This window comes from Oncorhynchus mykiss, chromosome 6 (genome assembly GCF_013265735.2).
Source record: "Oncorhynchus mykiss isolate Arlee chromosome 6, USDA_OmykA_1.1, whole genome shotgun sequence".
NCBI classification, from domain to species: Eukaryota; Metazoa; Chordata; class Actinopteri; order Salmoniformes; family Salmonidae; genus Oncorhynchus; species Oncorhynchus mykiss.
In genome coordinates, this window is record NC_048570.1 from 77,764,211 (window position 1) to 77,888,804 (window position 124,594).

Sequence of the window (124,594 nt, forward strand, 5' to 3'; positions counted from 1 at the left end):
AAATACAATGAAAACAGGAAAACAATAAAGAGAAATCTGAGTTATTAAATTGGATATTGCGGTAATGCATAATCTAACTTCATCTCAATGGCTCCGCGGGAAAGTCTTTGTCTAGCCAGAGAGAGCAGAGGCACTCCAATAATTGAAAAACCAATTCAAAATTTTATGAGAGCCGAGCCTCTTTGCAAAAAAGTGGGTGGACTGGATGAATGAAATGGAGGAAGTACATTGATCATTATAACCTTATTATTTTTTCCTCATTTCTAGATGAACAATTGTCTCCTGTATTATATGATCAAACTGAGTTTGGCTAATAAAGTCTGGAGAATAAGGCTGCTTACAGTGTGTCACTCAGACTGTTTTCTAATGGCGTCTAATACTAGTACACTCTGAACTCCCAACCCTCTACTCCTCTACTCTCTCTGCTCTGCCTGCTTAGTTAACACTTCAATGGGCACATTGGGTCTCTGACTGACTGACTCCTGCAGCAAACACAGCAGAGCAGAATAAAGCAGAGCATTGTCCTATTAAAGTGTCTTTAATCTATTCACTTTAAATGGCTGGGTAATGTTCAATACGTCCGTTTTATAACTACGTTGAGTCAACAACTGGTACGACTCTTCAACATTCATGTTGCTACATCTCTCAGGGTGTTGAGTTCCACACCACAGAAGTTCTAAGAGAAGTCACTTCTGTAATAGAGACACACACACACACACACACACACACACAGACACACACAGACACACACACACACAGACACACACAGACACACACAGACACACACAGACAGACACACACACACACACACACAGACACATACGAACAGACACACACGAACAGACACACACGAACAGACACACACACGCACACACAGACATAGATACACACGCACAGACACACACACACACAGACACACACGAACAGACACACACACGCACACACACATAGATACACACGGACAGACACACACACACAGACAGACACGAACAGACATACACGCACACACAGACATAGATACACACGCACAGACACACACACACAGACACACACGAACAGACACACACAAGCACACACACATAGATACACACGCACAGACACACACACATGAACAGACACACACACGCACACACACATAGATACACACGCACATACACACACACACAGACACACACACACAGACACACACACGAACAGATACACACACGCACAGACACACACGCACCCATGCACACACACACAGCTCTTCAATTCTGTGATTGACGTCCAATTATTTTAGTCTCATGAAGGTGAGTTATGAGAGTGGGGTAGGGGGAGGTGGCAGGGGAGCTGGGGGGCCGGGGGAGAGGGGGGAGTCAGCGTATCTCTGACAAGGTGTTCATTTACTAATAAATAGGGGGTGAGGTGGGGTCTGTGGGAGGGCCGTGATGTGCTGTAGTCCTGGTGCTGGCCCAAGGGTGATCCGTGGAGAGATGGGAGCACGGGGCCTTGGCTAACGGCCAGCGCTCACTGTACTTATCCCTCTCCTCTTGCCAGGAGAACATCCATCTCCCACTCGGCCCTGACACTCCGTTTATTCCCACATTCATTTGTCATGTCCCCCAATCACTGCGATGAATAGAAACGCTCCGACCATGATGGATGAGCTTTCTAATTAAGACCCAAAGAAAAGATCTGCGCTCAACTTGAGACCACACTTTTTATTTTTCTCTCCCTCCTCTCTCTGTTCATCTAATAAGAGTCCAGCCTTCTTTTTTAAAGAGCTGGTGAGTAATGGTCTTTGTAGCCACTGTCAGTCTACTGTAGGTCATCTGACCAGACAGGAGGGAGAAGGGGGGGGGGCTGAAACTACTCTGCTGTACTCAGGATGCTGCTTGCTTTTGTTTGTTTGTTTGCTGTGTTTTAAACAAAGAGCGCATGGCATTGAGAATTCCATGTGAAGGAAATCCCCTCAGAGATTAGCTATTCAAAGGCATGCAAATGACATCGCCCGCCATGTGCTGGTTTCAGAAGGGGGTTGTATTCATTTTGGATCTGCTTAATTGCCTCATTTCTAAAATAACTTCTCTGTTGTTTACCAGCAACAATACACTACATATAAAAGCTGTTGTAGTGCACAGGAGGAGTTGTAAGCCATTGGATATGTCAGTTTTTGCATTGTGTGTGCATCATTTCACTGGGTGGGAAGGCTGTATATCTGTATATCAGACATTCATATAGGTTACTGTAGACTAGAACAATATGACATATAGGTTACTGTAGACTCTAGAACAATATGACAGATAGGTTACTGTAGACTAGAACAATATGACATATAGGTTATGTCATGTATTGTCATGTTGTGTCTTGTTTCTGTCCTTTCTCTTCACCCTGTCTCCCCCTGCTGGTCGTTTTAGGTTACCTTTTCTCCCCCTCTTTCCCCCAGCTGTTCCTTGTCTCCTCCTAACTACCTCGTCACCCCTTTTCCCACCTGTTCCCTTTTTCCCTCTGATTAGTCCTCTATATCTCTCTCTGTTTTTGTTCCTGTCCTTGTCGGATTCTTGTTTGTGTTGTTCATGCCTGAACCAGACTATCGTCATGTTTGCTGCAACCTTGTCCTGTCCTGTCGGAACCTGCCGGTCCATCTGAGCCTACGTTTGTTTTCTTATTAAAGAAGCTCTGTTTACGTTAATTCGCTTTTGGGTCCTCATTCACGCACCGTAACAGAAGAATCCGACCAAGAATGGACCCAGCGACTTCGGATCCTCTCCACTCAGCCGTCGAGATCCAGGGAGCGATGCTAGGCAGACACGAGCAGGAATTGTCTGCTGCTCGACATGCCGTTGAGACCCTGGCCACCCAAGTCTCCAACCTCACAGAACAGGTTCACCATCTCCGCCTCGATCCACCGGCCACTTCCAGGGCTTTCGAATCTCCGGAGCCCAGAATCAATAACCCGCCGTGTTACTCTGGGGAGCCCACTGAATGCCGCTCGTTCCTCACCCAGTGTGATATTGTGTTTTCTCTCCAGCCCAACACTTACTCCAGGAGCACTGCTCGTGTCGCCTACGTCATATCTCTCCTTATTGGACGGGCTCGTGAGTGGGGCACGGCAATCTGGGAGGCAAGGGCTGAGTGTACTAACCAGTATCAGGACTTTAAGGAGGAGATGATACGGGTTTTTGATCGATCTGTTTTTGGGGAGGAGGCTTCCAGGGTCCTGTCTTCCCTATGTCAAGGTAATCGATCCATAACAGACTACTCTATTGAGTTTCGCATTCTTGCTGCCTCCAGTGGCTGGAACGAGCCGGCTTTGCTCGCTCGTTTTCTGGAGGGTCTCCGCGCAGAGGTAAAGGATGAGATTCTCTCCCGGGAGGTTCCTTCCAGCGTGGATTCCTTGATTGAACTCGCTATTCGCATTGAGCGACGGGTTGATCTTCGTCACCGAGCTCGTGGAAAGGAGCTCGCGTTCTCCGTTGCCCCCCTCTCCGCATCACTACCATCTTCCTCTGCCGGTTCGGGTGCTGAGCCTATGCAGCTGGGAGGTATCCGCATCTCGACTAAGGAGAGGGAACGGAGAATCACCAACCGCCTCTGTCTCTATTGCGGTTCTGCTGGTCATTTTGTCACTTCATGTCCAGTAAAAGCCAGAGCTCATCAGTAAGCGGAGGGCTACTGGTGAGCGCTACTACTCCTGTCTCTCCTTCAAGATCCTGCACTACCTTGTCGGTCCATCTACGCTGGACCGGTTCGTCAGCTTCCTGCAGTGCCTTAATAGACTCTGGGGCGGAGGGCTGTTTTATGGACGAGACCTGGGCTCGGGAACATGACATTCCTCTCAGACAGTTAAGGGAGTCCACGGCCTTGTTCGCCCTGGATGGTAGTCCTCTCCCCAGGATTCAGCGTGAGACGCTACCTTTAACCCTCACTGTTTCTGGTAATCATAGCGAAACCATTTCTTTTTTAATTTTTCGTTCACCTTTTACACCTGTTGTTTTGGGCCATCCCTGGCTAGTTTGTCATAATCCTTCCATTAATTGGTCTAGTAATTCTATCCTCTCCTGGAACGTCTCTTGTCATGTGAAATGTTTAATGTCTGCTATCCCTCCTGTTTCCTCTGTCTCTTCTTCACAGGAGGAGCCTGGTGATTTGACAGGGGTGCCGGAGGAATATCACGATCTGCGCACGGTGTTCAGTCGGTCCAGGGCCACCTCTCTTCCTCCACACCGGTCGTATGATTGTAGTATTGATCTCCTTCCGGGAACCACTCCCCCCCGGGGTAGACTATACTCTCTGTCGGCTCCCGAACGTAAGGCTCTCGAAGATTATTTGTCTGTAGCTCTTGCCGCCGGTACCATAGTCCCCTCCTCCTCTCCCGCCGGAGCGGGGTTTTTTTTTGTTAAGAAGAAGGACGGGTCCCTGCGCCCCTGCATAGATTATCGAGGGCTGAATGACATAACAGTGAAGAATCGTTATCCGCTTCCTCTTATGTCTTCAGCCTTCGAGATCCTGCAGGGAGCCAGGTTTTTCACTAAGTTGGACCTTCGTAACGCTTACCATCTCGTGCGCATCAGGGAGGGGGACGAGTGGAAGACGGCGTTTAACACTCCGTTAGGGCACTTTGAATACCGGGTTCTTCCTTTCGGCCTCGCTAACACTCCAGCTGTCTTTCAGGCATTAGTCAATGATGTCCTGAGAGACATGCTGAACATCTTTGTTTTCGTTTACCTTGACGATATCCTGATTTTTTCACCGTCACTCCAGATTCATGTTCAGCACGTTCGACGTGTCCTCCAGCGCCTTTTAGAGAATTGTCTTTTTGTGAAGGCTGAGAAGTGCTCTTTTCATGCCTCCTCCGTCACATTTCTCGGTTCTGTTATTTCCGCTGAAGGCATTAAGATGGATCCCGCTAAGGTCCAAGCTGTCATTGATTGGCCCGTCCCTAGGTCACGCGTCGAGCTGCAGCGCTTTCTCGGCTTCGCGAACTTCTATCGTCGTTTCATCCGTAATTTCGGTCAGGTGGCAGCCCCTCTCACAGCCCTTACTTCTGTCAAGACGTGCTTTAAGTGGTCCGTTTCCGCCCAGGGAGCTTTTGATCTCCTCAAGAATCGTTTTACATCCGCACCTATCCTTGTTACACCTGACGTCACTAGACAGTTCGTTGTCGAGGTTGACGCGTCAGAGGTGGGCGTGGGAGCCATTCTTTCTCAGCGCTCCCTCTCTGACGACAAGGTCCACCCTTGCGCGTATTTTTCTCATCGCCTGTCGCCGTCGGAACGTAACTATGATGTGGGAAACCGCGAACTGCTCGCCATCCGCTTAGCCCTAGGCGAATGGCGACAGTGGTTGGAGGGGGCGACCGTTCCTTTTGTCGTTTGGACTGACCATAGGAACCTTGAGTACATCCGTTCTGCCAAACGACTTAATGCGCGTCAGGCGCGCTGGGCGCTGTTTTTCGCTCGTTTCGAGTTCGTGATTTCTTATCGTCCGGGCTCTAAGAACACCAAGCCTGATGCTTTATCTCGTCTCTTCAGTTCTTCAGTAGCCTCCACTGACCCCGAGGGGATTCTCCCCGAGGGGCGTGTTGTCGGGTTGACTGTCTGGGGAATTGAGAGGCAGGTAAAGCTCACTCAAACTCCGTCGCCGCGCGCTTGTCCTAGGAACCTTCTTTTCGTTCCCGTTCCTACTCGTCTGGCCGTTCTTCAGTGGGCTCACTCTGCCAAGTTAGCCGGCCACCCTGGCGTTCGGGGTACGCTTGCTTCCATTCGCCAGCGTTTTTGGTGGCCCACCCGGAAGCATGACACGCGTCGCTTCGTGGCTGCTTGTTCGGTCTGCGCGCAGACTAAGTCCGGTAACTCCCCTCCTGCCGGCCGTCTCAGGCCGCTTCCCATTCCCTCTCGACCGTGGTCTCACATCGCCTTAGATTTTGTCACCGGACTGCCTTCGTCAGCGGGGAAGACTGTTATTCTTAAGGTTGTCGACAGGTTCTCTAAGGCGGCTCATTTTATTCCCCTTGCTAAGCTTCCTTCTGCTAAAGAGACGGCACAAATCATCATCGAGAATGTTTTCAGAATTCATGGCCTTCCGTCAGACGTCGTTTCGGACAGAGGTCCGCAATTCACGTCTCAATTTTGGAGGGAGTTTTGCCGTTTGATTGGGGCTTCCGTCAGTCTCTCTTCCGGCTTTCACCCCCAGTCTAACGGTCAAGCAGAACGGGCCAATCAGACTATTGGTCGCATCTTACGCAGTCTTTCTTTTCGCAACCCTGCGTCTTGGTCAGAACAGCTCCCCTGGGCAGAATACGCCCACAACTCGCTTCCTTCGTCTGCGACCGGGCTATCTCCTTTTCAGAGTAGCCTCAGGTACCAGCCTCCGCTGTTCTCATCTCAGTTCGCCGAGTCCAGCGTCCCCTCCGCTCAGGCTTTTGTCCAACGTTGCGAGCGCACCTGGAAGAGGGTCAGGTCTGCACTTTGCCGTTATAGGGCGCAGACTGTGAGGGCTGCTAATAAGCGTAGAACTAAGAGTCCTAGATATTGTCGCGGTCAGAGAGTTTGGCTCTCCACTCAGAACCTTCCCCTTAAGACGGCTTCTCGCAAGTTGACCCCGCGGTTCATTGGTCCGTTCCGTATTTCTCAGGTCATTAATCCTGTCGCAGTTCGACTTCTTCTTCCGCAATACCTTCGTCGCGTCCACCCGGTCTTCCATGTCTCCTGTATCAAGCCCGTTCTTCGCGCCCCCGCTCGTCTTCCCCCCCCCCCCCCCATCCTTGTCGAGGGCGCACCCATCTACAGGGTCCGTAGGATTTTGGACATGCGTCCTCGGGGCCGTGGTCATCAGTACCTAGTAGATTGGGAGGGGTACGGTCCTGAGGAGAGGAGTTGGGTTCCCTCTCGGGACGTGCTGGACCGTGCGCTGATCGAGGATTTCCTCCGTTGCCGCCAGGTTTCCTCCTCGAGTGCGCCAGGAGGCGCTCGGTGAGTGGGGGGGTACTGTCATGTATTGTCATGTTGTGTCTTGTTTCTGTCCTTTCTCTTCACCCTGTCTCCCCCTGCTGGTCGTTTTAGGTTATCTTTTCTCCCCCTCTTTCCCCCAGCTGTTCCTTGTCTCCTCCTAACTACCTCGTCACCCCTTTTCCCACCTGTTCCCTTTTTCCCTCTGATTAGTCCTCTATATCTCTCTCTGTTTTTGTTCCTGTCCTTGTCGGATTCTTGTTTGTGTTGTTCATGCCTGAACCAGACTATCGTCATGTTTGCTGCAACCTTGTCCTGTCCTGTCGGAACCTGCCGGTCCATCTGAGCCTACGTTTGTTTTCTTATTAAAGAAGCTCTGTTTACGTTAATTCGCTTTTGGGTCCTCATTCACGCACCGTAACAGGTTACTGTAGACTCTAGAACAATATGACATATAGGTTACTGTAGACTCAATAACAAAATGAAAAATAGGTTACTATAGACTCTATAACAATATGACATATAGATTACTGTAGACTCTATAACAATATGAAATATAGGTTACTGTAGACTAGAACAATATGACATGTAGGTTATAGGAAGACTCTATAACAATATGAAAAATAGGTTACTATAGACTCTATAACAATATGACATATAAGTTACTGTAGACTAGAACAATATGACATATAGGTTACTGTAGACTCTATAACAATTTGAAATACAGGTTACTGTAGACTCTATAACAATATGACATATAGGTAGGTTACTGTAGACTAGAACAATATGACATATAGGTTACTGTAGACTAGAACAATATGACATATAGGTTACTGTAGACTCTATAACAATATGACATATAGGTTACTGTAGACACTAGAACAATATGAAATATAGGTTACTGTAGACACTAGAACAATATGACTTATAGGTTACTGTAGACTCTATAACAATATGAAATATAGGTTACTGTAGACTAGAACAATTTGAAATATAGGTTACTGTAGATTCTAGAACAATATGACATATAGGTTACTGTAGACTAGAACAATATGACATATAGGTTACTGTAGACTATAACAATATGAAATATAGGTTACTGTAGACTCTATAACAATATGAAATATAGGTTACTGTAGACTCTAGAACAATATGACATATAGGTTACCGTAGACTAGAACAATATGAAATATAGGTTACTGTAGACTCTATAACAATATGAAATATAGGTTACTGTAGACTCTATAACAATATGACATATAGGTTACTGTAGACTCTATAACAATATGAAATATAGGTTACTGTAGACTCTATAACAATATGACATATAGGTTACTGTAGACTCTGTAACAATGTGACATCTAGGTTACTGTAGACTATAGAACAATATGACATATAGGTTACTGTAGACTAGAACAATATGACATATAGGTTACAGTAGACTCTAGAACAATATGACATATAGGTTACTGAAGACTAGAATAATATGACATATAGGTTACTGTAGACTGTAGAACAACATGACATATAGGTTACTGTAGACTCTATAACAATATGAAATATAGGTTACTGTAACAATTTGAAATACAGGTTACTGTAGACTCTATAACAATATGACATATAGGTAGGTTACTGTAGACTAGAACAATATGAAATATAGGTTACTGTAGACACTAGAACAATATGAAATATAGGTTACTGTAGACTAGAACAATTTGACATATAGGTTACTGTAGATTCTAGAACAATATGACATTTAGGTTACTGTAGACTAGAACAATATGACATACTGTAGACTAGAACAATATGACATATAGGTTACTGTAGATTAGAACAATATGACATATAGGTTACTGTAGACTATATAAAAATATGACATATAAGTTACTGTAGACTAGAACAATATGACATATGAGTCTACTGTAGACTCTATAACAATTTGAAATACAGGTTACTGTAGACTCTATAACAATATGACATATAGGTAGGTTACTGTAGATTAGAACAATATGAAATATAGGTTACTGTAGACACTAGAACAATATGAAATATAGGTTACTGTAGACTAGAACAATTTGACATATAGGTTACTGTAGATTCTAGAACAATATGACATTTAGGTTACTGTAGACTAGAACAATATGACATACTGTAGACTCGATAAGAATATGAAATATAGGTTACTGTAGAATCTATAACAATATGACATATAGGTTACTGTAGACTCTATAACAATATGACATATAGGTTACTGTAGACTCTATAACAATATGACATATAGGTTACTGTAGACTCTATAACAATATGACATATAGGTTACTGTAGACACTAGAACAATATGAAATATAGGTTACTGTAGACACTAGAACAATATGACTTATAGGTTACTGTAGACTCTATAACAATATGAAATATAGGTTACTGTAGACTAGAACAATTTGACATATAGGTTACTGTAGATTCTAGAACAATATGACATATAGGTTACTGTAGACTATAACAATATGACATATAGGTTACCGTAGACTAGAACAATATGAAATATAGGTTACTGTAGACTCTATAACAATATGAAATATAGGTTACTGTAGACTCTATAACAATATGACATATAGGTTACTGTAGACTCTATAACAATATGAAATATAGGTTACTGTAGACTCTATAACAATATGACATATAGGTTACTGTAGACTCTGTAACAATGTGACATCTAGGTTACTGTAGACTAGAACAATATGACATATAGGTTACAGTAGACTGTAGGACAATATGACATATAGGTTACAGTAGACTCTAGAACAATATGACATATAGGTTACTGTAGACTCTATAACAATATGAAATATAGGTTACTATAGACTAGAACAAAATGACATTTAGGTTACTGTAGACTAGAACAATATGACATATAAGTTACTGTAGACTCTAGAACAATATGAACTATAGGTTACTGTAGACTCTAGAACAATATGAAATATAGGTTACTGTAGACTAGAACAATATGACATATAGGTTACTGTAGATTCTAGAACAATATGACATATAAGTTACTGTAGACTCTATAACAATATGAACTATAGGTTACTGTAGACGCTATAACAATATGAAATATAGGTTACTGTAGACTAGAACAATATGACATATAGGTTACTGTAGATTAGAACAATATGACATTTAGGTTACTGTAGACTAGAACAATATGACATATAGGTTACTGTAGACTAGAACAATATGACATATAAGTTACTGTAGACTCTATAACAATATGAACTATAGGTTACTGTAGACTCTAGAACAATATGAACTATAGGTTACTGTAGACTCTAGAACAATATGAAATATAGGTTACTGTAGACTAGAACAATATGACATATAGGTTACTGTAGATTCTAGAACAATATGACATATAAGTTACTGTAGACTCTATAACAATATGAACTATAGGTTACTGTAGACGCTATAACAATATGAAATATAGGTTACTGTAGACTCTATAACAATGTGACTTATAGGTTACTGTAGACTCTAGAACAATATGACATATAGGTTACTGTAGACTGTAGGACAATATGACATATAGGTTACTGTAGACTGTAGGACAATATGACATATAGGTTACTGTAGACTCTAGAACAATATGAACTATAGGTTACTGTAGACTCTAGAACAATATGAAATATAGGTTACTGTAGACTAGAACAATATGACATATAGGTTACCGTATACTAGAACAATATGACATATAAGTTACTGTAGACTCTATAACAATATGAAATATAGGTTACTGTAGACGCTATAACAATATGAAATATAGGTTACTGTAGACTCTATAACAATGTGACATATAGGTTACCGTAGACTAGAACAATATGACATATAGGTTACTGTAGAATCAAGAACAATAAAACAGATAGGTTACTGTAGACTCTATAACAATATGAAATATAGGTTACTGTAGACTAGAACAATATGACATATAGGTTACTGTAGATTAGAACAATATGACATATAGGTTACTGTAGACTATATAAAAATATGACATATAAGTTACTGTAGACTAGAACAATATGACATATAGGTTACTGTAGACTCCAACAATATGACATATAGGTTACTGTAGACTCTATAACAATATGAAATATAGGTTACTGTAGACTAGAACAATATGACATATAGGTTACTGTAGATTAGAACAATATGACATATAGGTTACTGTAGACTATATAAAAATATGACATATAAGTTACTGTAGACTAGAACAATATGACATATAGGTTACTGTAGACTCTATAACAATTTGAAATACAGGTTACTGTAGACTCTATAACAATATGACTTATAGGTTACTGTAGACTCTATAACAATATGAAATATAGGTTACTGTAGACTAGAACAATTTGACATATAGGTTACTGTAGATTCTAGAACAATATGACATTTAGGTTACTGTAGACTAGAACAATATGACATACTGTAGACTCGATAAGAATATGAAATATAGGTTACTGTAGAATCTATAACAATATGACATATAGCTTACTGTAGACTCTATAACAATATGAAATATAGGTTACTGTAGACTCTATAACAATATGACACATAGGTTACTGTAGACTGTAGAACAATTTACAGGTTACTGTAGATTACTGTAGATTCTAGAACAATATGACATAGAGGTTACTGGAAACTCTAGAATAATATGACATATAGGTAGGTTACTGTAGACTAGAACAATATGAAATATAGGTTACTGTAGACACTAGAACAATATGACTTATAGGTTACTGTAGACTCTATAACAATATGAAATATAGGTTACTGTAGACAAGAACAATATGACATATAGGTTACTGTAGACTATAACAATATGAAATATAGGTTACTGTAGACTATAACAATATGAAATATAGGTTACTGTAGACTCTATAACAATATGAAATATAGGTTACTGTAGACTCTAGAACAATATGACATATAGGTTACCGTAGACTAGAACAATATGAAATATAGGTTACTGTAGACTCTATAACAATATGAAATATAGGTTACTGTAGACTCTATAACAATATGACATATAGGTTACTGTAGACTCTATAACAATATGAAATATAGGTTACTGTAGACTCTATAAAAATATGACATATAGGTTACTGTAGATTAGAACAATATGACATATAGGTTACTGTAGACTATATAAAAATATGACATATAAGTTACTGTAGACTAGAACAATATGACATATAGGTTACTGTAGACTCCAACAATATGACATATAGGTTACTGTAGACTCTATAACAATATGAAATATAGGTTACTGTAGACTAGAACAATATGACATATAGGTTACTGTAGATTAGAACAATATGAAATATAGGTTACTGTAGACTCTATAACAATATGAAATATAGGTTACTGTAGACTCTATAACAATATGACATATAGGTTACTGTAGACTCTATAACAATATGAAATATAGGTTACTGTAGACTCTATAACAATATGACATATAGGTTACTGTAGACTCTGTAACAATGTGACATCTAGGTTACTGTAGACTAGAACAATATGACATATAGGTTACAGTAGACTGTAGGACAATATGACATATAGGTTACAGTAGACTCTAGAACAATATGACATATAGGTTACTGTAGACTCTATAACAATATGAAATATAGGTTACTGTAGACTAGAACAAAATGACATTTAGGTTACTGTAGACTAGAACAATATGACATTTAGGTTACTGTAGACTAGAACAATATGACATATAGGTTACCGTAGACTAGAACAATATGACATATAAGTTACTGTAGACTCTATAACAATATGAACTATAGGTTACTGTAGACGCTATAACAATATGAAATATAGGTTACTGTAGACTCTATAACAATGTGACTTATAGGTTACTGTAGACTCTAGAACAATATGACATATAGGTTACTGTAGACTGTAGGACAATATGACATATAGGTTACTGTAGACTGTAGGACAATATGACATATAGGTTACTGTAGACTCTAGAACAATATGAACTATAGGTTACTGTAGACTCTAGAACAATATGAAATATAGGTTACTGTAGACTAGAACAATATGACATAACGGTTACCGTATACTAGAACAATATGACATATAAGTTACTGTAGACTCTATAACAATATGAAATATAGGTTACTGTAGACGCTATAACAATATGAAATATAGGTTACTGTAGACTCTATAACAATGTGACATATAGGTTACCGTAGACTAGAACAATATGACATATAGGTTACTGTAGAATCAAGAACAATAAAACAGATAGGTTACTGTAGACTCTATAACAATATGAAATATAGGTTACTGTAGACTAGAACAATATGACATATAGGTTACTGTAGATTAGAACAATATGACATATAGGTTACTGTAGACTATATAAAAATATGACATATAAGTTACTGTAGACTAGAACAATATGACATATAGGTTACTGTAGACTCTATAACAATTTGAAATACAGGTTACTGTAGACTCTATAACAATATGACTTATAGGTTACTGTAGACTCTATAACAATATGAAATATAGGTTACTGTAGACTAGAACAATTTGACATATAGGTTACTGTAGATTCTAGAACAATATGACATTTAGGTTACTGTAGACTAGAACAATATGACATACTGTAGACTCGATAAGAATATGAAATATAGGTTACTGTAGAATCTATAACAATATGACATATAGCTTACTGTAGACTCTATAACAATATGAAATATAGGTTACTGTAGACTCTATAACAATATGACACATAGGTTACTGTAGACTGTAGAACAATTTACAGGTTACTGTAGATTACTGTAGATTCTAGAACAATATGACATAGGGGTTACTGGAAACTCTAGAATAATATGACATATAGGTAGGTTACTGTAGACTAGAACAATATGAAATATAGGTTACTGTAGACACTAGAACAATATGACTTATAGGTTACTGTAGACTCTATAACAATATGAAATATAGGTTACTGTAGACTAGAACAATATGACATATAGGTTACTGTAGACTATAACAATATGAAATATAGGTTACTGTAGACTATAACAATATGAAATATAGGTTACTGTAGACTCTATAACAATATGAAATATAGGTTACTGTAGACTCTAGAACAATATGACATATAGGTTACCGTAGACTAGAACAATATGAAATATAGGTTACTGTAGACTCTATAACAATATGAAATATAGGTTACTGTAGACTCTATAACAATATGACATATAGGTTACTGTAGACTCTATAACAATATGAAATATAGGTTACTGTAGACTCTATAACAATATGACATATAGGTTACTGTAGACTCTGTAACAATGTGACATCTAGGTTACTGTAGACTAGAACAATATGACATATAGGTTACAGTAGACTGTAGGACAATATGACATATAGGTTACAGTAGACTCTAGAACAATATGACATATAGGTTACTGTAGACTAGAACAATATGACATTTAGGTTACTGTAGACTAGAACAATATGACATATAGGTTACCGTAGACTAGAACAATATGACATATAAGTTACTGTAGACTCTATAACAATATGAACTATAGGTTACTGTAGACGCTATAACAATATGAAATATAGGTTACTGTAGACTCTATAACAATGTGACTTATAGGTTACTGTAGACTCTAGAACAATATGACATATAGGTTACTGTAGACTGTAGGACAATATGACATATAGGTTACTGTAGACTGTAGGACAATATGACATATAGGTTACTGTAGACTCTAGAACAATATGAACTATAGGTTACTGTAGACTCTAGAACAATATGAAATATAGGTTACTGTAGACTAGAACAATATGACATATAGGTTACCGTATACTAGAACAATATGACATATAAGTTACTGTAGACTCTATAACAATATGAAATATAGGTTACTGTAGACGCTATAACAATATGAAATATAGGTTACTGTAGACTCTATAACAATGTGACATATAGGTTACCGTAGACTAGAACAATATGACATATAGGTTACTGTAGAATCAAGAACAATAAAACAGATAGGTTACTGTAGACTCTATAACAATATGAAATATAGGTTACTGTAGACTAGAACAATATGACATATAGGTTACTGTAGATTAGAACAATATGACATATAGGTTACTGTAGACTATATAAAAATATGACATATAAGTTACTGTAGACTAGAACAATATGACATATAGGTTACTGTAGACTCCAACAATATGACATATAGGTTACTGTAGACTCTATAACAATATGAAATATAGGTTACTGTAGACTAGAACAATATGACCTATAGGTTACTGTAGATTAGAACAATATGACATATAGGTTACTGTAGACTATATAAAAATATGACATATAAGTTACTGTAGACTAGAACAATATGACATATAGGTTACTGTAGACTCTATAACAATTTGAAATACAGGTTACTGTAGACTCTATAACAATATGACATATAGGTAGGTTACTGTAGACTAGAACAATATGAAATATAGGTTACTGTAGACACTAGAACAATATGACTTATAGGTTACTGTAGACTCTATAACAATATGAAATATAGGTTACTGCAGACTAGAACAATTTGACATATAGTTTACTGTAGATTCTAGAACAATATGACATTTAGGTTACTGTAGACTAGAACAATATGACATACTGTAGACTCGATAAGAATATGAAATATAGGTTACTGTAGAATCTATAACAATATGACATATAGCTTACTGTAGACTCTATAACAATATGAAATATAGGTTACTGTAGACTCTATAACAATATGACACATAGGTTACTGTAGACTGTAGAACAATTTACAGGTTACTGTAGATTACTGTAGATTCTAGAACAATATGACATAGAGGTTACTGGAAACTCTAGAATAATATGACATATAGGTAGGTTACTGTAGACTAGAACAATATGAAATATAGGTTACTGTAGACACTAGAACAATATGACTTATAGGTTACTGTAGACTCTATAACAATATGAAATATAGGTTACTGTAGACTAGAACAATTTGACATATAGGTTACTGTAGATTCTAGAACAATATGACATATAGGTTACTGTAGACGAGAACATTATGACATATAGGTTACTGTAGACTATAACAATATGAAATATAGTATACTGTAGACTATAACAATATGAAATATAGGTTACTGTAGACTCTATAACAATATGAAATATAGGTTACTGTAGACTCTAGAACAATATGACATATAGGTTACCGTAGACTAGAACAATATGAAATATAGGTTACTGTAGACTCTATAACAATATGACATATAGGTTACTGTAGACTCTATAACAATATGAAATATAGGTTACTGTAGACTCTATAACAATATGACATATAGGTTACTGTAGACTCTATAACAATATGAAATATAGGTTACTGTAGACTAGAACAATATGACATATAGGTTACCGTATACTAGAACAATATGACATATAAGTTACTGTAGACTCTATAACAATATGAAATATAGGTTACTGTAGACGCTATAACAATATGAAATATAGGTTACTGTAGACTCTATAACAATGTGACATATAGGTTACCGTAGACTAGAACAATATGACATATAGGTTACTGTAGAATCAAGAACAATAAAACAGATAGGATACTGTAGACTCTATAACAATATGAAATATAGGTTACTGTAGACTAGAACAATATGACATATAGGTTACTGTAGACTATATACAAATATGACATATAAGTTACTGTAGACTAGAACAATATGACATATAGGTTACTGTAGACTCCAACAGTATGACATATAGGTTACTGTAGACTCTATAACAATATGAAATATAGGTTACTGTAGACTCTATAACAAAATGAAATACAGGTTATTGTAGACTCTATAACAATATGAAATATAGGTTACTGTAGACAGTAGAACAATATGACATATAGGTTACTGTAGACTCAATAACAATTTGAAATATAGGTTACTGTAGACTCTATAACAATATGAAATATAGGTTACTCTAGACTCTATAACAATATGAAATATAGGTTACTCTAGACTCTAGAACAATATGACATATAGGTTACTGTAGACTATAACAATATGACATATAGGTTGCTGTAGACTAGAACAATATGACATATAGGTTACTCTAGACCAGAACAATATGACATATAGGTTGCTGTAGACTACAACAATATGACATATAGGTTACTCTAGACCAGAACAATATGACATATAGGTTACTGTAGACTCGATAACAATATGAAATATAGGTTACTGTAGACTCTAGAACATAATGACATATAGGTTACTCTAGACTCTATAACAATATGAAATATAGGTTACTCTAGACTCTAGAACAATATGACATATAGGTTACTGTAGACTAGAACAATATGACATATAGGTTACTGTAGACTAGAACAATATGACATATAGGTTACTGTAGACAGGAACAATATGACATATAGGTTACTGTAGACTCTATAACAATATGAAATATAGGTTACTGTAGACTCAATAACAATATGACATATAAGTTACTGTAGACTCTATAACAATATGAAATATAGGTTACTGTAGACTCTATAACAATATGACACATAGGTTACTGTAGACTCTATAACAATGTGACATAAAACGGTTTCTGTAGACTCTAGAACAATATGACATATAGGTTACTGTAGACTAGAACAATATGACATATAGGTTACTGTAGACTAGAACAATATGACATATAGGTTACTGTAGACTCTAGAACAATATGAAATATAAGTTACTGTAGACTAGAACAATATGACATATAGGTTACTGTAGACTCTATAACAATATGAAATATAGGTTACTGTAGACTAGAACAATATGACATATAGGTTACCGTAGACTCTATAACAATATGAAATATAGGTTACTGTAGACTCTATAACAATATGACATACAAGTTACTGTAGACTCTATAACAATGTGACATATAGGTTACTGTAGACTCTATAACAATATGAAATATAGGTTACTGTAGACTCTATAACAATATGACACATAGGTTACTGTAGACTCTATAACAATATGACATATAGGTTACTGTAGACTCTATAACAATATGACATATAGGTTACTGTAGACTCTATAACAATATGACATATAGGTTACTGTAGACTCTATAACAATATGACATATAGGTTACTGTAGACTCTATAACAATATGACATACAAGTTACTGTAGACTCTATAACAATGTGACATATAGGTTACTGTAGACTAGAACAATATGACATACTGTAGACTCGATAAGAATATGAAATATAGGTTACTGTAGAATCTATAACAATATGACATATAGGTTACTGTAGACTCTATAACAATATGACATATAGGTTACTGTAGACTCTATAACAATATGACATATAGGTTACTGTAGACTCTATAACAATATGAAATATAGGTTACTGTAGACTCTATAACAATATGACACATAGGTTACTGTAGACTGTAGAACAATTTACAGGTTACTGTAGATTACTGTAGATTCTAGAACAATATGACATATAAGTTACTGTAGACTAGAACAATATGACATATAGGTTACTGTAGACTAGAACAATATGACATATAGGTTACTGTAAACTCTATAACAATATGACATATAGGTTACTGTAGACTAGAACAATATGACATACAGGTTACTGTAGACTAGAACAATATGACATATAGGTTACTGTAAACTCTATAACAATATGACATATAGGTTACTGTAGACTCTAGAACAATATGATATATAGGTTACTGTAGACTAGAACAATATGAAATATAGGTTACTGTAGACTAGAACAATATGACATTTAGGTTACTGTAGACTAGAACAATATGAAATATAGGTTACTGTAGACTCTATAACAATATGAAATATAAGTTACTGTAGACTCTAGAACAATATGACTTATAGGTTATTGTAGACTCAATAACAATGTGACATAAAAAGGTTTCTGTAGACTCTAGAACAATATGACATATAGGTTACTGTAGACTAGAACAATAGGACATATAGGTTACTGTAGACTACAACAATATGACATTAGGTTACTGTAGACTCTAGAACAATATGACATATAGGTTACTGTAGACTCTATAACAATATGAAATATAGGTTACTGTATACTAGAACAATATGAAATATAGGTTACTGTAGACTAGAACAATATGACATATAGGTTACTGTAGACTCTATAACAATATGAAATATAGGTTACTGTAGACTAGAACAATATGACATATAGGTTACTGTAGACTAGAACAATATGACATATAGGTTACTGTAGACAGGAACAATATGACATATAGGTTACTGTAGACTCTATAACAATATGACATATAGGTTACTGTAGACAGTAGAACAATATGACATATAGGTTACTGTAGACTCTATAACAATATGAAATATAGGTTACTGTAGACTCTATAACAATATGAAATATAGGTTACTGTAGACTAGAACAATATGAAATATAGGTTACTGTAGAAAGTAGAACAATATGACATATAGGTTACTCTAGACTAGAACAATATGACATATAGGTTACTTTAGACTCTATAACAATATGAAATATAGGTTACTGTAGACTAGAACAATATGACATATAGGTTACTGTAGACTCTATAACAATATGAAATATAGGTTACTGTAGACTCTATAACAATATGACATATAAGTTACTGTAGACTCTATAACAATATTACATATAAGTTACTGTAGACTAGAACAATATGACATATAGGTTACTTTAAACTCTATAACAATATGACATATAGGTTACTGTAGACTAGAACAATATGACATACAGGTTACTGTAGACTAGAACAATATGACATATAGGTTACTGTAAACTCTATAACAATATTACATATAGGTTACTGTAGAATAGAACAATATGACATATAGTTTACTGTAGACTAGAACAATATGACATATAGGTTACTGTAGACTCTAGAACAATATGACATATAGGTTACCGTAGACTCTATAACAATATGAAAAATAGGTTACTGTAGACTCTAGAAATATATGACATATAGGTTACTGTAGACTGTATAACAATATGAAAAATAGGTTACAGTAGACTCTAGAACAATATGACATATAGGTTACTGTAGACTAGAACAATATGACATATAGGTTTCTGTAGACTCTATAACAATATGAAATATAGGTTACTGTAGACTAGAACAATATGACATATAGGTTACTGTAGACTCTATAACAATATGACATGTATGTTACTGTAGACTCTATAACAATGTGACATACAAGTTACTGTAGACTCGATAAGAATATGAAATATAGGTTACTGTAGACTCTATAACAATGTGACATAAAAAGGTTTCTGTAGACTCTATAACAATATGACATGTATGTTACTGTAGACTCTATAACAATGTGACATACAAGTTACTGTAGACTCTATAACAATATGAAATATAGGTTACTGTAGACTAGAACAATATGAAATATAGGTTACTGTAGACTAGAACAATATGACATATAGGTTACCGTAGACTCTATAACAATATGAAATATAGGTTACTGTAGACTCTATAACAATATGACATACAAGTTACTGTAGACTCTATAACAATGTGACATACTGTAGACTCTATAACAATATGACATATAGGTTACTGTAGACTCTATAACAATATGAAATATAGGTTACTGTAGACTCTATAACAATATGACACATAGGTTACTGTAGACTCTATAACAATCTGACATAAAACGGTTTCTGTAGACTCTAGAACAATATGACATATAGGTTACTGTAGACTAGAACAATATGACATATAGGTTACTGTAGACTGTAGAACAATTTACAGGTTACTGTAGATTACTGTAGACTAGAACAATATGACATATAGGTTACTGTAGACTCTAGAACAATATGAAATCTAGGTTACTGTAGACTCTATAACAATATGAAATATAGGTTACTGTAGACTCTATAACAATATGACATATAGGTTACTGTAGACTCTATAACAATGTGACATACAAGTTACTGTAGACTCGATAAGAATATGAAATATAGGTTACTGTAGACTCTATAACAATATGAAATATAGGTTACTGTAGACTCTATAACAATATGACATATAGGTTACTGTAGACTAGAACAATATGACATATGGGTTACTGTAGACTAGAACAATATGACATATAGGTTACCGTAGACTCTATAACAATATGAACTATAGGTTACTGTAGACTAGAACAATATGACATATAGGTTACTGTAGACTAGAACAATATGACAAATAGGTTACTGTAGACTCTATAACAATATGATATATAGGTTACTGTAGACTAGAACAATATGACAAATAGGTTACTGTAGACTCTATAACAATATGACATATAGGTTACTGTAGACTAGAACAATATGACAAATAGGTTACTGTAGACTATAGAACAATATGACATATAGGTTACTGTAGACACTATAACAATATGACATATAGGTTACTGTAGACTCTATAACAATATGACATATAGGTTACTGTAGACTCTATAACAATGTGACATACAAGTTACTGTAGACTCTATAACAATATGAAATATAGGTTACTGTAGACTAGAACAATATGACATATAGGTTACTGTAGACAGGAACAATATGACATATAGGTTACTGTAGACTCTATAACAATATGACATATAGGTTACTGTAGACTCTATAACAATATGAAATATAGGTTACTGTAGACTCTATAACAATATGAAATATAGGTTACTGTAGACTAGAACAATATGAAATATAGGTTACTGTAGAAAGTAGAACAATATGACATATAGGTTACTCTAGACTAGAACAATATGACATATAGGTTACTTTAGACTCTATAACAATATGAAATATAGGTTACTGTAGACTAGAACAATATGACATATAGGTTACTGTAGACTCTATAACAATATGAAATATAGGTTACTGTAGACTCTATAACAATATGACATATAAGTTACTGTAGACTCTATAACAATATTACATATAAGTTACTGTAGACTAGAACAATATGACATATAGGTTACTGTAAACTCTATAACAATATGACATATAGGTTACTGTAGACTAGAACAATATGACATACAGGTTACTGTAGACTAGAACAATATGACATATAGGTTACTGTAAACTCTATAACAATATTACATATAGGTTACTGTAGAATAGAACAATATGACATATAGTTTACTGTAGACTAGAACAATATGACATATAGGTTACTGTAGACTCTAGAACAATATGACATATAGGTTACCGTAGACTCTATAACAATATGAAAAATAGGTTACTGTAGACTCTAGAAATATATGACATATAGGTTACTGTAGACTCTATAACAATATGAAAAATAGGTTACAGTAGACTCTAGAACAATATGACATATAGGTTACTGTAGACTAGAACAATATGACATATAGGTTTCTGTAGACTCTATAACAATATGAAATATAGGTTACTGTAGACTAGAACAATATGACATATAGGTTACTGTAGACTCTATAACAATATGACATGTATGTTACTGTAGACTCTATAACAATGTGACATACAAGTTACTGTAGACTCGATAAGAATATGAAATATAGGTTACTGTAGACTCTATAACAATGTGACATAAAAAGGTTTCTGTAGACTCTATAACAATATGACATGTATGTTACTGTAGACTCTATAACAATGTGACATACAAGTTACTGTAGACTCTATAACAATATGAAATATAGGTTACTGTAGACTAGAACAATATGAAATATAGGTTACTGTAGACTAGAACAATATGACATATAGGTTACCGTAGACTCTATAACAATATGAAATATAGGTTACTGTAGACTCTATAACAATATGACATACAAGTTACTGTAGACTCTATAACAATGTGACATACTGTAGACTCTATAACAATATGACATATAGGTTACTGTAGACTCTATAACAATATGAAATATAGGTTACTGTAGACTCTATAACAATATGACACATAGGTTACTGTAGACTCTATAACAATCTGACATAAAACGGTTTCTGTAGACTCTAGAACAATATGACATATAGGTTACTGTAGACTAGAACAATATGACATATAGGTTACTGTAGACTGTAGAACAATTTACAGGTTACTGTAGATTACTGTAGACTAGAACAATATGACATATAGGTTACTGTAGACTCTAGAACAATATGAAATCTAGGTTACTGTAGACTCTATAACAATATGAAATATAGGTTACTGTAGACTCTATAACAATATGACATATAGGTTACTGTAGACTCTATAACAATGTGACATACAAGTTACTGTAGACTCGATAAGAATATGAAATATAGGTTACTGTAGACTCTATAACAATATGAAATATAGGTTACTGTAGACTCTATAACAATATGACATATAGGTTACTGTAGACTAGAACAATATGACATATGGGTTACTGTAGACTAGAACAATATGACATATAGGTTACCGTAGACTCTATAACAATATGAACTATAGGTTACTGTAGACTAGAACAATATGACATATAGGTTACTGTAGACTCTAAACAATATGAAATATAGGTTACTGTAGACTAGAACAATATGACATATAGGTTACTGTAGACTAGAACAATATGACAAATAGGTTACTGTAGACTCTATAACAATATGATATATAGGTTACTGTAGACTAGAACAATATGACAAATAGGTTACTGTAGACTCTATAACAATATGACATATAGGTTACTGTAGACTAGAACAATATGACAAATAGGTTACTGTAGACTATAGAACAATATGACATATAGGTTACTGTAGACACTATAACAATATGACATATAGGTTACTGTAGACTATAACAATATGACATATAGGTTACTGTAGACTAGAACAATATGACAAATAGGTTACTGTAGACTATAGAACAATATGACATATAGGTTACTGTAGACTCTATAACAATATGACATATAGGTTACTGTAGACTAGAACAATATGACAAATAGGTTACTGTAGACTATAGAACAATATGACATATAGGTGTGCCATTTCAAACAATAGCTAATCAAAACAATCTTGGAATTTGATTGAACTTATCTTGAACTTCATAGAGTTAAATTTGATCATTTATTTTGATGATATTCATTGCACTCAATGTTATTTGAATGAATGTAAGAGTCACAAAAGACTTCAAGTCATTCATCGACATTCTGATAAGTCAAGGTTCTGAACTGGACTCTCTCATGCTCATAGGAGGAACAGTTAAGATCCAGCAGGCCATCTTATCTCACCTGCCACATGTGACCCCAACACAATGCACATCTAGAGAAAGAACCTCCTTACAGTGTCACTACTCAACCTATGTTAATATGCCACAGAGGAAAATATGAGGACAGTTTCATTGTTGAAGATGGTTGGGTATCTAGGTCTGTGTGTATTAGTGTATATGTGTGGGTGTGTGTATCAGTGTGTGTGTGTGTATGTGTTTGTGTGTGTGCGTGCATGCGTGTGTGTGTGTGTGTGCGTGTGTGTGTGTGTGTGTGAGTGTGTGTGTGTGTGTGTGTAAGGATTAACCAGAGATCAGGAGTGTGTGTGTGAGTGGTGTGGGCATTAGCCACAGTATGGGGCTCTATAGGGGCCAGTCCCAGCCCCCCTGCACCCCTGTTACCCCTGTGTATGTTACCCCTGTGTCTGTTACCCCTGTGTCCTGTCCAGGGGCGAGGTGATTACCTCCGTGTGAAAAGGCCAGACTGAATTACCGGAGAGGTGGCTCAACATGGCGTGCGTATCTGTGGAATTAAGCCATGCGTGACGTGACTGCACTCCCCTTTAAAACATGCAAGAGAGAGCTAGAGCCAGCGGGATCTCAAGGCGGCTTTGGAAATCAGTGAAAAGAATCAATTACTGTAAATACATCAGGAGCAGCCATGCATGAAACACATGACATATCTTAGCATTTCAGCCAGCCTGGGCCTCCTGGACTACCATCACGGGGGCCATTGCTATCTATTGTGTGATTGTGGAGGTGGTAGATATGGAGGGTATCCATATTCTAAACTAATATCCCTAATATATAGGCAAGTGTATGTCATTAAATGAATTGTCGCTCCCCCTTTTGTTGAACAACTAATATCAAAGAGTGTCAGATGAGATGTCTTGTATCTGGCACCAAATAGCACATTAGTTGTATGGTGGATCTTTTCAGGCTGTTTTTCAATCATAGGAGTAAAACGATCCCCCCTCCCCCTTTTCAACACAAACCCATCTTTCTGAGAAACGGAAGTCGTTGAATGAGCCAATCACATTTTTCTTCTTTGTAAAAAAGAAAATCATGGTTTGCTTAACAATTTATGAGGTCATACAATGTTTGTATTAATAACATTGTTTAGTTTATTTTGTTTACAACAATATTTTGATGCCTGTACAATAGATTATAATTTGTCATTGATGCACTATAGTCTCAAAATGTTTTCAAAAGACACAACATAACATTACTGAGCATAGGATTCAGTTGTGTCTTCTGAAAACATTTCAGAACATTAGAGCCTAAAAAACATTAAGGAAAGAGGAAATGTTGTTGTCATCTTTTAGCCTACTCCAAATCTCCCCAATATTGCCTGAATATAGCTGTTCAGAACATCACATAACCTGCCGTGACCCCAATCAGCCCAAAAGCCTTTCTTTAGCTTTATATCAAGAGTAACATCCCTAATCTGATGTCCACCAAAATAACACATCACAATAACATCATCCCATAACATCATCCCACCGCCTCCGCCTAAATCTTTTCCCCATGTTGCTCCTGAGTGGACAAGCAATGTTTATTACTGTCAAACAAGGCAGGGACAAGGTTTAGGATCCCCCTGTAGACACGGTCTGAAGACCAAACCACTGTTTTCACATCCATTCCCAATGTCTACACGCTGTAAACCCACGCTGGTATCAGACGGAAACCTTTGTTAACACTTGTTTACAGGTGGTTTCTCTTGATTAGATAGCTGGTCAAAATATTGATCGTTACACATTTCAGACATTGTCTGCATGTATACAGGACACAGGACAGCAACTGTGAAAGTGGAGACGAGGATAGGATTCTCTCTCTGGATGGAAGAGAGGAACGGGAACAGGCCCTGTCTAATACTGTATGTGCCCACAGAATTATGCCACCAAATACACACGCACACACACACGCACGCACGCACACGGACACAAACACACGCACGCACACACACGCACGCACGCACACACACACACAGGCCTCTGTGTTCTCACTCTGACTCCTCTGTTCAGTTTGAGGGGCATTAGCTGATCGTTCATTATTAGCTCCCGTCTGTCAAACAAAACAATGAATGGACTGCTCAGAATTGATGACTATATAGAAGTGCACATGAGCAAAAAGCCTTCCATTTAGTGCCCTACCTCTCTGTATAAGAGGTGACAGCCATGATGGATATGACACTATACACCAGATTTATCTTGGAAATTGAATAATTACCCAGTGGATGCATGGCTGGTGGTCTGCATTAATACTGATAGCTAACAGGACACCCGCCCACCCATCCACGCTACAGCCAGGATATGCATAAAAGGGAGATGGGGGGGTCAGATGGTATGACGATGGTGATGGTTAAATGCCAAAGGCCTTATAGCAGTGCATTGGAAATCTTCACTAACTATGGGAAAATAGATTTTCCTGGTTCAAGGTTAAGACACTAGTCTAATGTTATGCAAAGTGGCACTCTGACTATGTCACCTCCATTGGGGATAAAAAGCTCATAGCAAGGTGACCCCAGAGCACCCAATGGTGACTAATACGCCTGTAGAGAGAAGCCAGGGGTTACAGGTGCCAGGCCATTTACACCCAGACCAACACAAGTTCACATTATGGATCAATAGGGAAAATTACACATCCCTTCACCTTTCTTCTTTGTCCCATTCCTTCAAAATCTAGCGAGGAAACACATCCTGGTAATGTAGAAATAACGTCGATGTTCTAATCGACTCCCTAGGTTTTACATAGTGAAGTCGATACATCAACGTAGAGCCATGTAAATGCTCCACTGTTTCAATAGAATGATTTTCCATTACAAGTTATCAGTTGAGTTGTTCTGCTCTGCCTGGAAACAGAACAAACAGCTCTACTATGCACTGAGCCTTTATAATTGACTGTGTGTTTCCCAGACATCAAAACAATCAGAATGTGTCGGCTTTGGGCCGCTCTGTCTCTCTCTCTCTTCATCATATCAGCCTAACTTCGGATAGGCTTTGTTTTCTCTCTCTTCTCTTCCTCTCCCTCTCCCTCCTCAGGGATGAAGCAATCCTTCAGTGGTGTCATGGAGGGTGTTTTGTAAAACACAAAGGAGAATCATCTCCTCTCTCAGAGGTATATTTTATTTTACAGGTATCAGTCATCCTGCTGTCAATCCTGCACAACAGATTTCACACGCCACTGCCACCTCTGCTCCACAGTCGCAACTCACACTCACATACATATACACACACACACACTTTGCATCTCACCTCCACTTCCTGATTGCATTTATATATACACCCGCCAGTCTGTTCCACAGTGGACCGACTGCATCCAATTCCACAGCAACTCAAACATTTCATGCAAGTACATGCACAGGCCATCAGAGGAAGGAAACCATCAACTAATAAACAGTAGGAAGCCATTTGAGGACGGTGGGACTGTGGAAGTGTGGTTGTTGTTCCAGCTCGCAAGACTACAGATCCACTCACATATCTGTAAGCAATTATTAGTTACTGTGTTGTGATGTGAAGCAGCACTGTGGATGAACTCACTCCACTACAGTGATGAAACAAGAGAGAGGGAGGGAGTGAGAGGTACAACACTGAGTAATGCAAACAGTATGAGTGTAATCACACCTCGAAGAATGCCACTCCATGGTTAAACTAATTTCATTCATTAGCTTCACTAAGCCTTCATACATTTATGTTACCCTTCGACCGGCAGTTGTTCAAAGATACATGAAAAAGCACAAATCCACCTTGCCTCCGGGAGACATGTTTGACAGATAGTACCCAACCAAATGATAGTCTCAAGACGGATGGAAAGAGGTTTCAACCACACGCCTGAACTGAACCCATCTGCCTGGTTGATGATGATTCCCATTCATTCCTGTTCTAGTGATACAGGTGCTGTGTGTGTCTTTGATCAGCAGGATGGAGACAATAGTAGCTGTCCCCAGCCTGTGGTACTGGGTTTACCTGCTGCTAAGCCAGGTATCACAGCCTGCTGGGGGACGACATAGCACCTTAAAGCAGCTTTAGCCCACCTCCCTCTGGATCGGCATTCAGCTGACATGATTCATGTGGGCCGGGACGTGGATTGGAGAGAGTCCCTACTGTGGAGGAACGTCGTATTTCATGTCTCTGAGGAGTGTTTATGAGGATATGAGTACGTGAGGACGGTTCCATTCCTTTAAGCACTGATACTGAAACGACCTCAGGCTGGGTTAAGGCTTGATCCCTTCTCTGACGAGGAGGAGAAATCTACCTCTGGATGAATCCCCTTGTAGTACAGTTAATTCCCATAAGAACATGGCGCGTGAGGAAGCCTCATCTTGGTAAAAGAAAGGAATATGAGAGCAGATGAATATTACGAACAGTAATATTCCTGGCAGCAGCATCTGCATGCACCAGGGATTACAGGGCTCCCGGGTGATTACCGGCGGGGGAAGAGGGGTTACAAGTCCACACAACGTTTCATCTTCGTCCAGGGCACAGAGCACACACACATAGACATACAGACACACACGCACGCATGCACACGCACACGCACACACACGCACACACACACACACACACATACACACACACACACGCACACACATCATATGCTCAGTATAGCAATGACTTGACATACTTCCGTTACTGGATCACAGTACACAAATAGTCTTGACACAGGGTGGAACACAGTAGATACACTTTGTATCTACTGTCAGCTGATTGCATGTTCTAGCGTTGTTATATGTTCCCATGATGAATAGGCCTACAGTTATTAGAGCACATTTTGTATGGATAGCAGACTGCATTAGCAGTAAATAAATAATGCAGTGTGTGAGCTTGAAAAGCATCTAACAATAATCTACTAACTACATTAACTTAAGATGTTTACATTCAGCACATTAATTTATATATTGTTTCTGTATTTTCCTGTAAGTGTGAGCACAGGAACTTTCAAAGGTACAAGGGTTAGCAAAGCCAAACTCCCATAGGACAGAGTGAGTGGAGCCCCTCAGGGCTGTGTGTCCGGCCCACTGATGATGTGGCGATCAGGTTCCAGTGAGGCTGAGGCCTGTATGGTGTGTGAGGGGCCTGCCAGGGCCAGTCTGAGCCCCAGTTCTCTGTAAGCTCTCTTTATCCCTCCTGCCATCGGGCAGGCAGACGCCGGCCACGCGTGCAAAGCAAGCCCAGGAAATCACAGCCAGGAGATGTCTTACGACCGATAGGACTCAGCAATTTCCTTGGCACCTTTCGCGTGAGGAATAACACACAAGTCTAGTCTGTGACCAATAAGCAGGCCTAATGAAGGCCAGGTGGGGGCAGACTAGGGGGCGACGCAGGGCTCAAACAGGCCTCTCATGTCTGAGAGGATCCTGAGGAAACTACCCTGACATTCTACTCTAGCTGCTGGCTGTAGTGTGAAAGAAAAGAAACAACACTGTTTCCATTTAGAGACTAAAGCCAAGAATCACAGGGTAGACATATTTGCTGGGAGAAAAACAGTGGGACGTTTCCCGTCTTCAGACTCAACTGTTGGCTTTGTAGTATGCCGCGGGGTCCCTGGATTTTGGACCAGAGGAAGGAAGGAGAAGGGGTGCAGGGCGACACTGCTGTGCTCCCCCATGTGGCGTCTAAACGTGTGTCTGCACCTCCTAATCTGGAGGTTCAAAGAAACCTCTGATAGAAGGGGGTACCAACCTACCAGCGGATCTCCCCTCAGCTGCCAGCTGACTGCTTCCGATACTCACCCACCAGTCATCAATTAGGAACCTGACGGCCACCATCCATCCACACACACACACACACACACTACCCGACTGACGGACCTAGCGTGTGGAAAATACATACCTTTACTGAATCTGGAAATCTGATATAGAAGGCTATACACTGGGGCCCACTCACAGAGCTATAGCGGGAATAGACTTTCTACTTTGACATGTACAGTACTACTTTCACATGTTAGACCTACACTCAGCTACTTTTTTGCAGATGTGAAAACATATTGCAACAAAGTGTGACTGTTATAAGAATCAATGATTGATCACAGGATATACTGCAAAGAGAAAAACACATTTGTTAGTTAATACTTGAAAAAACAGAAGAGGAGAGGCTATACAATCATGCAGAAGCAGTTGGAAATGAATACGTTTCTCATTCTGCATACATTTCCAAAGGTAGCAATGAAGTGCAGTAATGTTCCATGAGAGGAACTCGCATGAATAAATATCATTCCGCTCTTTCATTTTTCTTTTCTAATTCAACCAGTCTTAACGCACGACACATTCCCCCACAAAGGCACTAAACGCTCTGTTGAAGAATGTGATTGGAAGGCGGGCGGGCCGGGCCATTGGTGTAATGGTCGCCTAGGTGATTATACCCCACAAATTGCTCTATGTTATTAGAATAAGATTTCATGCAGATGGTGACAACGTGCTCCGTCTCTGAAATTAAAGGGCAGCAGTAATCTTAACGCCCCTCTCCTAAATATAATTTAAAGCGTTGTAGCGAGGAAACATCCCAATTCATAATCCCTGAAATATATCATTATTGGGATAATGCGAGTGGATGAATTACTTTGCATACACTAGCCGTCTGGAAGGCTGACCCTGGCTGGCAACAATTCCATACGACACTTCTCCAGAGCCATTTGAATTCATTTTCATTTTCCTGCAATGGCTGTCCTAATCAGCATGTCTTATTGTGACAGAGAGTTCATTGTGGCTGTTCAGATTGCCTGGGCGCTATAGGAGCCAATGGATGCTGTTCAGATCGCTGGGCCTGGGAGTTAGAGGAGTCTATGGGTGCTGTTCAGATCGCTGGGCCTGGGAGTTAGAGGAGCCTATGGGTGCTGTTCAGATCGCTGGGCCTGGGAGTTAGAGGAGCCTATGGGTGCTGTTCAGATCGCTGGGCCTGGGAGTTAGAGGAGCCTATGGGTGCTGTTCAGATCGCTGGGCCTGGGAGTTAGAGGAGCCTATGGGTGCTGTTCAGATCGCTGGGCCTGGGAGTTAGAGGAGCCAATGGATGCTGTTCAGATCGCTGGGCCTGGGAGTTAGAGGAGCCTATGGGTGCTGTTCAGATCGCTGGGCCTGGGAGTTAGAGGAGCCTATGGGTGCTGTTCAGATCACTGGGCCTGGGAGTTAGAGGAGCCAATGGATGCTGTTCAGATCGCTGGGCCTGGGAGTTAGAGGAGCCTATGGGTGCTGTTCAGATCGCTGGGCCTGGGAGTTAGAGGAGCCTATGGGTGCTGTTCAGATCGCTGGGCGTGGGAGTTAGAGGAGCCTATGGGTGCTGTTCAGATCGCTGGGCCTGGGAGTTAGAGGAGCCTATGGGTGCTGTTCAGATCGCTGGGCCTGGGAGTTAGAGGAGCCTATGGGTGCTGTTCAGATCGCTGGGCCTGGGAGTTAGAACTTTCCTGTAATGCAGGAAATGTCAAACGTGTAGTGTATTTCAGGTTTATAAAGGCTTCTGAAGGTAATAATTTCCACTTTAAAATTTCAGACTTGATATTCCCTTATGAAAAAATTTATCAACCCTTCCAAAAATGTCAATTAAATATAATCCACATAATAATTAATATTTCCTGTTGCTGCAGGATTATTTTCCTGCTATAGCAAACTGGCTCAAATGAAGACCCAACATGGGCACTTTACTGTATGTTGTAACACACCAGACAGAAAGTAGGGTATGAGTAAAGGTTGACAGGATGAGGAACTGGGGGATTATAGTCTGAATAGCATCCCATCTGTAACCCAAACCAAACATAAGGTCAAAATAATCATCTGCCTGAATCTAAATCCTCACTCATAACCTAATTGTGACAGGAACATGCGACCCATGGGGCCAGAGAATCACTGCTTTACGGAGACTGACATCTATGGGTTCCAGGCAGTTTCACAGGACTTTTAAAAACAGATGGGAACTACAGATAGGTGACATAAATGCATAAACAGGCCTGGTGCCGTAAATCAATACAGGCTTCTATTTGCATCACTTTGATCATGTTAAGGCAGAAGCAGGAGATTAAGAAACACAAGCTCTGCCTGACAGGCCGATCGTTTACATTAACATTAACACCAGTAGCAATCTGTCTGTACCTCCATCTACACGTCCTGTCTAACAGAGAGAGATGCCTTAGGGAAGACCAGACAAGTGTAGAACATCAGTGAATTGCAGAGTGCAAATGTACTGTAAGACTGCGGACATACAGTAACAAACATACTGTACCTGCAGTTAGTGTTGTTTGCTGTTAGGTGAGTGTGCACATTGTGCACAACCTGTGTCAAGTAAACCTCAAATCATACATAACCTGACCTGACCAATTTCATCATCTAGTCATCTTGAGTAGTACTATTATCAAACAGGTTACACATTTAACCAGAGAAAAGAGATCAGAATTAATACTTCCATTTCCTGGGAAAATCAGGGTATTGTAGAATTTGGGTCAACAGAGGGGCAATGTAGAATGGTGACCTCTGCACTTTCCTCTCTCAAACCCAATAGGCCTCAATATCCCCCCTCTCCCCCTCTCTCAGACCCCTCCTCACCCCTCCCTTCCCCATTCTCACCCCCTCCCTGTAATTCTTTCAAGGATTGGTCCTCTTAAATGATTAAGCACTCTGATCTGAGGAAACAGACTGCAATTTCATACGTCAGTGATATTCACAATGCTGTAGGAAATGTCAGGGCATATTGTCCACCCCCACCCATTCACCGTTGTTCAAAACACACACTACACACACACACACACACACACACACATCGTAATCACCAAAGCGGGTCTAACAATGTTGTTGGTGAGGGAAATCACTGTCCCTGATATATTACAGAGATATAAAAAATGATGTGTAGGATTACGTCCTGATACCAGCTCTTACTTCCTCCTATTGGTATAATAAAAACACCTGCCTCCAGTCCTGACCCAATAGGATCAGAGGATTCATCTTGGTAAGACTAAATACATACAGATGGTCAGACAGGAGAAATTAGAAAAATATGCAATATGAATACATTTGCCTTGCGTAATATGAAATATGATTCATCTATGGGAGAGATTACAGCCTGATGTATTGGTGTACTTAGCAAAGAGACAAAGTTAATTTCTTTATAGGCCAAATGTTCCTGCCAAGACCTGGGAATAATAATGATTCTTCTGGGAATATCATATAAATTACAGTTAGGCCGTCTATCCGGGTTGCATATTAATGCTGCTGGGGTTAGCACAGAGCACTGATTCATTTCATTCCCTGTCACATTCCCATATTAAAGATAAAATACACTCTGTCTAACATGTCATGTGCCTTTAGTTATTTTACATAGAAATAAAATGTTCATACCCCAACTAAGAAACATGCACTGAAAACTAGAGGATAACAGACCTGCTACACAAACTTAATACACAAACCCACTACACAAACCTACTACACAAACTATCTTTATTATATAGATATAGAGTTCATTCTTGACATCCTTATATTTGGGTATCTCAACACCAGTGGGGGCTGCTGAGGGGAGGACGGCTCATAATAATGGATGGAACGGAGCCAATGGAAAGGCATCAAGCCATGTGTTTGGTACCATTACACCAATCCCGCTCCAGCCATTACCACGAGCCCGTTCTCCCCAATTAAGGTGCTACCAACCTCCTGTGCTCAACACAAGGCTCTGATCCCAGTGCTTTACAAACCCCCAAACACACAAACCTGTCACCCATCAGACACAACTTCTGCTGTTACCTGGAGAGAGAGAGAGAGGTGATACAGTAATCTAGAGCAACACCACCTCCGCTCCCCAATGGCCTGTGGGCCTCCACTTCCTGACACAGGTCTTTTCCAATATCCTGTAAACTAACATCCCTGGCGGGCGGGCGAAGAAAGGAGAGAGAGGTGGCGTGCCATCCGGTGCTTAGTTAGAGAGGGGGCCTACGGGCCACAGACAAGCCTATATACAACAGGACCCAGATCCTAGATCACAGGCTGCAGAAATAGGAGGAGGCATGGGATTCCATGACCAGAACACTGGCTCATACATGGAACCACCTCCGGGCCGCCGCTTGCTAACACGCATCACAACACAATGCTGTTTTCATAACCTACCATGCAGGCCAGGCCAGGGGAGCGTCTCTGTGGTAACAACATCCAGTAGCATGCCTCTGCAGTCTGAAGAGCTGCATAATGAGTATGTGATGTGTCTTCATGATGATGTGTCTTCATATCTGGATCAACAAGTCCACTGGTTTAAGGCTATGTGATTAAAAGTGAATCAGTGATATAAGGCTCCCGAGTGGCGCAATGGTCTAAGGCACTGCATCTCAGTGCAAGAGGTGCATCTCACTGCAGTCCCTGGTTTGAATCCAGGTTGCATCACATCCAGCTGTGATTGGGAGTCCCATAGCGTGGTGCATGATTGGCCCAGTGTCATCTGGGGTAGGCCATCATTGTAAATAAGAATTTGTTCTTAACTGACTTGCCTAGTTAAATAAAGGTAAAATATATACGTACAGTGCCTTGCGAAAGTATTCGGCCCCCTTGAACTTTGCGACCTTTTGCCACATTTCAGGCTTCAAACATAAAGATATAAAACTGTATTTTTTTGTGAAGAATCAACAACAAGTGGGACACAATCATGAAGTGGAACGACATTTATTGGATATTTCAAACTTTTTTAACAAATCAAAAACTGAAAAATTGGGCGTGCAAAATTATTCAGCCCCTTTACTTTCAGTGCAGCAAACTCTCTCCAGAAGTTCAGTGAGGATCTCTGAATGATCCAATGTTGACCTAAATGACTAATGATGATAAATACAATCCACCTGTGTGTAATCAAGTCTCCGTATAAATGCACCTGCACTGTGATAGTTTCAGAGGTCCGTCAAAGGCGCAGAGAGCATCATGAAGAACAAGGAACACACCAGGCAGGTCCAAGATACTGTTGTGAAGAAGTTTAAAGCCGGATTTGGATACAAAAATATTGTATCCATCGCTACTGTATATATACAGCGTGTCATGGAAATTACAACTAGCTACACTCAAAGTCAATCTTAAATGAATCATTCTTTATTACTATCAGCGCGCTGGAGAAGTTCCAACCAACTCAATGCACCATAGTGCACATGTCAATCAGGAGCTTTGCTGTGGCAGTCCCAGCAGTTGTCTTATACTGTATATGGCAATACACAGACAAGTTATATTTGCATGATTTAGCATAATTTATTCATCATTAAAGTTTTGTTTCATTCATGTGACCGACCAATACTGGCTCATAACATGTGACAGACCAATTCCTCACAAGGCTTCTTCTCTCTAAGCCGAGACCTTGAAACTGAGATATCTTTCGTTCTCAAAACAAAGTTCTGGGCGTACGGCCAAATTGCAACTACTGATAGTGAGGATTCGTAGAAAATGGTTATTAGAAAAGCACATGAATAGAACACAGAAATTAGTTAATAGAAAAGCACAAACATTAAAAATGTCCTGCACAGGCGACTTCTTTACCAGCGTGTGATTCTGAGAGGGGCTTGAAAACAGCTGCACAATGACTGGGGTCTGTGGACAGTGTAGGCCAAAGAGGAACTGATGTAGCCAGTCTGATGTGTTTCTGTTTCTTGGGAAGGCTATAAAGGTTACATACATGGTGGAAAAGCAACGGTAATCCAACTCCCCTGGACTAACAAGGGTAACACGGGGTCAAAGTGAAATAAATAAGTGACAGGTTTATTGAATCATGCTTCCTCATTTTCAGAGGTGATACTCTGGGTGTTATTGACAGGGAATAGGAAATCCACTTCTGTCTGGAATTTGTGACAGAGGGTACGAAACCATAACAATGCCATATTGAGCTTTAAAGCTATTATGTTTTTCCAGGAAGCCGGGCCAATAAGGTGACTGAGGGACATTTGTTTGAACCAGTTTGGATGTGAGGGAGATTTAAGTTTAAAAGAAAAGAGAAAAAAAACATACTCATATTGAGGCCAGCTGTTGAAATGTGCTGTATGATGTAAAGCGGGTAGATACACATCAAATCAAATCAAATTCTGTCTGCTCTGTATGCAAGCCCAAAGCAGATTAAACCTGCTTACCTGGGTGTATTACACATTCTCTGAATTAAGAGCCGAGCCTGAGGGACAAGCTGCTGGAGACCTCACAGTAGACTAGAGAGGCAGACAGGCTATATATACTCAATGATGAGGTCATCTCAGCCACTAAGCACACACAGACACACACAGTGTCACACACATCCCAATCACAGCACAATCACACATACACACACACACACACACACACTGTCGCACACAGTGTCACACACCCACACACACAATGTCATACTCCCCCACAAAAAACACACAAAAAACAACACATTATTAAGACGACAGACTAGGGTTGGAATACATTAGTGCCAGCCAGGTGATGATACGAGCCCCCTGGAAAGAAGGAGAGAAGGGAGAATGGATTAGAGAGACGCTCCACCACCTCATGTTCAAAGAGGGATTTGTGTTCTCCTAGCCTGGGCCTTGGCATCTGCTCTCCCTCTCCCCAGAGACAACGTAATGGGGCCTGGGAACATGTCCTTCTAAAGTGCCTATACATACCCTCCATCAGGTAGTTACTATTCTACCATCATTTTTTTTTCTCATGAGATTTACTATAGGTCAAACCTAACAACTGGAGCGCATTTACTAAAATATGGAATCTCACGTGTTCTTCTATCACAAAGCACTTATGACATATGTCAATCTTTTGAAGAAGGAAGGAAGCTAAATTTCTAGCTTGGGATCAGAAATAGGACTCTGGAAAATACATTATAGCTCTTTAAAACAAAACGTGATATGCTCTTTAAATCATACACAAGCCATGGGTAAAGAAATTAAGACCATTGATTGACTACATGTAATTTCTACTCATCATGCTAATTTCCTTAACAAACAGTAATCACTAGAAACACAATTGTCCCTGTCCCCACCTGACATGTACAAACAGCACCAGGAGCTAATCTGCAGCAGAGCTCTTAGAACTGTCAGACTGAATGCGTTCACTCACTTACATCATATTTCATTCACATCCCTTACCATCGGTGCAGGTACATCCAAACCTGAACATGACTTATCAAGGCTATTCATTTTCTTCTGTGATGGCCAAATCAGAACAACCACTGACAAAGTAATCCCCTACTGTCAACCTGCCAGCTTGTGCATAGCAAGCAGGGGAGTGAGGCTTTCATTCCATAAATACCACTTTGAATATTTTACAATTACTAAAAGCAATTCAAGGTAACCATTCATATTTCATTTCCATGTCTGGGTATGTACCTCTCTGGGATATCTTTCGAGAGTAATTTGTCTTAGACGTGAAAAAGGCATCAATATTTGAATTTCTCTAAAACATATACATACAGGCCCAACGGTGCCATCATTGCCTAGTGGTGCTGATTCTTTTACAAACTGATTGTTTAGCTGTCTTCTATTGAGATGACAAGATGATATATGTACTACTTCACATTAAAAACTCTGATGCCTAATCTAAATCCCTGTTGTCTGACAGTCATGGAGGTTAAGGAGGAAAACAAATAAAAGAGAGAGAGAGAGACAGAGAGAGAATAAAGCCCAAAGACTGGGTTCTGATGCCTTGCTCTCTCTTGGTAATTTCTATGATGTGTATTTGCGAGGCCCCACCACAGAGTGGAGCAGCAGGAGCATGAGGATCTCCGCCTTGTAGTGACGCAGGGCCGGGGTCGGCCCCATGTCCTATAAACACAATTCAAATCATTTACATGCTGCACTCATCAAAGCCACCTCTTCCTCCCTCATCTCCATAGAGATTCACTGCTGATCTGAGCTCCAATCTCGGAGCGCCGCCACCGCTGCTAACCTTTGCAACTGATCAAAATGTTATACATTTTATACATTTTTCAAATACAGCTGTTGACCTATTATTGAGATGGAGAGGAGCCACGGGAGACGAGACGCAAGTCTCTTCCTCTCAGCGCTATAATGGAATGCGTTATTGCATCAGTGTTTACACGGCAACACTAAAAGAGAAACAGAATGGAGGGGAAAAGCATTAAATAAAACAGTTCTGTTCATGCTGCTCTCTGGGCCAGGCTCTCAGATTTCACATACAACACGTCAGTCAGTCAAAAGCTGTGATTCATTGCATTTCAACAAACTGGTAGTTTGCAAGCATCCAAGAGGAGCAGACCTGGGTTCAAATACTATTTTAAATATTTCAAATAGGTGAAATATTAATAAAAGCGTATTGTATAAAAGTGCCAGATGGGAAGGGTTTACACTTTTGGGACTATTCTATTGGTTAATTGCGACAGGCAAGCTCAACCAAGTACATATAAAGGATTGTAAATGTTTTTAAATAGTATTTGAACCCAGGTGTGGAGAGGAGCAGTGACACAATATGCAACAATAATGACCCAGCAGTGCTGAACTGTCTTAGTGCGCTTATAAATTAAATATGTCCAAGACAATGGATGTATGTTCTATAATTCATCATCACAATGTTTCAAACTGCGTGATATAATATGTGTCATACTATTCGCTAACACAGTGCTTAGCCATATTATCTTACCTAAAATAAATTAATTGGTCAGGGGGAAGATGTTGGGATTTGTTTACTCAGCAACCATTGCTTAATCATTTCAAACAACCAATCCTACCAGACTGATTATCAACCTCTCTGCATCAGTCTTAACTCTCAACATAACAACTACGATTCCATTCCACCACATCGACTCGAACACTAAGGAATGCAAGGAGGGACATGGTTTTTCCAGTTCCAGTCTGTTTCACTCAAAGCTGTGTGTGCCACTCCATCCTCCTAAGTTCTACTACTACCAGAACCTCTCTACAACTTTGAGTGAGAGGAGAGGGTGGAAGTGTATGTAGAGGAACTGTGACTTTTACCAGGTTGGACATTTAGAGAATCATGAAGAGGTTTGGTGATTCATCAGAGGATCTGCATGGCTTGTGTGTGTGTGTGTGTGTGTGTGTGTGTGTGTGTGTGTGTGTGTGTGTGTGTGTGTGTGTGTGTGTGTGTGTGTGTGTGTGTGTGTGTGTGTGTGTATGTGTCTTCTGTTAGACTGGGGTCAATCAGTAGTACTGGAGCAGACCAAGGACCACTGGAGAGGCTTGATACAGTAGAAGAAACTCTTCATGTCTAGTCTGTCCAGTCTGTCCCATTCCCATCCCTTGTCACATCAAATGATTTATACATACACTAGATGACTGACAGGGGGCGCTGTTTTGAAGCTACCGTGCCTCCATCTTGGCACTCCCCCACCATTGTATATATTTTTTTTATTATATTATAGACACCTTCATTCACACTTACAAAATAGAATTAAAACATTTTACTTAAATTAAAACATGTTGAACATTCTCATGTTAATGTCACAACTACAACAACAAAAATACTTAAATACATGTCATTTTGTACTTGTTGTACATGTACAAATTACATAGACTAAGCTGTAACCCAATGTATAGCCTCGTTATTGTTATTTTAATTGAGTTACTTTTCATTTTATTTTGTACTTTAGGTTATTTAGTAAATATTTTCTTAACTCTATTTCTTGAACTGCATTGTTGGTTTAAAACTTCTTTGGGGTAGGGGGCAGCATTTTCACTTTTGGATGAATAGTGTGCCCAGAGTAAACTGCCTCCTACTCAGTCCCAGTGTTACGGTTTTCTTGTGGTGAAGGAGAGGCGGACCAAAACGCAGCGTGGTTTCTATTCATGGTTCTTTTAATGAAGAAAACTATACATGAACAGACTAACAAAACAAGGAAAGTGCAAACCTAAAACAGCCCTATCTGGTGCAAACACAGAGACAGGAACAATCACCCACGAAACACTCAAAGAATATGGCTGCCTAAATATGGTTCCCAATCAGAGACAACGATAAACACCTGCCTCTGATTGAGAATCACTTCAGGCAACCATAGACTTACCTAGAAAACCTCACTAAGCCACAATCCCAATACGTACGAAAAAAACCCAAGACAAAACACACCACATAAAAAAACCCATGTCACACCCTGGCCTGACCAAATTAATAAAGAAAACACAAAATACTAAGACCAGGGCGTGACAGAACCCACCCCCCCCCCCCCCCCCCCCCCCCCCCCCCCCAAGGTGCGGACTCCCGGCCACACACCTAAACCCATAGGGGAGGGTCCGGGTGGGCGTCTGTCCACGGGGGCGACTCCGGCGCAGGGACGTGGACCCCACTCCAACAAAGTCTTAGTCCATTTTCCTCGCGTCCTTAGATAGGCGACCCTTGCCGCCGACCTTGGCCTAGTAGCCCTCACCAAGGACCCCACTGGACTGAGGGGCAGCTCGGGACTGAGGGGCAGCTCGGGACTGAGGTAGCTCGGGACTGAGTGGTAGATCGGGACTGAGGAGTAGATCGGGACTGAGGAGTAGATCGGGACTGAGGAGTAGATCGGGACTGAGGGGTAGCTCAGCACTGAGGGGAAGCCCAGCACTGAGAGGAAGCCCAGTATTGAGAGGAAGCCCAGTACTGAGAGGAAGCCCAGTACTGAGAGGAAGCCCAGTACTGAGAGAAAGCCCAGTACTGAGAGAAAGCCCAGTACTGAGAGGAAGCTCAGTACTGAGAGGAAGCTCAGGCAGGTAGTTTGCTCTGGCAGATCCTGGCTGGCTGGTGGTTCTGGCAGATCCTGGCTGACTAGCGGATCCTGGCCGACTGGCGGCCCTGGCGGATCCTGGCTGACTGGCGGCCCTGGAAGATCCTGGCTGACTGGCGGATCCTGGCAGACTGGCGGCTCTGGCTGCTCCATGCTGACTGGCGGCTCTGGCTGCTCCATGCTGACTGGCGGCTCTGGCTGCTCCATGCTGACTGACGGCTCTGGCTGCTCCATGCTGACTGGCGGCTCTGGCTGCTCCATGCTGACTGGCGGCTCTGGCTGCTCCATGCTGACTGGCGGCTCTGGCTGCTCTATGCTGACTGGCGGCTCTGGCTGCTCCATGCTGACTGGCGGCTCTGGCTGCTCCATGCTGACTGGCGGCTCTGGCTGCTCCATGCTGACTGGCGGCTCTGGCTGCTCCATGCTGACTGGCGGCTCTGGCTGCTCCATGCTGACTGGCGGCTCTGGCTGATCCATGCTGACTGGCGGCTCTGGCTGCTCCATGCTGACTGGCGGCTCTGGCTGCTCCATGCTGACTGGCAGCTCTGGCTGCTCCATGCAGACTGGCAGCTCTGGCTGCTCCATGCAGACTGGCAGCTCTGGCAGCTCCTTGCAGACTGGCAGTTCAGGCTGCTCTCTACAGACTGGCAGCTCTGGCGGCTCCTTGCAGACTGGCAGCTCTGGCAGCTCCTTGCAGGCTGGCAGCTCCTTGCAGACTGGCAGTTCAGGCTGCTCTCTACAGACTGGCAGCTCTGGCAGCGCTGAACAGGAGGGAGACTCCGGCAGCGCTGTAGAGGAGGAAGGCTCTGGCAGCGCTGGATAGGCGGGAGACTCCGGCAGCGCTGGAGAGGAGGAAGGCTCTGGCAGCGCTGGACAGGCGAGACGCACTGTAGGCCTGATGCGTGGTGCTGGCACTGGTGGTACTGGGCCGAAACCACGCACAGGAAGCCTGGTGCGGGGAGCTGCCACCGGAGGGCTGATGCGTGGAGGTGGTACTGGATAGACCGGACCGTGCAGGCGCACTGGAGCTCTTGAGCACCGAGCCTGCCCAACCTTACCTGGTTGAATACTCCCGGTCGCCCTGCCAGTGTGGCGAGGTGGAATAGCCCGCACTGGGCTATGCAGGCGAACCGGAGACACAGAGTGCAAGGCTGGTGCCATGTAAGCCGGTCCAAGGAGACGCACTGGAGACCAGATGCGTAGAGCGGCTTCATGACACTTGGCTCGATGCTTACTCCAGCCCGGCCGATACACGGAGCTGGTATGTACCGCACCGGGCTATGCACCTGCACTGGAGACACTGTGCACACCACAGCATAACACGGTGCCTGCCCGGTTTCTCTAGCCCCCCGGTAATCACAGGAAGTTTGCGCAGGTCTCCTACCTGGCGTAGCCATACTCCCTGTGAGCCCCCCCCCCCAATACATTTTTGGGGCTGAATCTCGGCCTTCACACCGCGTCTCCGTGTTGCCTCCTCATACCAACGCCTCTCCGCTTTCACCGCCTCCATATTCACCAGGCTGTGCCCAGGGTCCTTTACCGTCCAATATCTCCTCCCATGTCCAGAAATCTGGATTTCGCTGCTCCTGTTGTCGCTGCCTGTCACCACGCCACTTGGCCCTGTTGTGGTGGGAGATTCTGTTACGGTTTTCTTGTGGTGAAGGAGAGGCGGACCAAAACGCAGCGTGGTTTCTATTCATGGTTCTTTTAATGAAGAAAACTATACATGAACAGACTAACAAAACAAGGAAAGTGAAAACCTAAAACAGCCCTATCTGGTGCAAACACAGAGACAGGAACAATCACCCACGAAACACTCAAAGAATATGGCTGCCTAAATATGGTTCCCAATCAGAGACAACGATAAACACCTGCCTCTGATTGAGAACCACTTCAGGCAACCATAGACTTACCTAGAAAACCCAACTAAGCCACAATCCCAATACGTACGAAAAAAACCCAAGACAAAACACACCACATAAAAAACCCATGTCACACCCTGGCCTGACCAAAATAATAAAGAAAACACAAAATACTAAGACCAGGGCGTGACACCCAGATGCTAATATATGCATATTATTATTAGTATTGGTAGAAAACACTCTGACATTTCTAAAACTGTTTGAATGATGTCTGTGAGTATAACCTAACTCATATGGCAGGCAAATACCTGAGAAAAAACCCAAACCGGAAGTGGGAAATCTGAGGTTTGTAGTTTTTGAACTCAACCCCTATCGAATACACAGTGGGATATGGGTTATTTTGCACTTCCTAAGGCTTCCACTAGATGTCAAGCGTCTTTAGAACGTTGTTTCAGGCTTCTACTGGGAAGTGGGAGCGAATGAGAGCTGTTTGACTAAGGGGTCTGGCAGCAGCCTTGTTCTCAGTCACGCGCGTTCACATGAGAGGTATCTCTCATTCCATTGCTTTTCTACAGACAATGGAATTCTCCAGTTGGAACATTATTGAACATTTATGATAAAAACATCCTAAAGATTGATTCTATACTTAGTTTGATAAGTTTCTTCGACCTGTAATATAACTTCTTGAACTTTTCGTCCGACTGGACCTGAACGCGCGTTTGGATTTGTTTACCAAACGCCCTAACAAAAGAAGCTATTTGGACATAAATGATGGACATTATCGAACAAAACAAACATTTATTGTGGAACTGCGATTCCTGGGAATGCATTCTGATGAAGATCATCAAAGGTAAGTGAATATTTATAATGCTATTTTTGACTAATGTTGACCGCGCAACATGGAGGATATTTATTTTGGCTGGTTTGGGCTCTGAGCGCCGTACTCAGATTATGCTGTTTCCGTAAAGATTTTTTGAAATATGACACAGCGGTTGCATTAAGGAGAAGTGTATCTAAAGTTCCATGCATAACACTTGAATTTTCATCAACATTTATAATGAGTATTTCTGTGAATTCATGTGGCTCTCTGCACAATCACTGCATATTTTAGAACTACTGAATGTAACGCGCCAATATAAAATGAGATTATTTTTATATAAATATGCACTTTATCGAACAAAACATACATGTATTGTGTAACATGAAGTCATATGAGTGTCATCTGATGAAGATCATCAAAGGTTAGTGATTAATTTGATCTCTATTTGTGCTTTTTGTGACTCCTCTCTTTGGCTGGAAAAATGGCTGGGTTTTTCTGTGGCTTGGTGGTGACTTAACATAATAGTTTGTGGAGCTTTCGCTGTAAAGCATTTTTGAAATCAGACACTGTGGCTGGATTAACGAGAATTCCGCTAGCGGAACCCCAGTCCTAGACAGGTTTTAATGGCTTGTAAGTTTGCATTTCACGGTAAGGTCTACCGGTAAGGTCTACCTACACCTGTTGTAGGGGCAGCAGGGTAGCCTAGTGGTTAGAGCGTTGGACTAGTAACCGGAAGGTTGCAAGTTCAAACCCCCGAGCTGACAAGGTACAAATCTGTTGTTCTGCCCCTGAACAGGCAGTTAACCCACTGTTCCTAGGCCGTCCTTGAAAATAAGAATTTGTTCTTAACTGACTAAATAAAAAATTAAAAATTGTATTTGGAGCATGTGACAAATACGATTTGATTTGAGAAGACTAGAGTAAGCATATTGCACATAAACTGAACATATTCCCTATGGAAAAAAAATCTCTGTTAGCCATTACAGTTTTTTCAAATCACTTTGACACTAATTTCAGAACCTTGTCGTCATTTTTCAAAGCTCTAGACAAAACTCAAAATGGTCATCACTTGTAACACATTGCATTGTGCATTCATATCTTTAAAGAAACCTTGCACTTGCAGAATCATTGGTTCAAATAACTAATTTATCATGAAATACCATAGGACCATTCATTTAGATCACCCACACAGAAGATACCGATCGTTTCACTGTGTAGTTGTTCGTACAATCATTAAATATTGTAGTACAAAATATGTGACACATGCTTCATTATGCTACTACACGTAAATACATCACTGTAAAAGGACTATTAGAGAGAATACTACAGACACAGTGGAATCATAGAACAAATATGACATGAATTGATGAAATACAATAAAATCACAACATAGGTTTCTTTGAATCAAAGCAAAAATAATTAGCTAAAAAAATACAGTAAAATGTCAACAGCTCTACAGACCTGATTTAGCTCATCAAGGAAGGTTTCATTCGAACAGCGAATCATGTGGCTGCCTGCAACTCAATATAGAGAGTATAGAGTAGAGAGATTTAAATGTTGTTCGACCAAACATTAGATCAGGCAAGATGAGTAATCTAAGCAACTTTGACCGTGGTATGATTGTTGATGCCACACATTTTTGCACTCACTGTATATAGAATTTTTGTTTTCTTTTGTTCTACTGTATTATTGATTGTATGTTTGTTTATTCCATGTGTAACTCTGCGTTGTTGTATGTGTCGAATTGCTACGCTTTATCTTGGCCAGGTCGCAGTTGCAAATGAGAACTTGTTCTCAACTAGCCTACCTGGTTAAATAAAGGTAAAATAAATAATAAATAATAATAAATAAATAAACATGGTGATTCCAGCATCTCAGAAACAGCTGCCTTCCTGGGATTTTTATGCACTACAGTCTCTAGAGTTTACAGAGAATGGTGCGATAAACAAAACACATTCGGTGAGCGGCAGTTCTGTGGGCAAAACCACCTTGTTAATGAGAGAGGTCAGAGGAGAATGTCCAGACTCATTCAAGCTAACAGAAAGGCCACAAATGCTCAAATAACAGCTGTTTAAAACAGTGGTGTGCAAAATGGCATCTCTTAATGTACAACACCATGAATAATTCAGGCTGAGGCAAAAGGAGGTCCTACCCAGTACCAGAAAGGTGTACCTAATAAAGTGGCCGGTGAATGTACAGTAATGTCAAATCTGAAAACATGGTCTGGAAAAGTGGTTCATGGGACCATAGAAACAGTGTCTGATAAAGAATGATGATGAAATATTACAGCCATAGATAATGTAGTCCAATTGGTTCATATTCCACGGTAATTGGTGATAATGGATCTCGTTATCCTGAAACTTTCATGATCTAAACATGGAATATTGTTTGTCAGTTTCCATAAAACTACACATTAAGAGTAATGCAACAGTCACTTATCATTTTGAGCAGTTGTATCAATTGATAGTAGATCATTGTAATGAAATGAATAGACAGTCATCTCAGATGTAATGTGTGAATTGCATTTTGAAATGGTAATACTTTGATGTTAAGTTGTGTTTATTTTGAAAAGGTGATTTTAGTTCAATGAACAAATGTTCTTAGCTTTATGTGTATTGTATCCAAGAAATTGGAAAAAGTGTTAAGAGTTTTGAAAAATGTGCATTTTGATCATTGGTTGTGAGTTTTGTGTCTAGAGTTTTGAAAAATGACATCAAGGTTCCGAAATTAGTGCCAAAGTGATTGTAAAAAACTGTAAATCAAATATATGTGGGATGTTTATGATTATGTTTAGGCCCTGTGCTATGTGTGAAGTTATATACTGTAAATTATAGAAGTACTATACGGCATATTCTATTACAATCAGGTTTGTTTCCCTTTAAAAGTCAACCATCAGGACGACATAAAATACAAAGGAGGAGATCAACACATGCAGACATTTGCAATCAAAACAACAAGAACACACACGCACGTACACACACACATGGAGGAGCGAGAACTTGAGAGTCGCTGCCTTCAATCTAAAGGAGCTGTGGCAGTAAACAAACAGAGAATAAAAGAAACAATTTACATGCAAATCAAAGTTTATCATCTCAATCTCTTTATGCCCGTATCCCCCGCAAATTTGCATTCATATGCACAAAGGCATTCACTTAGCTGTTACCCAAGTTTACACGCCTCAGCATTTTCTATTTGGAAAAGGCAGGGTGCATGTACATTTAATGGGCATCCCTCTCTATTTGTCAGAGCTTTGAGAAATCTGTGAGTGAGTGTGAGTGTGTGTGTGTGTGTGTGTGTGTGTGTGTCCCACTCCCTGCGTGTCAGTCTGCGCAGATGGCTGCATGTATCAGTGCATGAAATGAAGCCCTGCTCTGCAGTGACAGGCCCAGGATATTGTAGGCAAATGGATGTTACATTTACTCTGCTTCAGCCACAAACAGGCCTATGCTATGAAAAATTAACTGTACTCTTGGCTAAAAGCACAGGAAATTGGTTTGTGAGATAAGCCACAGAAATCCTATTTGCTAGCTACAGTATATCCGTCTGTCTGTCTGTCTGTCTGTCTGTCTGTCTGTCTGTCTGTCTGTCTGTCTGTCTGTCAGATCTCTGGGTAAAGTCCTTTGGCTTCCTCTATTAAGGAGTCAGTCCACAGTCATACTGTCAGGGGTAATCCACGGTGATAGGAGAAACAAAGAGATGTCAAATGGAGTTAGGATATCTCTTAGAGATCCTGAGCCTATGTGATGCGGCTGGCCTAGCGTTGCTCTATGTGAGCTACTGATGAGAAAGAGATGCATGGCTTTGTTCAGCCACTAGACGGAAATGATACAAATCCACAACCCTTTCATGATGAAGCATCAAAGAGGTTCAATTTGAGCAAATACTATTGGCCTATTTATCTATACCAACTCAGTGGCCTTGTGGTTAAATGTCTGTTGGAAGGTTGGGAGTTTGATCCCCAACCAAGTCACTGCTTGGCACTAAGCATTAAGGAGATAGATAGATTAGTGTCTTGTCCAGGGGGTGTAGTTGTACATCAAGCCGCCTCGCCGAACAGGGCAGGCTCCTGCTCCTATGAGCTGCCCTGGCTCGTGGAAGGCTACTTACTATATATCTGTTCTAGAGTATAACAACAGCTCAAGAATACAATGTTAAAGGGACTGCATTCAGCTTGATGATATGGGCCAAGATTGCCATTGGTTCAATACAGCACAGTAGCATACTGTATGGAAACAAAGGTAGCAAACATGAGTCAAGAAACACCTATGTCTTTAAACAAAACACATTTCTAAGTGAGATAATGACAACTAGCCAAAGTCTATGTTGGTTTGTGTGGTGTCCAATTAAATAGTTCCCCATGATTTTCCTGACTGCACTTCTCTCAGTACATAATGTATTTACACAGCATGACCACCAGATGTCCGCCTTTCACCTCATATTGCATCACACTGAGAGTTTAGAGATGGAGCATAATCTGGCCCAGACTGAGAGGACCTCCATGTATGCAATGTTGTAATGGGTTACATTTTATGACTTTATCTGGTGGTTTCCTTGGTCTACTACAATTTAAATAAATACAAAATGTAAGTAAAGTCCTAATGAAAGGAAAAGATCAAAGCAGAAGCTGCTCGATGTCTGTTGTTTAGCCATTCGACACATTTAACAAACCACCATTATGTTGTATAGGCTGCTATACTCTACCAACCCTGTCATACTGAGCAGCCTATGAACATAGACCTATTATTGGGCCAATGGGTCCAATGGGTCAGATCGTGATTTTAGGGAGGACAAAACTTACCGATACCAATATATCTGACAATTACAGCAGGAAATTAAAAAGTGACATTGTTCCACACTGAGTTCTCTTAAATTGCCATCCAAAAGAGCAATTGTCCAAGAAATGAGCTTCAAATGTTGATTTCCTACACACTGACAATAATGACACATCATGAGAATGGCCACAAGTGTTCAGATAAGCATGAGATAAAAAAAAATTGAATATCGGTTATCGGTGGGATTGTCACACGATATTGATATATCGGCTCTAATCTCCATGACAACACTAGAGATGATGTAATGTCACCATCGTGGTTGAATTATGAAATTGCCTTCGTTTTGCCATAGACTACTTATTTTCCAAGATGATCATTTATTTTCCATAATACATTTTCCAAGAGGCACATTTTGGAATAAAAAGACAGTCCCACAAGATCAGCACAGAGGCTGTGTGAAGAGATTAAGGGAGGATTTACTTTGCATCCATTGGTTGGCATTGGCACCACTGTTCACCATCGGAGTCCGAACAGCAAACGGTCCAATAGCAAACTCTCAGAAGCTGGGAAAAAAAAGAGCAGAATAAAGTGCATTCCATGACAAGTTCACAGTGAATTAGTGCTTGATATAGCTAGTGCTTGATATAGCTGGTGATTGATGTAGCCTAGTCTATGAGAACAACATTGCTTTTCTTATCATGATTTGAAGCTATACATATTTTTTTAGTTAACATAACATTTTTTTTTAAATGTCTTTTTTGTTATTGTAAGATACAGTATTAGTAGGCGGTCTAAGTTTGCTAAGGTACATTATTAGAAAAAGGGTTCCAAAAGGGTTCTTCGGCTGACCCATAGGAGAACCCTTTTTGGTTCCAGGTAGAACTCCTTAAAACGCTCTGGAATTGTTTTACATGGAACTCAAAAGGGTTCTACCTGGAAATAAAAGGGTTCTACCTGGAACCAAAAATAGTTCTTCAAAGGGTGCTCCTTATGGGGACAGCTGAATAACTCTTAGTTTCAAGATGGCATCGTTTCTTCTATGAATGAAGTAGTAAGCCACGCCTAGGTCTAGGATACTAAATGTACTGTTCCTTGCAGCAACAGGTGTCAGGGAAACATTTTTGCTAACGGATTTTGTAGGCATTTTGCTAACATAATCAGAAAGGTGTTAAGAGGGGCCAGGACAGAACAGAACAGGTGAACTCTCAACTTCAGGGCCTGGTTAGAGAGCAACTTTGCACCTACAGTGTCATGGCATTTTGGTACACCAGAATTACATTCATTTCCAATGAAACACTGCGTTTAGCTTGCACCATTGCAGTTGCTGTGCGTTCTGTGTGGTGCATACGTTGGATTTATCGAATGTATGCGTCAAACGTTATGCGTAGACGGCTTGACAGGAATGGTAGCAGAAGTTGAACTTGTGTTGCATACATATCCAGATGATGCTGCATACCATTTTGCGCAAACGCCCTTTCGGTGTGATCGAAGCGTTACAAGACATTCCCTGGAGGTCCGCGGTCCATGGCCTCTGTTCGTCGATAGCCTAGAAAGGCACACTCTTTATGCTGATTTTTCCCTATCTATTTACTCTCATTGTCAATATATCTCCTATTTATAATGGATTCGTGCCATCATTGTACCCGCTTCAATATATGTGCAAATACAACGAATAGGCCTAGCCTACAATGCAAAGAACACCGACCACAGAGGCCAAGGGAGGCTAGGAATTACGCAGTAAACTCGTAATTGGAACAGGTCTCCGGTTACATTTCTCCAAAGTTCCCCGATTTGGGGAGACTGCGCAGTCTGTAGCCTACACTTCCCGTTGAAAGCAGCATACAAAATTGCATGTGTAAGCACAACTGAGTTAGCAGACCTGGGTTGCAGTGCAGAATGTCCCGTTGAGGAGAAGATAAAGCAACAGAAGAGGCAAGAGGACATCCAACCCAGAAACGTTCTGTTTTTCTCCATCCTGATTACATACACAGCGATTCTCCACCGGGGAAAGATGGGGTGCCAGACGGCATTTAGCCCCCGACACCTTGTCCTCAAAGTGTTTTTGGTACAGTTAATCGCCTTTCTCCAGAAAACCTCTGCAGCCCCCTCGCCCATTATCAAGTTCCCAGGAGACGATAGTCCAAAAACAGACAAAGAAGTGGCTCTGGTAAGTGTTCCTTAAACAATTTTCATAGTGGGAATGTAATGTGACTTTTTCTTCAAACTACTTTATCGGTTATTTTCAATAAATTCAGGAAGATAGAACATAAAATCCATTCTACCATTTGTGAATTACTTTAAAATGACAAATAATTCATGAAACTCATAATGTTTTGGCTTCAGACCTGATAGTTGGATACCCACTGGGCACACACTGGTTGAATCAACATTGTTTCCACTCATTTCAATGAAATTACGTTGAACAGACATTGAACTGACATCTGTGCCCAGTGGGGATGTTTCATTGTGTAATGCACACAAATGTTCATGCATTCATTGATACAGTATGTCTACATGGATGAATGCACTATATAGAGTAGGAAGGCATCAGAATATATCCTATATCAACTCATAGGCTTGTCTTGTATTCTCTTCTGCAGCACTATCTGAACAAGTTCTATGGCTGCCCACAAGACAGATGTAATCTCATGGTGCTGAAAGACACCCTGAAGAAGATGCAGAAGTTCTTCTCTCTGCAAGAGACGGGCGAGATCGACCCCAAGACAGTGGAGATCATGAAGAAGCCCCGCTGTGGAGTTCCTGATGTTGCCCAATACAACTTCTTCCACAGGAAACCCAAGTGGCAGCAAAACGCCATCACCTACAGGTCAGTGGTCAAAACATGTTCGTTTGGCCCAAATAGTGTTTTGGTATAGGGAGTTGTGCAATAGGCTTTGAACCCCATGTGCAGTAGGGTTGTACTCCATATATCTCCCTATGTTGCTGTGCAATGTGCTGACTGCTGAACTAAGGAAATGACTAAGGAAATGACTCCTCCAGACCCTGCAGTTTGTTTTGGGGAGATGAAAACCTCAACTATGTGCTGCCCACCAACCCAACCACAATCTGCTAGCTCCAAGATTCCTGTACAATGTGTGCTTGTTTGATATGTTTTATTTGAGGTTAAGAAGAGAGTAAAGTTCTGTTGTTTACATCAGCCCTTTCTGTGTCCTCATGACCACTCAGACTCACTGTATGTACCATGGAGAAAAACAAAGATGGGGAGGAGTTTACCAAAACAACAAGAGACAGATCGTTATCCTGCTCAGACAGGCTCACATAGCAGGGGTTAGTTGCTGGACTCTCTCATGTAGCATTCTAACCACATTAGTCATAGGCAAGGCCTGAAGACTGATGGACTTTATGTCCAGAAGGGGAGTTTAGGAAAGCTCTGATCTATTGTTTTTGTCCTGTAAATAGAAGAGAGATGGGTGTACAAGCTTTTGCCTTCTGCATTTTGAATCTCACGTTTGAGGGTTTTATATGCTGACGTTGGTCCCTCTTCTGCTTGTAGTACATGTATTTCCTCAAGCATACCTAGTCAATCACACAGTAATATTCCATTATGTAAGATGTATCATGCAGCACATCTTCAGCCAGGGATGAGCTGTTTAATGAGTCTCCTCCTCAGTTTCTTCTCCTCTCTGTGTTCCACCTCTCAGGATTCTAGGCCACTCTCCTGACCTGGACGAGGAGACTATTGATGACGCCTTCTTAAGGGCCTTCAAAGTCTGGAGTGACGTCACCCCACTCAAGTTCACCCGCCTCATGGATGGAGAGGCTGACATCATGATTAACTTTGGCCGCAACGGTACGGTATTACAGAACAGTTTTGACTTTTATATCCTGCTGAATGTACTGTATGAAACGTCAGCAATGCCAGATGATGAGTAGCCTAGTTAAACCAGACTTAATTCTGCTCTCACCTTCGTTCAGACTGGTTTAACCAGGCTACTCATCACCCGACTATTGCGCAAAAGGGCGGAAGTTGCTGGGAACTAGATTAGATGATGGGTGCTCAGTGCTGCTAATCGTATAGTGTAGTACCGTAGGCCTGCCTATGTGTGAGTTACTAGTTGCTCTTTCTCTGGGTTCCCTGTGTCTCACATAAAGTCAATATTCTCGTGGCGAGGCCAGACATCAAGTAAGAACATATGGAGGTCACTGTCTGACCGACTTGTGGTCAAAACAAGCCCAGAATGACGTGTTTTCATGACATGTCTTCATGGCACCATCCCAGTGATCTACACTGTTGAAGTCTAACACTAGCTACTTCAGAAACAGTTCTATTCTGAGTTGAATCCATCCAGTAAGGCTGTAATTGTATACTGATCTGTGCCTTGAGTCCTTTTGTTTTAGCCCTTGTTATGTGAATCCACAGAGCATGGTGATGGCTACCCCTTCGATGGTAAAGATGGTCTGCTGGCTCATGCCTTCGCTCCTGGACCAGGCACCGGAGGAGACTCCCACTTTGATGACGACGAGCAGTGGACACTGGGAGAAGGACAAGGTACTGGAGACTGTACTGTCTGAGTTGTAAATGAAGTCTGTAAATACGAGTTCATCCTGATGTAATATATAAACCTACTTGTTTTTACTTATCACCTATTTATTCATTGTCATACATGGCACGTTTTTAAAGCAATCTGCGGTTAATATTTCACAAAAGAAATGGAGATAGCTGAACCACACGGTATCTGAAACAGCTCTGTTTGGGCTCTTTGGATCATCACCTCTCCCCTCAACCCCATCCCCCTCCTCTCCACAGTTGTGAAGGTGAAGTTTGGTAATGCAGAGGGGGAGTTCTGTAAGTTCCCCTTCATGTTTATGGGGAAGGAGTACAACAGCTGTACCAATCAGGGCCGTGATGATGGATTCCTCTGGTGCTCCACCACATACAACTTTGACGACGACGGCAAATACGGTTTCTGTCCCCATGAGTGTGAGTAGGAGCCAACATGGCTGTGTTTTTCTTTTTCCTCTAAAGACTTCCTGGGTTTCTGTCCCCATGAGTGTGAGTAGGAGCCAACATGGCTGTGTTTTTTCCTCTAAAGACTTCCTGGGTTTCTGTCCCCATGAGTGTGAGTAGGAGCCAACATGGCTGTGTTTTTCTTTTTCCTCTAAAGACTTCCTGGGTTTCTGTCCCCATGAGTGTGAGTAGGAGCCAACATGGCTGTGTTTTTCTATTTCCTCTAAAGAGTTCCTGGGTTTCTGTCCCCATGAGTGTGAGTAGGAGCCAACATGGCTGTGTTTTTCTATTTCCTCTAAAGAGTTCCTGGGTTTCTGTCCCCATGAGTGTGAGTAGGAGCCAACATGGCTGTGTTTTTCTATTTCCTCTAAAGAGTTCCTGGGTTTCTGTCCCCATGAGTGTGAGTAGGAGCCAACATGGCTGTTCTTTTCTTTTTCCTCTAAAGACTTCCTGGGTTTCTGTCCCCATGAGTGTGAGTAGGAGCCAACATGGCTGTTCTTTTCTTTTTCCTCTAAAGAGTTCCTGGGTTTCTGTCCCCATGAGTGTGAGTAGGAGCCAACATGGCTGTGTTTTTTCCTCTAAAAAGTTCCTGGGTTTCTGTCCCCATGAGTGTGAGTAGGAGCCAACATGGCTGTTCTTTTTCCTCTAAAGACTTCCTGTGAATGTATTGTGCAAAACAGTTATAGTATGCATTTTGATATCTACATGGACTGTATAAAGTTAAGAGTGTTGCATTCAGCAGTCCCTCAAGGAACATCTATTGTGGTGTTTTAGCTATAGTTTCTGACGAGGAGTTGGCCAGGAGTTACTCCAGATGAGAGGTTTGTGATTAGTTAGAAGAAGCTTTGTTGCTGTTGGACTGGGACCAAATGGGTGGGAGTACATTCTGGGAAACTAGTGTTGTTGTCTGGGTCATAAAATACTCCCACTTCTCTGTGTTGCTGGGCAAGATTCATGAAGCTTTTCATCAGTCCTTTTGTCTGTCTGTTTGTGCTGCTGTCCATGGTACTGGCATTAGGGTATAGACTCACCATAAATGAGCGCAAAGACATATTGATACATATAGGCTTACAGTCGACTCATATGAGACCAACAGTCTTATGAAACTTCCTAACTGGTTATCCTTTGATCTTGAGAAAATGGCGTACTCAGTGAAGTCTTGTGAAACATTTCTCTTGTTGATAGTTTTATATACTGTTGATATACTGTAGCAATAAACATTTTAGTCTGGACAGAGTGGATGTGTAACACCCTGACAAGCAATGATTTTGCGGTTCAGTTAGCTTATGATTGAGTCTGTGAAATCACTCAAACTCAGGCTCAACGTAACTGCCATGGAATTTGATTAAATTATGGAAACCTACTGTAAACTCAGTATAGATAATTCCTTCAACTTCCTGTGTTACAGTGCTGTTCACCCTGGGTGGAAACGCGGACGGAGCTCCCTGTAAGTTCCCCTTCACGTTCCAAGGGGAGAACTATGATGGTTGCACCACTCAGGGGCGTGACGACGGCTACCGCTGGTGTGCTACGACTGAGAACTATGACAATGACAAGTCCTACGGGTTCTGCCCTGAAACAGGTGGGTTCCTAGTTCATACTGTCCAAGCCCAAAGGTGTCTCTCCTTCCCTATAGCATACAAGCCTCATCAGCTGTGTTAACCCAAACAGCTAAGGGCACTGATGCATCCAACAGACCTGACTGTTGCATGGAAACCATAATCTGAGGATTATATTGAAATATGTGTGCTTTCGATTGTACTTGAGCCAGGTTGTGTGTGTGTGTGCTAGCGTGTGTTAGTTGTGCGCGGGTCAGCTGTTTCTTCACCCGCCCACTATTGCTATTAACCTATCCCCAACCGCCTCACTATATGTGATAGTGAAAATCTGAGGCCCTCACCCATCCCTAACCCGTGAATGTAGAAAATGTGCTATAGGCTACAGTCAAAGACGGCAGAACAATTTTTTGACGGGAACAGGATATTTATTTTTTCCTAATTTAGATATGTGTCTGCTTATAATTTACAACATTTTGGTGGGCTATTTGTTAGCCAACTTGTCTATAATTAGATACATGTAGCTGTCATTATACAGTGCACACATTTTGTAACGTTACAGCCTTATTTAAAACAATATATATGTATATTTACCCCATAATGACAAAGCGAAAAAAGGTTTTTAGAATTTTGTGCAAATTTATTAAAAATAAAAATCTGAAATACCTTATTTACGTACACTACCATTCAAAAGTTTGGGGTCATTTCATACATGAAATGAGTTGCAAAATTAATAGGAAATATAGTCAAGATGTTGACGAGGTTAAAAATAATGATTTTTAATTTAAATAATAATTGTGTCCTTCAAACATTGCTTTCGTCAAAGACTCCTCCATTTGCAGTAATTACAGCCTTGCAGACTTTTGGCATTCCAGTTGTCAATTTGTTGAGGTAATCTGAAAAGATTTCACCCCATGCTTCCTGAAGCACCTCCCACAAGTTGGATTGGCTTGATAGGCACTTCTTACTGTCAGCTGCTCTCACAACAGCTCAATAGGGTTGAGATCCGGTGACTGTGCTGGCCACTCCAATATAGACATAATACCAGCTGACTGCTTCTTCCCTAAATAGTTATTGCATAGTTTGGAGCTGTGCTTTGGGTCATTGTCCTGTTGTAGGAGGAAATTGGCTCCAATTAAGCGCCGTCCACAGGGTATGGCATGGCGTTGCAAAATGATTATCCTTCCTTCTTCAAGATCCCTTTTACCCTGTACAAATCTCCCACTTCACCACTACCAAAGCACCCCCAGACCATCACATTGTCTCCACCATGCTTGACAGATGGCGTCAAGCACCCCTCCAGCATCTTTTCATTTTATCTGCGTCTCACGAATGTTCTTCTTTGTGATCCGAACACCTCAAACTTAGATTTGTTTGTCCATCACACTTTTTTCTAAATCTTCCTCTGTCCAGTGTCTGTGTTCTTTTTCTGCCCATTCCCAAAAACATTATTTGGCTTTCTGCTCATTCCCAAAGCATTATTTGGCTTTCTGCTCATTCCCAAAGCATTATTTGGCTTTCTGTCCATTCCCAAAAGCATTATTTGGCTTTCTGTCCATTCCCAAAAGCATTATTTGGCTTTCTGTCCATTCCCAAAAGCATTATTTGGCTTTCTGTCCATTCCCAAAAGCATTATTTGGCTTTCTGTCCATTCCCAAAAGCATTATTTGGCTTTCTGTCCATTCCCAAAAGCATTATTTGGCTTTCTGCTCATTCCAAAAGCATTATTTGGCTTTCTGTCCATTCCCAAAAGCATTATTTGGCTTTCTGTCCATTCCCAAAAGCATTATTTGGCTTTCTGTCCATTCCCAAAAGCATTATTTGGCTTTCTGTCCATTCCCAAAAGCATTATTTGGCTTTCTGTCCATTCCCAAAAGCATTATTTGGCTTTCTGTCCATTCCCAAAAGCATTATTTGGCTTTCTGTCCATTCCCAAAAGCATTATTTGGCTTTCTGTCCATTCCCAAAAGCATTATTTGGCTTTCTGTCCATTCCCAAAAGCATTATTTGGCTTTCTGTCCATTCCCAAAAGCATTATTTGGCTTTCTGTCCATTCCCAAAAGCATTATTTGGCTTTCTGTCCATTCCCAAAAGCATTGTTTGGCTTTCTGTCCATTCCCAAAAGCAATATTTGGCTTTCTGTCCATTCCCAAAAGCATTATTTGGCTTTCTGTCCATTCCCAAAAGCATTATTTGGCTTTCTGTCCATTCCCAAAAGCATTATTTGGCTTTCTGTCCATTCCCAAAAGCATTATTTGGCTTTCTGTCCATTCCCAAAAGCATTATTTGGCTTTCTGTCCATTCCCAAAAGCATTATTTGGCTTTCTGTCCATTCCCAAAAGCATTATTTGGCTTTCTGTCCATTCCCAAAAGCATTATTTGGCTTTCTGTCCATTCCCAAAAGCATTATTTGGCTTTCTGCTCATTCCAAAAGCATTATTTGGCTTTCTGTCCATTCCCAAAAGCATTATTTGGCTTTCTGTCCATTCCCAAAAGCATTATTTGGCTTTCTGTCCATTCCCAAAAGCATTATTTGGCTTTCTGTCCATTCCCAAAAGCATTATTTGGCTTTCTGTCCATTCCCAAAAGCATTATTTGGCTTTCTGTCCATTCCCAAAAGCATTATTTGGCTTTCTGTCCATTCCCAAAAGCATTATTTGGCTTTCTGTCCATTCCCAAAAGCATTATTTGGCTTTCTGTCCATTCCCAAAAGCATTATTTGGCTTTCTGTCCATTCCCAAAAGCATTATTTGGCTTTCTGTCCATTCCCAAAAGCATTATTTGGCTTTCTGTCCATTCCCAAAAGCATTATTTGGCTTTCTGCTCATTCCAAAAGCATTATTTGGCTTTCTGTCCATTCCCAAAAGCATTATTTGGCTTTCTGTCCATTCCCAAAAGCATTATTTGGCTTTCTGTCCATTCCCAAAAGCATTATTTGGCTTTCTGTCCATTCCCAAAAGCATTATTTGGCTTTCTGTCCATTCCCAAAAGCATTATTTGGCTTTCTGTCCATTCCCAAAAGCATTATTTGGCTTTCTGTCCATTCCCAAAAGCATTATTTGGCTTTCTGTCCATTCCCAAAAGCATTATTTGGCTTTCTGTCCATTCCCAAAAGCATTATTTGGCTTTCTGTCCATTCCCAAAAGCATTATTTGGCTTTCTGTCCATTCCCAAAAGCATTATTTGGCTTTCTGTCCATTCCCAAAAGCATTATTTGGCTTTCTGTCCATTCCCAAAAGCATTATTTGGTGATTGGCGGTGTAGGCTTTTTGACACATGTACAGTTAAGCCCTGAAGTTTAGGTTTATGCACTAATAACAGAGAGCGTAAAATAATCCCCAAAAAAACTCAGTGTAACCTATATATATTGCACAAGAATTATACATTTATGGATTTTTTTAAGGTATTGTTTCTCTTTATTCAACCCACCCGCCTACCCACCCACCCTTCAGCCACATAATATTTAATGACCCTAAACCCATCCTCCCGGGACTGCAGGTTATGAGTCAACCTGCGCATCACTAGTGTGGGTGCTTGCATTTATTAGTCAAGGTGTGCTGTGCTGATGCCTCCATGTATTGGTGTAAGAGAATGTTATAATGTTCCAGACGTATGGTTTCCAATCTAGTCTCCTGAATGACTGTAAAAGTATTTTACTGAGTGGCTGCTGGCGGGGGTTATTTTCCATTGTGTCAGTGGGGCTGGCTCAGGGGTTTGGGGTAGAGTCGAGAGAGTGAGAGAGTGGGATATGGGGAGGGAGAGAGGGGGGGGTTGAAGGCTGAGGTTTTCATCTGGTTCTAATTGGTTGGGAATGCTGGCGTGCAGTGTAGCCTTGTGTGTAAGAAGCACTGAATGAGAAACAGGCTGCTTAAAAAACTACACAGGCCCAGTATTGTGCTGTACCAACCCAGATCCCAGATATAATATTATCATGCAGGAAAAGAAAAGCCCATTTTTGGAGAGTAGTATTTGGTTTTGTTTTGGATGTACCGTAGATACAAAATACATCGGATGTCAATGTAATTAGAGTCATGGTAGTTTCTCAAGCAAATCCATTTAGCAATTCAACCCAACCCAAAGTTGAAAACTTTTAGCACGACCTCATCGGCACACAAAGAAAAGTCCATTTGGTCCTGAAATATGTATTGTTGTTCACCCATGCAGCCATGTCCACCGTTGGAGGAAACTCTGAGGGTTCCCCCTGTGTGTTCCCCTTCACGTTCCTTGGAGACACTTATGACAGTTGCACTGCTTCTGGACGTAGCGACGGTAAGATGTGGTGCGCCTCCACCAAGAGCTACGACGACGACCGCAAGTGGGGCTTCTGTCCTGATCAAGGTAAATATGTCATCAATGACCTTTGACATTATGTTTGTTTGTAGGTGGTTTTAGCAGTTTAGTGGACAATGACAATTCATGTATATTTATTTGAATAATTTGTATTATTATTCTGTTTTATTCATTAATGTCATTGTCATTGTCTATGCAGAATGAAGGGAAAGTGGCCAACAGGAATTTCCCAACATTGAAACTATTTTCATTCACCTGAATATATTTTTTTAAAACCTTTATTTAACTAGGCAAGTCAGTTAAGAATGACGGCCTAGGAACAGTGGTTTAACTGCCTGCAGAACGACAGATTTGTACCTTGTCAGCTCGGGGATTTGAACTTGCAACCTTTCAGTTACTAGTCCAATGCTTTAACCACTAGGCTACCCTGCCGCCCCAATATGTGTTGCTGTATCTCTCACTCCTATTGGTGTTGTCCAGGCTACAGTCTGTTCCTGGTTGCGGCCCATGAGTTTGGCCACGCCCTGGGCTTGGAACACTCCCAGGACCCTGGTGCTCTGATGGCCCCCATGTACACCTTCACCAAGAACTTTAGACTGTCCAACGACGACATCAAGGGCATCCAGGAGCTCTATGGTCAGTTTGAAATTCTTATGTACTGCTTATGGGTTATGTATGGGTTATGAATGTGTTATGAAGTCATTATGTAGGTACCTTTTTAAAATAACGTGTAACCATGACTTCACCCGCTGTTCATAACCAGAGTGCTTTGGTGAATGTACTGCAGGTAACAAATGCATTTCTCCTTGTTGAAGGATATCAATCTCATCTACTCAATGCTCACCATGTTGCCTCTCCTTTTCCTCTCAGGTACTGGTACAGACAAGCCTGTGCCTCCCACCCAGGGCCCAGTCACTCCTATGGACATCTGTAATGAACCTGTGGTGTTTGATGCTGTGGCCCAGATCAGAGGAGAGACCTTCTTCTTCAAGGACAGGTAAATGATTTACTGGGGATTCTACAGTATTACTTCTGACCGCCAATGGTTAGAGCAACATTTGACCTTTTTAGGTAATTCACTTTTGTTTTGTCTTCTCAAAAAGCATGTTGCCAATCTGACCACTGATCTGTCTACAGGAAACAGGCAGAAAGAACATATAATCTGAAGACTCTTATTTTAGACTCTGTGGTTAGTCATTGGAGCAGACCAGTCCACAAGTTATACCTAACAATCCACAACTAAATCATTTCACCACAAACAATGGGTAGTTTAATAGGGGGCTTTTTTTGGTCTCACAATGCATTCTTTTCTCTTGGCAATCAGGTGTTTTCTTTGAATGAAGGGGGTGGTGTTCTCTGTTTGTCTGAGCTCTAATGCTTATCCCATGCTGTGATAAGTATAAAGTTATGAAACAACTGGTAATAATAACCACTCTCACAATCCTGTATCAACCATGGTAAACCAAAATGGCTGCCTGTTATTCAGATTGTAAACCATTGCCTACTGTACAGTACAGGGTACAGACTTCAACTGGGATTGTCCTATGTAAGTGTAGAAAATTAGAAAAGGAATAGGCTTTCTGTATCTCTCCATCTTATATGATCTGTTGTGGTTCATTCTCAGCTTTCCATGACTCAGTGTACTTTCCCTCTGAAACATGAACTCTTCACCGCAACAGATTAATCCTGTCTGGGACAAATTATGTTAGGAACACTTTCAACCCAAACAATAAGCTATTGCATGCCATCCAAATGACAAAATGTTGACTGAAAAGCAGGTTTAGATTAGGATTCATTGGACATTTATGTGTTCCTTCTCAGACTTTACCGCCACATCTTTTAGCCTTCAAGGTTTTAAGGTCAGCTTTACTATATAGCTGTCATTGCTGACTTGGAACGCTGTCCAAAGCAAACAAGTAGACTTTTTGGACTCAAAAGACTGCAGTCATTCAGCCTGCCTGGCTTTGCCCCCTTCACACCCTGAGTCTGGGGCTGGAGGGAAACCACCCTCAAATCTAGCTTACAAATCCTGCTTTAGTTCATAGAATCCTGCTTTAGTTCATAGAATCCTGCTTTAGTTCATAGAATCCTGCTTTAGTTCATAGAATCCTGCTTTAGTTCATGGAGTCCTGCTTTAGTTCATGGAGTCCTTGCTTTAGTTCATGGAGTCCTGCTTTAGTTCATGGAGTCCTGCTTTAGTTCATAGAATCCTGCTTTAGTTCATGGAATCCTGCTTTAGTTCATGGAATCCTGCTTTAGTTCATGGAATCCTGCTTTAGTTCATAGAATCCTGCTTTAGTTCATGAAATTTTGCTTTAGTTCATGGAATCCTGCTTTAGTTCATGGAATCCTGCTTTAGTTCATGGAATCCTGCTTTAGTTCATGGAATCCTGCTTTAGTTCATGGAGTCCTGCTTTAGTTCATGGAGTCCTGCTTTAGTTCATGGAGTCCTGCTTTAGTTCATGGAGTCCTGCTTTAGTTCATGGAGTCCTGCTTTAGTTCATGGAGTCCTGCTTTAGTTCATGGAGTCCTGCTTTAGTTCATGGAGTCCTGCTTTAGTTCATGGAGTCCTGCTTTAGTTAAGTCTTTACTCGCTGTGGTTCACCATGCATTAACGCTGTTCAGGGAACAGGGACAAACATCATGCTGAAGGCTGTTCTGTGGACTATAAACTACTGTATAAACAGTGTCGTGTTTGACTTCACTTTTGTTTTGTCTTCTCAAAAAGCATGTTGCCAATCTGACCACTGATCTGTCTACATGAAACAGGCAGAAAGAACATATAACCTGAAGACTCTTATTTTAGACTCTGTGGTTAGTCATTGGAGCAGACCAGTCCATGTGTCAAAGTAATATTAACTGTTAAAGGAGGGAGGACTGCCAATTAAAACCGGAGTATGGTTTTAATAGTAGAATTTCTCTCAATAGTTAGTTTAGAAATGATTTGACTATGCCTGTAAGTCATATCTTTGATTGGGTTAGTTTGGTTATTTTTTAGGTATATCATCTGTTGTCTGCTGCTCAAACATCCTAAAGAATCCAAATCCACAAGATATACAGCCACCATGATAAAAGCTAGCAGAATACCTATACAGTGATGTGTTGTGGACACTGGACCTGGGGATTTCAGGAGAGATTCTCAATTTCCTCATCAGCAAGATCATTGTCTCATTCAAAATGATTTGCAGTGTTCTAGTTCCATGATATCATTAACAATGACACATATTCAATGATAGCTATTATTATGGGGTGTATCTCTCAGATGGAGGGAAATGCCATTACGGAGGGAGTTACGGCTGAAGGATCTTAATTTGAGCCAGTTTGCTATAGTAAGGAAATAATCCTGAAGCAAAAGGAAATGTGAATAATTATGTGGATCATAATTAATATAATTTTTTTGTGGGGGTTGATACATTTTAAGTTTGTGCAAATCGAGTCTGAAATGCCAAAGTGGAAATTACAAACTTTAGAAGCCTTTTTAAAACTTGAATAAACTGCTGTGCAGGACAATTCTCATCAACAAAAGAGTGGTCAAATTAAGATCCGACATCTCTATGGAGGAGTTACAATACCAAACCCATAGCTGCAAGATATCTGGACTCAGAGGGCCAGTTAGGCTGTATCTCAGGTTTCAGTGGTGGGATGACTTTGGTCCCTAGTTATTCATTGTTGGCTCTAGGTCACCAGATGGTTTAGCTATCAGAGCCATGGAGCAGAGGAGTGAGAAGAGATGGAACAGAGACCTCGAGAGTGAGGAGAGATTCAATATCAGAGAGAAAGTGAGGGAGGAGAGATTCAATAAGAGAGAAAGTGGGGAGAGATTCAATATAGAGACAAAGTGAGGAGAAATTCAATATAGAGACAAAGAGTGAGGAGAGATTCAATATAGAGACAAAGAGTGAGGAGAGATTCAATATAGAGACAAAGAGTGAGGAGAGATTCAATATAGAGACAAAGAGTGAGGAGAGATTCAATATAGAGACAAAGAGTGAGGAGAGATTCAATATAGAGACAAAGAGTGAGGAGAGATTCAATATAGAGACAAAGAGTGAGGAGAGATTCAAATAGAGACAAAGAGTGAGGAGAGATTCAATATAGAGACAAAGAGTGATGAGTGGAGAGACTCAAGTCAATAAGCAAAGATAAGGATAGAGACTACTAAAGTTATTGGTGTTTTGTTTCCTCAGACAAAAATATGTTTTCACGGAGCTGTCAACCAATGTCAAGGTTAATAGAAATAGCCTAGGACCCATTAGGATATTCATTTCTGTGTGCATCCGTTTTGTTTTCTTCTGCTTCTCCCTATTTTTAGGCAGCAGTGAAAATACAGAGACAGATAAATAGGGAAGTCACAGACTGGAGGGCAGTCACCAGTCTAGTGGGTGAATGTAATGTCTGGAGGGCAGTCACCAGTCTAGTGGGTGAATGTAATGTCTGGAGGGCAGTCACCAGTCTAGTGGGTGAATGTAATGTTTGGAGGGCAGTCACCAGTCTAGTGGGTCAATGTAATGTCTGGAGTCTGGAGGGCAGTCACCAGTCTAGTGGGTCAATGTAATGTCTGGAGGGCAGTCACCAGTCTAGTGGGTGAATGTAATGTCTGGAGGGCAGTCACCAGTCTAGTGGGTGAATGTAATGTCTGGAGGGCAGTCACCAGTCTAGTGGGTCAATGTAATGTCTGGAGTCTGGAGGGCAGTCACCAGTCTAGTGGGTCAATGTAATGTCTGGAGTCTGGAGGGCAGTCACCAGTCTAGTGGGTCAATGTAATGTCTGGAGGGCAGTCACCAGTTTAGTGGGTCAATGTAATGTCTGGAGTCTGGAGGGCAGTCACCAGTCTAGTGGGTCAATGTAATGTCTGGAGTCTGGAGGGCAGTCACCAGTCTAGTGGGTCAATGTAATGTCTGGAGGGCAGTCACCAGTCTAGTGGGTCAATGTAATGTCTGGAGGGCAGTCACCAGTCTAGTGGGTCAATGTAATGTCTGGAGTCTGGAGGGCAGTCACCAGTCTAGTGGGTGAATGTAATGTCTGGAGGGCAGTCACCAGTCTAGTGGGTCAATGTAATGTCTGGAGTCTGGAGGGCAGTCACCAGTCTAGTGGGTCAATGTAATGTCTGGAGTCTGGAGGGCAGTCACCAGTCTAGTGGGTCAATGTAATGTCTGGAGGGCAGTCACCAGTTTAGTGGGTCAATGTAATGTCTGGAGTCTGGAGGGCAGTCACCAGTCTAGTGGGTCAATGTAATGTCTGGAGTCTGGAGGGCAGTCACCAGTCTAGTGGGTCAATGTAATGTCTGGAGGGCAGTCACCAGTTTAGTGGGTCAATGTAATGTCTGGAGTCTGGAGGGCAGTCACCAGTCTAGTGGGTCAATGTAATGTCTGGAGTCTGGAGGGCAGTCACCAGTCTAGTGGGTCAATGTAATGTCTGGAGGGCAGTCGCCAGTCTAGTGGGTCAATGTAATGCCTGGAGGGCAGTCACCAGTCTAGTGGGTCAATGTAATGTCTGGAGTCTGGAGGGCAGTCACCAGTCTAGTGGGTCAATGTAATGTCTGGAGTCTGGAGGGCAGTCACCAGTCTAGTGGGCCAATGTAATGTCTGGAGGGCAGTCACCAGTCTAGTGGGTCAATGTAATGTCTGGAGTCTGGAGGGCAGTCACCAGTCTAGTGGGTCAATGTAATGTCTGGAGTCTGGAGGGCAGTCACCAGTCTAGTGGGTCAATGTAATGTCAAGAGGGCAGTCACCAGTCTAGTGGGCCAATGTAATGTCTGGAGGGCAGTCACCAGTCTAGTGGACCAATGTAATGTCTGGAGGGCAGTCACCAGTCTATTTGGCCAATGTAATGTCTGGAGTCTGGAGGGCAGTCACCAGTCTAGTGGTCAATGTAATGTCTGGAGTCTGGAGGGCAGTCACCAGTCTAGTGGATCAATGTAATGTCTGGAGGGCAGTCACCAGTCTAGTGGGCCAATGTAATGTCTGGAGGGCAGTCACCAGTCTAGTGGGCCAATGTAATGTCTGGAGGGCAGTCACCAGTCTAGTGGGTCAATGTAATGTCTGGAGTCTGGAGGGCAGTCACCAGTCTAGTGGGTCAATGTAATGTCTGGAGTCTGGAGGGCAGTCACCAGTCTAGTGGGTCAATGTAATGTCTGGAGGGCAGTCACCAGTTTAGTGGGTCAATGTAATGTCTGGAGTCTGGAGGGCAGTCACCAGTCTAGTGGGTCAATGTAATGTCTGGAGTCTGGAGGGCAGTCACCAGTCTAGTGGGTCAATGTAATGTCTGGAGGGCAGTCACCAGTCTAGTGGGTCAATGTAATGTCTGGAGGGCAGTCACCAGTCTAGTGGGTCAATGTAATGTCTGGAGTCTGGAGGGCAGTCACCAGTCTAGTGGGTGAATGTAATGTCTGGAGGGCAGTCACCAGTCTAGTGGGTCAATGTAATGTCTGGAGTCTGGAGGGCAGTCACCAGTCTAGTGGGTCAATGTAATGTCTGGAGTCTGGAGGGCAGTCACCAGTCTAGTGGGTCAATGTAATGTCTGGAGGGCAGTCACCAGTTTAGTGGGTCAATGTAATGTCTGGAGTCTGGAGGGCAGTCACCAGTCTAGTGGGTCAATGTAATGTCTGGAGTCTGGAGGGCAGTCACCAGTCTAGTGGGTCAATGTAATGTCTGGAGGGCAGTCACCAGTTTAGTGGGTCAATGTAATGTCTGGAGTCTGGAGGGCAGTCACCAGTCTAGTGGGTCAATGTAATGTCTGGAGTCTGGAGGGCAGTCACCAGTCTAGTGGGTCAATGTAATGTCTGGAGGGCAGTCGCCAGTCTAGTGGGTCAATGTAATGCCTGGAGGGCAGTCACCAGTCTAGTGGGTCAATGTAATGTCTGGAGTCTGGAGGGCAGTCACCAGTCTAGTGGGTCAATGTAATGTCTGGAGTCTGGAGGGCAGTCACCAGTCTAGTGGGCCAATGTAATGTCTGGAGGGCAGTCACCAGTCTAGTGGGTCAATGTAATGTCTGGAGTCTGGAGGGCAGTCACCAGTCTAGTGGGTCAATGTAATGTCTGGAGTCTGGAGGGCAGTCACCAGTCTAGTGGGTCAATGTAATGTCAAGAGGGCAGTCACCAGTCTAGTGGGCCAATGTAATGTCTGGAGGGCAGTCACCAGTCTAGTGGACCAATGTAATGTCTGGAGGGCAGTCACCAGTCTATTTGGCCAATGTAATGTCTGGAGTCTGGAGGGCAGTCACCAGTCTAGTGGTCAATGTAATGTCTGGAGTCTGGAGGGCAGTCACCAGTCTAGTGGATCAATGTAATGTCTGGAGGGCAGTCACCAGTCTAGTGGGCCAATGTAATGTCTGGAGGGCAGTCACCAGTCTAGTGGGCCAATGTAATGTCTGGAGGGCAGTCACCAGTCTAGTGGGTCAATGTAATGTCTGGAGTCTGGAGGGCTACTAGACTGGACACAGTGTGCATCAGTTTAAAAGTGTTGTCACCCAGCTAACACTTTTTTGAGAGCAGATCCCTCTGGTGTAGGTAGAATCCTCTCTCTAATCTCTTTGGTGTGGGTAGAATCCTCTCTCTAATCTCTCTGGTGTAGATAGAATCCTCTCTAATCTCTCTGGTGTAGGTAGAATCCTCTCTAATCTCTCTGGTGTAGGTAGAATCCTCTCTCTAATCTCTCTGGTGTGGGTAGAATCCTCTCTCTAATCTATTTGGTGTGGGTAGAATCCTCTCTCTAATCTCTCTGGTGTGGGTAGAATCCTCTCTCTAATCTCTCTGGTGTAGATAGAATCCTCTCTAATCTCTCTGGTGTAGGTATAATCCTCTCTAATCTCTCTGGTGTAGGTAGAATCCTCTCTAATCTCTCTGGTGTAGGTAGAATCCTCTCTCTAATCTCTCTGGTGTGGGTAGAATCCTCTCTCTAATCTCTTTGGTGTGGGTAGAATCCTCTCTCTAATCTCTCTGGTGTAGGTAGAACCCTCTTTCTAATCTCTCTGGTGTAGGTAGAATCCTCTCTCTGTGGTGTAGGTAGAATCCTCTCTAATCTCTCTGGTGTAGGTAGAATCCTCTCTCTAATCTCTCTGGTGTAGGTAGAATCCTCTCTCTGTGGTGTAGGTAGAATCCTCTCTAATCTCTCTGGTGTAGGTAGAATCCTCTCTCTAATCCCTCTGGTGTAGGTAGAATCCTCTCTCTAATCTCTCTGGTGTAGGTAGAATCCTTTCTCTAATCTCTCTGGTGTATTTAGAATCCTCTCTCTAATCTCTCTGGTGTATTTAGAATCCTCTCTCTAATCTCTCTGGTGTATTTAGAATCCTCTCTCTCTGGTGTAGGTAGAATCCTCTCTCTGTGGTGTAGGTAGAATCCTCTCTAATCTCTCTGGTGTAGGTAGAATCCTCTCTCTAATCTCTCTGGTGTAGGTAGAATCCTCTCTCTGTGGTGTAGGTAGAATCCTCTCTAATCTCTCTGGTGTAGGTAGAATCCTCTCTCTAATCCCTCTGGTGTAGGTAGAATCCTCTCTCTAATCTCTCTGGTGTAGGTAGAATCCTTTCTCTAATCTCTCTGGTGTATTTAGAATCCTCTCTCTAATCTCTCTGGTGTATTTAGAATCCTCTCTCTAATCTCTCTGGTGTCCTCTCTTTAATCTCTCTGGTGTAGGTAGAATCCTCTCTCTAATCTCTCCTGTCTCAGCATGTTGATGGAAAGCAGATCTGGACATGAAGGATGAGTAAGACATGCTGGTGGTTTAACTTCACTGTGTGCTCAGCACCTTATTTACAGTCAATGGCTCAGCACAGGGCTGGGTGGGAAGTCTGCAGAATAATCCACTGAACTGAACCCACTGTTCACTGTCACTGGCCTAGTGATTTAAAATATATATATATTAAACCTTTATTTAACTAGGCAAATCAGTTAAGAACAAATGTTTATTTACAATGACGGCCTACACCGGCCAAACCCAGACGACGCTGGGGCAATTGTGCACCGCCCTGCGGAACTCCCAATTATGGCAGGTTTGGCCGGTGATGAGGTGGACCTGTATGGGATCGAGACACTGAACAAAGAAAGCCCTGCTAGCTAGGTTTCTCTAACCTCTCTGGCTGCATCTTATGCAGGAAGTGTATTACATATGCATCCAGAATGTGACAAGAATGAGAGAAATTATGAAATCTCTGACCCAGATATACAATTTCCTGTTATCTCACAATCAGAGGTGGACATGGATTGTCTTCCTGTCTGATTTAGGGTCAGGTTGGCTTGTTTTGTGGGACTAATTCAATCTTGAATAGATTGCTATAGCAGATCATCATATGACTACTTTGTCCATATCTGCATAGCACTTTATAACCATTAACAGGCTTTATCTATCTGAGAAATATCTGTCTCTTTGAAAAATAGGTCAATGGAAAAGACTTGGGGAGCTGCTGCTGTTTTTGCTCATGCAGCTGCCTGTTGGAAATCTCTGCAAGATGGGTCTTGTTCCCCTGGCTTCTATAAACCCTGGTCCTAACGAGAACCAGATGCTGAATGAATCAGGCTATTGTGGCTTCGCTGCCTGGGCTGCTGAAACTCTCCCTCTCTCTCTTTCCCCCTTACTTTCCCATCTCACATCTCTTACTGTCCTTCACTTTCCCCTCTCTCTTTCCATCTTTCCCCTCTCCCCTCTCTCTTTCCCCCTTCTCTCCTCTCCTCTCTCTTTCCCTCTTCCCTCCTCTCTCTTCCCCTCTTCCCTCCTCTCTTCCCCTCTTCCCTCCTCTCCCCTCTCTCTTCCCCTCTTCCCTCCTCTCCCCTCTCTCTTCCCCTCTTCCCTCCTCTCCCCTCTCTCTTTCCCCTTTCCCTCCTCTCCTCTCTCTTTCCCCTCTCCCTTTCCCTCTTCCCTCCCCTCTCTTTCCCTCTTCTCTCCTCTCTCTTTCCCCTCTCCCCTCTCTCTTCCCTCTTTCCTCCTCTCCTCTCTCTTTCCCCTCTCCCCTCTCTCTTTCCCTCCTCTCCCCTCTCTCTTTCCCTCCTCTCCCCTCTCTCTTTCCCTCCTCTCCCCTCTCTTTCCCTCTTCCCTCCTCTCCCCTCTCTCTCTTTCCCTCTTTCCTACTCGCCGCTCTCTCCTTCCCTCTTTCCTTCACCCCTTTCTCGCTGTTTCTCTCCCATCTCTCCTCTCCCCTTCCCCCCTCTCCTCTCTTCCCCACTGTCCTCTACTCTCCCTTCAACTGCCCCCCCCTTTTCTCCCCTCTCTCGTCTCCTGTCCTCTCCTCTCTGCACCCTCCTCTCCCCTCTCTCTTTCCCCTCTCCCCTCTCTCTTTCTCTTTCCCCTCTCCCCTCTCTCTTTCCCTCTTCCCTCCTCTCCCCTCTCTCTTTCCCTCTTCCCTCTTCTCTCCACTCTCTTTCCCCTCTCCCCTCTCTCCTCTCTCTTTCCCTCCTCTCCCCTCTCTCTTTCCCTCCTCTCCCCTCTCTATTTCCCTCCTCTCCCCTCTCTCTTTCCCTCCTCTCCCCTCTCTCTTTCCCTCCTCTCCCCTTTCTTTCCCTCTTCCCTCCTCTCCCCTCTCTCTCTTTCCCTCTTTCCTACTCGCCGCTCTCTCCTTTCCTCTTTCCTTCACCCCTTTCTCGCTGTTTCTCTCCCATCTCTCCTCTCCCCTTCCCCCCTCTCCTCTCTTCCCCACTGTCCTCTACTCTCCCTTCAACTGCCCCCCCCTTTTCTCCCCTCTCTCGTCTCCTGTCCTCTCCTCTCTGCACCCTCTTACATGATTTGAACCAGTAGGTAACTCCTCTCTCTGCTCTCTCTATCAGGTTCATATTCAGGTCAACCAACTTCCGGGGCAAGCCTTCAGGTCCCATGCTGGTAGCCACCTACTGGCCTGAGCTCCCGGTCACTATCGACGCTGCCTATGAGAACCCACTGGAGGAGAAGACTGTGTTCTTTGCAGGTAATGTATGTATGGGAGACTGAGTTGTGTCATCCAACGTTGAGATACAGTGCTTTGGGAAAGTATTCAGACCCCTTGACTTTTTCCACATTTTGTAATGTTACAACTTTATTCCAAAATTGCTTCTTTTTTTTAAACACACAATATCACAATAATGACAAAGCAAAAACAGGTTTTTAGATTTTTTGGGGAAATGTATTAAAAATAAAAAACAGAAATACCTTATTTACATAAGTATTCAGACCCTTTCTATGATACTCTAAGCTCAGGTGCATCCTGTTTTTATTGATCATCTTTGAGATGTTTCTACAACTTGATTGAAGTCCACCTGTGGTAAATTCAATTGATTGAAAAACATCCAGGAAAAATATGCTGGTGCTGACTAACGGCGAATAAACTATAAAAATAAAGAGAGTCACACACTCCATATATAAACTCCCAGTCATTTATTGGGTAAATCACCAATGTTTCGGCATGATTTGGAAAGGCACAAACCTGTCTATATAAGGTCCCACAGTGGACAGTGTATGTCAGAGCAAAAACCAAGCCATGATGTCGAAGGAATTGTCCATAGCTCCAAGACAGGATTGTGTCAAGGTACAGATCTGGTGAATGGTACCAACAAAATTCTGCATCAGTGAAGGTCCCCAAGAACACAGTGGCCTCCATCATTCTTAAATGGAAGAAGTTTGGAACCACCAAGCCTCTTCCTAGAGCTGGCCGCCTAGCCAAACTGAGCAATAGGGGGAGAACGGCCTTGGTCAGGGAGGTGACCTTAGCTTTTAGAGTTCCTCTGTGGAGATGGGGAGAACCTTCCAGAAGGACAACCATCTCTGCACCACTCCACCAATCAGGCCTTTATGGTAGAGTTGCCAGACGGAAGTCACTCCTCAGTAAAAGCCACATGACAGCCCACTTGGAGTATGCCAAAAGGCACCTAACGACTCTCAGATCATGAGAAACAAGATTCTCTGGTCTGATGTAACCAAGATTGAACTCTTTGGCCTGAATGCCAAGCGTCACGTCTGGAGGAAACCTGGCACCATTCCTAAGGTGAAGCATGGTGGTGGCAGCATAATGCTGTGAGGATGTTTTTCAGCAGCAGGGACTGGGAGACTTGTCAGGATCGAGTCAAAGATGAAAGGAGCAATGTACAGAGAGATCCTTGATGAAAACCTGCCCCAGAGTGCTCAGGACCTCAGACTGGGGCGAAGGTACCCCTTCAAACAGGTCAACGACCCTTAGCACACAGCCAAGACAACGCGGGAGTGGCTTCAGGACAAGTCTCTTAATGTCTCGTTTTTGCTTTGTCATTATGGGGTATTGTGTGTAGATTGTTGAGGAAAAAACACAATGTAATCCATTTTAGAATAAGGCTGTAACATAACAAAATGTATAAAAAGTCAAGGGGTCTGAATACTTTCCGAATGCACTGTACATGCATGCATACATACATACATACATACATACATACATACATGTATTGTCTAGGGGTTTTGTATGTCTAGGGTTTTGTAGGTCTAGGGGTTTTTGTAATTCTATGTTGGCCTGATATGGTTCCCAATCAGAGACAGCTGTTTATCGTTGTCTCTGATTGGGGATCATATTTAGGTAGCCATTTCCCTTTGGTCTTTGTGGGATCTTGTCTATGTGTAGGTGCCTGTCAGCACTCGTTTGTATAGCTTCACGTTTTGTTTTGTTATTTTGTTCCTTTGTTCAGTGTTCATTCTTTAAATAAATAGGAATGTATGCATACCACGCTGCACCTTGGTCCGATCCTTATAACGAACGTGACAGAAGATCCCACCACAAAAAGACCAAGCAGCATGTTCAAGAGGAGTGGACATCCTGGGCCCGGGAGAAAGATGTGTGGAGGACATCCTGGACCTGGGAGGAGGTAATGGCAGGGGACAAGACCCTGCCATGGAAGATGGTGGAGATAGCGCAGGAGGAACGGCGATGATACGAGGGGACACGGCTAGCATGGAAGCCCGAGAGGCAGCTCCAAAACATTTGGGGGGAGGCACACGGGGAGGCACACGGGGAGATTGGCAGAGTCAGGGGTTAGACCTGAGCCAACTCCTCGTGCTTACCGTGGGGAGCGTGTGACTGGGCAGACACCGTGTTACGCAGTGATGCGCACGGTGTCTCCAGTTCGCATTCATAGCCCGGTGCGCTCTATTCCAGCTCCTCGCATTTGCCGGGCGGATGGTGCCATCCAGGACGGATGGTGCCGGCTCAGCGCTCCTGGTCTCCAGTACACCTCCTTGGACCAGGATATCCTGCGCCGGTTCTGCGCACTGTGTCTCCGGTGCGTCTACACAGCCCAGTGCGTCCTGTGCCAGCACCCCGCACTTGCCGGGCTCAAGTGAGCATCCAGCCAGGACGCATTGTGCCAGCTCTACGCTCCAGATCTCCAGTGCGCCTCCACAGTCCAGTGTGTCCTGTGCCTGCTCCCCGCACTCGCCCTGAGGTGCGTGTCACCAGTGCGGTACCACCAGTGCCGGCACCACGCACCAGACCTCCAGTGCGCCTCCAGAGCCCAGTACGTCCTGTGCCTGCTCCTCGTACTTGCCCTGAGGTGCGTGTCTTCAGCCCGGTGCCACCTGTACCGGTCCCACGCACCAGGCCTCCACAGTCCAGTACGTCCTGTGCCTGCTCCCCGCACTCGCCCTGAGATGCATGTCTTCATCCCGGTACCACCAGTGCCGGCACCACACATCAGGTCTCCAGTGCGGCCCCACAGTCCAGAGCTTCCGGCGACAGTTCCCAGTCCAGAGCTTCCGGCAACAGTTCCCAGTCCAGAGCTTCCGGAGACAGTTCCCAGTCTGGGGACTCCGGAGACAGTTCCCAGTCCAGAGCTTCCGGAGACAGTTCCCAGTCCAGACAGTTCCCAGTTTCCGGCAATGATCCGCAGTCCAGGGCCTCCGGCGATGATCCACAGTCCGGATCTACAAAGGCAGAGGGATCAGCGTAAAGAGGGGTGGCTACGTCCAGAAACGGAACCGCCACCAAGGGTAGATGCCCACCCGGACCCTCCCGTATAGGTTCAGGTTTGCGGCCGGGAGTCCGCACCTTTGGGGGGGGGGGGGAGGGGGGTATTGTCATGCCCTGACCTGAGATATCTCTGTTTTCTTTATATTTTGGTTAGGTCAGGGTATGACTAGGGTGGGTACGCTAGTTTTGTATTGTCTAGGGTTTTTGTATTGTCTAGGGTTTTTGTATGTCTAGGGTTTTGTAGGTCTAGGGGTTTTTGTAATTCTATGTTGGCCTGATATGGTTCCCAATCAGAGACAGCTGTTTATCATTGTCTCTGATTGGGGATCATATTTAGGTAGCCATTTCCCTTTGGTCTTTGTGGGATCTTGTCTATGTGTAGGTGCCTGTCAGCACTCGTTTGTATAGATTCACGTTTTTCGTTTTGTTATTTTGTTAGTTTGTTCAGTGTTCATTCTTTAAATAAATAAGAATGTACGCATGCCACGATGCGCCTTGGTCCGATCCTTATAACGAACGTGACAATAAAGAATATAAATATGTCTGGATTTGATTAGAGCTTTGATCAGCATGAAGATTAAAACATGATGCTACCTGAGCCTGACGAGCCATATATTAAATACATTTAATGAGCCCTACATTAACCACATTTAATGAACCCAAAACACCCAAATAGTTGTAGCTAGCAATATGCTCTTTTTGGTGGATAAATGAAACTATCTCCCGTAGTCTTTTTGAGTGTGAACAGTATTACTGTACTGTATTGTATTATACTCTATTTGGGCTGGAATTACACACATCATTCAAACCATGATAAAGCAGAATAGAACATGCAATTCTGAAGCAGCACATGTGGCCTACAAGGTTATAAGTATTAGCCTAGAAATGTGATTTTAATTTTGGAATTTGTACAATTAGTAGGCTGACGCTTCATTTCTTCCTCGCTTTCAACAGTTAAATTAAATAAGTTTTGATGTCCTTATCTTAATCACTCTAATGACATCCTTGAGTAATATAGAACCAGGATTAGATGCAGAAGGCTTTCACTTCTCTTCATGAAGATTGAATGGTTATGGGTCTGAATAAATAACTGTTATAACCTACCACCATTGTGAGTTCACTCTTCTTTCAAACTACCTGTGAGTTCTATTGGCTGCTTTATTTAACATTCAGCTAAAAAAGAGCTTGCGTCCCTTTTCGATATAGTCTACTGGTATAATTTGTCTATTGTCCAGCAAGCTATTCTAGTCTGGCTTTTCCTGCATGGGACTCCAAGAGCTAAGGGGCGTTTTTTAAGGAGGCCAGGGGAGCAGAGGTGCTTGGGTATTGCACAAGAGACAGAGTGTAACGGTTTTCTTCGTGAGAAGGAGAGTCGGACCAAAATGCAGCGTGTAGATTGCGATTCATGTTTAATGAGTTAACACACTAAACACAAACACTACAAAAACAATAAACGTAACGAAAACCTAAACAGCCTATCTGGTGAAAACACATAGACAGGAACAATCACCCACAAACACACAGTGAACCCCAGGCTACCTAAATATGGTTCCCAATCAGAGACAATGAAGAACACCTGCCTCTGATTGAGAACCATATCAGGCCGAACATAGAACTAGACAAACTAGACATGTAACATAGAATGCCCACTCAGATCACACCCTGACCAATCAAAACATAGAAAATACAAAGTAAACTATGGTCAGGGCGTGACAGTACCCCCCCCCCAAGGTGCGGACTCCGGCCGCAAAACCTGAACCTATAGGGGAGGGTCTGGGTGGGCATCTGTCCGCGGTGGCGGCTCTGGCGCTGGACGTGGACCCCACTCCATGACAGTTTTAATCCCCCTCCTAAACGTCCCTAAATAGGTTACCCACCACAATGATAACATGGGACAGAGGGACAGCTCGGGACAGAGGTAACTCGGGACAGATGGGTAGCTCAGCCCTGAGAGGAAGCTCAGCACTGAGAAGAAGCTCAGCACTGAGAAGAAGCTCAGGCAGGTGGTTGGATCCGGCAGATCCTGGCTGGCTGGCGGTTCTGGAAGATCCTGGCTGACTGGCGGATCCAGGAGAATCTGGACGACTGGCAGATCTGGGAGAATCTGGCCGACTGGCAGATCTGGAAGAGTCTGGTCGACTGGCAGATCTGGAAGAGTCTGGTCGACTGGCAGATCTGGAAGAGTCTGGTCGACTGGCAGATCTGGAAGAGTCTGGACGACTGGCAGATCTGGAAGAGTCTGGACGACTGGCAGATCTGGAAGAGTCTGGACGACTGGCAGATCTGGAAGAGTCTGGACGACTGGCAGATCTGGAAGAGTCTGGACGACTGGCAGATCTGGAAGAGTCTGGACGACTGGCAGATCTGGAAGAGTCTGGACGACTGGCAGATCTGGAAGAGTCTGGACGGCTGGCAGATCTGGAAGAGTCTGGACGGCTGGCAGATCTGGAAGAGTCTGGACGACGGGCAGATCTGGAAGAGTCTGGACGACGGGCAGATCTGGAAGAGTCTGGTCAACTGGCAGATCTGGAAGAGTCTGGTCGACTGGCAGATCTGGAAGAGTCTGGTCGACTGGCAGATCTGGAAGAGTCTGGTCGACTGGCAGATCTGGAAGAGTCTGGTCGACTGGCAGATCTGGAAGAGTCTGGACGACTGGCAGATCTGGAAGAGACTGGTCGACACAGACTGGCTGCTCTGGCTGCTCCATGCTGACTGACAGCTCTGGCTGCTCCATGCTGGCAGACTGCTCTGGCTGCTCCATGATGACTGGTAGCTCTGGCTGCTCCATGCTGACTGGCTGCTCCATGCTGACTGGCAACTCTGGCTGCTCCATGCTGACTGGCTGCTCCATGCTGACTGGCAGCTCTGGCTGCTCCATGCTGACTGGCTGCTCTGGCTGCTCCATGCTGACTGGCTGCTCCATGCTGACTGGCTGCTCCATGCTGACTGGCTGCTCCATGCTGACTGGCGGCCCTGGCTGCTCCATGCTGACTGGCGGCCCTGGCTGCTCCATGCTGACTGGCGGCCCTGGCTGCTCCATGCTGACTGGCGGCCCTGGCTGCTCCATGCTGACTGGCGGCCCTGGCTGCTCCATGCTGACTGGCAGCTCTGGCGGCTCCTTGCAGACTGGCAGCTCTGGCGGCTCCTTGCAGACTGGCAGCTTTGGCGGCATCCTGCAGACTGGCAGCTCTGGCGGCTCCTTGCAGACTGGCAGCTCCATGCAGACTGGCAGCTCCATGCAGACTGGCAGCTCCTTGCAGACTGGCAGCTCCTTGCTAACTGGCAGCTCTAAGCTAACTGGCAGTTCTGAACAGGCGGGAGACTCCGGCAGCGCTGTAGAGAAGGCAGGCTCTAACAGCGCTAAACAGGCGGGAGACTCCGACAGCGCTGAAGAGAAGGGAGGCTCTGGCAGCGCTGGACAGGCGAGGCGCACTGTAGGCCTGATGCGTGGTGCTGGCACTGGTGGTACTGGGCCGAGGACACGCACAGGAAGCCTGGTGCGGGGAGCTGCTACCGGAGGGCTGGGGTGTGGAGGTGGTACTGGAAAAACCGGACCGTGCAGGCGCACTGGAGCTCTTGAGCACCGAGCCTGCCCAACCTTCCCTGGTTGAATGCTCACGGTCGCCCTGCCAGTGCGGCGAGGTGGAATAGCCCGCACTGGACTATGCAGGCGAACCGGAGACACCGAGCGCAAGGCTGGTGCCATGTAAACCGGCCCAAGGAGACGCACTGGGGACCAGCTGCGTAGAGCCGGCTTCATGGCATTAGGCTCGACGCTCAATCTAGCCCGGCAGACACGCGGAGCTGGAATATACCGCACCGGGCTATGCACCCGCACTGGAGACACCGTGCGCACCACTGCATAACACGGTGCCTGTCCGGTCTCTCTAGCCCCCCGGTAAGCACAGGGAGTCTGCCCAGGTCTCCTACCTGGCATAGCCATACTCCCTGTTAGCCCCCCCCCAAGAAATTTTTGGGGCTGCCTCTCGGGCTTCCTTGCCAGCCGTGTTCCCTCATATCGCCGGCTCCTCTCTCCGGCTGCCTCTGCTCTCCTAAGTGCCTCCACCTGTTCCCATGGGAGGCGATCTCTTCCAGCCAGTATCTCCTCCCAAGTGTAACAGCCCTTGCCATCCAAAACGTCCTCCCATGTCCATTCCTCTTTACGCTGCTGCTGCTGCCTGTTGACACGCTGCTTGGTCCTTTTGTGGTGGGTGATTCTGTAACGGTTTTCTTCGTGAGAAGGAGAGTCGGACCAAAATGCAGCGTGTAGATTGCGATTCATGTTTAATGAGTTAACACACTAAACACAAACACTACAAAAACAATAAACGTAACGAAAACCTAAACAGCCTATCTGGTGAAAACACATAGACAGGAACAATCACCCACAAACACACAGTGAACCCCAGGCTACCTAAATATGGTTCCCAATCAGAGACAATGAAGAACACCTGCCTCTGATTGAGAACCATATCAGGCCGAACATAGAACTAGACAAACTAGACATGTAACATAGAATGCCCACTCAGATCACACCCTGACCAATCAAAACATAGAAAATACAAAGTAAACTATGGTCAGGGCGTGACACAGAGGCTATAAGTTATAAGCTTATTATGCATAACCCATCATTAATTGGCTAAATATAAGGTTAATACCTTATTGAATGTATTACCTGATAGCGGTAGGTGAGGACATCTATATATAGGGCTGTATGTCAATCTAGAACAGGATGATCTATTTTGAATGGAGTTGATGGAGAGAGAGAAAGACTGCGCGGGCACTGATTTAAAGCAACGATATTCGAGTGACAGGCTGTTTTAAAACTCTGCAGCTGCAATACAAAACATGTTCTATCTTTACAGTTAAAAAACAAGGCGACCCCTGGAAGCCAGATGGAGATGGTGCATTCAGTCTTTCTATTACTGAGCATAGACTATGCTGTAGCAAATGTAGGCCCACCTGTCACAAGAAGAAAAGTTACCATGATGAGATGATAGGTCTATATGCACAGTGAACTACGCTCCACCCTGAGATGGGCTGTCTGTCCCCACCCTGAGATGGGCTGTCTGTCCCCACCCTGAGATGGGCTGTCTGTCCCCACCCTGAGATGGGCTGTCTGTCCCCACCCTGAGATGGGCTGTCTGTCCCCACCCTGAGATGGGCTGTCTGTCCCCACCCTGAGATGGGCTGTTTGTCCCCACCCTGAGATGGGCTGTCTGTTCCCACCCTGAGATGGGCTGTCTGTTCCCACCCTGAGATGGGCTGTCTGTCCCCACCCTGAGATGGGCTGTCTGTCCCCACCCTGAGATGGGCTGTCTGTCCCCACCCTGAGATGGGCTGTGTCCCCACTCTGAGATGGGCTGTCTGTCCCCACCCTGAGATGGGCTGTCTGTCCCCACCCTGAGATGGGTTGTCTGTCCCCACCCTGAGATGGGCTGTCTGTCCCCACTCTGAGATGGTCTGTGTCCCCACCCTGAGATGGGCTGTCTGTCCCCACTCTGAGATGGTCTGTGTCCCCACCCTGAGATGGGCTGTCTGTCCCCACCCTGAGATGGGCTGTCTGTCCCCACCCTGAGATGGGCTGTCTGTCCCCACCCTGAGATGGGCTGTCTGTCCCCACCCTGAGATGGGCTGTGTCCCCACTCTGAGATGGGCTGTCTGTCCCCACCCTGAGATGGGCTGTCTGTCCCCACCCTGAGATGGGCTGTCTGTCCCCACCCTGAGATGGGCTGTCTGTCCCCACCCTGAGATGGGCTGTCTGTCCCCACCCTGAGATGGGCTGTCTGTCCCCACCCTGAGTTGGGCTGTCTGTCCCCACCCTGAGATGGGCTCTCTGTCCCTACCCTGAGATGGGCTCTCTGTCCCCACCCTGAGATGGGCTGTCTGTCCCCACCCTGAGATGGGCTGTCTGTCCCCACCCTGAGATGGGCTGTCTGTCCCCACCCTGAGATGGGCTCTCTGTCCCCACCCTGAGCATTGATTCATCATGCAGAGCCCGTAGAAATGTAAGATTTAGAAATTGCAAATAATTCACGCCATGCTGTTCATATAAATCATTTATTATAATTTACCGGTTTCTCACAGTTACTCTATTTATCCTGGGAAAGGGGAGAGGTAAATCTCAGTAACCGGTTTCTCAGTTACTGTATTTATCCTGGGAAAGTGGAGTGGTAAATCTCAGTAACCGGTTTCTCAGTTACTGTATTTATCCTGGGAAAGGGGAGTGGTAAATCTCAGTAACCGGTTTCTCAGTTACTGTATTTATCCTGGGAAAGGGGAGTGGTAAATCTCAGTAACCGGTTTCTCAGTTACTGTATTTATCCTGGGAAAGGGGAGTGGTAAATCTCAGTAACCGGTTTCTCAGTTACTGTATTTATCCTGGGAAAAGGGAGTGGTAAATCTCAGTAACCGGTTTCTCAGTTACTGTATTTATCCTGGGAAAAGGGAGTGGTAAATCTCAGTAACCGGTTTCTCAGTTACTGTATTTATCCTGGGAAAAGGGAGTGGTAAATCTCAGTAACCGGTTTCCCACCATTCAACCCTAATACATACATACAGTTATTTTGGTATGTATGAATGGGAGAGTATGTAGATTAGTTGTCATTCACTGTTGATACCCAGGAGAACAATCCAGGATTGCACGCTTGCATATATGCATTTCATTGTTGTGCTTATTGACTTGATCAGAAAAACACACAATGACATTTTCATGTCTGTTTCCTCTCTCTATCACCGTTAAACAGCTGTGACAATTTCCAGTCAATAACATCCTATTTCTAAGAAGTTCACCGTTAGGAGAATCATAAGTGTGTCTTTTAGTATTTCAGTCAAGTAAACTGCTAGTATGTGGTTTGGACATTTTGGACATTAGTACTGTAAGTAGTTATTAGTGGTTTATAATACATGCCATGCATTGTAGAAGCATGCCATTCTCCTTTAGAAAAGCTCCATGAAATCAGAGCCCTTCCAAAACATAGTGTCTCTATTTAAGAAGATGAATGTTTGGCCTTGTAGAACAGAAACATTTATTTTCCATCCAGCCCTTCAATTGTAAAGCTATGAGTCACATTTCCTCAATCATTTATCCAGTCCTCCCTAACCACAAGATATGATCAAATGTTAGCCTGGCCCCAGATCTGTTTGTGCTGTCTTTCTAACTCCTATGATCATTGTCTCTGTGGCTAATTATAAGGTAAGAGTTTAAAGAAACTCTATCCTCACAAACCCTTCCCTGTGAGCATCTTGACCTGTGCTCATTTGCCATCTCTCCCCTCCTCTCTCTCATATAGGCAATGAGATGTGGATCTTCAATGCAGACCAGATAGAGAAAGGCTACCCCAAGAGGATCTCCTCTATAGGCCTGCCCACAGACCTGAAAGGCATTGATGCAGCCTTCTCCTTTGGAAAGAGCCAGAAGACCTACCTGTTCGCTGGAGACCAGTTCTGGAGGTGAGTCACCACAACACAACCCCTACCAAAGCCTGTGTCTGATCCACTCAGGATTGTAACGATGACATCGCTATAGAATTAGAATTACTTTAAAATCTAATTCTATAGACGTCACTGTGTGTTGATGTGTTGGTGTGCTGCTGTGCTGAGCCATGTCTGCTTTTAATGAGAGACCTTAGCTTCCAATGGACTGTTAAAACAGCTCACTCTGCTCTTACCTAATACAGGGATAATGTAAGATACTGTTGCTGTATGTACTTAACTCTTGCATGACTGCTGTGATTTGTCAACCAAAACGGCTCAATTTTCTCGTACCTAACAGACTAACATAGTATCATGTACTCATGACTAAACATTGATATCATGGCCTCTGTGTGTTATCATGCCCCTCCAGGTACAATGAAGCCAAGAAAAAGATGGATCCTGGCTTCCCCAAGCTCATCGCTGACTCCTGGAACGGAATCCCAGACGGCATTGACTCTGCCTTTAGTCTGAATGGCATCGGTAAGCATACTAGAATACAATACTGTATAATAGATACTTTATTGAACATCACTTAGAGTGACACCACCACACACACAGAGCAGGGGGATAGAGGTAGAGAGGGAGTGAGAGAGAGAGAGAGAGAGAGAGAGAGGGAGGGGGTAGAGGTAGAGACGGAGACAGAGAGAGAGGGGGGGGTGGGGAGAGAGGGGAAGAGAGGGATGAGGAAGAGGGGTAGGGATATAGAGAGAGATACCCACTGGACACATACGTCTATTCCACTTTGGTTCAATGTAATTTCATTGAACTCATGTGGAAACAATGTTGCTTCAACCAGTGTGTGCCCATTGGGATATCTACTGAAGAGAGAAATAGAGAGAGAAAGAGATGTCAACTGGAAGAGAGAGAGGTAGCTGGGGCCTGTGTGAACATGGAGGGAGCACTGCTTCCTGCTTCAGTCTGAGCTGCACTGACACACCACTGGCTGCAGGCTTACATTCCTGGCAGTTAGAACCCAACCTGACGCCCACGCCAGTCCTCTTATTATGAACTGGCACCTGGCCTTAAAGCTGGAATCCTTAGTGGTGAAACTGCCACGTCTGTTTAGATATTACAACAACAAAGACGTTACTTAAAACAACCAAAACTGTTTTATCCCCCCCCCCCCATCATTGCATGCCCGATAGGCAGGAGGAGAGAGAGCAAGGAGAGGGAGCAGACGCTGGAGGAGAGAGAGTAGAGGCAGGAGGAGAGAGAGTAGAGGGAGTAGTAGAGAGAGTAGAGGCAGGAGGAAAGAGCAAGGAGAGAGAGTAGAGGGCAAGAGAGGGTAGAGGCAGGAGGAGAGAGATTAGAGGTAGGATGTGAGAGAGAGCAAGGAGAGAAAGTAGAGGCGGGAGGAGAGAGAGAAAGCAAGGAGAGAGAGTAGAGGCGGGAGGAGAGAGAGAGCAAGGAGAGAGAGAGGCAGAAGGCGAGAGAGAGGAAGGACTGAGTAGAGGCAAGAGGAAAACGAGAAAGCAAGGAGAGAGAGTAGAGGTAGGAGGAGAGAGAGAGCAAGGAGAGAGCAGAGGCAGGAGGAGAGAGTAGAGAGAGGAGGAAGTAGAGAGCAAGCAGCGAGAGTAGTATAACACAGGAGGTAAATCTTAAGTCTATGGCAGTTAACCAGGGTTTTTTTATACCCTTGCTTCTGACACACTTATACTATACATCACACACCGCGCTTCCCGACTAAGAAACAGTGTTTGATAGAGCCAGCCTGTGCTGCTTCACAGAGGTACCTCTGTCTTCATTCTAATTAGCCTGAGCTCCTCCCCTGCTGATTCCTGATTGGGTGTTTTTACTGAGGAGACGAGTGACATCATCATGTCCTCTTCCTCTGGCTGAGATGATAGTGTGTTACTAAGTTATAAGCTTCTAGGGGACATATTTTACACTAGCTCAAATTTTCCATTCTAGTGTGTAAGGCCTCGTGGCTTGCTCAAGGTGAAATTAGATGTATATTTGATGCACTGAATGTGATGATTTTGATGTACCTTGTCTCTCATCATAATGTTTGTTTTCCAGATTACACCTACTTCTTCAAAGGTGCCCACTACTTCAAAATGGATGACAGTAGCCTGAAGATCGTCAAACTGGGCGAGATTACAAAGGACTGGCTGGGTTGTCACTAAGCAACAGTGAGACGCATAGACGTTGGCTAAGCTCTCAGCAGACTGATTCCCCCATCCCTATCCAACCAGCCTATCCTGCACCCTAGCCTAGAAACTAAAGACACCCTCTAACACACCGTGGGACCATCTACACAGGCTGAACATAGGCAACAGGATTTTGTATTATATTACTGTGTGATATTATCAGTTTCTATGTTATGATGATGCAGATTTACTTGGATCTCTCCACCTCGTTGTTTGTTGTTAGAAACTCAGACATCCGGTATGTCCACACTACATAGAGACAGGCAGTGTTGTACTGGAAGATATTCTCCTATATAAATGTAGCTTCACCTGAGCAGTATTGCATCACCTGAAGAATGAATGCTGTCTATATTTACTGCTGTCTGCAATCTAGAGACTACATGATACCGCAATAGAATGAGAAATAGTCAATAGCAATTACAGTGTTGTGGAATACATTTGAAAATATGAATTTGCACAATATGTCTGGACAGATGATGGTGCTTATAGAAAATGTTTATTTGCATGATCCTATATTTGATATGCAGTTTTTCTACATTCTGTTCAGACTATTTTCAGAAGTAAGTACTTATAGACACACCTTATTCTTCAAATAGGGCTAGCACTTTGTATTAGACTATACAGGGGTACTGCACAAATATGGAGACCAAATTCTCCATTTTGTAGGATCTGTCTATTGTTTCACTGATGGTACAGGGAGATGAAAGGCACGGACTGCCTAGAGACTGTATCTGGTTTGTTGTTGCATGATGGAGTCATGACAAGAGAAGTACCACAGAAGTATTGTGTAATAATCTTTTTGTTTTGTTGTTTTGATAGTCGTTTTGATTCGTATGCTTTTTTATAATGTTTTGTGCAATGTGTCATTCTCTGTCTGTAAAATAATAAAGATGGATGGTCAATATATATGTGTTTGTGTGCGTGTGTGTGTGTGTGTGTGTGTGTGTGTGTGAGAGAGAGAGAAACGCCCTTAAAGTTTCTTACTAGATAGGACTATGCCTTTCTGTAGCCTACTAGCACACAATTTGTAATCAGTAAATTAATAGTTTATAAATAGGTGTAGTTCTAAAACGTTTTTTTCTCAAGTACACTTCATACTGTACATTTGTATTCAGGTCCTTGTTGAGCCGTTCTGAGGGCCCTTACATACAGTACCTCTGTGGTCAATGTAAATGCCATATTTGACTAACAGGTGACATCTTGTGGATGGATGAAGGTCTGAAAAACGCTTTGTTGTGGTTTTTATTATGGAGCAGAGCACATCATCACGCCAGCCATAGTATGCCTTTGCACTTGAGATATGACTTAGTTCATTTCATACAAATGAACACAACAATTTGACCCCAATTGCTAAGCTGTGAAATGAAACCTCAATGACTTCTTATTCTTCTATGGGTATTTCTGTTTTATTTTCTTTAGGCCCTGTATATAGTCTATTGAATGCCACCCTGATGTACATGAACTAATCTTGTAAAGTTGCTTCAAAATTATACATTTTGTATTTCAACATGAATATTTGACTTGTTCACTCTGTTTATTTCAGCCAATCAATTTCAATTTAAGGGGCATTATTGGCATGGTGTGCAAATAGTTCAAGTACAAAAGGGACAATAAATTAACATAAATATAGGTTTATTTACAATGGTGTTTGTTCTTCACTGGTTGCCCTTTTCTTGTGGCAACAGGTCACACATCTTGCTGTTGTGATTGCACACTGTGGTATTTCAACCAATAGATATGAGAGTTTATCAAAATTGGATTTGTTTTTAAATTCTTTGTGGGTCTGTGTAATCTGAGGGAAATATGTGTCTCTAATATGGTCATACATTTGGCAGGCAGTTAGGAAGTGCAGCTCAGTTTCCACCTCATTTTGTGTGCAGTGTGCACATAGCCTGCCTTCTCTTGAGAGCCAGGTCTGCCTTCGGTGGCCTTTCTCAATAGCAAGGCTATGCTAACTGAGTCTGTACAGCATACATAGTCAAAGATTTTAGGTCAGTCAAAGTGGTCAGGTATTATGCCACGGTGTACTCTGTTTAGGGTCAAATAGCATTCTAGTTTGCTCTGGGTTTTTTGCAAATTCTTTCCAATGTGTCAAGTAATTAAATGTGTGTTTTCACCCCACCACTGCTCACCAGGCAAAAGGTTACAATCCCACGTAAACCCAGTGCAGTAGGTGGGGCCTAAAAGTAATCGGAGGCAGAGTGCCAGATCACTCTCGTCCTTGCGCTACGGTTGTTGTGAACGATGTTATCGCAATATTCGGAGAACGAACAGAATTCGCAAGATTCGAATCGAGGAAGTGGGGTGATTGCAGCACTACTGTGCAATTCTAAAGCTTCTTGACGCAATACCGCGACCCGAGCGAGAAGAATGACTCCCCGGAGAGTGTTCGCGTTACCCAGGCAGCAATCCCTGTTTCTTCCGGCCGTCCTTAATCCTTTTGTGCAGGAGGTGAAATTGGCCAAGGCTGACATTATCAAAGTGAGTATAAAATGTCAAATAAATCGATTAACTCATTAATTTATCCGTCACAGAACTGGGGTTGGTATTCAAACGTAAACAGTTGAGCGCAGCCGGGTGGTTGTCCTCTATAGCTCCTCGGCTGTGTGTGTGTCTGGTGGTGCGTGACTATAGCATACAGTACAGGTACATAGCTAATCTAAGCCTATGAAACCCTGACAATCCTTTTGTAATGCCTTGTTATTGTGTAACACAAACAATGGAGGCATTTATGTACACTCTAGAAATTCCTCCAACCATGTGAATTTCTAGAATGAAAAGTTTTATAACACGCGTATCCCTTGGTCAATGGTTGTATCGTTGCGCATTATATATGTTGGTTAGGAAATGTGTGTTTTAAAATGGCTCTTTAAAGTCCTTTCGGTGGCATGAAGTCAGTAACCTTAACACGTTGTAGATCTGTAAAAAAAAAAAAAAAATGGTGTGTGTGATGTTTTTTTTTCTCTCTCTTTGCAGTGTGTATTCCGGGGAATCTTCCTGGTACCTATCCGTGCCATCTTCCTGACTCTGGTTCTCATGGTAACATGGCCTGTTGCTGTCATAACAACATTCATGCACCCTCTCAAAGGAGCAGTGACACCCATGACCGGATGGAGACGGTAAATATACTGCAAAACACCATCCGGTCCATACTGGTCTGTATGTATAACTATATTTCAACTATGCATCCACTATGAGTACTTTAATCATTAGTTCCAGAGGATGTACAGAGCCTTGTTGTTTATGACTTAAGTAGTTAGGCTTATGAGCAGTTCCATGGTAACAGAGTTTTGAGAAAGGAAAGAAGATGAGCTAGCTGGTGTTTTGGACAATACAGACTTCAGCTACACAGAACGAGCTGATGTAGGCTACATTCCTTAACAGCTTGACAGTTTGTTTTTAGTTGAGGATGAACAAGAATTAAACTAGTGTGAAATTACATAGTTGTTACTCCTTCCTGCGTTTCTCAATCCCACAGCTCTTGATGCATAGGGGTATTTCCACATTAACAGAACTGCACAAACAGCACAAACCATCATTCTTTTACCAAATGTTGCATGTGCACTGTGTGTTTTTGGAACATTTTCTGTGGAAATTGTTCAAAGTAGTCATTGTCCATATAGTTATATGGTTTGTTTAAAGTGAAAATATGTAAATGTTTGGGCGACGGACCAAATTCACATAGAAATATGAGTTATAGATCGATCATTCTGCTTGAAAGCAAGTATAGGAATTGGTAGATCTGTGCACTATTTCTATGCTTTCCGTCAAGTTTTGTTTTTGCGTCTATTACTTTCGGTTTTGTACACCAGTTTCAAACAGCTGAAAAAACTATTGTTTTGATTATGGAAACTATATGTCACAGGGGTTTTGATGGTACAATGATTCTCTACACTATACTAGCTTATTTTGTCATATAAACTGAAATTAGGCTAACTATTAGAGTTTTAGCAACCAGGAAATTGATTCCTGCATAGTGCAACTTTAACTTTGCAGTTATTGTTTTTGTTTGACCTAGATTTTAAAGTGAAAAATCTGTCTCAGCATCACTCTGTTACCATGGAATTGCCCCTATACATCAAGAGCTGTGGGATTTTCACACACTGAGAAATGCAGGAAGGATGAAGGAGTAACAACTATGCAATTTCACACTAGTTCTTGTTCATCCTCAACTAAAAATGAACTGTCAAGCTGTTAAAACCTCTTAAGGATCCACCACTTTTTTTCCGATTGTCGCCTAAAATGACATACCCAAATCTAACTGCCTGTAGCTTAGGACCTGAAGCAAGGATATGCATATTCTTGATACCATTTGAAAGGAAACACTTTGAAGTTTGTAGAAATGTGAAATTAATGTAGGAGAATATAACACATTCGATATGGTAAAAGATAATACAAAGGGAAAAAACAAGCGTTTTTTTGTACCATCATCTTTGAAATGCAAGAGAAAGGCCATAATGTACTATTCCAGCCCAGGCGCAATTTAGATTTTGGCTACTAGAAAAAAAACAAGTGTTTTGTACAAAGCAGTGTGTGTACAAAGTTTTGGATTGATCCATTAAATATCACCATCATTTGCAAATAAATTCATTAAAAATCCTACAATGTGATTTTCTTGATTTTTTTTCTCATTTTGTCTGTCATAGTTGAAGTGTACCTATGATGAAAATTACAGGCCTCTCTCATCTTTTTAAGTGGGAGAACTTGCACAATTGGTGGCTGACTAAATACTTTTTTGCCCCACTGTATATTAACAAGAATTTAAGCTTTGAAACCTTAAATGCTAATCACCTCATGCTAATCACATTAACCGTCCCGTGGGGGATACCGATCCTGTTGACGTTTTAAGGAATGTAGCCTACATCAGCCCTTTCTGTGTATTTATTTAACCTTTATTTAACAAATCAAGTCAGCTAAGAGCAAATTGTTATTTAAAATGATGGCCTACCAAGAGGCAAAACGCTTCTTGCAGGGACATGGGCTGGGATAAAAAAAATTAAAAAGTAGGACAAAACACATCAAGACAAGAGAGACACCACAACACTACATAAAGAGAGACCTAAAGATGACAACACAGCATGGCCGCAACACATGACAACGCAGTATGGTAGTAACTAGAGGTCGACCGATTAATTGGAATGGACGATTAATTAGAGCCGATTTCAAGTTTTTTGGACACCGATTTGGCCGATTTAACAAAATATATAATAATACCTTTATTTAACTAGGCAAGTCAGTTAAGAACACATTCTTATTTTCAATGACGGCCTAGGAACGGTGGTTTAACTGCCTTGTTCAGGGGTAGAACAACAGATTTTTACCTTGTCAGTTTGGGGATTCGTTTTTGCAACCTTCCGGTTACTAGTCCAACGCTCGAACCACCTGCCTTACATTGCACTCCACGAGGAGCCTGCGTGGCAGGCTGACTACCTGTTACGCGAGGGCAGCAAGAAGTCAAGGTAAGTTGCTAGCTAGCATTAAACTTATCTTATAAAAACAATCAATTTTAACATAATCACTAGTTAACTACACATGGTTGATGATATTACTAGTTTATCTAGCGTGTCCTGCGTTGCATATAATCGATGCGGTGCCCATTAATTTCTCATCGAATCACAGCCTACTTCGCCAAACAGGTGATGATTTAGCGCTGTCGTTGCACCAAACCTAACCATAAATATCAATGCCTTTCTTTAAAATCAATACACAAGTAAATATTTTTTAACCTGCATATTTAGTTAAGATTGCCTGCTAACATGAATTTCTTATAATTAGGGAAATTGTGTCACTTCTCTTGCGTCCCGTGCAAGCAGTCTGGGCCGCCTGGCTCATTGCGAACTGTGTGAAGTACATTTATTCCTAACAAAGACCGTAATTAATTTGCCAGGATTGTACATAATTATGACATAACATTGAAGGTTTTACAATGTAACAGCTATATTTAGACTTAGGGATGCCACCCGTTAGATACAATACGCAACGGTTCCGTATTTCACTGAAAGAATAAACGTTTTGTTTTCGAAATGATAGTTTCCGGATTCGACCATATTAATGACCAAAGACTCGTATTTCTGTGTGCTATTATATTATAGTCTATGATTTGATAGAGCAGTCTGACTGAGCGATGGTAGGCAGCAGCAGGCTCGTACGCATTCATTCAAACAGCACTTTCGTGCGTTTTGCCAGCAGCTCTTCGCAATGCTTCAAGCATTGAGCTGTTTATGACTTCAAGCCTATCAACGCCTGAGATTAGGCTGGTGACGTCACGCGCTCTGAGACTTGGAGTAGTTGTTCCCCTTGCTCCGCAAGGGCCGTGGCATTTGTGGAGCGATGGGTAACAATGCTTCGAGGGTGGCTGTTGTCGATGTGTTCCTGGTTCGAGCCCAGGTAGGGGCGAGGAGAGGGATGGAAGCTACACTGTTACACTGGCAATACTAAAGTGCCTATAAGAACATCTAACATCAAAGGTATATGAAATGCAAATGGTATAGAGAGAGTCTGATAATTCCTATAATAACTACAACCTAAAACTTCTTATGTTAAAATAAGTGTTCATTCAGTATTGTTGTAATTGTTAATATTACAAATAAATTAAAACAATTGGCTGATTAATCGGTATCGGCTTTTTTTGGTTCTCCAATAATCGGTATCGGTGTTGAAAAATCATAATCGGTCGACCTCTAGTAGTAACACAACATAACAACAACCTGATAGCGACACAACATGGCAGCAACACGACCTGGTAGCAGCACAAATGTGGTACAAACATTATTAGGCAAAGAAAACAGCACAAAGGGCAAAAAGGTGGAGACAGCAATACATGATGCAAAGCAGCCACAAGTCTCAGTAAATGATTGAGTCTTTGAATGCAGAGATGGAGATAAAACTGTCCATTTCGAGTGTAGCTGAAGCAGTCTTCATTAGATCTTGTCTGTATCGAACGAAACACTATCTACCTCTTCTTCTTTATTTCCTCAGAACGGAGGGGGTCATAGAGATATGTTGCATGAGGCCTGATGCAACATATGATAAATAAACCAAATGTGTTCTTCTGTGACTCAAAAGCAGCCCACTTCCCTCTCTCTTTGATTGTATGTGTTGATATGACCACAGCTACATGCAGCTGCTGGTTGTTTATCGCTCGCGTTCAGGTCTGTTTTATTTGATAGTTGATAACACTAACTAGCTGATGAACATGGAGCACCAACTTAGTACAGTACTACTGACCATCAAAAGGCTAAGTTGAGGCCCTGACAACACACAGATCTATGTTGACTGTAATATTGGTCCATTCAGATGTAGGCTATATGTATCCATGTTCAGTGTCTCTAGGTGAATATTCCTGACAGTGTACAACTGTTAGTTTAATCTGTATAGTTTCATGCTAAATCTTTGTTGATGTTTGACTCTCTGGTTCCCCAGGTTCATGTGTCGGCGTGTGATGGCGTTCCTGGGGAGGTCCTACTACTTCTTCATGGGCTTCAGGGTGGTGGTGAAGGGCCAGCAGATGAGCAGTGCAGAGGCCCCCATTCTGGCTGTGGCCCCACACTCCACCTTCTTTGATGGCATTGTGTGCATCGTAGCAGGCCTGCCCTCCACTGTGTCCCGCACTGAGAACCTCGCCACTCCTATATTCGGCAGTGAGTGTTGTTTCTTTCTGGGGTTTTTTAGTAGAGGGTTAGGTTTTTTTTTTTTTTTGAGTGTGTGTTTGTGAGTCAGCGATCAGTGTGTGTGGGTCTGTCAATGGTAAGTGTGGGTATTTATGCTGATTCTGTTTGCAGATTTAATATCCGTTAGTGTTTATCTGATGTGTGTGTTTCCTCTCCAGGGTTTGTGCGGTGCCTCCAGCCTGTAATGGTGTGCGTTAGTGCTGAGCGATTAACTGACATTTTTAACAACTAATTGACCACTTATTCAATTATTCAATTCAATTATTTAATTTCCATTTAGTTAGTTTTTTTTCCCTGTGAGCTCAATGCGTACATTCTCGTACATTCTCTGGGGATAAATCAGATCCAGCCTGAAGTGTGTGATGTAGTAGGGGGTTGTAGTTTCCAACAGGCCAATATTATGCGTAGTTTAGTGCATAAAACGTGGTAATTAACTACAATGACCATAATCTATTGCGCATCTGCTTGTCCGGTCTGTGTTTCTTTTACGCCTGCAATGGAAGACAGAAGAATGCGAGATCGTGAGGTGATATAGAGAGCAGATGTAGCTTCGTGAGGCATCTCTAACTAAAAATACATGATCTTAGTGATTGATAGTTGGTATTCAGCAGTCATAAAGTATGTCTTATTTACTTTGAGGAACTACAAAATAGTGATTTTGTCAGACAGCATAGGTTGCAGCTCTATAGAGATGATGATGACTTGGAGTAAAATAATGAATCCATCAAATGAAACAAATGTAATATACACAGCAACTGAAATATTTTATTAAAGAAAGGTAATGTGAATAAATGATGGTTAATAAGTGATAAGCAGTAATGGACAGTCACTACCATCATGGGACTTTTATTCATTGTTTTAACAGCATTCAACCCACATAATGCATAGTGCATTTAATCTTTAAAAAAATAATCGTAATCGAAACACTAAAAAACTCTAATTGCTCAGCACTAGTGTGTGAGTTTATCTGATGTGTCTTTCCTTTCTCCATCCAGGGTTTGTGCGGTGTCTCCAGCCGGTGCTGGTCTCCAGACAGGACCCAGACTCCCGTAAGAATACCATTATGGAGATAGACAGCAGAGCCAAGTCTGGAGGCCGTTGGCCACAGGTCTGTCGCAGGCATACACACACACACACACACACACACACACAGTTTTGAATAACTAACCTTGTGGGGACACACAATTCAGTCCCATTCAAAATCCTATTTTCCCTAACCCTCAACCTAATTCTAACCCTAACACTAATTCTGACCTTAACCCCAAACCCCCCATAAATACCATTTGATCTTGTGGGGACTAACAAAATGTCCCTAGTTGGTCAATTTATTTTCTTAATTTACTATTCATGTGGGGACTTCTGTTCCCCACAAGTATAGTTAAACACATCCACAAACACACAGCCAGTATTTTTTTTTTTATCATAATTTATCATGTCTTGTCTAGCTTGTAGTCTGACAAGGAGCTTGGGAATGAAACATCACGCCTTTTCACACCAAGAATTTGCCTTAAACTTCCTCTCCTTCAAACACAATTGCTGTTGCTTCTTCTTTGTGACAGAAAGTCTACTTCATTCAGCATAGAATGAAACACTGGAATAGATCCATCTACATTGTCAGTGGTGGTAGCCAAGTGGTTAGAGCATTGGACTAGTAACCGAAAGGTTGCTGGAGCGAATCCCCGAGCTGACAAGGTAAAAATCTGTCGTTCTGCCACTGAGCAAGGCAGTTTAACCCACTGTTCCTTGGGCACCGATGATGTGGATGCCAATAAAGGCAGCCCCCTGCACCTCTCTGATTCAGAGGGGTTAGGTTAAATGCAGAAGACACATTTCAGTTGTACAACTGAAAAGAAACATTTAGTTATTTATGTTCCAGATCCTGGTCTTCCCTGAGGGGACTTGTACAAATCGCTCATGTCTCATCACTTTCAAACAAGGTAGGTTGAACTTCACTACCATGTTTGTTTTTAAATAGGAGTAGAAACACCTTTGTATGGATCAAAGGTATCAATATTATACCAAACAGTGTACTGTTGATAGGGTTTGAAAATCATGTGGGACCCTACAATGTCCATGTTGTATTCCCACTTAACAGGCTGGTTGTCATTTGTTTATAGTGGAGACAGACAGTGTGCTGGGAGAGACACACAGTACCATCCACACTAGTGGTGTCATTTGTTTATAGTGGAGACAGACAGTGTGCTGGGAGAGACACACAGTACCATCCACACTAGTGGTTGTCATTTGTTTATAGTGGAGACAGACAGTGTGCAGGGAGAGACACACAGTACCATCCACACTAGTGGTGTCATTTGTTTATAGTGGAGACAGACAGTGTGCTGGGAGAGACACACAGTACCATCCACACTAGTGTTGTCATTTGTTTATAGTGGAGACAGACAGTGTGCAGGGAGAGACACACAGTACCATCCACACTAGTGGTGTCATTCGTTTATAGTGGAGACAGACAGTGTGCAGGGAGAGACACACAGTACCATCCACACTAGTGGTTGTCATTTGTTTATAGTGGAGACAGACAGTGTGCAGGGAGAGACACACAGTACCATCCACACTAGTGGTTGTCATTTGTTTATAGTGGAGACAGACAGTGTGCAGGGAGAGACACACAGTACCATCCACACTAGTGGTTGTCATTTGTTTATAGTGGAGACAGACAGTGTGCAGGGAGAGACACACAGTACCATCCACACTAGTGGTGTCATTTGTTTATAGTGGAGACAGACAGTGTGCAGGGAGAGACACACAGTACCATCCACACTAGTGGTTGTCATTTGTTTATAGTGGAGACAGACAGTGTGCAGGGAGAGACACACAGTACCATCCACACTAGTGGTGTCATTTGTTTATAGTGGAGACAGACAGTGTGCAGGGAGAGACACAGTACCATCCACACTAGTGGTGTCATTTGTTTATAGTGAAGACAGACAGTGTGCAGGGAGAGACACACAGTACCATCCACACTAGTGGTTGTCATTTGTTTATAGTGGAGACAGACAGTGTGCAGGGAGAGACACACAGTACCATCCACACTAGTGGTGTCATTTGTTTATAGTGGAGACAGACAGTGTGCAGGGAGAGACACAGTACCATCCACACTAGTGGTGTCATTTGTTTATAGTGGAGACAGACAGTGTGCAGGGAGAGACACACAGTACCATCCACACTAGTGGTGTCATTTGTTTATAGTGGAGACAGACAGTGTGCAGGGAGAGACACACAGTACCATCCACACTAGTGTTGTCATTTGTTTATAGTGGAGACAGACAGTGTGCAGGGAGAGACACACAGTACCATCCACACTAGTGGTTGTCATTTGTTTATAGTGGAGACAGACAGTGTGCTGGGAGAGACACACAGTACCATCCACACTAGTGGTGTCATTTGTTTATAGTGGAGACAGACAGTGTGCAGGGAGAGACACACAGTACCATCCACACTAGTGGTTGTCATTTGTTTATAGTGGAGACAGACAGTGTGCAGGGAGAGACACACAGTACCATCCACACTAGTGGTTGTCATTTGTTTATAGTGGAGACAGACAGTGTGCAGGGAGAGACACACAGTACCATCCACACTAGTGGTGTCATTTGTTTATAGTGGAGACAGACAGTGTGCAGGGAGAGACACACAGTACCATCCACACTAGTGTTGTCATTTGTTTATAGTGGAGACAGACAGTGTTCAGGGAGAGACACACAGTACCATCCACACTAGTGGTTGTCATTTGTTTATAGTGGAGACAGACAGTGTGCAGGGAGAGACACACAGTACCATCCACACTAGTGGTGTCATTTGTTTATAGTGGAGACAGACAGTGTGCAGGGAGAGACACACAGTACCATCCACACTAGTGGTTGTCATTTGTTTATAGTGGAGACAGACAGTGTGCAGGGAGAGACACACAGTACCATCCACACTAGTGGTGTCATTTGTTTATAGTGGAGACAGACAGTGTGCAGGGAGAGACACACAGTACCATCCACACTAGTGGTTGTCATTTGTTTATAGTGGAGACAGACAGTGTGCAGGGAGAGACACACAGTACCATCCACAATAGTGGTTGTCATTTGTTTATAGTGGAGACAGACAGTGTGCAGGGAGAGACACACAGTACCATCCACACTAGTGGTGTCATTTGTTTATAGTGGAGACAGACAGTGTGCAGGGAGAGACACACAGTACCATCCACACTAGTGTTGTCATTTGTTTATAGTGGAGACAGACAGTGTGCAGGGAGAGACACACAGTACCATCCACACTAGTGTTGTCATTTGTTTATAGTGGAGACAGACAGTGTGCAGGGAGAGACACACAGTACCATCCACACTAGTGTTGTCATTTGTTTATAGTGGAGACAGACAGTGTGCAGGGAGAGACACACAGTACCATCCACACTAGTGGTTGTCATTTGTTTATAGTGGAGACAGACAGTGTGCTGGGAGAGACACACAGTACCATCCACACTAGTGGTGTCATTTGTTTATAGTGGAGACAGACAGTGTGCTGGGAGAGACACACAGTACCATCCACACTAGTGGTTGTCATTTGTTTATAGTGGAGACAGACAGTGTGCAGGGAGAGACACACAGTACCATCCACACTAGTGGTTGTCATTTGTTTATAGTGGAGACAGACAGTGTGCTGGGAGAGACACACAGTACCATCCACACTAGTGGTGTCATTTGTTTATAGTGGAGACAGACAGTGTGCAGGGAGAGACACACAGTACCATCCACACTAGTGGTGTCAGTTACTTAATGCAAATTCACTCGTAAACTAATGGCAGAGATAGGGCCATCATACGGTTGCAGAATGGTGTTCATTTAGCTTCTTTCTGGGGTGCTTGTGTAACCGGTGTGAAATGACTAGCTAGTTAGCTGTGCACGCCAGTAGAGTTTCAATCACTGACTTCACCCACTCTGAGACCTTAAAGTAGTTGTTTCCATTGCTCTGCAAGGGCTGTGGCTTTTGTGGAGCGATGGGTAATGATGCCTCGAGGGTGACTGTTGTCGACGTGTGCAGAGGGTTCCTGGTTCAAGCCCAGGCTGGGGTGAGGAGCGGGACGGAAGTAACACTGTTACAATTATTTTGACACAACACCTCTTCATTTACTCCCAGTATGCTACATGCTATCTGCCTCATTGTGTGGTCAGTCACCTGATGCACACACAATGGGCTTCTCCAGAGTGAAGGGGCCTGAGTGAATCCATTACTTCCTGAAACAGTAGCCATAGCGAAATGGAATAGATTGCACAATGAGATAATGAACTTCAGAAGGAAATGACTGACTGATCATCTTCACTCAATACCAAGAACTAGGCTATTAGGATCTGAGTGAATTATACAGTAGCAATTGTTATGGTTCAATCCTAAAGCTGTAAACCTGAGAATGCATCTAATAATCAATGCAAATAACAGCATATAAGACCATCAATTACACTCTATGGCATGTTACAGTTTTTGCATAGACATTTGCATCTAACTGAATTACTTTGTTCTACTACAGTGCCAATATCCAAACCAACATACCTAATACTAGTGGCTTCCTTACAGTACTGATTGGTATATTGATCAGGGTTAGATGAATCCAGCTTCAGGTCTTGTTATTGGTAGGACGTGTACTGTGGGAAAATGAGTTGTCATCGGCTGCACTCTGTCCAATTAGTAGGCTGTCTGTGCTCCTGTGTTTGCACATATAGGTTGTGTGTGTGTGTGTGTGTGTGCTCATTAAGTTAGAATAGTAGTCAGTGCTGGAGGTCAGTAGGGTCTCACTCTGTCCCTCTCTCCCCGTCAGGTGCCTTCGTCCCTGGGGTCCCGGTGCAGCCTGTGGTCATGAGATATCCCAACAGACTGGACACTGTGACTTGGACTTGGCAAGGCTTCAGCTCGTAAGTCTGCAGTGCACTCAGTGGATTACAATCATCAGTGTTGCCTCAACGCTTCAACGCTACATGTCCCCTGTTGTTTTCTGTACAGTGTCTCATATTGCAACTATGTTCTCCTCATGGGTCATAGTTAGTCCTCAAACTCTGGGAATAGAGATTTTCACTGTTGAGCGATGAATTGTTTTTCAGTTTAGTGGGCTTACATTTCAATCTTGTTGTATGGGATTACCGTTATGCCCTTTGAATAGAGGTGATGATGATTTGTGGTGATGTTGTTTTAGGAGAACCCTGCTGCTTCTCACTCTGTCTCAGCTCTACACCAATGTAGAGATAGAGGTTAGTATTAACACACTACACAGGAATACTTACTTAGAAAGCCAAGAGATAATGACTTCATAACACGTTCATTAGCAGTACCTATGTGTTATGTATGGCTTATGAATGTGTTATGAAGACCTTATCTAGGTAGCCCTCTAGTTAGCCTGTACTTCCTGGTTAGTCCCTGTTTTGACCTTTGCCCTCTCCTCCAGTTTCTTCCTCCAGTTACCCCTACTGAGGAGGAAAAGAAAAGACCTGTGCTGTTCGCCAGGACAGTACGAAATGTTATGGCCCAGTAAGTGTGTGTGGGAATGGTATTACAGCATTTAATAATATCTTCCTTATGTATATTCTTACCCATCTCTTCAATTCTATCCATATGTGTGTGCAGGGCCCTGGGTGTGCCAGTGACGGACCACACATATGAGGACTGTAGACTGATGATCTCGGCTGGGGAGCTCACCCTGCCAATGGAGGCTGGTCTAGTGGAGTTCACTAAGATCAGCCAAAAACTTGAGTAAGACTGGCTCCTCTACCGCTCTAATACTGTGCTATTGCCACTGTGGCAACACACTATGTACTGTTATGTACTGTTGTGTCACCCACTGGCAAGCTCCACACTGAAGTAACACTGCCTTACACAATACTGCTTTATTTGGCCAACTGCTACATCGGCGATTGGTAATAGTTGGACACACACACAGACCTACACTCTCTTCCGCCCCTGAGTAAGTCCTTGTGTCCTGCCCTCCTCCTTTCCTCCCCGGTCCCCCTCAGCCTGAAGTGGGACAACGTGAAGAAGGAGCTAGAGGGCTTTGCAGCTGTGGCCTGCTCCTGTAAAGGAGGCCGCATCAACATCCAGGAGTTCGCCAGCTTCCTCAAGCTTCCCATCAGCCCCGCCCTGCAGGAGCTGTTTGCTCTATTTGACAGGGTGAGAGCCAGTCACATCTAGTTCGGTTCAATCTCTCTTCTAGGCTTTTCTAGGTTGTGTTGGACTGGTGCAAGCTTGGCTGGAGGAAGTCTGCACCATATTTCTTGCAACATTCCTTTGAAATCCACAAAGGGAAGTGTATGACTACACTATTCTTTCGAAGCGTAGAGAATCAGACCACAGCCATTCTGTCTGTTCTCTCCAACCTGTGACTGGATGGGCTAAGTAACTGAGGATTTAGTATGCTGTCCCCCACTGCTTTGTTCATAGAGAGGGTAAACAAACTGTCTGAAGAAATAAAGGAACCATTGTTCATCTTGGAAAAACATACTGTATTTGTAGAGTATTGTCGTCCACTGAATGCAATGTGTAGTCTGGCTTTGTTAACTGATACGTAGCTGTCACTCTGTCTCTCTAGGATGGAGATGGCACCATTGACTTCAGAGAGTATGTCATCGGTGTAACCATCTTATGTCGGCCAGCTAACACCGAAGAGGTCCTCCGCACAGCTTTCCAGGTTTGGCCAATAAAAACCCTGCTTGTTGCGAATGTTACTGTGTCACATTTAACTGTCCAACACATGACATTGGGGCCTAGATATGTAGCTGACGCAGACTGTGTCTGTGAGGTCTACCCATGGTTTGGAAGCAATAGACAAGCACTCAGTGGCTATGATAAAGTTAAATACGTGTGTGTGGTTGTCTAAGGGGAACATGAAGTAGGTTTGAAAGCCACATGGTCATAAAAGCAATCTCGATTTCAATTAGCAATCCTATGTGTTGTCATTACTTAACTAATTGTCTCCCTCTCCTCTCAGCTGTTTGACACTGACGAGGACCAAAGAATCACTCATGAAGAGTTCTCCTCCATGCTTCGCTCTGCTCTAGGCGTGTGTGACCTCAACGTCTCCAAACTCTTTAAGGAGATAGATACAGACAGCTCTGAATTCATCACTTTCTGTAAGTAGACCCTTGTGAAGGTCAAAGGTTATCTGAAGTGGAGGACTCCAGCATGAACTAAAGGCAGCTGACTGCTTGCCTTGACGGAACACCATAGAAAAGACCAGGTTGAGCCTTGGATCTCTCCATTCTAGAAATATAGAAAGAGAAATACTATATGGATTTGAAAGTGGGATATTAATATTTGTATAATTTTTTTAATCCTTTGTTTTTAATTCCCATAGGAAATTAACATTACTTTCACCAAAAGTAGCCCATTTTAAACAACAACTTTGTGGAATTTTAGTTGAATTTTTATGATGGAACAAATCAAATCAAAGTTTATTTGTCACGTGCGCCGAATAGAACAGGTGTAAACCTTACAGTGAAATGCTTACTTACAGACTCTAACCAATGGTGCGAGGAAAAAAAAGATTGTGTGTGTGTGTGTGTAGGTAAGTAAAGAAATAAAACAACAGTAAAAAGACATTAGAAAAAAGAGTAGCAAGGCTATATACAGACACCTGTTAGTCAGGCTGATTGAGGTAGTATGTACATGTAGGTATGGTTAAAGTGATTATGCATATATGATATGATATGATGATATACAGAGAGTAGCAGAAGTGTAAAAAGAGGGGTTGGCGGGTGGAGAGACACAATGCAGATAGCCCGGTTAGCCAATGTGCGGGAGCACTGGTTAGTCGGGCCAATTTAGGTAGTATGTACATGAATGTATAGTTAAAGTGACTATGCATATAAGATAAACAGAGAGTATCAGCAGCGTAAAAGAGGGGTTGGGGGTGGGAGGCACACAATGCAAATAGTCCGGGTAACCATTTGGTTACCTGTTCAGGAGTCTTATGGCTTGGGGGTAAAAACTGTTGAGAAGCCTTTTTGTCCTAGACTTGGCACTCCGGTACCGCTTGCGGTAGGTAGTAGAGAGAACAGTCTATGACTGGGGTGGCTGGGGTCTTTGACAATTTTTAGGGCCTTCCTCTGACACCGCCTGGTGTAGAGGTCCTGGATGGCAGGCAGCTTTGTCCCAGTGATGTACTGGGCCTTACGCACTACCCTCTGAAGTGCCTTGAGGTCGGAGGATGAGCAATTGCCGTACCAGGCAGTGATGCAACCGGTCAGGATGCTCTCGATGTTGCAGCTGTAGAACCTTTTGAGGATCTCAGGACCCATGCCAAATCTTTTTAGTTTCCTGAGTGGGAATAGGCTTTGTCGTGCCCTCTTCACGACTGTCTTGGTGTGTTTGGACCAATCTAGTTTGTTGTTGATGTGGACACCAAGGAATTTGAAGCTCTCAACCTGCTCCACTACAGCCCCGTCGATGAGAATGGGGACGTGCTCGGTGCTCCTTTTCCTGTAGTCCACAATCATCTCCTTAGTCTTGGTTACGTTGATGGATAGGTTGTTATTCTGGCACCACCCTGCCAGGTCTCTGACCTCCTCCCTATAGGCTGTCTCGTCGTTGTCGGTGATCAGGCCTACCACTGTGGGTCGTCAGCAAACTTAATGATGGTGTTGGAGTCGTGCCTGGCCATGCAGTCGTGGGTGAACAGGGAGTACAGGAGGGGCTGAGCACACACCCCTGAGGAGCTCCAGTGTTGAGGATCAGCGTGGCAGATGTAGCATTTTTAGTCACTGACAATTTGAATATAGTTCTGATTTGATCCTCTCTGAAACTGAATTCCAGGTATTGTGAGCATTGATAATATACCAGATATACTACTGTAAGTTTTGATTTGACCCTCTGTCTCTCCATTTCCCTCTCCAGCCGAGTTCCAGGCGTTTGCCCTGAACCACCCAGAGTATGCCAAGCTGTTCACCACCTATCTGGAGCTCCAGCGGTACCAGGCCCTCCAGGGGGTGGAGTCAGAACTCTCTTCCACCAATCATGTCTCCTCTGAGGACAACCAGGAAGAGAGCATCTCTGACAAGAAGGACGACTAAGTCTGAGGCAGAGACTGTCATTGTGTTTGAGAGCATTACCATACATTTTGTTCAGTAGCTGATCACGGACTGAGCAAACTGACTGATCTACTGTTAATAATACAGTTATTTAAGATCCAAGGTGATTTGTTGATCAGTAAGTCTGCAGTTGCCGACTGCAATGTTGTCGATCTAGATCATGTACAGAGACTGAACTCTTTTTGAGCTCTCAGTTGAATACACAGAGAGACGAACTACTGAGTCTGATGAACCACAACAGGATATTTTCTATTGCACTGATTTTAGAGAACTGGAACCTCATTTTGACCTCATAGGAAATAAGATGATGTATGTTTAAATTAATGTTGCTATTCTGCAAAAGTGAATCATATTTTTTGCTTAAATTCTTTCTATGATTTTTTAGTGCCTTAAAAAAGATTTGTAAGTGAGGTTTGTAAGAGCTATTGTTTGTGTTTCTGTACAGATGGGGTGGAATCAGACCTCCAAGTATATTTTTTCAGATCCTTGTTTATGGCAGTAATGTGGTCATAGGAAGGTTGAACAATATCCATATTTTTTCAGATCCTTGTTTATGGCAGTAATGTGGTCATAGGAAGGTTGAACAATATCCACTTAATCCTAACGCTTTTAGGATTTTACTCATAGCAATGTTGAACTTTTTTGTAGATACCCCTGCTGATTTTGATTTAAGGCATCCCATTGTTTTGTCATAGTTTTGCCTCTTCAGATGAAAACTACCTAGTGCCAGCCCATAATGTATTTAAATGACCTGGATACCCTTCTGAGATGACTGTATCCTGTACTCTTTAATGTGTCTACCTGTTCTGTTTTCCACAGAGTTTCCTTGAAGATAACTGGAAAGGCTGCCAAACGTTGCTTTTGTATGAGTTGAAAGTCTTTAATGTATGACTGGATTGCAGAAAATTGTCATTAATACATTTTTCTAATGATATCAACCCAATCTGGCAACCCAGCAAAGGAGCAATAATACAAGCTATAAGGATACATGCTGTGCTTTACAGTTTTTCCACTGCTCAGGGACACACACTGTAAGTAGTGCTGCTGTATAATTAGCTAAAGGTTTTGCTCTGCATCTGTTTCTATTTGCATTTCCATTGAAGAGTGATGTTGCTGAGGCAGCAGTGGAACCTTATGGCTTTAGCCAAACTAAAGCCCAAGCATCTACTGAAAAATAAGGCAATTTGTGAGCAAAAAGGCAAGTCTGCCTAGTAATACATACCCCCTGGAATACACTGTTGTATGGTTTCAAGTTAACTAGTGTGCATTGTTATTTATTTAGCAGAGCGCGTTGTTGCAATTATGTTAATTTTTTGTGAACACAGCAAACTTTCTGTTTCTGTAAAATCCAGTACAATTTTAACTCTTCGATGACTTGTATTTTATAGCTTTTAAACTTCTGTAATTAGTCTTTTTGCTTTCAACTTTCTTGTTCTAATTATGTGTATTCTCCCTGTTAGTGTACTTACTTGTGTGTATGTAAATATATGGTTGTTTGACTCAGTTGATTCGAGCTTGGCATGAGAAACTCCAAGGTGGGGGGTTCAATTCCTGTAGGGATCACATACACATACTATACATGTGTGCACTCACTTTACTGTAAATCCCTTTGTATAAAAAGTGTCTGCTGGATGGCACATATATACTAAACAAAAATATAAACACAACATGCAACAATTTTAAACATTTTACTGAGTTACAGTTCATATAAGGAAATCAGTCAATTGAAATAAATTCATTAGGCCCTAATCTGTGGATTCCACATGACTGAGTAGGGGTGCAGCCATGGGTGGGCCTGTGAGGACATAGGCCCACACACTGGGGAGCCAGTGTTTTTCCCCGCAAAAGGGCTCTATTTCAAACAGAAATACTCCAAAGCATCCCCTGTCCCCCTCAAGACGATCCCACAGGCGAAGAAGCCAGGATTAAAGGTCCTGGGCTGGCGTGGTTACACGTCTGGTTACACGTTACAGGTCTGCAGTGAGGCCAGTTGGACATACTACCAAATTATCTAAAACGACATTGGAGGCAGCCTTTGGTAGCGAAATTACAGTTTTTTTCGATTGCTAAATGACAGTGGACACAACTGGAGTCACGTGCAAAACTCTAACTACAGTCTGCACAGCAGCAGTTCATGTGGACCAAACTCTAGTTCGTTTTTCATTGCTTGAACACAGTTTTCAAAACTCTACACACTTATCCCGTGACTTTAACCACAACCTGCACAACACTGTGGATTTACAGCACTTTGTTCAAATGCTAACACACTGCTGTCAAAACTGTGAACCACACATTCAAAACGGAATAGATTTCAGCCTTGTACCTTTCAAACACTGCTGATTGCAATTTCAGCTGATAGGCTAAGCAGGTGTCTTGTTTTAAACTTGTTAGTGAACACACACACATATTACAGTATATATAGGTAGAGCTCAGAAAGACTCATTTTGGAAATGGAACAAGGAAGATGGGTTCGTGGAGGGAGAAGGGTGGCAGGGAGAGGGCGGATGCGTGGAGGAAGACAAAAAAGACAAAGTGCTGTTAATTCAGATGAAATAAGGGCTACACTTATAGACCATGTCGTGAACCATGGTCTCTCATTGAGAGAGGCAGGGTTGAGGGTGCAACCCAATCTGAAAAGATCCACAGTGGCATCTGTAATGCGAATTTTCCATCATGCAAACAGGTGAGAGTTACATCCTTACAGTAAATGAAAACATTACAGGAATCTATTTTGTATTGCAATTATAGAATATTTACACAGATATATATTACAGTAAGTTTGACTGTAAAATTATATTTTTACAACAGGACCCAAAGGCTGCCCCCAACAGGTGGAAGAGGAAAAATATTTTCAGATGCACAGGAAAATGCTATTGTTGACATGGTTGTTGTCAACAATGCAATAAAACTGCGGGAGATTCAAGATAGAGTGCTGGCTGATAATGATATATTTGAAAATGTTAATTCTGTCAGCACAACAACTATTGCTCGAGTCCTAAAGAATCACCAAGTTACAATGAAACAGATATACACTGTACCATTCGAGAGAAACAGTGAACGGGTAAAAGAGCAAAGATACCAATATGTCCAGGTAAGACGTCTGAGGTTACGTACACAGCTATACAAAATATTTACTGTAAAAAAAAAAACACTAGCATTTCTACAGTAAAACTGTGCACTTACTGTTTTTCAGAGAGTAATGGAGGTGGAAGCACTGGAAAGACCACATTCAATTGTATTTATCGATGAAGCTGGATTTAACCTTGCCAAAACACGGCGCAGAGGAAGGAATGTTATAGGTCAAAGGGCCACTGTGGAGGTTCCAGGCCAAAGGGGGGGAAATATCACCATGTGTGCTGCAATGGCCAATTATGGTTTGCTTCTCAACACACCACTCATTGGCCCATACAACACAGAAAGGCTTATAGCTTTCCTAGAACAGCTCTATGCTCAGCTAGTGCCAGCAGAACAGGGGGAGCCAGTAAGAAACCCCCAAGTTTTTGTCATAGTTTGCGATAACGTTGCTTTTCACCACTCTGCAGCTGTCACAGATTGGTTTGCAGCACATCACAGATTTATGGTTTTGTACCTGCCTGCATATTCACCCTTCCTCAACCCAATAGAGGAGCTTTTCTCTGCCTGGAGGTGGAAAGTGTTTGGTCACCACCCACATGACCAAATGTCTCTTTTGGAAGCCATGCGTGCCGGATGTGAGGACACGAGTCCAGAGGACTACCAGGGATGGATAAGGCACTCCAGAAGGTTCTTCCCCAGGTGCATGGCAAGAGAAAACATTAGATGTGATGTTGAAGAAAACCTGTGGCCTGATGCTAGAGAGAGGCAGGATTAGCCCCTCAATTATTTGTTCGAATTACAGTATGTACTTTTAGTTTCTACCTTTTTTTTCTCATTACTGTAATTCCGTAAATTACTACAGACTATTGAAGCAAACTGCTAATTTTCATTTACCTTAAAGAATTTTTATGTTCTAAAAACAATTATAAATCATGTGAAAGAATGTCACTCTTTTCTTTGAAAAAAATATTACTTTGTATGAAGTCACTGAAATTGTTCAAACTGTAAAGATGAAAAGTTTGTATTTTCTGTATTGGTGTTTGATGCTAGTGTTTTTACTCTCAGTGTGTTCTGAGTGACAGTGTGTGTTATCTCAGTGAGGGTTGTGCATAGTGTTTGGCTGCACTGAGCGTGTTTTGAGCCATGTGTTAAGAGTTGTGTTGCTTGGAATGAGTTTTGCAGGTGATGTGAACTGTTTAGCTCAGGTGACTGTTGGTAGTGCAGACTGTAGTTAGAGTTTTGCACATGTGACTCCAGTTGTGCCCACTGTCGTTTAGCAGTCGAAAAAAACTGTAACATTCAATTATCTGACAACAGCTCTGATGGACATTTCTGCAGTCAGCATGCCAATTGAACTCTCCCTCAAAACTACACATTTTAAAGTGGCCTTTTATTGTCCCCAGCACAAGGTGCACCTGTGTAATCATCATGCTCTTTAATCAGTTTATTGATATGCCACATCTGTCAGGTGGATGGATTATCTTGGCAAAGGAAAAAAAAAGCTCAATAACAGGCATGTAAACAAATTTGTGCACAAAATTTGAGAAAAATACACTTTTTGTGCATATTTATTTTTGTAACTTTTATTTAACTAGGCAAGTCAGTTAAGAACAAATTCTTATTTTCAATGATGGCCTAGGAACAGTGGGTTAACTGCCTGTTCAGGGGCAGAACAACAGATTTGTACCTTGTCAGCTTGGGGGTTTGAACTTGCAACCTTCTGGTTACTAGTCCAATGCTCTAACCACTAGGCTACCCTGCTGCCCCTATGGAACATTCCTGGGATTTTTGTATTTCAACCCATTAAACATGGGACCAACACTTTACATGTTGGGTTCATATTTTTGTTAATTGGTTTATCTGCATGTTCTGTTCTGCAACCCACCACCAGGTGACAGCAGTCATCCACTTGACCAGCATCATCCCTCTCTCCAAGGGAAGAGGATAGGAGTTGAACAAGCCAATTGTAAACTGGGGATGATTACATTTCTTATTGTATGATGGCCACGGGATGATTGTGGCTATAATTTAGATTCATGTCAGCAGAGGTGGTGCAGTGTACATCTACAAAATGCTTGCTTTTAGCTTTTGTTACTTGATTCTTACAACATTCATTGTAAACAGAGACAAATACAACATTTTAACCCCATGGTGGAGATAGTATGTATCAGCCCAGCTAATATTTTTTCACTAATTGTTTTTTTGAGCAATCAGATCAGCACATGTATTTATTTAACTAGGCAAGTCAGTTAAGAACAAATTCTTATTTTACAATGACGGCCTAACCTGGCCAAACCCTCCCCTAATCCGGACGACGCTGGGCCAATTGTGCGACCGCCTATGGGACTCCCGATAACGGCCGGTTGTGATACAGCCCAGGAAAGAACCAGAGTCTGTAGTGACGCCTCCAGCACTGAGATGCAATGCCTTAGACCGCTACGCCACTCAGGAGCCCAAAGGGGATTGGTAGAAAAAGTTATCTGAATTGGGCTGGCTGTGTAGACGCAGCCAAACTGGCACAACATCTTTTCACTGGCATCTATTTACCAACATGCATTTTAGTTAACTATTTCAATTTCATTTTTACTAGTGTCCAGATTACCACAATTTATATATATATAATAGAGAGTTTTCTTTCAATTGTAAATTAATGTTTTGGCCTATTTCTTCACATTATGCTGGATAGCTATGATGTTGATACCGTTGATACCTTATTAATTGCTCTTCTTTTCCCACAGTCAGGGGCATTAGTTAGCTCTGTGTAGTTTGTTTTTTACTCTCTTCCTTCTGTGTAAGTCTCTTAGTTGACTATGGACCCCCAAAAAAAATTCTGCAGAATTGTCCCTCAGAAAAGAAGGGGATTTAAATGAATGGGATTTAAACCTAACCGCAGAAGAAAATCTAATAGTTTATGAAAGAAAAGTATAGCATTGATTACCATTCTCTAAGATCTGTCCGAAGGAGGATAAAGTCTATCCAATTACCTTTGGCTGCCACCATCGTTAGCTTGACGGGCCCTCCAGCCAGCTATTGTCTGTCTTACTGAGATGCCAAACACAGGGACAATGGCTGCCATGCAGTGAGACGGTCCTAATTAGAGGCTGCTGGCTGGGTATGGTAATACCTCCAATGTAAAACCTCTACTAGGGTAATACCTCTCCTCTCAACTAAGGCTGTTTTACCAATCTCTTCTGTGGGCTGTGGGATGTTTTTATTTATTTCACCTTTATTTAACCAGGTAGGCCAGTTGCGAACAAGTTATCATTTACAACTGCGACCTGGCCAAGATAAAGCAAAGCAGTGCTACAAAAACAACAACACAGAGTTACACATAAACACATGTACAGTCAATAACACAACAGAAAAGTCTATGTACAGTGTGTGTGAATGTAGAAGAGTAGGGAGGTAAGGCAATAAATAGGCTAAGGAGGCCAAATAATTCAAATTGAGCATTAACACTGGAGTGATAGATGTGCAGATGATGATGTGCAAGTAGAGATACTGGGGTGCAAAAGAGCAAGAAGATAAATAACAATATGGGGATGAGGTAGTTGGGTGTGCAATTTACAGATTGGCTGTGTACAGGTGCAGTAATTGGTAAGCTGCTCTGACAGCCGATGCTTAAAGTTAGAGAGGGAGATATGGCTCCAGCTTCAGTGATTTTTGCAATTCGTTCAGTCATCGGCAGCAGAGAACTGGAAGGAAAGGCGGCCAAAGTAAGTGTTGGCTTTGGGGATGACCAGTGAAATATACCTGCTAGAGAGCATGCTACGGATGGGTGTTGCTATGGTGACCAGTGAGCTGAGATAAGGTGGAGCTTTACCTAGCAAAGATTTATAGATGACCTGGAGCCAGTGGGTTTGGCGACGAATATGTAGCGAGGGCCAGCCAACGAGAGCACACAGGTCGCAGTGGTGGGTAGTATATGGGGCTTTGGTGCCAAAACGGATGGCACTGTGATAGACTACATCCAGTTTGCTGAGTAGAGTGTTGGAGGCTATTTTGTAAATGGCATCACCGAAGTCAAGGATCGGTAGGATAGTCAGTTTTACGAGGGTATGTTTGGCAGTGTCGTGTCTTTACTATCATTAAATTGAAGACTTAGTTTTTATCAAAGATTCTCTGTAATTAGTATTACACGATCATGTAATCATGTAGCCGTAATTAACTAGGAAGTCGGGGCACCAAGGAAAATATTCAGATTACAAAGTTATAATTTCCTAAAATAACTTTTCAGATATTTTCATATCTGATCCATAGTCTTCTGATTAATTAATTATTTACTTTACCTCACGTTAGTCTCATTCCAAACGTCGTAAATTGTTGTTTATCTGCACGAACCCAGACTATGAGTCATCAATTGTCTTAAATCATTTATTTATTACTAACTAAGTTATTCACAGAAATGCATAAACAAACAAACAAGGTAAATATGGTTACAAGAAAGGACAGGGGAATGTGCCCTAGTGGGCTAAACCGGCATCGCGGCTTGGTGGACAAAAGGGAGAGTCAGCTGAGAAGTCACTACAGAGTGATAATTATAACAATTGAAATGCTAGTCCTTTGCACATGAACGCTCACTCATTCGGGAACAATTGCAATCAATATATATATATTTACACTCAGTGTGTCGTCTTGATCGCTGGTGAAAAGTTTGTTTCTGTTGGAGAGCTTCGTCCTCTCTCTCTCTCTCTCTCTCTCTCTCTCTCTCTCTCTCTCTCTCTCTCTCTCTCTCTGTCTTGGTTAGAGGGGATAGTTCAGAGTGACATTCATTAATTTGTTATAGAATGGATGTTTCGGCGGTTGTCGTTCTTCGCGTTCATTGATACCGAATTCATAGCTGCAGACTACCGTAGTAATTAATATCAAAGACTTGTTCTTATTCTGTCAGTATCGATAGTCTAAGAGTTTAACCACGTGGTATGGTTAAAAGATTCAGCAATGGTCTGCAACCTTCGTCCCCTCCTAATGGAGAAAAACATGTTCTGGTGATAATTTCTCAAAGTTGGGTTTTATTCGGAATTGCAGACAAGGATGCCTGACCCTAACTGGGCTCAGGGGCGGTCCTCTGATTTAGTTCAACTCAAAAGGGAATTGGAGTTTCCTTCATTAAACAGTCCAAAATCACATTGTAAAATTATGTAAACAGTATCATACTCATTCATCTTATACAACAATTTGATGTAAACCTCATATCTGACGCTATTATATAAACAGCGTTATGGTAATGTGGCCACACCGTCTCCCATGAGCTTCCCCAAGTTGTAACAAACAGACCAGTTCGTAGCTGGATTCTTCACCGATCTTTTATACTTTCTCCGGAACATGAAATTTGTTCGGACCTCAAGTTCTGTGAGGTGGAAGAAATTCCTTTGTTCTCTATGAAAATTCACTCTGTCTCTTATACTGTGTGGCCATGAGGCAGGTCTTCTCCTCAGGAATTTACGACCTCTCTCTGACCACAGCAGCCTAGTTGAAGGTGGCAGTGGGAGGCAGGGAAAGGGGGATGGGGCTTGCTGTACCCAAAGAGGGCAACGTCATGACAGCAGCATGAGTGAAGGAGACTTTGTTGCGAAATAGGAAGCCGATTCTAGATGTAATTTTGGATTGGAGATGCTTAATGTGAGTCTGGAAGGAGAGGGGTATGTGGAGAGTGACTGAGTGTCTCTTTTTTTCTTCTTAAACAAACTGAGTGTTTCTCCATCTCCAGCCTGTGTCAGTTTCAGGCTTGTGTCCCAAATGACACCCTATTACCTATGTAGTGCACTACTCTTGACCAGAGCCTTGTGGGCCCTGATCAAAAGTAGTGCACTTTATAGAATATGGTACCATTTGTGTCAGGCAGCCACATTCGGCTGCCAGTACAGTGAAGGCAAAGGAAGGCTCCCAGCCTAGAAAAGGCTGCTGTAAAACGTGTCATGTATATTCTCTGTTTGGACCATAGATTGTAGGTTTGGACCAGCCAGAGACAGATAGAGTAGGTTTTCTTCCATTCAAAGTTTGTCTCTATATGGAATAGTTATTGCCAACCAGAATGACGAATGTCAGAGACAAAATAAATCCACTTTATCCTAGTTAAGAATTACAGTATTGTCTCCTGTTGCTGTTATAGCTTCATGTAGTCTCTTCCAACAGCTGTGTGCCTGGCACACAAGGCTGGCCTTTTTGTCTCTCTAGGCTAAACATACTGCCTCCTTTTCACATCTAAATCCCAGAGTTTAAGTACGGTAAACTAAGGTGATCAGGGACGGACAGGTTAATACCCGATCCATCAAAGGGCCAACACATACCCTAACTGACTGACTCTGCACCTGTTGGATGGACAGGGCAAGCTCCAACTGGGCTCTGGCCAAGCTTCCTATTGACCCATTCAAAGACTCTTGTCTCCCCTGCAATTCTCCAGGTTGTTGCTGTATAAGAGAATGTTCTCAGCTCAAATGACCATTTAAAATAAAGGTTAAATAAGACAGAACAGGTGAGAATATGCAAAATTGCTTGAATTTCAGTAGAATTGCTTGAATTGGCTGACAGGTGTTTAGGGTTAGAATCATATATTGTACAGGGTGTGCAGGTAGTTTATGCAGGGTGTGCAGGTAGTTTATGCAGGGTGTGCAGGTAGTTAATGCAGGATGTTTAGGTAGTTTGTGCAGGGTGTTTAGGTAGTTTGTGCAGGGTGTGCAGGTAGTTTATGCAGGGTGTTTAGGGTAGATTATGCAGGGTATTTAGGTAGTTTGTGCAGGGTGTGCAGGTAGTTTATGCAGGGTGTGCAAGTAGATTATGCAGGGTATTTAGGTAGTTTATGCAGGGTGTGCAGGTAGTTTATGCAGGGTATGCAGGTAGTTTATGCAGGGTGTGCAGGTAGATTATGCAGGGTGTGCAGGTAGTTTATGCAGGGTGTGCAGGTAGTTTATGCAGGGTGTGCAGGTAGTTTGTGCAGGGTGTGCAGGTAGTTTATGCAGGGTGTGCAGGTAGTTTATGCAGGGTGTGCAGGTAGTTAATGCAGGGTGTGCAGGTAGTTTATGCAGGGTGTGCAGGTAGATTATGCAGGGTGTGCAGGTAGTTTTGCAGGGTGTGCAGGTAGTTTATGCAGGGTGTGCAGGTAGTTTATGCAGGGTGTGCAGGTAGTTTATGCAGGGTGTGCAGGTAGTTTATGCAGGGTGTGCAGGTAGTTTATGCAGGGTGTGCAGGTAGTTTATGCAGGGTGTGCAGGTAGTTTGTGCAGGGTGTTTAGGTAGTTTATGCAGGGTGTGCAGGTAGTTTATGCAGGGTGTGCAGGTAGTTTATGCAGGGTGTTTAGGTCGTTTATGCAGGGTGTGCAGGTAGTTTATGCAGGGTGTGCAGGTAGTTTATGCAGGGTGTGCAGGTAGTTTGTGCAGGGTGTTTAGGTAGTTTATGCAGGGTGTGCAGGTAGTTTATGCAGGGTGTGCAGGTAGTTTATGCAGGGTGTGCAGGTAGTTTATTCAGGGTGTTTAGGTAGTTTATGCAGGGTGTGCAGGTAGTTTATGCAGGGTGTGCAGGTAGTTTATGCAGGGTGTGCAGGTAGTTTATGCAGGGTGTGCAGGTAGTTTGTGCAGGGTGTTTAGGTAGTTTATGCAGGGTGTGCAGGTAGTTTATGCAGGGTGTGCAGGTAGTTTATGCAGGGTGTGCAGGTAGTTTATGCAGGGTGTTTAGGTAGTTTATGCAGGGTGTGCAGGTAGTTTATGCAGGGTGTGCAGGTAGTTTATGCAGGGTGTGCAGGTAGTTTATGCAGGGTGTGCAGGTAGTTTATGCAGGGTGTTTAGGTAGTTTGTGCAGGGTGTTTAGGTAGTTTATGCAGGGTGTGCATGGTGTAAGCCTATAATACTGTAAGTGTGTGGGGGGACTGACAGCTGAAATGTAGTGAATATAGTAGTTACTGTAAGTGTGTGGGGGGACTGACAGCTGGAATGTAGTGAATATAGTAGTTACTGTAAGTGTGTGGGGGGACTGACAGCTGGAATGTAGTGAATATAGTAGTTACTGTAAGTGTGTGGGGGGACTGACAGCTGGAATGTAGTGAATATAGTAGTTACTGTAAGTGTGTGGGGGGACTGACAGCTGGAATGTAGTGAATATAGTAGTTACTGTAAGTGTGTGGGGGGACTGACAGCTGGAATGTAGTGAATATAGTAGTTACTGTAAGTGTGTGGGGGGACTGACAGCTGGAATGTAGTGAATATAGTAGTTACTGTAAGGACCAAGGGTCTACTGTTTTTCTAATTGTATTCTCTGTGCCACTCCATCTACTGTATGGCCACTGTAGAACAGCAGCAGAGAGCTCAGAGATACCCAAACCAGATGCCCTGACATGGATAGTGCAGCTATTCCCTCCGCAAGGCTATCAAACAAGCTAAGCGCCAGTACAGAGACAAAGTAGAATCTCAATTCAACGGCTCAGACACAAGAGGCATGTGGCAGGTCTACAGTCAATCACGGACTACAGGAAGAAACCCAGCCCAGTCACGGACCAGGATGTCTTGCTCCCAGGCAGACTAAATAACTTTTTTGCCCGCTTTGAGGACAATACAGTGCCACTGACACGGCCTGCAACGAAAACATGCGGTCTCTCCTTCACTGCAGCCGAGGTGAGTAAGACATTTAAACGTGTTAACCCTCGCAAGGCTGCAGGCCCAGATGGCATCCCCAGCCGCGCCCTCAGAGCATGCGCAGACCAGCTGGCCGGTGTGTTTACGGACATATTCAATCAATCCCTATACCAGTCTGCTGTTCCCACATGCTTCAAGAGGGCCACCATTGTTCCTGTTCCCAAGAAAGCTAAGGTAACTGAGCTAAATGACTACCGCCCCGTAGCACTCACATCCGTCATCATGAAGTGCTTTGAGAGACTAGTCAAGGACCATATCACCTCCACCCTACCTGACACCCTAGACCCACTCCAATTTGCTTACCGCCCAAATAGGTCTACAGACGATGCAATCTCAACCACACTGCACACTGCCCTAACCCATCTGGACAAGAGGAATACCTATGTGAGAATGCTGTTCATCGACTACAGCTCGGCATTCAACACCATAGTACCCTCCAAGCTCGTCATCAAGCTCGAGACCCTGGGTCTCGACCCCGCCCTGTGCAACTGGGTACTGGACTTCCTGACGGGCCGCCCCCAGGTGGTGAGGGTAGGCAACAACATCTCCTCCCCGCTGATCCTCAACACTGGGGCCCCACAAGGTTGCGTTCTGAGCCCTCTCCTGTACTCCCTGTTCACCCACGACTGCGTGGCCACGCACGCCTCCAACTCAATCATCAAGTTTGCGGACGACACAACAGTGGTAGGCTTGATTACCAACAACGATGAGACGGCCTACAGGGAGGAGGTGAGGGCCCTCGGAGTGTGGTGTCAGGAAAACAACCTCACACTCAACGTCAACAAAACTAAGGAGATGATTGTGGACTTCAGGAAACAGCAGAGGGAACACCCCCCTATCCACATCGATGGAACAGTAGTGGAGAGGGTAGCAAGTTTTAAGTTCCTCGGCATACACATCACAGACAAACTGAATTGGTCCACTCACACAGACAGCATCGTGAAGAAGGCGCAGCAGCGCCTCTTCAACCTCAGGAGGCTGAAGAAATTCGGCTTGTCACCAAAAGCACTCACAAACTTCTACAGATGCACAATCGAGAGCATCCTGGCGGGCTGTATCACCGCCTGGTATGGCAACTGCACCGCCCTCAACCGTAAGGCTCTCCAGAGGGTAGTGAGGTCTGCACAACGCATCACCGGGGGCAAACTACCTGCCCTCCAGGACACCTACACCACCCGATGTCACAGGAAGGCCATAAAGATCATCAAGGACATCAACCACCCGAGCCACTGCCTGTTCACCCCGCTATCATCCAGAAGGCGAGGTCAGTACAGGTGCATCAAAGCTGGGACCGAGAGACTGAAAAACAGCTTCTATCTCAAGGCCATCAGACTGTTAAACAGCCACCACTAACACTGAGTGGCTGCTGCCAACACACTGACACTGACTCAACTCCAGCCACTTTAATAATGGGAATTGATGGGAAATGATGTAAATATATCACTAGCCACTTTAAACAATGCTACCTTATATAAATGTTACTTACCCTACATTATTCATCTCATATGCATACGTATATACTGTACTCTATATCATCAACGGTATCCTTATGTAATACATGTATCACTAGCCACTTTATACTATACTATGCCACTTTGTTTACATACTCATCTCATTTGTACATACTGTACCCGATACCATCTACTGTATCTTGCCTATGCTGCTCTGTACCATCACTCATTCATATATCCTTATGTACATATTCTTTATCCCCTTACACTGTGTACAAGACAGTAGTTTTGGAATTGTTAGTTAGATTACTTGTTATTACTGCATTGTCGGAACTAGAAGCACAAGCATTTCGCTACACTCGCATTAACATCTGCTAACCATGTGTATGTGACAAATAAAATTTGATTTGATTTGATTTGATAGAAATCTACCAGATAAGGAATATGGATATCTTACTCAAGTCCTGGCTCAAACACCTATTGTACTGTTTCCTCAGATCACGAAAACACTCTGCCACAGAATAACACACTTAGGGACTTTACAGAGTATGTAACTAATTGTAACATGAAGAGACCTCTCTGTAAAACACAGGATAACACACTTAGGGGCTTTACAGAGTATGTAACTAATTGTAACATGAAGAGACCTCTCTGTAAAACACAGGATAACACACTTAGGGACTCTACAGAGTATGTAACTAATTGTAACATGAAGAGACCTCTCTGTAAAACATAGGATAAAACAGTGCTTATAGATGGATTGTTTCCTTTGACAGAAGCATCCTACTGTACTCCCATCCCTGCAGAGGGTTTTTGTAACTCTTTCAGAGAACAACACATATTTTACAGTATCTAATAGCTACTTTAAGTGTTCTTATTGTTTCTCCCTTCATTCATATAGTAGTAGTATTATAATAGTACTGCATGTGTTTCACAAATACTTGATATGAAAACATGCATATGAACTCCTCTATGTTTTGTCTATGTACTTTTATTTTGCAATATTGTATTGTCTGCCTGCAGGTGTAAGTGTCAAGGACAGACCGATGCCTGTCAATACACACACACACACACACACACAGAGAGAGAGCCTGGTCTGACAATGCTCCAGGGGCCTCACACACACACACACACACACACACACACACACACACACAGAGAGCCTGGTCTGACGATGCTCCAGGGGCCTCACACACACACATCGCCGGTCCTCGCCTCGGCCTCCCAGGAAATCCGCTGCAGATGGACAGGATAACATCAAGTCCACTTCCCCAAGCCCGCGGTATGACCGCTGCTGAGCAGAGGACGAGAACTAGAAAGGATTATAGAAGAGGGAGAGATAAGATCTACAGTATACTCCATAACTCTGAGTCAGGGAGACAAACACTACAGAGCTCTCTCTCTCTCTCTCTCTGTCGCTCTCTCTGTCGCTCTCTCTCTGTCTCTGTGTGTGTGTGTGTGTGTGTGTGTGTGTGTGTGCGTGCGGTAGCCACATATCCCCTCTGCCCACGTCTCCGCCTTTCCCCCCTTCCCTGTCTCTCTCCACCTCCCTCCTCTTATTTGTGTTGTGTGTTGGCAGCGATATCACGGATGTTGTTGCAGTGTTGCACATGGTGGGAACTAGCACCGGTGTTGTGACCACCACCACTCTGACTGGGTTCAAAGTGTTCAAACAGCCTGTGTCCCAAATGGCCCTGGTCAGAAGTAGTGCACTGTAAATGGAATAGGTTTTAATTCGGGACACAAACAATGTGTTACGTAACTATCACCTTCTGTGGTGATAATGTGTTCTTCTGGTTCCTGAATATACATTGCGTCTTTTCTAGTCATACTGTACCCTGAGGTCAACATTTTTAGCAAATTGCTGAAGCGCCACTTGTCCTTGCTCATGAGTTCATTGGATTTCAAAGGGCTTCCTCATAGTGCAAGTGCAATGATATTATGCATGGCCATAGGGGAGATGATGCTGTAACCGTATAACTACAATATGTGCAGAGTAGGGTTTAAGGGGGACAGCTACAAAAATGGTATACTGTACTTATCATATTCCTAGAACTGATTTACCAGGCATTGGTCATGGATTTACTTGTCATTGTTTTGGAGGTTAAGTCCATAAGTCCTTTGTTCCGAGGTCTTCAAATGTTCCACAGACGTCTCATATAGCCTACAGACATAGATATATATATATATACTGTTGTAGACGCTGATGAAATAAACTCCTAGAACTGTTTAGGAAACAGCTTCTCATTGTTATTATGTGCATGATGTCAAGATTGAGTAAAGATAGTCTTGTATATTGGTTCTTGACGACAATAGGCGACAACACATTAATCTACCATGTGAATGTAGGACACACGAGGGTCTGAGGGCCGACTGTATCTTAATTTCTAATACATAAAAAGCTAGGGTTTGTTATCATAGCAGGGATAAATAGCCAGATAACTGGAGTTCATTGTGGGTTCAGTTTCAGTGACGCACTGTAACTCACTCATCATAATAAACAACAATGATTGGGATACAGTAGCTTTTAGACTGAACAGCCTGCTTTTCTTACCTGGACATTGGAGTATGTGCATTGTGATGCCGTGTCACTTAAGACTTCATTGTATTCTGACTTTATATGTTTCAATGGAAGTTAAACAGCAAAGACATATGCCTACAAACTTACACAAACCCCCCTGACTCCGGACTCTGTTTTTTGATCATCACAGTTGGTGTACGTCAATGAGAAATCAAGAGAAAATCAAGCCAGAGTTGGGAGACATTTCCTGTTGATACTTATCTTTACTTGACAGCACAACGGGTCGGAAGATAGCAACCCACTGTCTTCTTATCTTGTTGCACAGTCATCATGCCTTTATGTTGCATTTCCTGGGCCCACGTGGTCACTTCACCTCTATTCTTTCTCCACAGAGGGCTCTATGGCTGGCAAGAGAATCTACTTCAACTCAATGTCTCACGACGTGACACTTCCAGTACAGTAGCACCAGCACAGGAAACAAATGGCCAAATCTGAAAGAGTTGAATCCCTGCTCACACACATGTAACCCCATATGGCAAGGTCACGCAGATACCCGCTTGACCTCTGAAAGACATCAACGCACCCTGGCAACAGACAAAACAAGACACAGTACTGCAAAACAAAAAACAGCTGTGGAGGAAACACACGTGATGTGAACCGTTAACATACTCTTAGAAGAGCTGAGGAGTGACTGAGTGAGGACTGCCCACAGCCTGCTGGCTGGCTACACAGTGCAGAGCAGCAGCAATTGTGTATCCAAGCTGTGATCTCACTATGTTTATGCATATCATCTCATAGGCATTCTCATTTCAAGAGAATACATCTATTTTTTAAGAATCCTCTTTGCATTCTTGCAGCTCCATCAAATGCAGTTTTTCCTACTAGAGATATATTTTAGGGCTCTATTCCATCCATAGCGCTGAAGATCCACTTTATAGCACGATTGACAATTAAAGGCAATGTTGCCGCGGTCTCGCGGACTGCATTCACATTCACAATCAATCGCATTTTAACGCAGATTAAATCCAGCCCTTAGTTATGAAATTAAGGTGTAACCTTTTACCTAGATAATGTTCACCATATACTTTTCTCAGCATAATGAAACAGCACTATTCAATATTGTTGTGCTTCATGTCATGTTATACTTTATATGTAATATGTCTGACAGGAGTTTCTGTCTGTCATGTTTGTTAAAGTCCAGAGCCTAATACTAATATTCCAGTAAATTAATAGGGTGGTTGTAACGGTCGTCGGTGGAAGAAGGTGAGGACCAAAGCGCAGCGTGGTACTTGTTCATGTTATTTATTTCAACTGAACACTATCAAACAAAGAAACAAAAAGCACAACCGAAACAGCTCCGTCAGGTGCAAAGCACACTAAACAGAAAGTATACTCACCCACAACTCAAGGTGGAAAACAGGCTGCCTAAGTATGGTTCTCAATCAGGGACAACGATTGACAGCTGCCTCTGATTGAGAACCATACCAGGCCAAACACAGAAATACCAAATCATAGAAAAAAGAACATAGACTGCCCACCCAACTCACGCCCTGACCACACTAAAACAAAGATATAACAAAAGAACTAAGGTCAGAATGTGACAGTTGTGACCCGAGCCTTGTGTAGGTGGATCAAATAATCTCTAAATGAACATAATTTATGCTTGAACTCCGTCTATAATATGCCAAAAGTCAAACCTCTCTGGAGGTTAAGTCTAATAAATCGATTAATAAATCTAATACATCTATTATATGCTAAATCATATCAGAGTTTGTTTTCTGCCGTGAGACTCTCTGAGTTCAAGCTCAGGTCCACAAGATTTAGGAGCCGTTGCCAATTCATTTTCTCCTGGATCTGTCTTCCGTGAAAATCCTACAATGTTATTCCAAACAGTGACATCATGTGTTATAGTAGTCTGATGATGAAAGAAGACATTGTTCTGGCAGGGGGACATTCATTGAGCAGTTAAGCAGAACAGTTGTAATGTTATTAGAAGCCATTGTCGTTGCAAACACAAATGCTAGGGAGAGGGCCAAGAGTTCATTCTTAAGTATCTTATAGAATCACAACAGGGATGTCTATACTTATCTAACTTTGGTGTTGTAGACAGACATGTCTGGCTATGTCAGAGAGCATTGCTTAACTTCTACGACTAAAAAGATTGCAGTAATGAAATAATAACAATATGGATGTTGAAAGTCTATTCCATTACTAACTATATGTCTCAAAATGATAGTACCTGTAGGTTGGCTTAGATAGTTGATAACTTGTAGACTATATTTCGTCTCCAATGTTTATTGAAAACATGCATTAAGTTGCACAATGAGCACTTGTCTCTTAAATACATTGTTACAGTTGTTGGTTAGCTAGTTAGCAAATTTGAGCCATATTAGCATAGATGTGACATCAGCCAAAACACCTCAAAACAAGATATGGTATCAATAACAAGACTAAACTAGCTGCAACGATCCACTTACAATTCACTACATGGCAGTTTATTGTCATTGTTGCTAGTTATCTGGCCATCCACAATCACAACAATACACACATTGGGAATAACAAAAATCAATGGAACAGATTTCGTCATGCATGTGTCCCACTATCTAATGGAAAGAGTTACTTCTCTTAGTTGGAAAGACATCTCCCTCAACCATTTGCCAGTTCATTCTATAAAAACATGTTTATAGATTTTTATTTTTTTTATTTAACCTTTATTTAACTAGAATGAGTACCAATCTCTGTCCTGTCGATTTTTTAAGGCTGGCCTGCTCTTAGCAACCCAACAAAGAAAATTATAGCAGATATTTTTTTTTTTGGCAGCTTCATTAAATAGTACCCGCAAAACATCGGTCTCAACATCAACAGTGAAGAGGCGAATCCGGGATGCTGGCCTTCTAGGCAGAATTGCAAAGAAAAAGCCATATCTCAGACTGAACAATAAAAATACTAAGATGGGCAAAAAAACACAGAAGGCCAGCATCCCGTAGTCGCCTCTTCACTGTTGACGTTGAGATTGGTGTTTTTTTAGGGTACAATTTAATGAAGCTGCCAGTTGAGGATTTGTAAGGCGTCTGTTTCTCAAACTAGACACTCTAATGTACTTGTCCTCTTGCTCAGTTGTGCACCAGGGCCTCCCACTTCTCTTTCTATTCTGGTTAGAGCCAGTTTGCACTATTCTGTGAACGGAGTAGTACACAGCTTTGAACGAGATCTTCCGTTTCTTGGCAATTTCTCACATGGAATAGCCTTAATTTCTCAGAACGAGAATAGACTGACGAGTTTCAGAAGAAAGTTATTTGTTTCTGGTCCTTTTGAGCCTGTTATCGAACTCACAAATGCTGATGCTCCAGATACTCAACTAGCCAGTTTTATTGCTTCTTTACTCAGAACAACAGTTTTCAGCTGTGTTAACATATTTGAAAAAGGGTTTTCTAATGATCAATTAGCCTTTTAAAATGATAAACTTGGATTAGCTAACACAACGTGCCATTGGAACACAGGAGTGATGGTTGCTGATAATGGGCCTTGGTAGGCCTATGTAAATATTCCATAAAAGGTCTGTCGTTTCCAGCTACAATAGTCATTTACAACAGTAACAATGTCTACACTGTATTTCTGATCAATTTGATGTTATTTAAATGGACAAGGACATTTCTAAGTGACCCCAAACGTTTGAACGGTCGTGTAGATACGTGGTTGCAAAGGGCATCAGTGTTCTAAGTCAGGATACTATGAGCGCAGCCCAATCCAGAAATCTGGCAGTGGCTTCTGATTAAATTACATTTTCACAGAACCGCTTGTTGCCATTTCGATGAGGCTCTCTTGTTCAGATATCGGTAAGTAGACTGGAGGCAGAGCATGAAAGGGATAACGAATCCAGTTGTTTGTTTCATCCGTTTCGGGAAAGTACCTGCGTAATTGAGCACCCAACTCACTCAGGTGCTTCGCTACATCACATTTGACATTGTCCGTAAGCTTGAGTTCATTTGCACACAAAAAATCATGCAATGATGGAATGACCTGTGTGTTGTCCTTGTTAATGCAGACAGAGAAGAGCTCCAACTTCTTAATCATAGCCTCAATTTTGTACCGCACATTGACTATAGTTGCAGAGAGTCCCTGTAATACTAGATTCAGATCATTCAGGCAAGAAAAAACAACACCCAGATAGGCCAGTTGTGTGAGAAACTCGTCATCCTGCAAGTGGTCAGAAAAGTGAAAATGATGGTCTGTAAAGAAAACTTTAAGCTTGTCTCTCAATTCTTTGCCCCTTGATAACCAGCGCACTTCTGTATGTTGTAAAAGTGTTACATGGTTGCTGCCCATATCATTGCATAGTGCAGAAAATACACAAGAGCTCAGGGACCTTGATTTAACAAAGTTAACCATTTTCACTGTAGTGTCCAAAACGTCTTTCAAGCCTTCAGACATTCCCTTGGCAGCAAGAGCCTTTCGGTGGATGCTGCAATGTACCCAAGTGGCGTCGGGAGCAACTGCTTGCACACGCATTACCACTCCACTATGTCTCCCTGTCATGGCCTTTCCGCCATCAGTACAAATACCAAACCATCCCGACCACCAAAGTCCATTTGATGTCACAAAGCTGTCCAGTACTTTAAAAATATCCTCTCCTGTTGTCCTGGTTTCCAGTGGTTTGCAGAAGAGGATGTCTTCCTTAATTGACCCCCCATAAATGTAAAGGTCATATACCAGGAGCTGTGCCAGGCCCACCACGTCTGTAACGCACAGCTGTAATGCATGCAATTCACTGGCTTATATGTGAAGCAGTAATTGTCGCCTGCCATGTCAGTGATGCGTGAAACAGTGTTGTTTGATGAAGTCATTGTCTGTATAGTTTTTTTGGACTTTTCCCCCAGCATTGTCTCAGCCATATCCACGGCAGCAGGAAGAATTAAGTCCTCCACAATAGTATGGAGCTTGCCTGTCCTAGCCACTTGGTAGTTCACCATATAAGATGCTTCTCACAACTGTCAGTGTCAATGCTAGCTGGGCTAACAACAAATGTAGAATTACTGATGTTAGCGTTGGATGTGCTCATGGAAGCAGAACAACTTGTGTCGTTGACAGGTGCAGGTGTAGTACTGCTGGTAGTAGCAGTACTATCTATCAGTAGAGCTGGTATGTGTCTCTATGGACGCAGGTCTTACTTTACTGAACCATTTATCAATTTTCGAGCAAACGTAATGAGCAGCAGCTATTTTTGGCTACATACAGACCGTTAGTAGAATTCCCATGAGAGAGTAACGGTTAATGTGATTGGATATTAATTATTTGACTAGGCTACCTGTATTTGTGTTGTTACGTCGCTGAACACTAGATGGTTTAATTTTATTTTTGGCAGTGAAACGAGGCTACTCAGGTGAGAATAAAACCTCACCCAAATGTATAGCCCCATTGGAAAATATAAATGGACTGTTTGAAAATGTGAAGAAAAAAAAAAAAGTTTATTTTGTATTTTTTATGTGAATCACATTTTTATTTGGCGTACCCCCGACGGCATTGTGCGTACTCCAGTTTGGGAATACTTGAACTACAGTATACTGTCATTCACACTGTGCCACAGAAAGAGAAAGGGACCTAGAGTCCTAGACCGTGTCAATGTGGTAAAGTCTGATAACAGATGAATCCAGGCCTGATCATTAAAGAGGCTGGACAACCTTGGAGAGCATCTGGTGTCCTCTGAGAGTAGGAGAAGATACATCTGTACTTTCTCTCTCTATCTCTCTCTCTCTCTCTCTCTCTTCCTCTCTCTCTCTCTCTCTCTCTCTCTCACTCTTCCTCTCTCTCTCTCTCTCTCTCTCTCTCTCTCTCTCTCTCTCTCTCTCTTTTTCGCTCTCTCTCAGTCTCACTCTCTTCATTTCTATATTTCTCTCACTCTTGCCATCTCTCTCTCTCTCTCTCTCTCTCCTCTCTTCTCTCTTCTCTTTATCCCTCCCTCCATCTTTCTCTCTCTCTCTCTCTCTCTCTCTCTCTCTCTCTCTCTCTCTCTCTCTCTCTCTCTCCTTCTTCCTCTCTCTCTCTCTCTCTCTCTCTCTCTCTCTCTCCTTCTTCCTCTCTCTCTCTCTCTCTCTCTCACTCTCCTTCCTCTTTCTCCTTCTCTCTTTCTCTCTTTCTCCCTCTCTCTATCTCTCTCTTTCTTTCTTTCTCTCTCTTTCTCTCTCTTTTTCGCTCTCTTTCACTCTCATTTGCTCTCGCTCTCTCTCTGTCTCTGTCTCTCTCTGCTAATTACACTGTTCTTATTATCAGCCTCTGTATAGAGATAAGGGGAGGACTCTATTGTATCAGAGACAACGGACACCTGGCTTTGACAAAGTGCTCAATCAAATCACAGAAGAAGCAGAACTGCATGGGAAATTGTGCATCTTGCTCATTTATTTTCATATAACCAAACTTCAATTTGAAGGAAATGTAGTTTTCATCAAGTCTATTAAATCCTTGCAGGATGTTGACTAGAGAGATGTCTGGTTAAAATGTCTGTGGTTACTATGATCTTTTTATGTTTAACCTCAGGTCATGGAAATACATGATTGATGGAAACAACATTTCCAGCAAATTAAAGTTTAGATATTTGAAAATAAAGTTTAGTCTTGTGTTCAGCTTTAGCAATAAGATTGCTAAGTTACTGCTATAATGGAGTCTCCCAGTGGGCTTAATTAGACACTTGTGTGACCCACTACACTAGCTTTGGGGACAGGACAAAACAATCCATGACAATCCCTGCCAATATGGCCAACACAGCCACTGTGGACACCCTAGCCATCCTTTGGACACCTCATCTTCAAAGCCCTCATCTATGTGGTTGCTTGTGGGGCAGGTCAGGGTCCAGTGTAGGTCTGCTGCTGGTGGTGGTTATGATGGTTGTAATGGGGGTGGGGGGAGAGGTTACTGCCGTGGTCCAGGGAGAAAACAGGAAACATGTGCACTGAGGCAGTCACATCCTCCCTGGAGTGTGCCCATGTGACGATAAATGTTTTGTAGCAGAAAGGAATGCTGGTCTAGCTGTTAACTACGCCCTCGGTGCCCACAAGCTGCTCTCTTTTGTTCCTCTGAGTCTAATGGTCATATTGGTCATGTGGTCATGTGGTCATGTTTAGCCTTGGTTAGAACCACAACGTTGTCATCATGACTTGCCTTTTGCCTGGAGTCCAGGTGAGTCTGATGATGCGCAGGTGCGCGTAACAATGGTGACAGGTGTGCGCCATAACGACCAGCCTGGTGACCTAGAGGCCAGAGAGGGAGCACGTGTGACACAAGGAGAGTAGGGCTCAAACAGAAAGCAGACTCTCTGCTTCCTAAACACAAACATACACACAACTGTACACTTAGTATACCAGTAGTTTAATATGTCAGAGCTTCAAAAGAACGTGAATCTTCGATAAAGCATAAATCATGGTTCTGAGATGCAATAGTCTGGCCGGAGTCCTGCGGGAGAACATGCACCTCCCCACAAGTCCTCTATTCATTTCAATGTGTTGACAGCTGGAGAAGTTGCTTGAGCTGCGCTGAGTTCAAAAAGTATGAAAGCCAACGGTACAATATTCTAGAACACTGCTGTGTGTACGAGTACACGTTTGCTAGACCCTTACATGCAACAATTGAAAGGACAAATTTGCTTCATAGCAGCATGCAGAATACCCTGTATCCTGGTGGGCTTTTGACTTCCTTAGAAATGATTTCCTGGCACAGCCACTTCTCAGTTCTGGGTGCTACAAGTTCAGGCATGGGCTGATTTAACATTCTTTCTAAGTAGTTGAAATAAACACCTGTAAATAGCAGGTGAAATACAAAAAAATCAACCATTATTATAATGACTGCCTTTGTGTCATTTTCAGATTCATTTCTAAGGAGATAAAAACATGTAAAAGAAGATCTATTGGCATCATATGGTCATTGAGCCACTACTGATGTTTTATATAACACTATGAGGACAATGATCAAGTGTGTTGCTAATGGCAAACTATGTTTAAACAAGCACTTCTATTGAATTGAACATCATGCTGGTTACTACTTAGTTTCCTAATAGCTAGAACCATCTCAGGCGTGAACGTACGCTGGGGAGAGATATCATTGCGTAACACAGGGAAATAGAACAACATAAACACAATTAAAGTCCAGGGATGCTTGTTACTGTGGTCATCCTAGTGAAATGTGCAATAACTCATGTTAACCTTGGCATTCGTTTGTGAGCTCATGGAATCTGATATTTGTTTTACTATCTCCATTCAGTTGCTCAATTCCTCCAATTTACAACATTGTGTACCTACTGTGGTCGTGGGTGCCAATGGTACTTTGATTTATCATGGGTAAAGCCTCAACAAAGATTTGGCTGAAGAATGTTCTCCTCTATGCCAACCACACTTCTGACTTCCACCAAGCAAACCTCTGGATTTATCTATTTATTTTATTACATGTTTTTTTACCCCCTTTTTTGTGGTATCCAATTGTTAGTCGTTACTGTCTTGTCTCATCGCTACAACTCT

The 124,594-nt window shown here is 42.5% G+C and overlaps 2 protein-coding genes across 3 annotated transcripts; both read left to right on the forward strand.

Moving 5' to 3' along the window:
- The first annotated feature begins 50,169 nt into the window (after positions 1–50,169).
- Positions 50,170–83,587, forward strand: LOC110526614 (72 kDa type IV collagenase). The gene is made up of 13 exons (XM_021607728.2): positions 50,170–50,524; positions 50,958–51,184; positions 52,020–52,168; positions 52,739–52,867; positions 53,126–53,299; positions 54,735–54,908; positions 59,047–59,220; positions 59,653–59,808; positions 60,043–60,169; positions 69,923–70,059; positions 80,349–80,508; positions 80,903–81,012; positions 82,552–83,587. Exons 1-13 carry the CDS (start codon positions 50,369–50,371, stop codon positions 82,656–82,658), a joined length of 1,980 nt encoding a protein of 659 aa, XP_021463403.2. The 5' UTR covers positions 50,170–50,368; the 3' UTR covers positions 82,659–83,587.
- Positions 83,588–84,751: 1,164 nt separating this feature from the next.
- LOC110526615 (lysophosphatidylcholine acyltransferase 2) lies at positions 84,752–102,106 on the forward strand. Of its 2 annotated transcripts, XR_002473981.2 has the most exons (14): positions 84,752–85,163; positions 85,659–85,801; positions 90,105–90,322; positions 91,348–91,460; positions 92,229–92,289; positions 96,168–96,261; positions 96,540–96,594; positions 96,789–96,871; positions 96,968–97,093; positions 97,354–97,507; positions 97,926–98,024; positions 98,325–98,466; positions 100,229–100,939; positions 101,001–102,106. XR_002473981.2 is itself a non-coding variant. In XM_021607729.2 (13 exons), exons 1-13 carry the CDS (start codon positions 85,053–85,055, stop codon positions 100,402–100,404), a joined length of 1,575 nt encoding a protein of 524 aa, XP_021463404.2. In that variant the 5' UTR covers positions 84,752–85,052; the 3' UTR covers positions 100,405–102,106. The 2 variants fall into 2 exon arrangements, 1 of the variants encoding a protein (XP_021463404.2); XM_021607729.2 differs by having other exon boundaries at positions 100,229–102,106.
- The last annotated feature ends 22,488 nt before the right edge of the window (positions 102,107–124,594 follow it).

What these genes read in the sequence shown, in the direction of transcription:
- LOC110526614 (XM_021607728.2), top strand. Translation starts at nt 50,369, where the DNA reads ATGGGGTGCCAGACGGCATTTAGCCCCCGACACCTTGTCCTCAAAGTG. An exon ending in CGGGTTCTGCCCTGAAACAG is followed by an intron (nt 54,909 to 59,046) that starts GTGGGTTCCTAG and finishes TCACCCATGCAG; the next exon opens with CCATGTCCACCGTTGGAGGA. An exon ending in GGGCTTCTGTCCTGATCAAG is followed by an intron (nt 59,221 to 59,652) that starts GTAAATATGTCA and finishes GGTGTTGTCCAG; the next exon opens with GCTACAGTCTGTTCCTGGTT.
- LOC110526615 (XM_021607729.2), top strand. Translation starts at nt 85,053, where the DNA reads ATGACTCCCCGGAGAGTGTTCGCGTTACCCAGGCAGCAATCCCTGTTT. An exon ending in TCTCATCACTTTCAAACAAG is followed by an intron (nt 92,290 to 96,167) that starts GTAGGTTGAACT and finishes TCTCCCCGTCAG; the next exon opens with GTGCCTTCGTCCCTGGGGTC. An exon ending in CTCTGAATTCATCACTTTCT is followed by an intron (nt 98,467 to 100,228) that starts GTAAGTAGACCC and finishes TTCCCTCTCCAG; the next exon opens with CCGAGTTCCAGGCGTTTGCC.